Here is a 144,179-nt window from a genome sequence, read left to right as displayed (position 1 = left end):
TACGATCACCCCATCAACATGGGGTGCTCTAGCAGGATGACTAGAGTGGTTTCACTGTAACCAGATGTAAACAGTAACACTTCCCCGTTCGGACAAGCCCTTAGTGAGCACAGTGGGACATTTTCCTTTCTATGAACACAAACAGGGAACAGCTTGCTGGAATTATTGGCCAATATGCCGAAGTTACGGGGACCAGAAGCCACCAGGCTCCAGGCCCGGCTGGTGAAATTCATCCCAGAGGGGAAAGGCCGTCGCAGTGTAATCAGCCTGTAACAATCCTTTAAGGCCGACGTTAAGGACAAAAATCTCCAGGGTGAAATTCACTAGCAATGCAGGGGGCCCCTGCTGAAAACTGGCCGCACCGAGGCCATAAGTGGTCCTTAGGCCTTGTTCTGGCCCCCTGCACAGGAGTGACCTTCACCCCAACTGAATAATAAGTAACCGCAGGGCAGGCTGACCCCTGTGCAATACCAAAGCCAATCATCAGAGAGAGGTTTTCCTTCCTCCAGGGCTGCCTGGACCTCCTAAAATGATCATCGTTTTACTCCCCTAGACCCTCTGCATATGGCGTATCCTTGTTAGAGCCTGTCATAGATCCTAGCGAGCGCCCCCTCCTGGCCACCACTAGGAAGGCTGCAAGGGGAATCCAAGCGCCTGGGCTCTGGTTCCCCCAGGGGTGTGCTAAGCGTTGTGAGCCTCCCTGGGCCCCTCTGGCCTATTTCCTGGGCACTGACTCTCAGGCTGGAAATGGAGTGCCTCTGCCCACCTGTCTAGGCCCCCGGACAAGCGCTGACCCCCAAGGTAGCCAAGTTATGTCAGCACAGCCTCTCCCAGAACTCCACCCGTGGGCGCCACACTTCTGGTGCCAGTCCAGCTCTCCCGGGGGCACGCAGCAGTTGTGGAGTGGTTAACGTGCAGAGAGACAGTTCACTCAGAGTCTAACGAGGAAGGGCTCTTGTACTTTGCGCAGGCAAGTACAGATCTCACAGAACAATAAACACTACACGCATGCCCCGCCTCAGTTTCCTCACCAGGCCAGGGCATTCTCTGGGCTGGGGTCCAAGTCCCTTGGGTTGTCCAGAGTCCTCGGGGCCATTTGGGCTCAGGAATGTGGGCGGGGCTTTCACGGCCCCCTGAGGCTCCTGTATGCTGAGTGGCTTCTTCCTCCTGGAGCCCCTCACCCACCTTCTCTAGCATTGTTCTTTCCTGCCCAAGGGCCCCCCTCTTCATCTGACTCCTCCTCTTTGTTCTGCACCTGGTACGTTTCCACTGCTCTTACTTTCCCCCTCCCTTCAGAGGAGTCAGCTAACTTGCTTTTCTAAGGATGCGGCTCATCCATTGTTCCCAGTTACTTGCATCTGAATAAGGTCTTAAGTTCTAAGCACCTTCGACTGTGTCTGTCTGGTGTGTATCTGCCACGGGACCTCTCAGCAAGGGTGGATCCACAAACATATGGGTACAGAGGATACAGCAGTTTTTCATAATACAATTTCCCAATTCCAAGCAGGTTTCATAAGCTATACAGCCATAGCCCCAATTCATGGCAGAGTCACATGGCAACTCTGTCCCTTTCATATCACTGATGCTTCATGGCTAGAAATAACATTTCTCTAAAATGTCAAGTGACAATAGCTCCACAATGTATATATATACATGTTGTGCTGCAAATCATAACTACGTTTGCTTCACAAGCACAATCTCCCCCTGATGTTGTGGCACATCCTCGGCCTGTGTTCTGCTCTGCGGGCAAAAGTACCTGATTACCACCTGGGGGTTTTCAGTGTTTTCACTGCTTTGTCATCTAGAAAACACACTGCTTGATCCATGCTTGGTTCTGATGCCTTGAGAGAGCATAACTGAAGTCGACTGCTGTCTGCACTATGATAGAACCACTTACCATGGACCATTGGACAAGTGTTTAGCTGCCCCAGTATCCATTATGGAACAAGATCCAAACTCCAAATTGTTTCAGGTCACTGCTTTAAGCTTTATTTATCCCACCTGATTCCAGCATCTAAGAATATATTTTTTAATGAAATAGGAGTACGACTATAATGAGACTCCTTGTTCCACAAGACAGATGTGTGGCTGTCTCTGGAGCTCTTCTCTGTGTCTTTCATCCCTTTTTCTAACACACTTTTTATAACTGTTTGCCGAAAAGTAACGTTTATAATTGCTAGCTGCAATGGGTGGAAAGTTGCTGTCAGTTGAAATTAGACTGAGATTAGACTGTTGGAAAATAGAGTCAGCATGTCGCCATCAGGACCATAGATAACAAACCCACCACTCTGCCTCTTTCTGAGCTGTGACACTCCACAGCACAGTCTAAGTTAGCTCCTGGTCTATGCTGGAGCTGACAGGAAACTCATTTAAACAATTACCACCTTCTTCGGTGTGAGAAGGACGGAGAATGCTTTGGAAATCCTGGCATAGCGATTTCCAAAGTGCCTAACTCCCATCCCAACTTCCCACTGGACAGCAGCACATTTTTAATTTGTGGAGGCCCATTACGAATTGCTTGCATCATGGAGCACCAGAACAAAGAGTCCCAGCATAGCCATACCACAAACAAATCTGCTATTTGCTTTACTAATCGCCTAACTGAATCTAAGGTTTAAAGCTGCATGGATCACAGCACCAGCACCAGGGACCACAGGATCAAAGTCATCTCTTGGTACAACTCCACTGGTTTCAGCAGGGTTACATTAGGGATGAATGTGGTCCAGGATCTTTGCACACTCACTGTTGGTGGGACAGAGAGCACAACAGCTGCTGAAGTTAGTGCATCCGGAGTCCGCAGTGCAGCCTGGAGCGAGGAATCCATGGCCCACCACCAACTGCTGCAAACCATCGCTTTCCTGGGCCATTTACACAGGCTGTTCCTTCATGCTGAAGGCCAGGTACAGGATTCAGCTCTAAGAGAAAATGTTAATTGCTGACAATATTACCCCACACCGACAAGAGCTACACAAATTGTTTACTGAAGGAGGCTCAGTGAATTCTTCTAATGAAGATGGCTCCACACTTATGTACCCATTAATGATTCAGATGTTGTCTAATATACAATTGTAGGACAACTGCATTGCTGTAAGATGCCCACCAGTAGAGTGTGTCAGGGGTGAGATATTTGCTGAAGGGCTGATGGAAGAGTAATGTTGCAGCAACAATGAGTAGAAAGAGACTGTGATAGGGAACATGTCAGTCTTATCTGGGATACTAGGGGAACTTTTGAACATGTCCCATGTGGCCCTGTTAAATGGTGCATCCTATGCTGTGGGTAGGCTCACTTAGGCTACTATATGTAACACATACCAGAGATTCTCAATTTTCTGGTCTTCATCTTAATTTACTGTAAGAAATAAGGGATCAGATGCAGATGATTGAAATGGAGCAACATTGATTTACACCAGTGGATGACCTTCCACTGTATACTCATGTACAGGAGTTGTGGGGTGGGGGAAGACTTCAGGGCACCATACTCTAGCCCTCTAACTTTGTTGGTGGTGGGTTTTTTTGTAACCTAGTAACCAAATGGTCCATCTGTTTGAAATAGGGACTTGCTGCTGGTTTAACATCTCTAGAGATGATGTCAAGTTCAGAAAAATTCATTCCAACAATTTTAATGGGCTGAGTTTTTAATAACCAGAATTATTTCCTGAGGTTTGAGTCATCCCTCATTTTATTTCAGTGGGGTGTCCACCACTGATACGGGGAAAGGAGATTTACATTTGCAGAGTTACCCTAGGAGATTAGTTTAAATATTGAAGAGATTTCCTAGAAAGTTTTGAAATTAAACCTATTTGTCATCTTGGAAACAAGTAAAAAGCCAGAAAAAAGTTGGAGTCATTTTATTAGTCACAACATTTCCCCCCATATACATAGAATCATAGAACCACAGGGTAAGAAGGGACCACAAGGGTCATCTAGTCTAACCCCCGCCAAGATGTCAGATTTGTTGTGTCTAAACCAGTGGTTTTCAAACTGTGGGTCGGGACCCCAAAGTGGGTCACGACTATGTTTTAATGGGGTTGCCAGGGCTGGCATTAGACTTGCTGGAGCCTGGGGCCAAAGCCCAAGCCCAAACCCCACCGCCTGGGGCTGAAGCCCAAGCCTGAGAGCTTCAGCCCTCGATGGCGGGGCTCAGCCTTCAGCTTCAGCTCTGGGCGGCAGAGCTCAGATTACAGCCCCCTCCAGGGATGAATCCCTTGGGATTTGGCTCCCCTGCCCAGGGCAGTGGGACTCAGGTGGGCTCAGGCTTCGGTTCCCCTCCTGGGGTCATGTAATAATTTTTGCTGTCAGAAGGGGCTTGTGGTGCAATGAAGTTTGAGAACCACTGATCTAAACCACCCAAGACCGGTGGCTATCCAGCCTCCATTGGAAAACCTTCAGTGAAGGAGCTTCCACAAACTCCTGAGGCAGTCTGTTCCACTGGCCTACTATTCTTACAGCTAGGAAGTTTCTCCTAAAATTTAATCCAAATCTGCTCTGCTGTAGTTTGAACTCATTGACTCTTGTCCTGCCTCTGTGGCAAAAGAGAACAACTTTTCTCCAGTTTTTTCATGGCAACCTTTCAAGTATTTGAAGACCTTTATCATGTCCCCCTTAATCTACTCTTTTCCAAACTAAACATATCCAGTTCCTTCAGCCTCTGCTTATATGGCTTGATCATCTTTGTCACTTACCTCTGGATCTTTCCAGTTTCTCTACAACCTTGCTATACATTGGTACCAAAATTGGACACAGTTCTCCAGCTGAGGTCTAACCAGTGCCTAGTAGAGTGGTACTATCATCTCCTGTGACTTGCATGCTATGCCTCTGTTAATGCAACCCAAAATTGCATTTACCTTTTTTGCAACGGCATCACATTGTTGACTCATGTTGAGGTTGTGATCCTCCAAAGTGCTTGCAACCTCTTCCAGGTTGGTGTCATCTACAAATTTGATAAGTGTACTCTACACTCCATCATCCAGGTCATTAATGATCATACTGAATAGTTTCAGACCCAGGACTACCTCTGTGGATCCCACTAGATATGCCCTCCCAGTATGATAGCAAACCATTGATAACTACTCTTGGAGTACAGTCTTTCAACCAGTTGTGCACCCATCTTAGAGTAATTTAATCTAGGCCACGTTCCCCTAGTTTGCTTATGAGAATTTCATGTGGGGCCATGTCAAATTTCATGTGGGACCGTTTCATGTGGGACCATTTAGTTGGTATTGGTCCTGCTTTGAGCAGGGGGTTGGACTAGATACCTCCTGAGGTCTCTTCCAACCCTAACCCTAGAATAGAATAGAATAGAATAGAATATTCTATGATTCTATGAAAAGCCTTAATAAAAACCAAGCTATATCATGTCTACTGCTTTCCCCATGTTATATGCATCTGAAGAAGTGGGCTGTAGTCCACGAAAGCTTATGCTCTAATAAATTTGTTAGTCTCTAAGGTGACACAAGTACTCCTGTTCTTTTTGCGGATACAGACTAACACGGCTGCTACTCTGAAAAGAGTCCTGTGGCATCTTATAGACTAACAGACATATTGGAGCATGAGCTTTCATGGGTGCATGCATCCGACGAAGTGGATATTCACCCATGAAAGCTCATGCTCCAATACGTCTGTTAGTCTCTAAGGTGTCACAGGACTCTTTGCTGCTTTTACAGATCCAGACTAACATGGCTACCCCTTTGATACATTATAACCCTATTATCCTCTAGGTGTTTACAGATTGATTATTTAATCATTTGTGCCAGTATCTTTCCAGATATCTTTTAAAGATAGGTATGTTTGCCCTTCTTCAGTCCTCTGGGACCTCAGCCATCCTCCATGAATTCTCAAAGGTAACTGCTAATGGTTCTGAGGTTGATTCATCTAATTACATCCCTAGGATGAATTTTTTCAGGCCTTGCCAACTTGAATTCATTTAACTTCTCTAAATATTCTTTAACCTATTATTTCTTTATTTCGTCTTGTATTCCCTTCTCCCATGTTGTTAATATTATGTTGAGTATCTGGTTGCCATTATTAATCTTTTTAGTGAAGACCAAAGCAAAATAAAAATTAAATCCCACAGCCTTCTTGAGTTCATGCATTATTAGCTCTCCGTCCCTGCTAAGTGGAGGACCTACCCATTTTTTTGTCTTCCTATTGCTCCTAATGTATTTTAAAAACCTCGTCTTACGGCCTTTGTGTCTTTTGCTGAGTGTAACTCATTCTGTGCCTTAACCTTTCTGATTTTGGCCCACATGCTTTTTCTATACTTAAGTGCCCCTCCTTAGCAATTCATCCATATTTCCACTTTTTGTAGATTTTTTTTTTCAGGTCATTAAACAGCTCCTAATGGAGCCATATTGCCCTCTGACTATTCTGACTGTTTTCCCTTCACATTGGGATAGTTTGCTGTTTTGCTTGTCATTGTCTCTTTGAGAAACTGGTATCTCTGACGAAATCCTTTACCCCTTAGATTTTCTGCCCATGGTACGTTACCTACCAGTTCTCTGCATTGTTAAAATCTGCTTTTTTGAAGTCCATTGTCTTTTAATTTCCTTCTCTTGCTCCTTCCTTTCCCTAGAATCATGAAATCTCTCATTTCTTAACCACTTTCATCCAAATTGCCTTCCATCCTCAGCTTCACACCCAATTCCTCCCTGTTCGAATCTAACTGGAAATGGCTGTGCCCTGATTACTTCCTCCACCTTCTGGAACAAGCTGCTGCCCCCAACACATTCCAAGAACTTATTGGACATTTTGTTTTTTGCCATGTTACTTCTCCAACAGATGTCTAGGTAGTTAAAGGTAGTTAAAGCTACCTAGGGAGGTGGTGGAGTCTCCTTCCTTGGAGGTTTTTAAGGCCCGGCTTGACAAAGCCCTGGCTGGGATGATTTAGATGGGAATTGGTCCTGCTTTGAGCAGGGGGTTGGACTAGATGACCTCTTGAAGTCCCTTCCAACCCTGATATTCTATGATTCTATGATTCTAAAGTCTCCCATTGTGTTTGGGATATTTCTGTTATTTGTTCTAGAAATGCCCCATTCACCTCCTATTCCTGATTTGGTGGTCTGTAGTAGATGCCTACCACGACATGACCTGTATTTTCTCCCCTTTTAAATTTATCCAGAAACTTTCTGTGTCTCACCTCCTTTTGGACCTCAGAATAAGTATAACAGTTCCTCCCTGTTTTGTCTCTTTGTCCTTCCTGAACAAGTTATATCCTTCTATACCAATACTCCAGTCTTGAGATTTATCCCATCAAGTCTCTGTTGTGCCTAATAAGTGATACACTATGACTGAACACAAGAAGGAATAACAAAGAAGCTAATTTTGCAATTATGGGGCAAATTAATTAGCCAAACATAATTTCAAAAGTTTATCAATTGTATTGAACCTCCATCCTATATATATATTGTATATACCCTGAAGATGACCACCATTCTGAATACAGTCAAGCCCATTAATTGTTGAGTTTGCCAATAGAATATGTGAAGAGTATTTTATAGCTGCTAATTTATCACTATAGCTTCGATAGGAGAGAGTGGCTGAAGAATAAATTCTCATTGCTATTAAAACAAAGGAGTTGATAGTCCTTTTTGCAATGATTGTAATAAAAGTCTCAGGGGTTTATGGTTTTGTCTTGTATTGCTCTTTAGTTACATTTTGTCTTGAAACGCTGTTTTTCCTGGGTAAATATGTGAAATTTTCCAGCTTGTTCCATTTTCCCCCCAAAAGAGAGGCATTTGTATATGAAAGTTCACAAAAAAATGTTTACATGTAAAATATATTAAGAAAAACTGATAATTTGCTCAACTATTTGTGATCCAAAAGACTCCCACAAATGTCTATACAGAATTGCCAGTGCAACTGCTTGGGTGCAACATTCTTGTGTTTCTGCACATGATCTTTCAGAATTTGAACACACATTCGTGGAGTCCCATCGTGACACCAGTAGCAATATAATCTCTCATCCCCCTGAGGATGTGGTGTGGGAAAGGAAGAAAGGGGTTGTGCCCCCTTTCCTGAGGGAATGGTTGGTAGGGGAACCAGGGCCCTCCCTCTCCACCAGCCCCTGGCCCAGGACCCTATGAGAGGCAGCAATAACAGCTACCCACAGTACTCCAGGACTGCCTCCTTGGGCCACTTACTGCCACTTACTTTCCCAGTCCAGGCCATGACCAAGAGCAAATGATCCACCAGGAGTAATAGCAAAGGATTCCCTAGTCAGAGGGAAAGACTAGACCCTCCTCTGGGCCTGGGGTAGCTGCTGCTTGCTGACCTGTTCCCCGCAGCCAGGACTGCAGCAGTGTCCTTACTCAGGAGCTCCCAAAACAGGTCTCTCCTCCCCCTGTCGGCTCCTCTCCTGAGCTGCCCAGCTCTCTTTTAGACTCATCCTTCAGCTCTGCGGGTGGAACCCCCGGGCCCAGAACGGCTTCTTAACCACTTCAGTCCCAGTGTGGGGCTTATACACACCATCGCATCTGACACATTCTCATCCCGCTGAGTTTCTGTGATAACTGCAGCTTTTCCAACCCAAAAGGTGGAGTTTGAGACCCACAAACAGGTGAGTCTGCGAAGGTTACACCTATAGAGGCCCACTACAAAGCTGACCCAAGAGAGGTCTCCTGTTAAGAAGATCTCTCTATGCTTCTCTCTACCGTCCCACCTGGTCATAGCTAAAGGGCTTCTCTGTTTCCACTGTCCAGCGTTATATGATTCTACCGGGAGGAGAGTCAGGAAACCGACCTGGAGGCTGAGTATTCAGGCTCCGTGTCAGTGGAGGCTGGGACAACGTCCATCCCCTCATGGTGGGAGCTGCAGTCACTAGCTCTGCCTGTGGGGCGAGCCCAGGCTCACTGTCCTCTCACTGTCCAAATGCTTAGAACCTGCACAGCAAGGCCGGCCTCAGCAGGACACTGGGGGTGCCAGGGCCACCGGAGCACCTGCTACAAGGGGAGAATTTCACTCACCCCAGGGACATTCGATCTGCAGCTCACATACGGCAGTGCTGAGCACCCTCAGCTACTTCTGACATCTGGAGGGCTCTTTAGTTACTAGATAACCAATGGAACAGCAAGGTAGAAGCAATTCCAACATCTGTACAAACTCTCATTTGTTCAGTGTTCATTCCAGGGCATGGTGTGAAAGCTGCCTTGTCCAAAATAGACCTCTTTTGGATGTCTCATAGACCACAAGTTGACACAAGTCTTGTTTCCACCCCCATCTGAGACAGCACTCCCAGCCACACTTCCAATTTACACCCTATTTAGGTGACTGTCTGCTGTTCATTCCCTTTTTTGATGTGGTCTGACTGGCTGCAGACTGGCTGAGACAGCAGGCTGTTTTTAAAGACAAAGGCCTAGGCACTGAAAAGAACACTCTAGCTGCTGGAAAAATTAACAAAACCCACAGAGAACCAAAATTCACTCTGTCAGTAGATGCTCTACTTCACAAGAAAAATTGTATTGCCAAATCCCGTTTATATTTTCTCAATGTAATATGTGCTTATAGCGAGTACCTGTAAACACTTGCCATTTACTGTGTTTAGGATATTTGTAATCTCTATATACATAAGAAGCATCATTGCTAATAATCAGTAATCATTTAAACAGTTAAAGATGGTAATGGCAGGAGTTTAAAAGTCTGATACAAAAGCCATTGAAGTCAATGGAAAGCCTTATTTTGACTTCAGTGACTTTGTCCTTCCCCTTATGCCTGCCCAGTGAGAACCTGCTTCCTACTAACTAAGAACTGGAGATTTTATCTTCTTTTAAAGTGATTGTTGACATTGGTGTGTCATAGAAACATGGGGATGGCCAGATTGGATCAGATCCGAGTTCCATCTAGTTCAGTATCCTGTCTTTGAGAATAGCCAGTATCAGATGTTCCAGTAATGAATCATCCAGGCATCACTTCTGTTCTTTAAGAGGGGGTGACCCACACATGGTGGAAACCAGTTAACTTTAGCCCTGTCCTGGATTCTACAGTACACAGTGGGAAAGTATTTGTGGAATTCGGGGAACATAAACTTATGACAATTCTGAGAATTCTACATCTAATCTCCCAAAGTAACCCTTCCTCTCAATGCTGTGGAAATACAACCAGTATCTGTTAGTGATGCGGGACCCAAGCTACTTCAGGCTTTTTCTGATTGTACAGACTTCACTAATTGAAAAAGACGTCAGTGATGATGCTGTCACTTTAATAACACTGCCCTTATCAACACATATGCCATGTGATTTCTGTACTACCCGCGATGAACCTTTGTGTATGTAGCTCCTTGAGCTTTGTTGCATGTCATGATTAGCCTTTAGTTTTATTTATTTTTAAAGAAATTAAGCTGTAAAGATCTCAAAATCCTTTCGGAAAGTAATTCAATTAATAAAAAAATCGTTGTGAAAAGAACCTCCAGTGGGCACCGTGACCCAACTCTAAGTCCAAGCTAAGGCTGATCAATACGTCTCCAGTAGATGCAGGGTGCAACCAGCTCATTTTGCTGATGGAACAGGAGCATGCTTTTGCACCCCTTTGCTCGTGCATCGCAGTATTTAAACCTGTGTGCAGGGCCAGGGGACTCATCTGAGAGCAGCTGCAGAATGAGACCCAAAGGAAGAATCTGCCATTTTGCACAGCTCTCTGCCCTGTGGGCACAACTGTGATTTTTCAGGCATTATCCCCAATTGGACACTTGGCTATTTTTTGTATTGGAAATAGCTTGTCGTGGCCAAATAACACTTTCCTGCCTGTAAAAAAAACCAAAAACCTTTCCCTATATACAGAATTTCATAGAATCATAGAATATCGGGGTTGGAAGGGACCTCAGGAGGTCATCTAGTCCAATCCCCTGCTCAAAGCAGGACCAATTCTCAACTAAATCATCCCAGCCAGGGCTTTGTCAAGCCTGACCTTAAAAACCTCTAAGGAAGGAGATTCCACCACCTCCCTAGGTAACCCATTCCAGTGCTTCACCACCTTCCTAGTGAAATAGTGTTTCCTAATATCCAACCTGGACCTCCCCCACTGCAACTTTGACACCATTGCTCCTTGTTCTGTCATCTGCCACCACTGAGAACAGCCGAGCTCCATCCTCTTTGGAACCCCCTTTCAGGTAGTTGAAAGCAGCTATCAAATCACCCCTCATTCTTCTGTTCCGCAGACTAAACAATCCCAGTTCCCTCAGCCTCTCCTCATAAGTCATGTGCTCCAGCCCCCTCATCATTTTTGTTGCCCTCTGCTGGACTCTTTCCAATTTTTCCACATCCTTCTTGTAGTGTGGGGCCCAAAACTGGACACAGTACTCCAGGTGAGGCCTCACCAATGCCGAATAGAGGGGAATGAGCACGTCCCTCGTTCTGCTGTAAATGCCCCTACTTATACAGCTCAAGATGCCATTAGCCTTCTTGGCAACAAGGGCACACTGTCGACTCATATCCAGCTTCTCGTCCACTGTAACCCCCAGGTCCTTTTCTGCAGAACTACTGCCTGGCCACTCGGTCCCTAGTCTGTAGCAGTGCATGGGATTCTTCCGTCCTAAGTGCAGGACTCTGCACTTGTCCTTGTTGAACCTCATCAGATTTCTTTTGGCCCAATCCCCTAATTTGTCTAGGTCCCTCTGTATCCTATCCCTACCCTCCAGCGTATCTACCACTCCTCCCAGTTTAGTGTCATCTGCAAATTTGCTGAGAGTGCAGTCCAGTCCATCCTCCAGATCATTAATGAAGATATTGAACCAAGCTGGCCCCAGGACTGACCCTTGGGGCACTCCACTTGATACCGGCTAGACATGAAGCCATTGATCACTAATTTGAGGCAAAAATGACAAATGTTCATTTTTCATAAACCCACCATAGAGTGACTTGGTAGTTTGACACCAGCAAGATTCAAACAGAAATGTCAAGCCACAAATAACATCCTTTGACCTTACTGGAAAGCAAGCCTTGACTTTAGTCAGTTAGGAGTACCATGCTCTTTTCTCAAGAATCAGAGGGGTAGCCATGTTAGTCTGAATCTGTAAAAAGCAACAGAGGGTCCTGTGGCACCTTTGAGACTAACAGAAGTATTGGGAGCATAAGCTTTCGTGGGTAAGAACCTCACTTCTTCAGATGCAAGTAATGGAAATCTCCAGAGGCAGGTATTTATACTGATTTATGCCTGCCTCTGGAGTTTTCCATTACTTGCATCTGAAGAAGTGAGGTTCTGTTAGTCTCAAAGGTGCCACAGGACCCTCTGTTGCTTTTTACAGACACTGATTTATACCTGCTTCTGGAGATTTCCATTACTTGCATCTGAAGAAGTGAGGTTCTTACCCACGAAAGCTTATGCTCCCAATACTTCTGTTAGTCTCAAAGGTGCCACAGGACCCTCTGATGCTCTTTTCTGTCTCAGTGGATTTATGGGCTCTCTTATGAGTAACTTGAATTGAACCTGGCATGAGAAAAGCAATAGCACCATCTGGCCTGCCCAGTATCAGGTGTAGGTAACGTCTCATATGACTGAGCGATGCCCAAATCAAAGCATATTTTGCAGGGTCAGGTAAAACACGAGTGACACGTTTGGTTCTCTGCACAGGGGCCAACTTGAATCGAAACTGCCAAAGTTCTGTTCTAGAATTCACTTTTTCTTTTGAAAAAGAAATTCTGGGTGCGCTTCTCTTTTGAAAATCCGGTCACTTATTTAAACGCCTAAATATGGCTTTAGGAGCCTAACTTTAGGTTCCTATTTTTGAAAATCTTGGTTTGGATTGTCCCAAATTTTGAGTCAGGATGTGGGATGGCCGACATGACATTAGCATACACTATAAAAGAAGCCATAATTTTATTTCACTGATATCATCTGTGGGGGATGCTTCTTTCCAGGAGAAGGTTAAAGTGCCACAAATTCTCACAGTGAGTTCAATATCATAATAGCATAAAGTCTGTCCTTTTCCTTTAGTATCTGAGACAGCTAACATGAGTGCAATACAATGAATGGCTCCTTTCTAATGTAAGCCACTGTAGGTGAAAATTGTCCAGTATTTACCACAATGGAGTGAATTTCTATTGCATCTGCACAATCCATTTTTAAGGAAGATGTATATGAACCGCAAATGACAATTGGTTATAATCACTCTTTCCTAATAGTTTGTATTAAAAACATATGAGATTATCTGGAAATTATATTTTCTTTAAGATAAGAAGTATTATGTAATAAGCATGGTGATTGCATGCTTTACAGTCTGACTTGTTTTATCTTCCAAGATAATATTGTGCTAAAGTCTTCCCTTATATAGCTTCTATTTCAAATGTAACAGAACAGTACTAACCTTTTTCTTCATTCATATTAATGACTAGAAGATCAGTCAGGTACCACAGCAGTGAAAGAGGTAGAACAGTGGACCTCTTCTTGCTGGAAACTTTTAACATATTACCTTGGAGGAACTAGGGTGCTGGAAAGTTTTTTTTTTTTTTTTTTTTAAAGCTCAAACCAAACCAAGATCAGCTCCTCTAGTTAAATCCAGTGTATTTCTTATGTTAAAATCACATGGACGAGGAATGGTGCATTGTTGTCTGCCCACTGTTGCTGGGATATATTACAGTTAACCTTTTCCCCTCAGCCTTGTTATCTTGTGTGATTTAGCTTCCCTAACAGGGATCAGGAACTAGCACAGAAAGAACAATTGGATGTTTTCATGCTATCGCCTTATATGAAGGTGCCTCATTATTTTTAGCCATTCGTTAGTGCGGTCACCCAGCATCTCCAGTCTGTAATGACTACTCCTAGCAGTCTGGTTGATATCTCAGACCACCATTGTACTCCACATGGTTTGGGGCTGCTCAAAACCAGCCTTGACTCCCTTGATCTGCTCGTTGCTTGGGAGGAGGATGCCGAGTCGGTAGCACCGTCAATGCAGTAACTGGTGGTGGTGAAAGGAAGATGCTCTTAGATACGTTAGTACCCTGTTGACATCCTTCCTCATTAAGGCTTCAGTAGGACTCCTCAAGTTCCACTTTTAGTCTCTTCCATGTTGGTATGTGGCTGCTGTCCCGTGTCATGGCTCTGGCCAGTCCATCAGGACCTCAGAGAAGCCATAGAGCTTGGACTGTGCAGGATTTGATCTACTGGACACTTCAGCCTCACAGAGAAAGGGAAAGATCATGCCACAGACATCTGTGCCCCTTCCCCATGGTTCCTGCTCCAGCCCCATAGCAGTTTGCTTCCCTCCACTGGCTTAAAGTCTGTCAGGGCCAAAGTCATTTTCATACTTGGATTCTCTTTTTAATCATTTGTGTATGAATGAGTCATAACTGCTTAACAGATTAGAAAACATTAATCCTATTTCCCTATAGCAGGTTCTCCATCTTCTATCATTATCACTAGTGGGATTGCAGAATATGTACCAGGCTGTGGAGCACAACCTCTTGTCAATCACGGGCCTGGTACCTTTCAAAACATACTGAGTCTTAAATGAAAAACTGAGGCAAAATCAACATCGACTGTGTGAGCACTGAAGAGCAAATGGGTGTATATTGGAGTAAATCATTGTCTAACTCCCTCACCAAAATTACTTCCCCAGCCATTCAAGTATCACACTCCACAAGGAGATTATAGGGAAGAGCAGTCTGTCCGTAAACAATAGCTAGAGTTTTGGATTATGGTACTTTTTCTGATTGGGTTTATTTTTAGGCAAACAATGCTTGATTTCTTTTAGGAAACTTTCATTTTTTACCTTTGTTCAGTAATTTTCATTCAATTATATAAAAATTCCAACCCCACTCTCAGTAGCTTTTTCTTCTCAGGATGAGTCGTGAGCATGCAGGAAGATCTCCTCTGGTTGTAGATGTCTCCTTGTGTTGAAAGTGCACACACACAATTGATCCATTCAGTCTGTCATTCTGCAGTGCTCCTGGATTCCATTCTGATGCTAACCAGCATCTGGGATTAGTGCTTTGTACCATCGCTGGTTGGTTTAGGAGACCCCATCCAATCCTGGTGGACGCTGACCTGGCCTGGCTTTTACACACTTTTGTTACCTCCTTCTGGGCTGGAGCAACGCAACATACCTGGGCATGATGCCATCAGCTCTTAAGAAATGCCAACTATTAGAGTATGCTGCAGCGCATATCCTCAGTAGCACAAACTACCGTATGTCTCTCCTGTCACCCACTCTCTATGCTGGCTCCCCATAGAATAGTGAGTGAACTTTATCTTCAAGGTGTGTAAGGGCCTGGGCACAGTGCATCTAAAGAACCTAAAGCGCTGACGAAGTGGGTATTCACCCACGAAAGCTTAGGCGCCAATACATCTGTTAGTCTATAAGGTGCCACAGAGCTCTCTGTTGCTTTTTACAGATCCAGACTAACACGGCTACCCCTCTGATACTTGACAAGATGTACATATTCATTTAATAAAGGACCCTCAAAAACAAAACACTCTACAGCACAGCCAGTTATACCCCTGGGGAGTGACTGATGGAAAGAATGAACCACAAATGACAGATATTAGTCACATCCCAGAATGCACCGCTGGAAGGTGATCAGGCATTGCGCTGATGAGGGTGGTATAAGAACCCCGATAGAATAGAATAGTATAAACCCCTCAGGAGCGATCGTACGTGTGATACAAACTTCATATTTGGAGCAGTTTGAGCTTTCCTGTATAGAGCTTGGTGAGCATGTCTGGCTTACCATGCAATGTGGGCCACAGACTAAGAAGAGGTGAGATTACCTGCCACCTGCTAATCCTGGGATATGGTCATTATACTAGCTTTGTTCTCTTGTCATGATAAAACATTTCCACTGAGGCTGGTTTTTACCTGTGAAGAGCTGAACACAGCACATTCCTCTTGTAGAGCCATTCAGATATGAAACAGAGTTGTTGTTTTTTAAAAAAAACACCTCCACATGGGATAGCACTAAATGACTCTTCACAGGCATGTGGATTTACTGCCTGTTTAAACTTGTTTTAAAAAACCCCAAACACTTTCCTGTGATTTCAATTCCGATACAAAGTCTGTGGTCAACAGAAACATGGTCCCTAGCGGACCAAGCACAAAGAAATCAACTAAAAAAGATTTGAGAGAAAAATCGATTGCCACTCCTCAAGTGAATGTGGCCACTGGGATCGCCCTGAGTGCACCCTGGGGAGCTGGGAGAGCACTTCCCAGCCCACTCCATCGAGGTCCCTTCACCCATCATTGTAGTGTCTGAGCTCCTCCAAAAGTACAAAACTAAAATCCCCCTAGGCAATGACTGTTACTCTTTTAGTCATTGATTTCTTCTCTCCTCCTCCTCCTTGTCTTTCTTCCTTCTTGCCTCCCCCTCTTTTTCTTCCTCTCTCGGTTTGGTCAGCTTTGACCTACAGCTGCGGTGGAAGCTGAGGTGAAGCAGTGAGGGCTGCCTTTGGGTCTGGAGTCTGTGAGACTCGTGTTCGCTATCGTCTCTGCTGAGGAGATCCAAAGCCCAGGCCCTGCACAGCTTCAGAGTCCCCAGGGAGGGAGCTCGTCCTTGTGACAAGAGGGCCACTCTCTGAGGCATCTTGGCCCACTTCCATAGGGGGCCTTGAGGGTTAACCCCTACAATCTATGGGGAACCAGTCCAATGAGTGGGGATATAGGGGTGATGAGCTGCCGATAGGCGGTGTAGCCAGGAGTTACTCCATGCACCCCCTCTGCCTCAGCTCCCTTGGAGCCCAGAAGCACATGAAAGTGCTCCCAGTCTTTCCCCAAGAGACCAGGATAAAGAACAGGGCATCCCCAGCTAAAATCGCTCCTCTGATCCCTTACTCACAATGGGATTTCACCAGCAGGTTGTGTCTGCACGTCCCCTGGGACACAGGTGCCCTGAACGAGCTCTGTTCTTACTCAGCCCTGTTGCACTCATATGTGGGCTCAGCCCAAGCCCACAACCCAGACATTGCCTTCCCTTCTACCTGCACATCCCTGGGGGAGCCGGCCCAGGGCACTCTGGCTACACATTGCCAATGACAGGAAAATATAGTAGGTCATGGTGGAAACTAACTGAGCATGACTCACTCTTGCTTGCATATTTATACCTGCCTCTGGAAATTTCCACTATATGCCTCCGACGAAGTGGGCATTCACCCACGAAAGCTCATGCTCCAATACGTCTGTTAGTCTATAAGGTGCCACAGGACTCTTTGCTGCTTTTACAGATCCAGACTAACACGGCTACCCCTTTGATACTTGACTGAGCATGAGTTCCCAGTGTAATGTGACAGCTAAACGAGTAACGTGATTCTCAGAGGTACAAATGGGAATGAAACACAGGAGCAGGGAAGTGTTATTCTGCCGCATATAGCACTAGTGAGAGCGCTGCTGATATCCAGGTGTCCACACTGGTGTCCACACTTCAAAGGGGACGTTGGAAAATTGGAAAGGGCTCAGAGAAGTGCTACAAGAATGATTCGAGATCTGGCAAACCTGACTTAGTGAGACTAAAGAAGCGCAGTTCTCTTTAGCTCACCAAAGAGAAGGTTAAGACGTGACTAATTATTTCTAATGTATGATTCAACACACTCCCAGACTGAGTGCACTGCATCTAATACTAGGGTGACCAGACAGCAAGTGTGAAAAATTGGGTCGGGGGTCGGGGGGGAGGGGGGTAATAGGAGCCTATATAAGAAAAAGACTCAAAAATCGGGAATGTCCCTATAAAATCAGGACATCTGGTCACCCTATCTAGTACATAGGTTACGTCACATGGAAAAACAAAACAAAAACTAATCATAAACTAATGGGAGATGGCACTTCTGTGCTTTTGCCTCAGGAGCAAAGTATACTTTTTTTAAATCCAACAGATAGGAAGTAACAAGACACAAGAAAAATAATACAGTATCAGTGTCACCAGCAATGCTTTCCCTATGCAGTCTCATGCTAATCTCCCTTTCAAATGTCTTGAATGTGAACCCTTTTTTGTGTTTTTACCCCTCTTCCCAGAGCATGACAAGAACTGTCTATAACTCTGCCATGGTGGACATCAGCCTTCAGTCTTTTATTTGGTTTTGAAAAATTATCCATAATCTGAATGTTAGATCTCTCGGGTGCAAAACAAAACAAACTTCTGATGAGTTGCATAGCAACAAAACTCTGATACAAGCACAAGACAAATTCAGGCCCAGGATGTGTGTAGATTCGGCTCTGTATATTTGAGTGTATTTCAGGCTAATATCATTGGGGAGGTGTCCTTGTCCTCAGACGTCACCCGTTTGGTGCTCTGCTTAATGATGATAACAGTCAGCTGTGTACGTGTGGTTCTCCCTGTGTGCTGTCCCAGGTCTGTGCAGATCGCTGGCACAGCAGATCTCGAGCGAGCCGCCCAATGACCACAGACTCCGATGAAGTACGAAGGCACCCGGCCAGGTTTATTGTCAAACGAAACACAGTCTCTAGCTCCCCGGATCAGATGTTTACAGTTCTGCTTGTACGTATGAGCTCCCTGACAATGGACCGGCTCAGTCAGTGGCGGGACTCTCCACTGCCCCCTAGGCTGGAAAAAGACGTCCATTCAGGGATGAGTTCTTATACACAGGTTATGCATCATTGAACGCATTGAGGTACAGCCCCACTACAGATTAGGGTGCTGCCTTTCTCCTGGTACAGGTTGGTTCAAACAAACAAGTCTATCCATCATATTGTCCTTTTGACTCTGTCTTTAGGCTGGGTCTGCCCGTTCCTTGTTATCTCTGTGGGATGTGTTCATACCAGGCTGTTCTGGTGCCATCCTGGCACACGTTCTTTTAGCAGCCTTCCTCTTGCCAACTTCTGTGAGCAGGGCCTGCCTCTGCCTCACAGCCTAACTTTGCTTTATGTTAGCAACGTCTTGACTTCAGTTCAGGCCTCAGGCCTCATACCAGGCCTCTGATACCAAGGGCTTATGTCTCAGGGCCTCATCTTACTACATTCCCCCACTTTTTGACTTTTTATGGGGAGGATATTTACCCATCGTCCAGGAAAAGCATAATGCATGGACTGAAGATAACCCAGTGGGCTAAACACTGTTATGTGGTCACCTCATTTTACCATCCATACACTCATGCCTCATCTGTCCTTAACGTGCACATTCCCTCGTACGACTGGCAGACAGAATTTATTATCCAATTATTTTTTAGTCCCTTATGGTAGCCTGGGAATGTTAGGCCCGGGACTGTGACTGAGGAATGTGGTATTATGATTGAGCCTTAGAGGCACTCCCAAATAAACTATCTGAATAATATGGATATGGCGTATATATTTGTAGCGTACATGGGTATATATGTGTGGTATGTATGTGTACATATGACACCACCTTAGGTCCGTGTTTTTCCAGCCTGGTGTTGTACTCGGGCCCTTTTACTTTGGTGACACGGATAGAAACACACTCCTATTAGGGCAATTGCAGTTATCACCTGTCTCATCATTAGTAGTAGGCCGAGTGTTTGAAATACGGGGATAGGGATTGTTATATACATAATCCTGTGGAACACACTATGAGAAGTAAAACAGAAATTTGGAGTAGTGACACTACAAATTAAATGACAGTTTATCCTGGTCCAGCTGGTGGTTTTTAGCTCATTGTTAAATTAATTGTCCATATATAATAGATAGAGGCGTATCCCTAGTATCCTCCCTCCCAACTAAGTCAAACAAAGAGAACCGAGGCCATAGTTTTGCTTTAGTGGTGTTCCTTTGTTCCTCCGTTTTGTGTCTAACAGCCCATCTTTATGTATTTATGGGTTACCTGGGATTCTTGGCTTTTCACCATTCACAGTTTCAGACAAAAAGGGACAGTCCTTATAGACTAAGGAGCCACAGGACTCTTTGTCGCTTTTTCCAGATCCAGACGAACACAGCTCCCCCTCGGATACGTGAGTGTCAGACAACTACTCCAAAATAAAAGTGAATTAAACATAGTTCAATAAAAGCAATCAAGGACTGCAATTAAAACTTCATCAGTTATCCATCTGTGTGTGGCCTTCGTTTGGGACCCAAGGCTATGCCTATTCTTCCTGGTGGGCTATAATTAGCAGAATGGCTAGTTATCACTTAGAGTCACTCCCAGCCCCCTGGGAAATATGACTTAGCAGCCGTCTCTACAGCTGGACTGGAATGGTTTTCCCACCCAAGAAAACTTTTCATAGAATCATAGAATCATAGAATATCAGAATTGGAAGGGACCTCAAGAGGTCATCTAGTCCAACCCCCTGCTCAAAGCAGGACCAATTCCCAGCTAAATCATCCCAGCCAGGGCTTTGTCAAGCCGGGCCTTAAAAACCTCCAAGGAGGTTTTCAGATTCTTCTTTTTTTTTTTTTTTTTACCATTCCACATTGAGGGTGGGGGAAAAAAACCCAGAAGAGCCAATAGCTCAGTGTAGACACAGGAGAGGGGTGGACTTCTGAGTCTGAGCCGCAGTCCGAGCCACAGCGTCTACACAGGCATTTTTAGCACCGTGGTATAAGACCCACAAGCCTGTGTCTGTTGACCAGGACTCGGAGACTCATTGTCATTCGCTGTGCAGACAGAGTCACCCCTGGCTGGGTAGACAAGTCACTTTGGGTATATGTTTTTTGCCGCCCCAAGCACAGCAGACAAACGGCTTTCGGCAGCATGCCTGAGGAGGATCGCCGGTGCCATGCCATCGGCGTCCCGGCAGACGAATTGCCGCTGAAGCTGTGGGACCGGTGGACCTCCCGCAGGCATGCCGCCGAAAGCCGCCTGCCTACTGCCCTCACAGCCACCGGCACGCTGCCCCCCACTGCTTGCTGCCCCAGGCACGCGCTTGCTCCGCTGGTGCCTAGACCCGCCCCTGTACCCAGCCAATGAGAAGTTGCTGCATTCACATCTCCAAGGCATTCTCCGTCTCCAGTTTAATTTAGACCAGGCAGGAGCTGTTTCTTATCTTGGAGTAAACACCTAATATTTCCCTTTCCATAAAAAGCTCTTCAAATAAAGTTCTAGAAGTTATAATATAATAAAGTTCACAAAAGCAACGTCTAGACAGATCCTTTTGGAATGTTCTAGAGGAAACAAACCCAACCCTAATTTCTTTAGATTCTCCTTATTCCCTAAATTCATTGCAGTGAAAAAAAAATCATGATGAGCTCATTTAATTTTATTTCAATATGAGCCTCTGTATGAATATTTATAATATTCAGTATTAATTAATAGTTGAAAAGTTCCAGACTTGCAAAATGTTATGGCAACCTGAGGGAATATAAACTGTTTTTTTTTTTGTACTATTTCAAGCTAGCTCCACACACCCTGCATTCCTAATATGAAGTCTTGCACTGAATATTTAAACAGTTTAAAATACTTTATGTTAGGTTTTGTATTAGATGAACTCAGAAAACAAAAGCTGCAAAAAATGGAAGATTTCAAGAGGAATTCCCTATGAATCCGTGCAGGGAAGACATATTTATCAAAGTCATGTTCTGTTCACATCTGCTTTGCATCACGTCCTCATTTGCAAACACAAATGGAAATATATATTTATTATTAGCTACTTTCACAATCACCAGTTCAACCACTGAACCCTATTCATTCCTCTCTTCCCCTAAAAATATTTTCCTTCAACAATTAAGTGCAATAGTACGAAGCGTTTCCTAGAATGCACGCAAACCATTGTGCAGGTGTGAAATCACAGGGGGCCATTCTCTGCGCTCACTTACAGCAGTTTAGCTCAGGAGCAGTACTTCTGGAGTTGTGACCTGGGTACTGCGTGTTCAGCAGACACCAACACACGACCCCCAAGGGCCACATTCTCAGCTGGTGTGGATCCACGTCACTCCTTGGGAGTCAGAGCAGCTCTGCCAGCTGAGGGTCTGGCCCCTGGTTTGTACACCCTGCTTCAGAAAACAAAACCAGCCCAGAGGGGAAAAAAATCCCGGGCCTTGGGCAGATGGCTGGGGCAGGGGGGCCGTGGGAGCTAAGACTGGATGTGGGGGAATCTACTGCCCACCCCAGCTACTGTTCTGTGCCTGGTGACTGCAGGGCGGGCACGGCAGGAGGCTTCATGTAGCACTTATGGCCAGGCTCTGAGGGGTGGTGGGGGCTTTGCTGTGCACACACCTGAGCACTTGCAGGACAAGGGGTACCTCAGACCCTGATGAGTTCTGTCCTTGTCGGCTGACTCTTTGGGGCTGAGGGCAAGGGGCTGGGGGACTGCTCAGCCTCTCAGCTCCCACCCCTAATTCCTGGGAACTATCCCCTCCTGTCACTCCCCACTCACTCCCTGCCTTATTCAGCCGGGTTTGCGGGGCACAGGAGTGGGTAGAGTCCAGGACTCTTCGGGTACGTCTATATTTACCTCCGGGTCCGGTGGTAAGCTATCGATCTTCTGGGATCGATTTATCGGGTCTTGTTTAGACGCGATAAATCGATCCCGGAAGTGCTCGCCGTCGACGCCGGTACTCCTGCTCGGCGAGAGGAGTACGCGGAGTCGACGGGGGAGCCTCCCTGCCGCATCTGGACCCGCGGTGAGTTCGAACTAAGATCGTTCGACTTCAGCTACGTGACTAACATAGCTGAAGTTGCGTATCTTAGTTCGAAGTGGGGGGTTAGTGTGGACCAGCCCTTCGTTTGAGGGAGATCATGGTGGTGGGCGGCTGCAGAACAGCTCTGTAGCTGCTTCCCAGGAGAGGCCTCCTTCTCCAGGCTGCTGACAGAGGCTTAGAGCCCAGCCAGGCCGCAGGGGTGGCTGCACCAATGGAGGCCTCGGTTGGGATCGGGCCCACGATTATTGTGATGAATAACTGAGGGAGCGCCATGTGCACGCAATATACAGCAAGAGATGCAAGACCGAGCAGCACCAGCCACGTCTCTTCTGAGAGAGGCTCCCTGCCAGGAACAGATTGAGCAACAAAATTGCTATCACAGGAAATACTTAAAAAAAAAAAAATCAAATTGCTTTGCATATGGAGATCTGTTTTAAGTGATTATACAGTGTGCCGTTACACTATGGATTTCAGGTTCTTCTGCAGCAGAAACATCCCGGTGGATCTTTTTTTAAATATAGGAATGGATCTATCTAGTCCCATATCCTGTCTTCAGCAGAGGCCAGCGCTAGGTTCTTTAGAGGAAGGTGCAAGAAACGCCAAGGACAATCCAGGAGCAAATGATCCTGAATGCTTATGGATCAATGTCCTAACAGATAAAGCACAAGATGGGTTAATCGCTGGCGTCCTCTACAGACCCCCAAATCACACTAGAGAAGAGGATGACCGCCTCCTTAAGAAACTATCTATAATGAGTAGGGAAAAAAGCTGTATGATCATGGGGGATTTCAGTGTGAGTGACACCTGCTGGAAGTCTCATGTTGCCGGTACTAAAAAATCCTTGGAATTTCTATTTAGAGAAATTTCCTAACTCAAAAAGTGTGGAGGTAATAATATTAGACCTGATCTTCACAAATACAAAGGAATTGATCACAGAACAAAACATTTATGATAGCTTAGGTAGATCATGACTTGATCCCACTGTTATCTGCAAACAGAACAAATTCCAAACTGGTAATACTGTATATATAGTTGTTTTCAGCTTTAAGAAATTGTTCCGATTTAAATCAAGTGTGAGCCAAATCAGCTGGGAGAACCAATTTAAACAGAAACATATAAATGACAATTTGGAATTGTTTAAGAATATTTTATTAGATGCCCCCAAACCACAATCCCACATTCAAGAAAGAAGGATACACTGGTTAAAAAAACAACCTGACTTAGATGGGAAATAAAGGCAGCAAAGGAGAAGTTGATAGCAATAAATAAATATAAATCCCAAGCTAAGAATTATAGAAAATTGATAAGGGAAGCAGAAATACACAAAGAAACATCCGTGGATAGCAGACTTAAGGACAATAAGAAGGATTTTTAAAAGTGTATTAGTAACAAAAATAATCCTAACTAGTATTGATCCATTACTAGATGGAAATGACGGAATTATCAATTATGATACAGAAAAGGCAGAAGTGTTCAATAACTTCTGTTCTGTATTTGGGAGAAAAACAGATGGTATAGTTTCATCATATGGTGATAACACTCTTTCCATTCTGCTAGTATCCATGCGGGGTGTTAAGCAACAGCTACTAAACTGAGACATTTTTAAATCATCAGATTCAGACATCACTCATTCAAGAGTTTTAAAAGAACTGGCTGAGGTGTTCACTGGTTCAGTTCTGGTGTCTATAATCATTCTCGTGGCTTGTCTCTGAACCCTCTCCAATTTATCAACGTCTTTCTTGAATTAAAGGATTGGAAAACATGCCTTATCATGAAAGATTTAAGGAACTCGATCTATTTAGCTTAATACAGAAAAGGTTAAATGTGACTTGATCACAGTTTATAAGTACCTACATGGAGAATGAAAATTTGATAATGGACTCTTCAGTCTAGCAAAGGCATAACAATATCCAAGGGTGGGGAGCTGAAACTAGAAAAAATCAGACATGTGAGGGCAATGAGCCATTGGAACAACTTACAAAGGATTGTGGTGGATTCTCCATCACTGACCATTCTTAAATCACAATTGAATGTTTTCCTTTTCTTCTAAAAGATATGCTGGAGTTCAAACTGGAATTATTTTAGGAAAGTTCTGTGGCCTGTGTTATGCAGGAGATGATCACAGTGGTCCCTTCTCGTTTATAATCTATGACTCTATGAATTATACAATAATGTGCTGCCAGGGGAAATGTTTTCACAAGTCCCATTAGTTAGAGGTTGGTTTAAGCCCTGAAGTATGAGGATGTGCCGGAGGCTAGGATCAGGGTCTTTTCTTAACTAAACTCATCTGCACTGTGGGGTTAATGCAATGACTTGGTGCACATATTTGTTTCCTACTTGAAGCAGTTTCCAATATACACAAATATGGATGCTTCTAGGTTTCCCTTTCTTTCATGGATCATTTTTATTCAGTCTACTGCATACTGAAATGAGAGTGGCTCAGCCAATCACAGACCAGTTCTTTAATACTTGCGCATAAAAGCCGGCTCTGAGGCACTTTTGAAACAGCCTTTTCTCCTGCAGTTTGTGGTGTTGTTGCAGCCGCATTGGTCCCAGGATATGAGAAAAACAAGGTGTGTGAGGTAATATCTTCTATTGAACCAACTTCTGTTGGTGGAATGTACAAATTGTCGAGCTACATAAAGCTCCTTTTCAGATCTAGGAAAGGAATCCGAGTGTCTGAGCTTATTTTTCTTTCTAGGTCACTTGGAAGAAATAGACTGTAGAAAAGAAGAAAGGGAAGAGAGAGGCTGCCCAGGTCTGTAATTCTGGTGTCAAAAACAGAGAGACTCGTGGGAAATATTCAAAGTAGTGCATGCAAGTTAAATGCACAAATCCTGTTAACAAATATTGGGATTGTGCATAGTACTCTTAAGTGCTACTTAGAGCTAAAATTCCAAAGCAACACATACTCCGATACAACCAAGCTCCTTAATGTAACTACATTTGCATGGTAGGTTCTATTTTTAGTAACACTCTACGGTATTATAATGTTGTCGGGGTTTTCCTCAGAGGCACTTGGTAAAGGGAAAAAACCGAATTACTTTAGGAAACGTGTCATCTTTTATCATGTTTCAAAGATTCAAAGTACAGTAATTGCAGCTCCACACAACCCCCTGTCTGGAGAGCCAGTGCACCGTGGCCATGACACTGCGACACTCCATGTGATTCCATTGTGATTCCTGTTCATGCAAAGCCTGGCAAGGCAATTGTTGCCTAGACCATCAATGGCAGATTCCTGCCCACTTGCACTGCAGTTCAGCAGGACAATTTCATTTACTCTCCAGTCCCTGAGACTGGGACTATATTCTGCACCGGAGGGAAACAGGACCCTTGTTTACAGCCCTGCCCGGGCAACCCAGGCCTGGAGTCCAGGTGTGATGTATACAGAGGAGGTGGTGAGAGAGAAGCAGAGGCTGGTGTGTTCCCCTCACCCACCATACCGGGTAGCTCAGATGAACTGGTGTAGGAAGCATCATGATCCCTTGTTGATACCCAACCTTATTGCCCCAGACAGGGATTACAGGAGATGAGAAGTGATCACAGCACTTCCTGGTGCTTTCACACCACCCATGTGGATAGCATCTGCGGTAGGAAGGGAGCCTGAGACATAAGACCTTGTATCAGAAGGTCAGGCTCTGCCTGCATCAGGCTCACAGAACCTAGAGAGAACAGGGCTGGTAGTGCAAAAACACACACATTGCTGAGAAGTGCTAGGCACAGGACACTCACGCAGACACACTCCAGAAGGGCGGTACCAGAACACCCCATACCAAGTATGGTACAACCCCCCCTGCCACCCGGAAGGTAATGAGAACACACTGACCCCTCCTAAAGATGAGGTCAGGGTGACAATGTGATGGATAAAGATGTTTTGATTGAACCAACATGTACAAGGGAATGGGTGGTAACTGAACACCTCAGAGGGGCAATATATAACTTGTTTGTATCGGTGTATAAAGAGGTATCTCAGAGGGAGTGTCTCTGGCTGGCCTAGGCTGAGCTAGTCCATTACAAGGGGCATGCCTGTGTTATTGTACCTGTAACCTTTGAGCCCAGGCATTAGGGCCATGCTTCGTTGACAATAAACCTGACCCAACGCCTTCATGCTCTAAATAGCTTTTGTGGTCATTGGGCGGTTTGCTCAAGGTCTGCTGTGCCAGCTACCTGTGCAGAGCTGGGACCGCACACAGAGAGCACACACACACAGGCCACATCTGACAACAGCATCTAGCCCTCAATGTGCTGCTTTGTGACTCTCCTGCAGGAGAGAATCAGCCAGAGTGGGAATATCCACAGCTGATTCACTACAGGGTAGTGACACCTCCGGCAGACGCAGCCCCAGGACACGTTTCCTCCAGCGCCATCCTGGTTTGGGGTGAACCCCAGTGCCACTGTGCTCTGCATGCTGCATGCCTGCAGTGCCCAGCCAGACGGAGTTCTCTGTTTTCTGCCCTGGTGTTCAGAGCCACAATGACCTGAGAACGGGCCCCTTTCCTACATAACTTCAAAGTGCCTCATGCATGATAGATCCACGAAGCCATCATAGCCTGGGCCACCTTGTCCTTCTTCTCTGATGACTTCTCTTCGTCTTTCCCAGCCCAGCCTAACCCCACCCCCCTGGTTCCCTTATTGTCCCTTCAGGGCCCAGTAGCTCCTCATCACTCCCCTTTTCTCCCCGGTCGCTCCATAGACTCATAGACTCATAGACATTAAGGTCAGAAGGGACCATTATGATCATCTGGTCTGACCCCCTGCATGCTGCAGGCCGCAAGACCCTTCCCTGTACTCTACCGTTGAAGTCCCCAGTCCTGTGTTTTAGTGACTTCAATCGGCTGAGACCCTCCTGCTAGTGATCCCTGCCCCATGCTGCGGAGGAAGGCGAAAAACCTCCAGAGGCTCAGCCAATCTACCCTGGAGGAAAATTCCTTCCCGACCCCAAATATGGCGATCAGTAATACCCCGAGCATATAGGCAAGAGTCTCTAGCCTGACCCTTGTTGGCCATTATGTTGTTCATGTACCATTGCTTGGTTTTCCTTGGCTACTATGTTTTATCATTAAACCATTCCCTCCATAAACTTATCCAACTTAATCTTAAAACCAGACAGGTCCGTCGCCCCCACCGTTTCCCTCGGAAGGCCGTTCCAATATTTCACCCCTCTGACGGTCAGAAACCTTCGTCTAATTTCTAGCCTAAACTTCCCCCCGGCCAGTTTGTATCCATTCGTTCTCGTGTCCACATTAGTACTAAACTGGAATAATTCCTCTCCCTCCCTTGTATTAACCCCTCTGATATATTTAAAGATAGCAATCATATCCCCCCTCAGCCTTCGCTTTGTCAGACTAAACAACCCAAGCTCTTCTAATCTCTTTTCATACGACAGGTTTTCCATTCCTCTGATCATCTTAGTCGCCCTTCTCTGCACCCGTTCCAGTTTGAGTTCATCTTTTTTAAACATTGGAGACCAGAACTGCACACAGTACTCCAAATGAGGTCTCACCAGCGCCTTATACAACGGAAGCAGGACCTCCCTATCTCTACTAGATATACCTCGCCTAATACATCCCAAGACCGCATTGGCTTTTTTCACCGCCACGTCACATTGCCGACTCATAGTCATCCTGCGGTCCACAAGGACCCCTAGGTCCTTCTCCTCTTCCGTTACTTCTAACCAATGCGTCCCCATCTTGTAACTAAAATTGTTATTATTCGTCCCCAAGTGCATAACCTTACACTTTTTACTATTAAATTTCATCCTATTTCTAATACTCCAATTCACAAGCTCATTCAAGTCTCCCTGCAGAGTATCCCTATCCTCCTCCGAGTTTGCAACTCCTCCCACCTTCGTATCATCCGCAAACTTTATCAGCCCACTCTTGCAATCTGTCCCGAGGTCAGTTATAAATAGATTAAATAAGATGGGTCCCAAAACCGAACCTTGAGGCACTCCACTAGTAACCTCCCTCCAACCCGACAATTCACCCTTTAATACGACCCGCTGCATTCTCCCCATTAACCAATTCCCTATCCACCTCTGGATTTTCATATCGATCCCCATGTTTTTCATTTTAACCAATAGTTCCTCATGGGGTACTGTATCAAACGCTTTACTGAAATCCAGGTAAATTAGGTCCACCGCATTTCCCTTATCTAATAAGTCCGTTACTTTCTCAAAGAAGGAGATCAGATTCGTTTGGCACGATCTGCCCTTCGTAAAACCATGCTGTAATTTATCGCATTTGCCATTAACTTCAAGGTCCTCAACTAGTTTCTCTTTCAGAATCTTCTCCAGCACCTTGCACACTACTGATGTTAAACTAACAGGCCTATAGTTACCCGGGTCACTTTTTTTCCCTTTCTTGAAAATAGGAACCACATTGGCTATTCTCCAGTCTAACGGGACTACCCCCGAGTTTACAGATTCATTAAATATAGTCGCTAATGGGCCTGCTATTTCCCGCGCCAATTCCTTCAATATTCTCGGATGAAGATCGTCCGGTCCACCCGACTTAGTCCCATTAAGGCGTTCTAGTTTTGTTTCTACCTCGGATGCGGTAATCCCCCATCCCGTATGCCCCTCTGTAACGGTGCTAGTATCCCTAATACCTTCATTGGCCTCATTAAACACCGATGCAAAATATTCATTGAGATATTGCGCCATGCCTAGATTATCTTTAATCTCCTCTCCGGCTATAGTCTTCAGCGGTCCCACTTCTTCTTTCTTTGCTTTCTTCCTATTTATATGGCTGTAAAACCTCTTGCTATTACTTTTAATTCCCCTCGCTAAGTCCAACTCTTCCCGGCCTTTGGCCTTTCTCACTCTATCTCTACATTCTCTAACTTCGCTAAGGTAAGTTTCCTTACTGATCCCTCCCCTCTTCCACTCTTTGTACGCTTTCTGTTTTTTCCTAATCGCCCCTTTCAGCCGGTCGCTCATCCAGCTCGGTCTAAGTCTCTTGCTTAGTAATCTTTTTCCCTTTTTGGGGATACAGGCCTCTGACAGCTCTTGCATCTTTAACTTAAAGTAATCCCAGGCTTCTTCTGCCTTTAGGTCCCTTAATACGTTTGCCCAATCCACTTCCCTTACCAGTCCCCTTAATTTGTTAAAATTGGCCTTTTTAAAATTATAAACCCTAGTCTTTGACTTAATTCTGGTACTCTTTCCATTTAGTTTAAAGCGAATTAACTCATGATCACTGGAGCCCAAGTTGTCCCCCACTACCACTTCCTCAACAAGGTCCTCACTACTTACCAGAATCAAATCTAAAATGGCCTCCCCCCTCGTCGGCTCAGCTACCACTTGATAAAGGAATTGATCCGCAAGCACATCTAGGAACATCTGAGCCCTATTATTGCTACTAGCGTTTGTTCCCCAATCGATATCCGGGAAGTTAAAGTCCCCCATAATTACACAGTTTCTATTAGTATTTACCTCCCTTAATACATTAAACAATTCCTTATCCATATCCTGGGTCGATCCCGGCGGTCTATAGCACACCCCAAGCACTATCCCCGGAGAGGCTCTAGTAGTACTTTTACCCAGCTTGAGTATCGCCCAGACGGACTCTGTATTATCTATTCCATCCACTATTATTTCTTCACAGCTTAATTCACTATTGACATACAATGCCACCCCCCCCCTTTACCTTTATCCCGGTCTTTCCTAAACAGCGCATACCCCTCCATACCTGCGTTCCAGTCGTGACTGCCATTCCACCACGTTTCAGTTATTCCTACGATATCCGGTTTCAATTCTCGGACCAAGAGCTCCAATTCCTCCATTTTATTACCTAGGCTTCTCGCATTGGTGTATAAACAGCCTAATATATGTTGTTTAGCCTGTCTCCCATTACTAGCACTGTATGTTGAGCTCCTCTTTGTGTTCGTCCCCCCTGTCCCTCCTATGTCCAATCTCATTTCCCCGGCTATGTCTCCTCTTATTACACTCAGCTTTTCAATACCGGAAACTGGCGTGGAGATTAACTGCGCATCTCCCAACCATCTCCCCAAACTTCCTAGTTTAAAGCTCTTTTGATAAGATGAGCCAGCCTCCCTCCCAGAAGTCTATTTCCTTCCCTACTCAGGTGAAGCCCATCCCGCGAGAACAGGTGTCTGTCCCCGAAAGCCTCCCAGTGGCCATACATCCCAAAGCCCTCCTTATAGCACCACTCCCTTAGCCAACTATTTATGGGTGACCCTCCCACATTCCCCACCTACCATGTCCATGGGTGGCTTTCTAGGCAGAAGAGCTTGGGAAGCGTAGGGAGTTGTGTACTCCCAGCACAGAGATGGCAGGGAGCTGCTTTGGGAGGAGGGAGGCTGCTTTGAAGGAGCCACCTGTTCCTCCCCCCCGTTATGGCATCGGCCCACACGTGGGTTCATTTATGAAGTGGGGAAAGACCTGTTCGGGGCCGGGGGAGCCTTTCTTGCGCTCACTACCACAATCGACACCTTCACACCCTGCGGGTCCAGGCTGGCCTCTTGGCCTCCACTTGTCTTCCCCAACGGAGGCAGCCGCTGCAGGAGCCTTTTACCCCTAGAGGCCCAGGAAGGCTGGCGGGTGTATGTAATGCCGTTATTCTGCACCTCCTTGGAATGGGGGGCTTCGGGAAAGTCAAGGCGATCGATAGAAGCATTGCTGTATAAGAGCCAAGCACTCCAGCTCCAATAATCTTGTTTCCTTCTCTCATCCCTGCTTTCCATTAGGTCTAATTGCCTGATCTATAGTTCCAAATCAGAATCAATAGGAATATATTACAACAAATTATTTTTAATACTCTTTTAAAAAGGATCAGAAAGTGCTATTTAATATGACATTTCTAATTATGTAAAGCAAATTAACTTTCTGTTGGAGCTTGTGAGCTAGTAGCCAAACTGATGTTTCAAATTCATATTCTGGAAAGGGGATTCCGACTTCCCACTCTCTAAATATTTTAAAACATTAATGAGAAAAAATGAAGCGTGCACATTTCCCAGTTAGGTAGTGTATGCTTAATTCAGCACCTAGCTACAATCTCCATTGCAAGAGTCCACACACAGTGATACAATGTATTAGTTATATGTGGGATACTTTCTAGAGGAGTCACTTCACAGAGTACTATTGCTCTGACTTGAAATGTGCACTATTAAAATAATTCTGTCTTGGTGTATTTAGTGTCCATTTCTCCTAGTACCCACCCGTGCTCATCAAACCCAACAGACAACAAGCACAGTGGCTTTCCTAGAGCCCTGTTCCTGAATTGAGATCTGTGGGGGCATAGTAGGGGGCCTAAAGGACACAGGGAAAGGATAAAAGGTAGGGGAAATAAGCATAACATAATGATAAAGTGGCAAAGCTCCAGTAATGCACAATCTTTCCACAGCAACATTGTGGCATATACCAACACACACCCACTACAGGAGTAGCTGCCTGAAATGTAACAGACGGTGATTACCATATGGTATAAAAAGTAAGAATGAGCAGTTATCTTTAATTACCTTCAGTATGGCACAGAGGGTCCCTGATCTGACATTGGGCCTCTCAGATCCATTGCAGTACAAAGAATATTGCATGCAAAGCGCTGTGTTATGTAGTCTTGGATTAATCTAAGGTGCACCTGTCACAAATAACACATTCTTTCTCAGGCAGCTATTCAGGGTCAATTAAGAAGATGAACTTGGTGAAGCACACACAGACACTTTATGATCTTTAGTTAATAAAGACAAAGTTAATTGAAATCATAGGAAAAATCAATATACAGAAGTATAAGAATAAGGTAGGTAGAGTAAAGTGGTTTCCTGCATTGTTCATACTTATACTCTTACATTGTGCGTACCTACAACCTTATGGCGACTATTAGAAGCAACTATAGAAGGAAAAGGGGAGATCACCCCAAAAGGAAGGTGCTGCACCAGGCTTCCTACCCAGTTGTCCCATGTCATTGTCCTGGTGTTCCAATAACAGGTTGAATAACCTCATCTTTTATACACTTGTTCCTATTCTACTCATATATGTCCAGGACCATATCTGATAAAATTTACTCCTGGGGGGATTCTACGCAATGCAGAATTTTGCAGAAATTAACATTGTGAGCGCAGAATTTCCTTGCCCCACAGAAATGGGATGCAGTGCTGGTAGCTGCCACTAGGGGCCACTTGCAAAGCCCAGCTTGCGCATAGAAGACACCGCGGGGGGAAGGGGGCTAGGGGGTTCCTGGCAGCCGATGTTCCCAGCACGCCCTGAGGGAAGGAGAGGGCGGCGTGCAGGAAATGCCATGCAAGCCTGGGACCGAGCATCAGGCTGTTTCTTCTGCTGCATCCCTGGGCTCTGGGCAGGGGAGGGGGATGGGTATATGGGCTGTGGGGGCACCATGCCTGGGCTCGGGTGGGGAAGGGGTTTCGGGTGTATTGGCTGGGGGAGCCCCACAGGTGGGCTCTGGGAGGAGGGGTTGTGGGTGTCTGGCCCCCTGTCTGGGCTCTCGGGGGAGAAGGGGTCAGAGAAACAGGAACTGGGTTGTTATAGTGGTTTCTTTAACTCTCTACTCCAGGGGGAATTTTTGTGTGTCTGTATTGTTACAGACATACCTGCTGACAGGTATTTTGAAATAATTACCAAAATAATTGAAACTGGTGTGATTATGTAGTGTTATTTTACAAATAAAATTTGCAGAACTTAAAAATTCTGCACACAATATTTTAAAGTTTTGGTGCAGAATGCCCCGAGGAGTAAAGGTTTCAGCCCCTGCTCATGTGTGATGTTCTGGCTAACCATAGTTAAACGTCTGAGTATTTATACCTCATTTGCATAAATTAACATCCCCATAGTTTTGATACATCAGTGCAGTTAGCTCTTTTGTTACTTTATTGCAAAAGTATCCGAAGATGCTTCCATATGTTTGTGGTTTCCCTATTTCTGACACAATGCATTGCTAAACTATCACAAGCTACATATTGCTCAATTTTATAACCCTAGGTCAAGCACATAATACTCATGCTAGCTTATGCCAACTGCCAACTTCTAATGGGCTTCTCTCTAAGCCCTTAACACTTAATGCTTAAGACATATGGCAAAGCCTATTTTTAATACCCTATATTTTGGTTCTTCTACTTGCTGTTACAGCTTCAATCATGTCCATGGTAACATACAAAAGCCAGTAGGAGAACACTTCAATCGTCCTGGACATTCTATAACAGATTTAAAAGTAGCTATACTTGAACAAAAAACCTTCAGAAACAGACTTCAAAGAGAAACAGCAGAACTAAAATTCATTTGCAAATTTAACACCAGTAATTTGGGCTTGAATAGGGACTGGGAGTGGCTGGCTCATTACAAAAGCAGGTTTGCCTCTCCTGGAATTGACACCTCCTCATCTATTATTGAGAGTGGATCACATCCACCCTGATCAAATTGGCCCAGTCAACACTGGTTCTCCACTTGTGAGGTAACTCCCTTCTCTCCATGTGTCAGTATATAATGCCTGCATCTGTAATTTTCACTCCATGCATCTGAAGAAATGGGTTTTTTACCCACAAAAGCTTATGCCCAAATAAATCTGTTAGTCTATATGGTGCCACCGGACTCCTTATTGTTTTTGTGGATACAGACTAACACGGCTACCCCCTGACACTCGAAATCATGTCCACTATTATTGCTATATACGTGCTTGGCAAATAGATTATTGTTACCCCAGAGCATATACCCTCAACAGTCAGGTCGGGGTCAATGGTCAAAAAACACATCACGGTTGGAAAGCACAAGCACTAAGAAGTTAGGCAATTCTATCATTAAATCTCCTGTGTCTAAGTTAGTCGTGCACACACAGAGCCTTCACTCCAACCCACCTGCATATCCTGGACACAGGGCGCAACCTACCTGGGTCCCCCAAGTCTGGCTCTTTTGTAAAAGTATCCCTAGCAGACAGGGAAGCGATGCAGCCTGTATATAATCAACTAAAGTTTAGAGTCCAAGATCCTCGTAACCTTGCGGCCAAATCCTTGCCCTGCTGTGCACAGCTGTAAGGAGTGAGCAACCCCTTAGCACCATAGGTATTGGCCCCAGGCTAGCCTGACTTGCCCCAGGGCAGAAAGGGGATGAGGAGGGAGCAGGGAGGGAGCCCTCCATGCGTGGTGTCTCCACTGTCCATGTTGGGAGAGGGACTCTGGGCACAAGGAGACTCCAGCCCTGTCTCGCTGGACGATTCTATCAGTAACAGAATAGGGTTTATTGCCTCATGGGCTGGTGCAGGCTGGGCAGCATTGTGGCTCAGGCACTGGACTGGGTGTGAGGAGCTGTGGGTTCTGTTCTTGGTGTGGGTTCTGTACTTACCCTCTTGGTGTCGCCTAGACATCTGGGGGGGAGGGGGGAATGGTGCTTGCCCACCTTTGTAAAGGACCCTCTGCTGAAAAGTGCAGTGTGAGCCCCCTTCCCGCCAGCACTTTACTCACTGGACTCCAGTGCAGCTACTCATGTGAGTGAAGTTAAGCACAAATGTGCCGTGCTGAGGAATGTCTGTAATATTTGTTAGGCGCATGGGGCTTAGGCTGGGTTACTTCGTATGGAGCTAGACCACAAGAGGTTGTTAGGAGCTGGGTAGGAAAGGTAGAAAATGGCCTCAAAACGGAGCCACCCAGCAAACGCTCAGATACACAGCCCGGCTGCTAGCCCGCTGAAAAGGCTGGTCCACCTCAACCCTGGCGGCGCGGCTGTTTGGCCAATGCTGAGATGAGAGCGACCGAGGGGAACACCAAGGCCTCAGAGGACCATGGAGAAGGGGGAGACTGAGTGAGGGTTAGCGAAAGCTGGCAGCCTGGAGAGAACACACAGAGACCGAAAGAACAAGCTGCAAGCAGGATAGTCTGTGCCCATTCTAGGGAGGCGCCAGCTAAAGGACCTCCCCATGTGACTCCTCCCCATCCCGCCCCCATCCCACATTACCTGGAGGGTGGGGGGCTCTGTCCTCTGCTGTGCTGGCTCCCCCCTGGCTCTTCCTGGCAGCCAGGCCCTGGAGCCACTCCTGAATGCTGCCTGGTGCAGAACAGCGGCTGCCTGGGAGAGTGTCTGGCTACGGCAGCAGCAGGCTCCCTCCTGCCCGGCTGAGCGAGTCGGAGCCCCCCGCCCTCCCCGGCATGCTCAGAGTTGGCTCCTGTCACATCCACCTGCTGTGTCTTGTCTGTTAAAACGTGGGGCGAGGGCTGTCCTTCACTAAGTGTTCGTACAGCACCTACCACAATGGGCACCAACCGGACTGAGGCCTCGCGGCACTACGGCAATATCATTGTTAAATAATAAACAAAACAGAAATTTCTGAAAATCCTGTGATCTCTTGAAATATTGGCTCGAATAAACTGGAATAGGAAAATGCCAGCCTCTGCCATGTACCGGTTCCAATCCAGAATCAAAAGCAATGCAGTGCATTGGGTCTGAATCCATTAAACAACCGGGCAGCAGCAGCTGGTTCAAATCCCATCTCATTTCTATGAACTTATCACTTCTGGCTCATGGTGGAAATGGGAGGGAATAAAATGGACCCTAAACTCAGCAGTTTTATTCTGAGAATTGCTAAAGGTGGAAAATAGGGAAGCAGTCAGGTTCTTGCTTCCTTTACCCAGTTTGCCCATCCCCAGAGGAGAAGCTGTTTGCAGGACCAGGTCCTCAAGGCAAGGTTTTCCAATGTTATTTAAGCACCTAAAGAAGCAGATGAAACTAGTGGAATTTATAAAAGTGCAGGCAGGGCTTCCATATTTAAATATAAATTTTGGCTCCCATTTAAATCAAAGAGAGTTGGGCACCTAAGTGGTTTAGGCACTTTCGAAAATCTGTTCCTAAGTGTTTGATTATGGTGTCAGGGCGGGGTTTGATCCTGAGATGAGGTATTTTAATTGAAGACCTGTCGTTATTTTTGTTGTTTGTATCAATATGCTGTCCCATCTTCCCAAGTTTCCCTAAGCTCACCCATTTCACTTGACGATCTGAGACAGTTGGGAACCAGTACATAGGGAGAGTTCCAGTGTACGTGCATCCTCTAATCACTAGGTAGCTGTAGGAAGAGAGGCGAGAAAAACAATGGGGAAAAAAACCACAAAAATAACTGTGGTTTTAATGTGTCGATGTGAAGGGAGAGTGATGCATGCACAATACTGCCTCATTTATTATGCATAAGATATAACATGCTGAGCTGCTAATGAGATCGCAATTTGGAGGTTTTGGAAGTACAAGCTATGCTTCATGCTTACAAAAATCAATGAAAACTGATGAGTGAAGTTTAGCAAAATTTCAATTAAGGAATTATGCAAACTGTTGTGTCCAAATTGAATGTTTAGATCTTGTAATGTAGGCTCAGTTTTTCCTGTGCTCATAACTGCATAGTGCTTGGCATATATGATGTTTGTGCAGTACTTCACTATGAATAATTTACAGTAGATTGTCAGGCCAATCCATGCTTTTTATGTTTACTTGGTCCGATGTGTGTGATACTGAGAAAAAAGAGAGGAATTATGATTGGAGGGAATGAGAGAGACAGGGGGCAGATAGACTGGACCACCAGCAGAGCATATTTTACATGTCTTAGGTAACTTGCCTGCTCAAATCAAAGAATGAGAGTAACTTCTTTGTTGTGGGCTGGGATATAGTTGTTCTTTCTTCCCCATATCATCCTATGGGAGGCTCATATGAGGAGGAAAAGAGTCTGGGAGAGATAAACCTTATTGCGGTTGCAGGAACAAACCATCCCGATGTGCAGAAAAAATAGTAAATATGGCAGCCAACCAGCTTGGCTTGACAGAGAAATCTTCGGTGAGCTTAAACACAAAAAGGAAGCTTACAAGAAGTGGAAACTTGGACAGATGACCAGGGAGGAGTACAAAAATATTGCTAGAGCATGCAGGGGTGTAATCAGGAAGGCCAAGGCACAACTGGATTTGCAGCTAGCAAGGGATGTGAAGGGTAACAAAAAAGGTTTCTACAGGTATGTTAGCAACAAGAAGAAGGTCAGGGAAAGTGTGGGACCCTTACTGAATGAGGAGGCAACCTAGTGACCGAGGATGTGGAAAAAGCTGAAGTACTCAATGTTTTTGCCTTGGTCTTCACAGACAAGGTCAGCTCCCAGACTGCTGCTCTGGGCAGGACAGAATGGGGAGGAGGTGAGCAGCCCTCTGTGGAGAAAGAACAGGTTAAGGACTATTTATAAAAGCTGGACATGCACAAGCCCATGGGTCTGGATCTAGTGCATCCGAGGATGCTGAGGGAGTTGGCTGATGTGATTGCAGAGCCATTGGCCATTATCTTTGAAAACTCCTGGTGATTGGGGGAGGTCCCAGATGATAAAGTGCCCATCTTTAAAAAAGGGAAGAAGGAAAATCCAGGGAACTACAGACTGGTCAGCCTCACCTCAGTCCCTGGAAAAATCATTGAGCAGGTCCTCAAGGAATCCATTTTGAAGCACTTGGAGGAGCGGAAGGTGGTCAGGAACAGTCAACATGGATTCACCAAGGGCAAATCATGTCTGACCAACCTGATTGCCTTCTATGATGAGATAACTGGCTATGTGGATATGCAGAAAGTGATAAATGTGACATACCTCGACTTCAGCAAAGCTTTTGAAATGGTCTCCCACAGAATTTTTGCCAGCAAATTAAAGAACTATGGGCTTGGATGAATGGACTATAAGGTGGATAGAAAGCTGGCTAGATCCTTGGGCTCAACGGGTAGTGATCAACAGCTCAATGTCTAGTTGGCAGCTGGAATCAAGCGGAGTGCTCCAGGGGTCGGTCCTGGGGCCGGTTTGGTCAACAGCTTCATTAATGATCTGGATAATGGGAAGGATTGCACCCTCAGCAAGTTTGCAGATGACACTAAGCTGGGGGGAGAGGTAGATATGCTGGAGGGTAGGGATAGGGTCCAGAGTGACCTAGACAAATTGGAAGTTTGGGCCAAAAGAAATCCGATGAGGTTCAACAAGGAAGAATCCCATGCACTGCTACCGGCTGGGGACCTACTGGCTAAGCGGCAGTTCTGCAGAAAAGGACCTGGGGGTTACAGTGGATGAGAAGCTGGATATGAGTCAGCAGTGTGTCCTTGTTGCCAAGAAGGCCAACAGCATATTGGGCAGCATTAGTAGAAGTATTGCCAGCAAATCGAGGGAAGTGATTATTCCCCTCTATTCGGCACTGGTGAGGCCACACCTGGAGTATTGTGTCCAGTTTTGGTCCCCCCACTACAGAAGAGATGTGGACAAATTGGAGAGAGTCCAGCGGAGGGCAACGAAAATGATTAGGGGGCTGGAGCACATGACTTATGAGGAGAGGCTGAGGGAACTGGGATTGTTTAGTCTGCAGTAGAGAAGAGTGAGGGGGGATTTGATAGCAACTTTCAACTTCCGGAAGGGGGGTTCCAAAGAGGATGGATCTAGACTGTTCTCAGTGGTGGCAGATGACAGAACAAGGAGCAATGGTCTCAAGTTGCAGTGGGGGAGGTCTAGGTTGGATATTAGGAAACACTATTTCACTAGGAGGGTGGTGAAGCACTGGAATGGGTTACCTAGGGAGGTGGTGGAATCTCCATCCTTAGAGGTTTTTAAGGCCCAGCTTGACAAAGCCCTGGCTGGGATGATTTAGTTGGGGATTGGTCCTGATTTGAGCAGGGGGTTGGACTAGATGACCTTCTGAGTTCTCTTCCATCCCTGATATTCTATGATCCCATTACATATAGAGAGCTTTTCCTACAGCTGAGAAAATAAGGCAAAAAACTCTCCGGGGCTATTTGTTTGAATTTCTAAATTAATTGGCTGTGCCGTGTTCACACCATTTTATGGTCACTTTCCATGAGCGTTCGTGTGAATCAGCGTTTGGCACAAAACACTTGCTGATAAATTCTGGCAGGCTTGTGTGCTCATCCCACTACAGAACAGAAACAAAGCCATGTGACTTATCTTCCAAACCAACCCTTCTCAGATTCTGAATATTCACAATCAATCCACAAAGTTAAATAATCACAGATTTTTTGTGTTGGAGGAACTGAAGTTCTGCTTACAGTTATTAAGCTAAAAGAAAATTAGGTCAGATTTGTTGAACAAATTGTTGGCTATGAGTCATTCACCCAGCTTTTATATTCCCCAGTACTGGGTCTCATCAGAGTAAAATTGGAGAGAGAACTTTTACCAGGTTCTCCTCTTTAATTTATATCCGTGAAAAGGCTTTGGGCTGGTATTCAAGTGTGAGTGAGTTGCAGAGCTAACACTGGGAAAGGAAGATAGGGCACGGACCAAAATCGCAAAACTGGAGTTGATTTTCATGGTTATTCAGCTGTCACGAGCCCTTACAACAAAAAGTGCAGCTGCAAAAGACCCAGAAATGCATCAGCAAAGTGAGGGGTGGAAAACAAAAAGGAACAGGAACCGTCTCTTAGTTTCCATCCTCCTCTTCCTGCCAGATCTGTAAGCACCCTCCAGATGAGGCTTATTTCCTTGCCCAGGCGAATCTTATTTCCCTGCCCAGTGGCATACAACCACTTCAGTGGATCCCACGCGTACATGGGATAACTTTGCTCTCTGGGAACAGGATCATACTGGTGGGAAATGGGTCAAAAAGGTAGTTTAAAGTCACCTTTGCAACCCTCGCCTCACCTGAACGGTGCCGAGTGCTGCTAGGACACAGGTCAGTACCTGGGCTGATCTATGTATTTTATTCCTCATGGACCCAGAAGACAGACATGCCTACAAACTCAGCTCCTGGTAACTGCTGGGGTGATGATGCAGCCTCAGAATTGGAGGATGTCTGTGGCTACAGAAAGCTTTTGTCAGAGATGCATTAACTTCACAATGGTGCGTTTTATGATGTAACAAAGAGTCTTCTTGGTTCTGTGCCTTGCAAGAAAACAGAACGGTATTTCAGACCTCCTTATTCAGTTGTCCGAATGCACAGAGCAGATTTTTGCAGATAGGGATTTATGTTCCCTTGTCAGCATCTAATAAAGTAGAGCAATTGAGTCTGCCATTTATTTTGGTGCTGTTGCCTTTATCTCAGTGTCCTTGTGTATGCGGTAAGGTGCCTGCCCTCAGGTTTCACTGAACAGTATGGCTTCCCTGGGGGGTTTTGTGACCGTGTCTGATTGAAGTTTGGGCACTATAGCCAAAGCAAAGATGTAGTGTTGTTTGATTAGTGTGGTCACTTTCCAGCAAAGCCAGTGCTTAGCCTGCTACTTGCTTGGCCTGGTCTGAACAGAGACTGTCCCTGCCCCTTTCAGAAGTGAAGATAATGTCAAGTGACTCTCCATTTGCCTAAACTGACCCATAATGACCTATCAGAGGGGTAGCCGTGTTAGCCTGAATCTGTAAAAACCAACAGAGGATCCTGTGGCACCTTTAAGACTAACAGAAGTATTGGGAGCTTAAGCTTTCATGGGTAAGAACCTCACTTCTTCAGACTTACATCTGAAGAAGTGAGGTTCTTACCCACGAAAGCTTATGCTCCCAATACTTCTGTTAGTCTTAAAGGTGCCACAGGACCTGTTGCATAATGACCTATGTTCCTCTTTTATCCTTTCCACTACTGTGCAGATGGCCTTCTATAGTTCAGTTGCCATTTCTCAGTGCAGGTCACCTCAGGAGCTGAATCTCCCAGAGATGGGCCCAGACTAGCATATACTGGGTCTGAGCCCCAGCAAACTTCAGTTAAGTTTAGAGCCAGACCTCACCGTTGAAATTTGGGAACCTTTCCGGATCCCACCATAAAATGGACAGCAACAGTGCGGAATTGTTGCTTTTGACAATCATTTTCACCATTACTTCAAGGCCCTAAGGCCTAACAGTGAGTTTATTTATTCTATTTAACATAAACCTAGGGCCTGAATGCTCATCTCCAACAGACAAAAGTGGCCAACTTTCCAACTGAAACCACCAGGAAGTACTTTGAAGTGAACTGCTCACCTGTTGCGAAGGAGTTTCTCCATGTTGGGAAAGTATGAGCTAAGTGCCAAGGCCCAATCAAGAAGCAATGGCTAGTTAGTGCAACTTTTAAGCACGTGGTTAAAGTCCCTATGAAGTCAATGGGATTTCAGAACCTGCGTAAAGTTAAACACATGCACAAGTGCTGTTCTGAACAGAGATGAATTTAAGCACATGTGTTAGTGCTATTCTGAATCAGAGCCTAAATGAAGAGGAAGTGTCTCTTCGGATTCTGACATGTAAATACCCTTCGTATTTTAAATTGTAATCACATTGGGTCAAATCTGGTACCCTGGATAAAGGCCTAGAAACAGGCCCCACATGTGGTGTCTTGGTGTAAATCCTCCATCTCCATAGGAACTGGAACACCAGCACAGCTGCGACTACAGCCCTTGGGCAGTGTAGAGTATTGGCTGCTGTCCCTGCTCAGCTCCTATATAGATTCATAGCAATGCTGGGATGGAAGGGCCCTCAAGAAGTCATCTAGTCCAGCTCCCTGCTCTGAGGCAGAACCAAGTCACCCTAGGCCATCTCGGACAGGTGTTTGTCCAACCAGGTCTTAAAAAGTCCAAATGACAGGAATTCCACAACTTCCCTTCGAAGCCTGTTCCAGAGCTTATCTCCCCTGAGAGTTAGACAGCTTTTCCTAATATCTAATGCAAATCTCCCTTGCTGCAGATAAACCCCTTCGCTTCTTGTCCGAACAATTGATCACACTCTTGTTTACAACAACCCTTAAAAAAAGAAAACAGGGAAAGGGGGGAACTGATAACAGTCTTCAGATATGTTAAGACTAAACATGTCCAGGTTTTATTAACCACTTTTCACCTATACATGGGAGGGATGTGGGGAAGGTGGGCTGGCCAGTAGATCCAGGTAGTCTCAAATAGTGCCATGCCCAGCCCTGGCCTTTTCTTAAACCCGTCCTCCCCAAGGGTGCCTTCCAGGAGTCTCCAGGCCAGGCTTGTTGGAATGGGCTTGATGGAACTCACAGAGCAGGTTATTACTAGCTTGTTCCCACAAGCCTTCCTCCGGGCTGTACCCTTCCCAGCCAACAAGGTAAAGGAGCTTTCCCTTGGTCTGGGAATCAAGGATCTGCCTTATGAGGCGATGCTCCTGTCCTTGCACCGTGGCTGGAGAAGGAGAAGACTGTGTGCAGGCAGAATGGAGTTGGATGTGTATTTTTTTCAGAAGGGAGGCATGAAACACAAGGTCACTCACATCATAGGGGGTAGTCGGAGATGGAAGGTGACTGGGTTAATTTGTTGAATGACTGGAAATGGGCCGAAGTACTGGTAGTCAAGTTTGTGGTTGGGGCAGGAAGTGTCCAAGTGTCATGTGGAGAGCTACACCTTGTCCCCAACAGTGACTGGAAGGTCAGCCTGATCATGGTGATCAGCAAAGTGCCTGTAGTCTTCCTAGGTGGTATTCTGCTGGCATTCCAGTTCCTCCTGGATGTAGTGGAGGTATTTAACCAGTGCAGAGGCTGCAGGGATGTGAGAAGGTGGTCATAGGGATGAGTGGAACCAAAGAGTGAAAGCTGGAGAAGAAGAAATGGCTCCAGTGGGTAGATTTATGATCAGAATTGTTATAAGCAATTTCTGCAAGGGTAAAAGTTGGCCCCACCCAGTCATCCCGGAGATAACTAAACATTAAATAATTAATAATATTAATAAATAAAACAGCACTAATGCTGCTCTAAAATTTTATTTGCCCATTCCGACTGTCCTTCCACTTTGGGGTGATAAGCTGTGGAGAGATGCAGGTGGATGTACAAGAGCTCAGTGGAGCAGTCTGTGCAAACGATCAGGGGGTCTCTTTTGAGGGGATTTGACTGCATTTAAATATGGCTCTTGAAGCTCTATGTGAAGCAAATCTAAAGCTTGGCTTGTATCATGCTGCCAACCTCACAGAGGTAGGGCCACCTGGGGCCTGTTTCTCATAATTAGGTGTGAATTCAACAAGGATCGGAAACACATATGTTTGAGTCTATTACTATATATCTTCCAAACAACCCAACTGCAAACGGTTCAGGTTAAGATCATAGAATCATAGAATGTCAGGGTTGGAAGGGACTTCAGGAGGTTACCTAGTCCAACCCCCTGCTCAAAGCAGGAACAATCCCCAGACAGATGATCACAAGCAGCCCAGGGAATAGATAATTCTGAAGAAAAAATAAAGGTAATGGGACAGAATGCTTCTGGTGCACATGCTTGGATACCAAGGGTCACAGGGCTGCTGACTGAATTATTTCATTTTGCATTTCAATGTTGATTAAAACTGCTTTTGTCCCTAGACTCCTTTACAAATGCATCTAATTGGACTTCGGCATGTGTTTTAAGTTAAGCAAATGTCTAAACTCCTCTTCCTGAATGGAGATGCTTTTCGGAATCTGGGCCAAAATCAGGAAATATTTTGTGGAAGCTATTTATAAGCCCGATGCACAAACACCACAACCTGCCTGCATTTCTTATTAATGCAATATTCCCTTTGATCTTTCGACCCACTGTTTCTCATGTAGAAATGTCCTGTTATAATTGTCTGAATTAAAGTCCACAGGACTTAAGCATATTCTTAAACATAAGCCTGCACTTAACTGCTGTCCTGAATTGGGGCCTATATGCAAATGGTACATAATGCCTGAGTGACGAGTGCATTACTCCAGTATTATGGTGCTAGGGTTCTACAGCAGCATACCACTGGCGTAACACAGTCAGGAATCAGGCATATTGTCTGGCAACTGCTGGGAGCAGGTTTTCCTCTATATTACAGCAAATATTGGGTAGGGAGAGTAGCGCTGTGTGCGTGGGTGTAAAGATATTTGAATCATGTGTGAACATTTTTTGGAAAGCAAGTTGTATAAAGTTATCAACTTTCACAATTTTCTAATTTAAAGATAGTCTTTAAAAAAATGGATTTTAAACCATCTGGCAACAGAATGATCCATGGAAGTTGAATGGGTGTGATTTCTTGGAGCATCTTGGAAAGCACTGTAGAAAGGCTGCTTAGATATGGGAAACACATTGTGGGTGGTACCTCCCCTCCCTTTCCATCCCACAATGCTAACACTGTCATAGGAAGTTTGTTCCTGCAGTGAAAAGCCTCCTTTTCTCTCCTGAGAAGTGCTGGAGGAGGAGAAAAGCATTTTGAAAAGAACTGCTAACCAAGTTGAGATGAACACAGCCACCCATCCAGCAATGCAGATATTTTACAGCTATTAAAACGTGTGTTCTGATGTGACGCAATTGACAATCTCCCTGTAAAGGGCTGATAGCTTTACAGACCACATTGAGAGGATGGGGAAACAGATAACCACAGGAGAGGCTGTGGAGAAGACAGGGCCTTTGAAGCTGGAGGAAGTTTTCCAATGTGGAAAATCATCTACAAAGAAACAAGCTGGAGTTTCTGGGCTTCCAGAGAAGTTAGGAATTAAACAATAAATTTTGCAGGATGCTCTTTTACAATGTCTAGCTATAGACCAATCAGAGCTGATGACGACAGAGAAAGAATGGCAGTGACTCCCAGAAGCTGGGAATGAGTGACAGGGGATGGATCACTTGATACTTACCTGTTCTGTTCATTCCCTCTGGGGCACCTGGTATTGGCCTCTGTCGGCAGACAGGATACTGGGCTAGATGGACCTTTGGTCTGACCCAGTATGGCTGTTCTTATGTTCTTAAGATAAATGCGCACATTGCCTAGTGGGGGCCTGAGCCAGATCCCAGTGAAGTCAGTGGCATTAAATTAACATTGGTTACCTTGGGCTTTCAATCAGGCCCTTAGTAGAAAACAATGGAAAACAGCATCTCAGGGATGAGCAGTGGCTGACTTGGGAGGGCCCTTACCCTCACAGCTACAGCACTTCTCTGCAGGAATGACACCCACAAAGAAGTCATTTATAGTGTCCTGCCAAATTACCTAAGGCTTTGGTATAAAAAGCAACATCCAGAGTACAGAGAATACAGGCAGACTCAAGAGGGAACCTGCTCTCCTGAAATTTGCAGTCCAGTTTTACAGATTGTTGAAGGTCAGATACGTCCGGAAAACCTTTGGCACTTGCTGTGAACTTTAGTACTTCCCAGTCACGAATGCAAACTGCTTGATTGTTCTGCTTCCGAGCTTCCTTCTGCCCCATTCACCTGACTTTCCTTTGAAATAATCCCCGTTTCCCAACAGAAGAGAGTTCAAAGGGCGTGAGGGGTGCTCCACATCTTGGACAATCGGTTTCTTTAATTTAGAAGACTAAATCGGGACTGAGGTATTCAACCATAGAGATCCAGGTTTGAAAAACTTGATCTTGGGTCTTACTCTGTCTGTACCATACTGTCCTCACTTGCAGATGGAGATGATGATGCTTCCCTGGCCTAGGGTTCTGACGTGAGACTAAATTAATGATTGTCATAGATTTAATAAAGGTTTATTCACAAGAAGCCTGGCATTTAGCAAAGCCATTTTAATTTTAGAGATGACAATGTGTTTTGACTATCATCCTTCTGTAAATCCAGGATATTGGTTGCATGAACACCATGGGGATCCAGCATGTTCATGTGTTATGGACAAAGATTATAAAAATTGTGTTTGTTTGCTAGATTTTTAAAACCGCCGTGTGTTACAAGGGATTCCCCCTACCAGCCAACTCCCTTGAGTAGCATTGTGTTTCTGAATTAATGGCACAGTCCTAGCAGGACAGGAAGAATTTTAAGAGTGAGAGCTGCAGCTGGAGTTCAGTTCAAAAGACACAAACGTCTCACCAGGATTGTGATTGACTAATGAGAAAAACTGAAACTTTAGAGGCCACATGGAAGCAAATTGAGATTTTGCGACTGTCAAAGTTCTCCAAAACTGCATCTTTTTGGAACTTGTTTCTTAGGCCTTCAAACAGCTTCTTGGTACATTAAACCTTCTCAGAAACTCCTCCCGCACCAGACCGTAGAGTCCTACCATGCTAGCTGGGGAGTTGCAATGAACGTGAAAAAAGGCAGTTTAAAATAAAACCTCAAAATATTCATGAGAGAAGGTCAACCCTTCCTTTGCAGAAAGCTGCAGCGGAGGTACATATATTCTCATTACTCTGTCAGCTTCCCCGCCCACTCCTTTTATTATCTATGCACCATGCAGTATGGTACAATATGTATCACTTCCACGATGCAGCCCCAGAATGACTCAGTAGGGTTCTATCTGCTGCAGATGAGGTATGTCGTGGAAAAAGTCACCCACACATTGATTTTAGTTCACAGACTCAAGCCTGAGGCCAGTTTATTGCAATACATACCAACGCGTTGGGGTAGCGGTCCGAAAACTACCACACCTAGCACAGCACGCAGGCTGCTTTTACTCCTGCAAACCGCAAGCGTAGTACAAATAATATGTCATTTGCGTGAAATAAGAGTTGGGGTCTGTCCCTTTTTCCCGGTACCTTCCTTATTATTTTACGAGAATTGGGTGCCTATTGGGTGGAGGGTTTCTTGGTGGTTTTTGCCATGGGTGGTACTGGGACCAGTTGCAATGCTTTTTTCGTCAAGGTACATATTATTTTTCTGGGGTTTTATGGTTAAGGGCATAGGGGTTTATCACAGGACGCCCAAAGAAGATTAGGATTGGCTAGTTTGGCAGTTCGCTGGAATTACAGGGTGCTCACAGGAGAAGTTGCATTTAGTCAGTTTGCATCCAGCTATTGCTTCACACAAGCGGTTATTATATTTCATCAGCCATGAACATATTTCATCAGTGCTGCTGCTGGGGTTTTTTATTCTTTCCCTCCTTGCTCCCCCTCCCGCCCTCCTCTGGTCATGACCCTTGACCGAGTTTGGCAGGAGGCTGTGTCACTTAGCCTACTTCCGGCTTGTGGCCTGCAGGCTGGGCCTATATGACGAGTCTTCTCCGATGTTCTGATCGGTGCAAGGGAGGCCAGCCAGGCCTATTCCCCCACAGGTAACTGACCACATACTGTAATGTGGCACTAGAGAATGTAATGGGGAGGAAGAACAGTCTTGGGACTCGGGAGAGTTGGGTTCAGTTCCTGCCTCTGCCAGACATTCTGTGTGACCCAGGACAATTGCTGTTCCTTTCTCCCACCCTTTGTCTGTCTTGTCTATTTAAACTCTAATCTCCTCAGAGATAGGACTGTTTCTTGCAGTGTCTATGTGAAGCACCTAGAGCTATGAGGTTCGGATCTCAATTATGGTCTGTAGATGCTGATAACAGCATACAGACGTCTTCTGCACATGCTCACTCCACCGTTTCCGTACGGATGGTCACACCCAGGGCAAATCAATCAAAACAAGTCGATAATAGAAAGGCAGCATTTTCATTTCTAACAATGATAACTACTGACTACTATGCATAGCTGGACATCCAGTTCCATTCATGTGACATTTTTTTGCAGGATGAAGGATACAAAACTTCTAATCCAAAATTAATCAAAAGAATAGATGGCAAACTTATGAACAAAGTGATAAGAACTGGATTTCACATTTTGAAGGGAGAGTTTGAACTAAGAGTCACTCATAAGTGATGCACTAGTTGAAGCAGAAATTAATTCAGGGAAGTCCAAGGACCTGTGTCATACAGAAGAACAGACTACATGATCTCAGGGATCACTTCTAGTCTTCTAATCGATCAGTCTATAATTAAGGACAAGATAGACCCCTTCCCTTGGAGAGTCCTCGTTCACAGGGGTGGTCCCATTGACTCCAGAGGAGTTACATGGGTAAGTAAGTGTTCACCATATCACGCAAACTTGAGATTAAGGTCTTGCTCAAGGAAACGGACATTGCTAGCGACCGAAAATATTAACATTGGGATTCTTCAATCCTGCATGTCAGAGATTGTTTTCAGGTAGCATTGCTTCAGACTCATGAGTTCTGTGTTTGAAATAAATGAATCTGGAAGGAAGTCAAAAGAGAAGGAGGGGAAATAAAAATGGTCAGTTTGAATGCCATTTTCCTATTCTCTTTCCCCTTAACTTTATCTCACAAATAAAGACGGCACACAGGTGTCAGATGAGAAGGCTGCTCATAATTACCCTCCTTAAACACTTAATAACATTTCCATAACTTAATACACTCCCTGTCGGTGTAGCATTTAAGACATCCAGCTCATAATATTGCCTATTTATCAATGTCAAATGACACATATTGAATCCATTGGAGAATATTATGAACAGATAGAGGCCTAATGTGCATCACTGCTCATTCAGCTAATGGGCATGATTGGAGCCAGTACTGATCATTAATAACAGAACTAAAAACCAATTATAATGCTAATGCTAATTGAGGCCATGTTTGCATGGGGCAGCTGTGCAGGGGTTGTGAGAAAACAGATAAGGAGGAACCTCTTGTGTATGTTCGTGGGGAGCCACTTTATTCCAGATCTGTCTCACCATGCAGAACCCTATCAGAGCTGACCCAGAGCCCAATCCTGCTCCCAGTGAAGCCAAAGGCAAAGCTCCCTTTTGGTCACTGGGAGCAGGGCTGGGCCCTTAAACAGCAAGAGAGAAGGCTGCCACAGAGGACCAATAAAATACTGTATTGGATTATCCATAATAAATGAACGGCGGAATATCAGTGCTCACAATGCACAGGGGCAGTGTTGACCTGGGCAGGCGCCTAAGTGACTGTGTGGACACAACTGAAACTTGTTCATAGCTCCACAGAGTTTTAAGGCCAGAAAGGAGCATGGTGATCACCCCCTCTAACCTCCGGCCTAGCCCGGGGCCAGAGAACTTCCCCCAGGAATCCCGGCAGTTGGGGGGTCTGTGCACCTCGGCAGGGTGATTCTCACAAGGGGAATGCCTTCAGGTCTACGGGTTCTGTGTCCCACAGGGAAGGGCTGTGCACACTCACCACAGGCAAAGGGCGTCCCCGTGTATCAGAAGTACGCACCCCCCCAGCGTCTGATGATATTAGAGAACAGAGGGAGCTAGCGATGGAGCAGACATCTGTAAAATCAGAGGGGCCTGCGGTAATCACAGGGGCCCACTCACCCTGCCCTGCTCTGCCCTGACTGCACTGGAGGTTACGAGTAACTGCCCTTGGAGCCAGACTGTCCTTAGCCCTGGAGTGCAGGGAGGGCAAAGGCGCTTACGAGAGCACAGGGGCTGTGTACATCCCCGGGGCTATGAATTGCCACAAAGAGGGCAGGGAGATGCAAGAAGGAGACACAGCTGTAGCTGTCTGTGGTGTCCCCAGGGAGAGGGCACTGTGCTTGCTCCCAGTGTGGTGTTCAGTAATCACTCAGACAGCTCTGCCTCATTCAGTAGCTGCGCACGACAAGACATGCACAGAGCCCAGCCCAGGCTCTCTGTCTGGGAAGCTCAGCCCTTAAAGGTACCATCCCCCAGTCACCCCTCGAAATGAGTCACGGACCAGTTTCCTCCCAGCCTTGGGGTACATGGATTCCCCTCCTCTGCCTTTGGGGCCAATATCTCATCCCTCGTTCGCAGGGCTGCAGACTTGGCTTTTCTCTCTCTATGGTGGGAACAGGGGTGGAGCACTGCCTGCCACCAGGAGTAACCAGCAGCGAGCTTCTTCCCTGTGCACTGGGGAGGTGTTGGGAGGATCGTCTTCTTGGCCAGTGTGATCCTTATTAAAGACACACTTCTCTGAAGCCATTTCTCTACCACTGCTCCTGGATGGAAATGTCCATGGACTTTAAGCACACATGTCCTTACTGCATTGGTAATACCATGTATGAGCATGGCTTAATGCTGTCAATTTTAACCCTTTGAATTGAGGAAACAGGGCAATTGGTCATACACCACAGAGTAAAGGGTTGCAGTATTGATGTGAGTGAAACTCCCTTCCAAATGCCCTAGCGTACTTAAATATTGCCAGAGGCACACATCTGCCTGGTTGGGCTGTGGTCACGCCGCACAGCAGGGTGTGGTATGAAGGGAGTTTGTTTTAATGTCTTTCTTTTGGTTGGTTTGCGTTGGATGCTCAGTGTAGCAAAACCTTAATGCATTTGTGTCCTGCATTATTCATACATTGCTTTGCGATTAAAATACATCCTTCATTTACAGCATTTCCATCCAAACTGCTCCAGCTCTGTGCCAAACACAAACAGAGTATCATTAAAATGTTCACTTTCTTTTCCCCACCCACTGCCTTAGCCTCTGTCCTTCCTTCTCCATTACAGAAGCTATAAATGTCGGGGGTTCAAGTGGTCATGACCCCCTGGCAGGATATCGGGCTACATTTCAAGTCAGCAGTCCTTCAGCTGAGATTAATTTGTGTCTGTGGAGATGCTGTGCTTGCACTTTCAAACCAGCTGGGAGCCAGCCTATTTGATTCTATTTCATTCCCCTCTCTCTTCAAGGGTTTGGTTTTTTTTTTTTTTAAATCAAGCCTTCAGGATTTAATGCTAAAACAGACCAAATGCAAGCGCATTGTTGAATAGCATCTCATTGTCAGCTGCCTTGCTCTTTATGCTTTCAGAATAAAAGGCACCATCATTGGATAAAGAGTTGTCTTCTTTGGTTCTTAGCTTTGCTATTACGAAACATCCTCTCAGCTTTCCTTTGTGCAATTAATATTTCATTGGACCTTTGTTTCAGCTTAGAAAACAAAAATAACCTTTCTTCAGGATGGGATGGGGCATTTTATAGGCAACAAGCAGTTTATTGCTTTTGATCACATGAAAATGTTGGCCCGAAGATGTGTTTTTGCTTTATTTCTAGTGAAATCAAATTTCCTCTAGTTTCCCTGGTAACACTATGATTACATGGCTCCTTTATTAAGAATGTTTATTATTATTTGTATTGTACTACAGGTCCCAAACCTATATTGGGCCCCCATTTAGCTGGGCCCTGTACATACATATCATGCTAGATTGTCTCTTCTCTGAAAAGGTTATGCTCCATAGAGCCAAGAAAGAAAAACGGTGGGAGAAAAGAATATAAACTCTACTTTACAGCTAGGGAACTAGCACTATCCCTGTCTGACTTCATCACATGGACAGTTCATAGATTCATAGATTCTAGGACTGGAAGGGACCTCGAGAGGTCATCGAGTCCAGTCCCCTGCCTGCAAGGCAGGACCAAATACTGTCTAGACCATCCCTGATAGACATTTATCTAACCTACTCTTAAATATCTCCAGAGATGGAGATTCCACAACCTCCCTAGGCAATTTGTTCCAGTGTTTAACCACCCTGACAGTTAGGAACTTTTTCCTAATGTCCAACCTAGACCTCCCTTGCTGCAGTTTAAGCCCATTGCTTCTTGTTCTATCCTTAGAGGCAAAGGTGAACAAGTTTTCTCCCTCCTCCTTATGACACCCTTTTAGATACCTGAAAACTGCTATCATGTCCCCTCTCAGTCTTCTCTTTTCCAAACTAAACAAACCCAATTCTTTCAGCCTTCCTTCATAGGTCATGTTCTCAAGACCTTTAATCATTCTTGTTGCTCTTCTCTGGACCCTTTCCAATTTCTTGAAATGCGGTGCCCAGAACAGTTATAGTCAGACTTGCCAGAATTCTTTTTTTATATATATAATTTATATGGAAATATTGATGTTTGATTTTAAGCTTTTTTAAAATTACTGATTGTGGGAAATTAGGGGGGATCACACAATAGGGGGAGTCAGATAATCATTTAATGACAGTAGATGTTGAGATTCAAAAAGTTAAAGCTTTAAACACAAAACATCACATATCAAAACATACAGAGTAAATACCCTTTAGGCAAACTCTCATAAGTTCTCAAGCAGCATTTTTCTTACTTTGCCTTGCTGTACATTTCAATTATTATTGATTGAAATTTGCTTCGTCAGTTTGTGTGTATGCAGTGAAATCGACGTTTAACGACATTTACCCTTAAAAATCCAATCCTTCTGAGCCTCGTTATATCATATAACATATTACATTGCTTCCAGCTTTGGAAGCAATAATGTTATTTTATTTTATTTTTAGAAGCTGGGCTCTTGTTTCTCCAGCAGAACTTATGAGAATAGATCGGTGTAGGTGACTGATGGTGTTTAATAGCCCGGCACAGGAAATTCATTGTATTAGCTGAACAGTCTGCTGGTAAAATGTAACCTCACAAAATGACTGACCATTGGAATGGTGAACTAAGAACGGTCTCACTCAGTCAGTCTCCTACAAGTGTTTAGCTGCAGAACTCGTTAGAAAGCTGGGAGCCTGTCACGTACAAGGTTGGATTATAAATCAAACTACTTCAACCCTTTGTGCTAACCATTAGGGAAAACCCAGGATGCTTTTCGCTTGCACAGCTGAGCCTTCACATGGAGCTAATCCTGCAGCTCCACGCTAGAGGTGTGGCAAGAGGATTCCACCCCAAACTCTAACGATAGCCGAGCTTCTTAAACGCACGTTTACGCACTCTGGCCATTGATTTCTCACGGCAGTCATTTGTAACAATAGCCATTCTGGCTGGCTATTTATAATCTGCTGTGATTTGGGTTTGCTTGGAAGGAGGGAGGAACAGTGATGGGGTTTTTTTGCGTCTCTCTCTTTCCTTGCAAACTGCTTCTCTCTGACTGACAAATCACAACAGGGAAGATTCTCAGGGAAACTGGGGCAGGTCTCTGTATTGGTGCTGTAATCACAGACACTTCTGCGGCAGAGCTCAGACTCCAAGCCCTTTCCAAACTGATAAAAAGTTCATGTATCAATCTGTTGCTCCAAGGGGAAACGTTAAACATAGTCAGGCTCAGGAAAGTTATCACTCAGCACACTGGAGAAAATGCTGACTGGACTCTGTGCCTGCCAGAGGAAAGACGTTATTTCATGAAGCACGAGTTCGAACAAGCTGAAGAATGACTCCACTGAGGCATTGCTATTAAGTAGGTACTTGGGAGAAGTTTCATAGCAGTCCTGGCACCCCCATAGACCCTTCGTGTTGATGATAATTAATATGAAATCTGAACTCCATGAGATTCACTATGGAGATGATTTGCTGTTACCAATATGGTGTGAATTTGAACTGATACGTTTCCCCAGGGACCTGACTTTATAGGTAAGTGGTGGTATTTGCCCAGACCCTGCCCACAGCATAAGCTCCACCAAATGAGACACTATTCCCCACAGACTGAGCAGATCTTAATCATGGCATGCTGCTTCTTCCTTCCCGTGGCCTTTGAAAAAGAACCACCCATTGCAGTCACTAGGTTTCAGAGTACTCCCCCACCCCCGAGATAAAGGGAAGCGCCCATCCTCAGAACCACGATTTCAGGCTCTCTGCACATTCAGGCAGGCACTAGTGCATCTCTTCACACTTAGCTCACATTGTGAAGGGTGGTTTTTTTTTTTCTTCAAAGCAATCTTAGACTCTGCAGCATCAGTGAAGAGCAGTTTCCGAATAAGAACTGTCCCAACATGACATCTTTGGAGCTGTCTGTTATTCTGGCATGTCACTAGATTTAGGAACATTGCTGACAAACCCACAGGACAAAAGCAAAGGCAAATTAGAAAACAATTAGAGAAAAACTGTATTGAAGACAAGCAACCTGAGTACACTGGTGCAAATCGGGGCTAATTCAGTGAAGTCACTGGCATCATACTAGTGCTGCATGGAAAATTCAGTTTGCCTAAGAAATAGGCACTGTGGGCTAATGGATAGTGCATTGTCTTAGGATTCAGGTGACCTCGGTTCTATCTCATCCCTACTACTGAGATGCGGCAAGTTATTTCACTTCTTTTTCCTCTCCCACCTCTGGTCTTTTAGACTGCAAGCTCTTTGGGGCAGGGACTGTCTCTTACTACATGTTAGTGCAGCACAGCTCCAAGGGGAAAAGATAAACATAGGATCAGGAAAACTATCTTTATCACTCAGTGCTGGGCCCCAATATCGTCTCTAGATGCTACTGTAATAAAATAAATAAATCATCCTCGTCATCTCGTTCTCCAGCCCTGCACTAGACTTGCTGAAGTGGGTTATTTTTTATACTTCACTACCACCTTCTTTACTCTTAATTTAATTGAAATTCAGAGGGTATTTCCCAATCATTTTTTCTTTGTACGACCTTTAATGCATAATAACTGACACAGTGAGTGATCACTGTTTGAACCCCTGACTACTGGACTAACAGGGGTTACAGATTTAATTAAAATGGAGCTTTCACATGGGAATTAAGAGAGACTTGTCAAGAATATGCATAACGTCAATTGGTTGAAGCTCTGGAGACTCTCCCTCACTTTAACATGCAAGTTAGAGCAGCCCAGCTCACAGTGTTGTCTATTTACAGTGCAGGGTGGCTTTAAGCTCCTCTGTTTTATGCATTAACAACACTAAGAAAGTGAATCCTCGGAGAGGCAGGGATCTAACAGCATGCCTCCCATTTACTTAAATGGGAGGATTAAAGCTAAAATCTCATTCAATGGTTTGAAGATGTACATACATAATATCTTCTGTGCCACAAGAGGGATGGCCCTCCTTTACCCCAGAACCTGCCTCCCCTCCTGGTGCCCTCTCCCCCCCCCCGCCACACATATACACCTTCAGCTCCTGCCACGGTCCCTCTGTTGCCCTCCGCCCCACACATACACACCCTCCCCAGCCCCGGATTCTCTCCCCTGACTGACCAACAGTTCACTCTTGCTTACCCCTTCACAAGAAAGACACTGTAGAACTAGACAGAGTTCAAATAAGAATGATAAGAATAATTAGGAGACTGGAGAAATCTCTCATAGAATAGAATCATAGAATATCAGGGTTGGAAGGGACCCCAGGAGGTATCTAGTCCAACCCCCTGCTCAAAGCAGGACCAACACCAACTAAATCATCCCAGCCAGGGCTTTGTCAAGCCGGGCCTTAAAAACCTCTAAGAAAGGAGATTCTACCACCTCTCTATGTAACCCATTCCAGTGCTTCACCACCCTCCTAGTGAAATAGTGTTTCCTAATATCCAACCTCAACCTCCCCCACTGCAACTTGAGACCATTGCTCCTTGTTCTGTCATCTGCCACCACTGAGAACAGCCAAGCTCCATCCTCTTTGGAACCCCCCTTCGGTAGTTGAAAACAGCTAGAAAATCCCCCCTCACTTTTCTCTTCTGCAGACTAAATAATCCCAGTTCCCTCGGCCTCTCCTCATAAGTCATGTCCCAGCCCCCTAATCATTTTCATTGCCCTCTGCTGGACTCTTTCCAATTTGTCCACATCCCTTCTGTAGTGGGAGGACCAAAACTGGACGCAATACTCCAGTGTGGCCTCACCAGTGCCAAATAGAGGGGAATAATCACTTCCCTCGATCTGCTGGCAATGCTCCTACTAATACAGCCCGATATGCTGTTGGCCTTCTTGGCAACAAGGGCACACTGCTGACTCATATCCAGCTTCTTGTCCACTGTAACCCCCAGGTCCTTTTCTGCAGAACTGCTGCTTAGACACTCGGTCCCTAGTCTGTACTTGTCCTTGTTGAACCTCATCAGATTTCTTTTGGCCCAACCCTCCAATTTGTCTAGGTCCCTCTATATCCTACCCCTACCCTCCAACATATCTACCTCTCCCCCCAGTTTAGTGTCATCTACAAACTTCCTGAGGGTACAGTCCATCCCATCATCCAGATCATTAATCTGAAGAGAGATTGAAAAGGCTGGGATGGTCCCTTGGAAAGGGAACGGATAAGAGGGATGTGCTAGAAGTATATAAAATAATGAATGCGACAGAGAAGGTAGGCCAGGAACTTCTGTTCTCCGTGTCCTAAAACACAAGAACACACACACTGCCAAGGAAATTAAAAAGATGGGAAATTCAAAATGGAGAGAAATGTTTTTTTTTTCCACACATTGGGTAATTAGACTGTGGAACTCACCACCACATGAAGTCTTTGAGGCCAAGGACTTAGCAAGATTCAAAAAGGGATCAGAGGTTTCTCTGAATGTCAAGGCTATCCAGGGTTATGCCAGTTAATGCTAGCACATTTTGGAAGGGATATTAAATCTGGTGCTTCAGGGCTTTATCCAAACCCTAACTATTCAAGATCCAGGTGAGACCTAATTGGGGTGGGGTAGGCAGACTATCCCACTTCTGCCACTGCTGAGATTTTGCACCTTCCTCTGAATTATCTGGCACTGGTCATTGTCTGAGATTTGATACTGGGCTAGATGGGCCTTGGGTCTGACCTAGTCTGGCCATCCCTGTGGACTGCACATACTCACAGGCTCCATCCCCTCCCCAAGTTCTCTCCCCTGAAAACTCAGCGTGCCCCCTCTACCCCACCAGGTTTCTCCCCTCCCCCCAGTACGTACACCCTCTTCTCCATCTCACTCTCTCCTCCTCCTACAATTCCTCTCCTCCAGCTAATCAGGTGGAATCTGGAGGTGAGACATCACAATAGGGAAACAGATGGGCTGTTGAGGGTAATAAATCTCCGTCATCCCTTTCTGGTGGTTGTGACTATAGGATGCACCATCAGGAACTACAGGATTTGAGTTAGCAACTCATCCTGGACCTGCAAGTCCTGTAAATAGGACACAGAGCAGGCCATAATGACTTTGTTTGGCGTTTGGGGGGACATCTGAAATATTCTTTTGTTGCAGAGAGTAAGAAGTTGGTGAACAAGCTGATGGCATGGATATGACAATATATGAATACAGCCTCTTTATGACTAAGACTTACAGTGATGAGAAATCAAAGTGATGCCCAGGAATTGAAGCTGAAATTTCAGAAACCCCAGGTCAGTAGCAAAAGAGACTTTGGGCTGGTCCACACTAACCCCCCACTTTGAACTAAGATACACAACTTCAGCTATGTTATTCACGTAGCTGAAGTCAAACTATCTTAGTTCGAACTCACCGCAGGTCCACACGCGGCAGGCAGGCTCCCCCGTCGACTCCGCGTACTCCTCTCGCCGAGCAGGAGTACCGGCGTCAACGGCGAGCACTTCCGGGATCGATCCGGGATCGATTTATCACGTCTAGACAAGACGCAATAAATCGATCCCAGAAGATCAATTGCTTACCGCCGGACCCGGAAGTAAGTATAGACGTACCCTTTGAAACAGAAACCGCCTGCAGAGGAGCATTCTGAAAGGAGACATGAGAGCCCTGCCCTCTGCAGAGATGCAGCTATAAATGCAATGGCTTGGGACAGTGCAAGATCTTCCATCCCCAGTGCACCATCTCCAAGTTGTGCTGGGAAAGAGGTAGGTCAACCCCCTCTTTATTTGCTGAGCTCCTATGGGACAAAGGTGCCGAGCAGCTAAGGAAGGGTTTGATGTACCATCCTCTACCAAAACAAAAGCACTTGGGTTGGGATCAGGATTCAGTTTTTACTGAACTGTAGCAAAAATAAATAAAATGGAGAAGCACAGGCACATTACAAGTAGAATTGTATAGGAGGGACCTAGGTAGGTTCATTTAGTACATTTCTCTTTGTTTTTCTGTGTGGGATTCCAGGAGATCAATAGGTGCTCCATAACTGAGTGGAAACATTCCTTCAGAAGCAGAAAACAAGCATTTGGCATCAACTCCCAGCATGATGCAACTTAAAGTGGAGATAAACTCATCCCAAAATGTGGAATGAATTGCTAGCAGAGCTGTGGACTGTTATTAGCTCTGTTATTCTAGCAGCAAATATAATACTCTCTGGGCTAAATTATTTCTGAGTTACACAAACATAGGTCCTATTGGATAGGTGCATTCAATTCTCACCAGCTTCAAGAGCTGAATTTGGCAATAAATGATTAAAGGTCGGCTAGACACAATTCTTAGGCCAAGATTCCTCTATATGGACACACACGCTTCAGTGTAAGCGGTCCTCCTGACTCAGAAGTTATGCTTAGATTTCACATTGAAAACTTGAAGACACGACATCACAGTCCTCCTAAAAGAAGACACATTTGGTGAGCTGTGCCATGACCTCAGCAACACTGACTGTCCAAGCCTGGTGGCATTCCAGATTGAGCGGTATGATGGCAGGAGCCCTGCTGACAAAGCGTTTGCCTCAAGTGGAAGAAGAAAGCTCATGATAGATGGAGCTGTGAGCATAAAACACAAGCTAAAACATTCTAATTGAAGAGAAAACATACTGCATGTTGAACTAGAATTGCAAGTGGTAATCCGTTTACGGAGACACGAAAGGACAATAAAGACAGGGAACCCCAGGATCAATAGTGTCTGTTCCGACTATTTAAAACACCCTGTTAAATGTTTAAACTTCTGCAGCCAAATTCCTCCCCAGAACCTTGACTTGAATGAAATGCCCTACACCAGCCATGTGTCTAGCTCCTGTTGTAAACTGGGCACAGAGGAGCATTCTCAGCTGGCAAGCAGTGAAAAGGTTAGAGACCTCCAGGTGAACGGAGAAAGGGGCAGCACAGACTCAGCGTACTCTCTGTACACGTAATCCTTGCTATTGTTTTGATCAGACATAGACAAAGAGTGAAAAGCCCCAGCAGAGTTTGCATATATGTAGCTCAAGCAAACGGTGCTCAGGGCCTGAGGTGTGGCCGTTGTGCACCCTCAGGAGAAAGGCAGCACCGAGGTAATTTATTACGACAGCACCGAGATGCCCCACCGGATACTGGCGACCCGTTGTGCAGGGTTCTGTACAAAGACAAAGAGCCAATCTCCAAAGAGCAGCTCTCTCTATTCAACTGAGGCCCAGTACAATGCCAGTAGTGAGTCTGTAGGGATGAGCTAATGTGCGGCAGAGCCAGACGTGGGAAGCTTCAGCAAGGTATGGAACGAGAGCTGCTCAGAAAATATGTGTGAGTGTGTGTGTGAGGAGGGAGTGGTCCATTTTTACTTTTCTGTGAAATATTTCAGTCAAAAAACATTTAAACAATTGTCTGCAAACTGAAATACATCCAGTTTCAAATTTTCAACAAAATCCATGGGATTTTCCATAGGACGCAGCCACATTCGGCAGAAAATTTCATTTAGTAAAAAAATAAACATTTTCCATCGAAACCTGCTTTGGTGGAAACATTTTGACCAGCCCTATCTGGGACTTTCCAGACACCCAGGGTTCCACAGTGCAGACAGCCCCAGCTGCAGCCAAACACACCCAGGAGACGGTAGGACATCCAGCCCAGGCCCCCAGATCTAGGGAGCAGTAGAAGTCTCTTTTTCACATGCTGCATTGCCATTGGTCACTGGCCCCCTATCATGGCACCCCCCCTTCTAACCCGGTAGGTCTCTGTCTGCCCAGACCCCCACTCCCTGCCCATCATGCCCCTCACCCGCCTCTCCACCCTTTCCCCTTTCTGTCTCTATCCCATGTCCCTCTCCCTTTACCAATGCTGTCTCTATCAGCTTCCATATGTGGAGCGATTAATAAGACTGGGACTTTTCAGGTTGGAAAAGAGAGGACTAAGGAGGGATATGATAGAGGTCTATAAAATCGTGACTGGTGTGGAGAAAGTAAATAAGGAAGTGTTATTTACTCCTTCTCATAATACAAGAACTAGGGGTCACCAAATGAAATGAATAGGCAGCAGGTTTAAAACAAACAAATGGAAGTATTTCTTCACACAACGCACAGTCAACCTGTGGAACTCTTTGTCAGAGGATGTTGTGAAGGCCAAGACTATAACAGGGTTAAAAAAAGAACTAGATACATTCATGGAGGATAGGTCCATCAATGGCTATTAGCCAGGAGGGCAGGGATGGTGTCCCTAGCCTCTGTTTGCCAGAAGCTGGGAATGGGCGACAGGGGATGGATCACTTGTTGATTCCCTGTTCTGTTCATTCCCTCTGGGGCACCTGGCACTGGCCACTGTCAGAAGACAGGACACTGGGCTAGATGGACCTTTGGTCTGACCCAGTATGCTCAGGGTTGCCAATTTTGGATTTCATCACATGACATAATCCTTAATTAAAGATTAATCTTTAATTCCTGGAGACTCCAGGCCAACCATGGAGGTTGGCAACCCTAAGTATGGCTGTTCTTATGTTCTCCAATAAGCTTCTTCTCTCCCTACTTCAACCCCAAATAAAAACCCACCCTTCTCCCACACTAAAACTAGCCCCTGCTATAGAAATAGCCAGATCCATGGTTAAGGAAAGGCTCAGGATGTCCTGCCATTCTCGCCCTCCACCCTTCACCTGACTTTTGCCTCTTTAGACTGCAAGCATTGAGGGGCAGGGACTGTGTCTGCACAGAACCTAGCACAGTAGAAGCTGCATTCCGCTTGGGCCCCACAGGAACCAAAGCTACTGGGATCCCTTTTCATGGCATTTAAAATCTCCCCTGAGCAAAGCAATCACCTCCGCATACATGTTTCATTTCCGTGCTGATATATTTTTTTCCCTATAGTGGATTACCCTAAATATGTCAAATCCCGTCTGTTCATCTCCACTCCGGGTTTCTAACCAGGTTCAAAAAGCAGGCACTCCTTAAAGAAGAGACAATGAGATCAATAAGTGCCTCCTACAACTGTGCAGCCTAGGGAGATAAATAACCCTTGTGCAGGAACTGTCAGGTATTCTCATATCAGCACAAATCTAGCAGAGCTTCCTGTGTCCCTTGTTTTGCCGTAGGATTGGAGAAGGATACACTTCAAAAGAGAAAGAGCTTAATGCAGCACTAAAGCACAGGGCTTGTTGTCCCCAGTTTTGCACTTTTCATATGTATGTGAGCACATTGGTCAGGGATGAAATCCAAATGCTTCCAGCAGTTCACGTACAGAGCTGCTGTTTGCCGATCGGTGCTGCTCTTCTCCTGAGCTATGCTTATGGGAAGGCGTTTTGGGAAACAAATGAATAGATTCCCTGTCTTCCTCCGCCTTCTCTGCAAACACACAGAGTTCATCAAAGCCTAAGGTGCCATGCCCAGGTAAATATATTGCAGCATTTTACTCTGCAGTCTTCAGACAAGCCTCCCTGTTTGTTTTCAGTCCTCTGCACACTCCCTAGCATTAAGGCCTCGAACGTGGCATTTCAGCCTGACCTTCATTTCTCTTTGCAAACGACAGTAACAATGAAACAACGTCGGATGCTGTCCCAGCCCTCATTGGTCTCCCGCTGTCGCACGCCACCAGGCTGCTGTGTTTGGATCCCAGCACTGGACCTGGGTACTTTTGGCTTTCTGAGTCTGAGAAGAGTCCAGGTACTGCCTCTGTTGTGATCTCTAGGCCCACCCCTGGGGTGCAGATACTCCATCTAGCAACCTCTTCTGAGAGCTGGGACGTGGCAGCCCTACTGCAGCTGGCGCCCCCAGCTCCCCAGTAGCTAAGTACACTCTCCCCAGGGCTCCATCGTGTGGGCACTCTGGATTACAGTTTACCCCTTCAGGGACACATCGTAGTTGAAGCAAATAGACACACACATTGCAGAGGGTATGTAACAAAGTCACTCTTTGCTTGAGACAGCAGAAGAGAGATACAGCTCCAGGAAAACAAGAAACACCTGCATGTGGCTCCTGCCTCAGGTTCTCACCACTCTGAAGCATTTTGTGTGTTGGGGTCATTGTCCTTTCAGGCTGCCAGTGCTCCTCCCGGACTCCAGTCCTCCAGGTCAAGCTGTTCAGGGTGTCATTCTTGCCTTTGCAGTCAGCTTCCTCGAGCCTTGGTTGGCCTGGAAGTCCACAAGCTGGTCTCTTTGTTCTTTTCATAGAACCATACAATATCAAGGTTGGAAGGGACCTCAGGAGGTCATTTAGTCCAACCCCCTGCTCAAAGCAGGACCAATTCCCAACTAAATCATCCCAGCCAGGGCTTTGTCAAGCCGGGCCTTAAAAACCTCCAAGGAAGGAGACTCCACCACCTTCCTAGGTAACCCATTCCAGTGCTTCACCACCCTCCTAGTGAAATAGTGTTTCCTAATATCCAACCTAGACCTCCCCCACTGCAACTTGAGACCATTGCTCCTTGTTCTGTCATCTGCCACCACTGAGAACAGCTGAGATCCATCCTCTTTGGAACCCCCCTTCAGGCAACTGAAGGCTGCTTTCAAATCCCCCCTCACTCTTCTCTTCTGCAGACTAAATAACCCCAGTTCCCTCAGCCTCTCCCCATAAGTCAAATGCCCCAGCCCCCTAATCATTTTCATTGCCCTCCACTAGACTCTCTCCAATTTGTCCACGTCCTTTCTGTAGTGGGGAGACCAAAACTGGACATAGTACTCCAGGTGTGGCCTCACCAGTGCCGAATAGAGGGGAATAATCACTTCCTTCGATCTGCTGGCAATGCTCCTACTAATACAGCCCAATCTGCCGTAAGCCTTCTTGGCAACAAGGGCACACTGCTGACTCATATCCAGCTTCTTGTCCACTGTAACCCCTAGGTCCTTTTCTGCAGAACTGCCGCTTAGCCAGTCAGTCCCCAGCCTGTAGCAGTGCATGGGATTCTTCCGTCCTAAGTGCAGGACTCTGCACTTGTCCTTGTTGAACCTCATCAGGTTTCTTTTCTTCCCCCCTGGACCTTTGAGAGTCCCTCTGAATGTTTTCAGTGCTAGCACTAACACCTGTTTTTCTGGGGAAATTCCATTGCTCCAAGCCACCCTCTGCAGACAACTTTGGTCCAACGGTTTTCCTGGGGTTTAAGCCATCCCATTGTCCTAAGGTGTTCATTCCCTGTTGAATAGCAGCTCTTCATGTTAATGACTCTCCATTGTCCCTGGTGTGGAAGGGATGTGACGCCAGTCCGGATAGCAGACGGCTGACTTCTCATGCACTGAGACATTCAATGATACAGCAATTTCATAAAATCAACCAGAACACATACGTCATATGTGGGCAGATCCGCCAAATAGTCACAGATGGTATAGCTGATCATATCTCATTACCTGTTGTTAATGGGACAAACCATTGTAAAGGCATCTCTCTTGTGCAAGTATACCTGCTCTACTTCACTTACTTCTGAAGGGCCAGGTTGTGATATTTTTATCCATTTTGAATAGCATGTTAAACCTTGAGCCATCCATTGAAGTCCATAAGGTTCTTGAGGGAGCAGAATACTTCTGAGTGTGAGTAATTGTATCACACTCTAGCACGTTGTCATTAAGGTTTGCTCATAACTGGAAGCAGACCCATGATGATGTGAAATGAAATGGTTACAAAAATATTATCAGCATTTCACTCCCTGGCTACCCGAGTGTGCAGTGGGTATTTCATGACCAACACACCGCCTACCCATTATCATCACCAGGTTAGAATGTTTAACAGAAAAACTCTCTCCCAAACTAGCTTGGGAAGAACAAACATTATAACAAATATTCTGCATGAAACCTGCCAAAGCTTCCCATTGGCGGAGGTCCTGAGCCTCCGTAAGAGGGCTTCTCAGATTACCATTGCAGGTTGCCTCTGACATATTGGACAGAAAAGTCCCAGGATTTTCAACATGATTATTGGTATCACCATAGCACCTAGGAGCCCAAATCATGGACCTGGACCCCACAGGGGTAGGTGCTGCACAGATACAGAACAAAAACACAGTGCCTGCCCCAAAGTGCTCACTATCTAGGAATAAGACGAGACAACAGATGGACACAGACAGCCAGATGGGGGGAACACAAGGAAACAAGGAGACAATATTGGTCAGCATTATGGGCAGTGGGCTTTGCACACCAGCCGCTTAACCTCTCATAAAGACTTATACAAACAGGATAAAGAAATTTCTAAAGAAAAGTCCATTCCTGGGGTTCTGTTAGAACAATAGGTATATAGTTTTGAGAGGGATGGTGGTGAGGATTGTTTGTGAGTTGGGGTATTTTCAGCCCAAAGCTGCTATTGTTCTCTGGAAGGAGGGGAGCAAACTGGGGTAAGACAAGAGGAATACAGGCAGACATTTTAAACAAGTGGCCCTAAAGCTTAGCTGTGTGAATCAGCCACTCCATTGACCTCAACAAAGCTGAGCCTAGCCCAGTATTTTTGAAAATTGAAAATTGAATCATTTTGGCGCTGCTGCTTCACTCTATTTTTAATGTTCAAGTTGCTGGTGCTTGTGAAATATGGAATTCCTCTCCTCAACCCCAGACCAGACACAGCACTGGCAGCAGAGAGTAATTAACCCCCAGAATGATATCTGAACCAGGGGCTACGTCTTCTGCAACTCTTGTACAGTGCCATGCACGCTGTAGGTAGTCAGAGAATAATAATAATGGTTATTACCACGCTGCTGCGCTGCTACAGTAGTCCCCTCCTTTGACACTTCTATGCTTGAGGAATTTCTTTCTAGCTATGTCTGTGCAGAGCTAAATATTACAGCCGTGAGCAGTGATGGGGAAGCCCTTGGGGTAGGCAGGAGTATTTAATTTCATACATCATTTGCAATATACTGAAGTCAGCAGGCTAAGCAAAGTTAATGAGACAGAAGAGTATGTGGGTAAATGTTAAGTGTGGCGCACAAAGATTTAGCCACACGAGTATAATTAACATTAGATATTTTGGCATGTTGTGCACTGCCAATGAGTTCATTTCTCCCCATTGCATCATAGTGACATCCGAGTTATTTCTCTCTGAGGTATTAAGGAGAAAGAAAGAAAGAAAGATGGATGTTTGTGGTTGGCATGAACACTGACTTGATTTTGGACTGTCACTTATTTCAGGTTGCATTGTTGCATTGTTCAGACACCTCCTCCCACCCCCGCTTTTCTCTTCCAGTTTCTACATAAGAAATAGCTGAAACCACTAACATTTGAAAGCTTTATTCACGTATTTATTGGAAGCTATCACATAACTCTCTCATTCTAGGGGATGTGTTATACTCACAGATCTGGGTGCAGCTTCAACCAGGAGCATTTGATTAAGTTTTCTGACAGAAACAAATAAATAAAAAACCCAATACCCCACCTTGCACCGGTCCAACTCTGGCCGTCCTTTCCAGGTGCTTGATACTTCGCTGCTGCAATCACACCTTGCCCACAAGATCCGTGTCCTTTCAGGGCACTGGAAACCTTAGCCATGCAACTCCATTCAGTTCTGGTTATAACAGAATCTTTACCCCACCCCCACCCCCAAAAGGATGCATTGACACTAAGAGACACATTCTCACTGGTGCGTGCTACACATGCACAATGCCCACATTTAATAGAAATCCCTGTAAAACTAAAAAAAACAAATCTCAAAATAAATTGTTAAAAAAAATCCAAGCAAGGACTAGCTGTCCCAAATGTCTCTGATTCTGCTTCCAAATATAATGAGATCTCTTTATTCCAAGTAATTGCCTTTTATGTTTGTTTTCATCACTTATAAAACCTGCTTCATTGTTTTATATGGTTTATGCCCTGAGTATCATCTATATATGAGCATCTGCTCTCTGAACAAGGGGGATCTAGCAAGATAACTGCAGCCCCGATCCTGGAGCTGGCTCTGTATGCCTAGGGCCCTTGGCCTCGCATCAGGCATCTGCCCATCATGGAGTAGTTGCAGGATCAGGGCTTATCAGACCTGTGATTTGTGACTGAGTGGAAAGAGAACTGGGAGCCATTCAACCCAGCTAAAAATATCAAATCACTATCAGATGTTCAGCAAGTCAACTACTGAGAAGCCTGTCTTTGGAGGAGCACAACACAACGCTATAGGGGACATGGGGGTCCATGTGATATAAAGTAATCAGCTGCCAAGAGAGGTTCTTCAACCATCCTAAAAAGGCAAGCAATCACCATTGGTGACACCATATTAAGGAGAGTGGACAGAACATTCACAAGGGACACAAGGACAACAGGACAGCGTGCTGTTTCCCTGGAGCAAAAAAAGCAAGATGTAAACCCAGAACTGGAAGGGATTACGAAGTCTGGCAAATCTCCTTGGTGATGAAATACACTGGAACCAATGGTTTGACATCACACACAATGACAGAGACTTCAGGGACCTTGGAAGGGAGCTGAAGAAGCAGAGAGTCCAGGTGGCATTCTGGGAGATCCTTTGAGTCCCACAGCTGAGGGAAGGGAGAAGGCAAAGAATACTGGTCCCCATGGGCTGCAAAGGTGATGTGAAGCGGACGGTTTTGGTTTGGTGGCGCAATGAACCACACTGCAGTGGGAAAGAGGGACGAGTTCCACCTCTCAGGTAGGAGATCTCATCTTGTTGGTTGAAGACTAGCTGGAACAGCCAGGAAAGTGTTAAACTAACAATGCCAGGAACAGATGCTAAAAAGGCAAATGTGGTACAAAGTCCAACTCAGCGTGTTGTGAACAAATTGAACTGATGTAACAAAGAATGTGAAGTGAAGAATCTTTTGAATTGCTTATATCCCAGTGCTGAGAGTCAGGGAATCAAGCAAGAGGAATTGGAAATTCTCACTGATGAGAAGAAATCTGATATAATTGGCATTACAGAAACCTGGTGGGATGATTCACATGCTTGGAGTGTTATAATCACCACTTATAAACTGTTCATGAAGGATAGAGTGGGCAAAAGCGGGGTGGCACTCATATTAAAGACACCATTACCAGTTTTATAATTACTGGTAACTGAGAACCCACAGAATCTTGAATGCATATGGATCAATATGCTAACTAACAATGTCCAGGAGGGGGTACTGGAAGGGATGTGCTAGACACCATCAAATCAAACTAGAGAACAAGATGTATTACTCTTTAAGTACCTGTCTGTAATGTGTGGAAAGGAAAATTTTGGTTTTGGGGGGGACTTCAGTCTGGGAGACATATGATGGAGGTTGCATGCAGCCAGTAATAAAACATTTGAATTTCTAAATATTATGGATGATAATTTTCTAACACAAAGGCTGCACTCACCATGAAGTAACTCTCTGGAATGGATTAATCACGGGACAGGGTTGCCTCGGGACCAGTGATCATTACCTGATTATATCTAATATGGACAAGCAGAGGACAGTCCCAACCACCAATTGATACACAGGGTGCATCAAAAGGGCTAATGTCCCAAAGCTGGGGGAAATTAGGAAAGAAATGGATTGGAAGAAAACATTTACTCAGAGAAATATGAATGACAGTTGGGAGGTCTTTAAGAAGAATTTGAGATGGCCAAAAATCCATGAGTCCATAGTCAAGAAAGAGGACCACTTTAACTGAAAGGCCAACCTGATTAAATGGTGTTGTGGGGGCAGCAATTATAAATGAAAGAGTAATATATAACACGTGGAAAAGTGGAAATTAGATATCAATCAATGTCAGCTATAAGTTACAGGTATGAGGTGTAGAAAATTGCTATTTGAGGTGAAAGGCATCCCAAAATGAACTGCCCATGCAAGGCTCTGCAGGGAGAGTCAATGTGATTTTTGGATGTATCAACAGGAGTAGCGAGTAGGTAACAGGAGGTGATTGTACTTCTGCCTACAGCATTGGTGAGATTGATACTGGAATACTGCATCCAGTTCTGGGGGGCCACGTTTGAAAAGGGATACTGAAATATTGGAGAGGGTGCAGAAAAGAACCTCAGAAATGATTGAAGGGTTGGAGAAAAATACCTCACAGTGAGAGACATAAAGATCTCAATCTGTTAATTGATCACAAAAGAAGACTGAGAGGTGACTTGATTCCAGTGTATAAGTACCTTCATGGGGAGAAAATACCAGGTACTAAAGGGCTCTTTAATCACATGGAGAAAGGCACAGTTAGAAGCAATGGCTGGAAGTTGAAGCCAGAAAAATTCAGAGTAGAAATAAGACATATTTTTTTATGAAGGTGATAACCATTGGAACAAACTACCAAGGGCAGTGGTGGATTCTCCAACTCTGGGTGACTTCAGATCGAGATTTGATGTCTTTCTGTAAGCCATGCTTTAGTCAAACACAACTTGTTGGGAGCAGTACAGGGGCAACTGGGTGAAGTGTAATGTGTTATACAGGAGGTCACACTGGGTGATCTAATGATCCCTTCTGGCCTTAAACTCTATGAAACTCTATGAATCTATTAAAGCAAAAGCTTCAGAATTCCTGAGGCCTCTCATTCCCCTAAGGCACAGCTAGCAATGAGAGCAGAGCTCCACCATCTCTCCTTGTGCCCCGCAGCCTTCTCGCTTTCTTTCTCCACTTCTCCCATTTTCTCTGGATGCTCCAGTGTCCATTTCTGCACTAAGCAGGGGATTGCCCCATGGTACCTGGGAAATGCTTTGGGTCTCCCTATGGTCCAGGCGTGCCGGAGAAAAGCCATACCATTAAAATAAAATGTTGTGGGGAGAGGAACGAATGTTGCTCGCTTGGATGAAAGCGTCGCAGCTCTGGGAAAACGGAGGCTCTTCTGGTAGAGGTAAGCACCTTACATACACCACTGTCGGTAAAGTATGCCGTGAGGAGAACATGGGAAAAACTGCGAGAAATTGAAAAACAAGGTCGCAAGTTTCATGATCTCAATAAAATAAATAAAATCCTGCCCTGGAAATGTTACTTTCTTCCCCAAATGATGCTGGCCAGAGTCCCAGAATAGGTAATATCCGGTCTTCAAGCAGTGACGAGTTTGAGGTCTCATATCCTGTGACCCTCAAATGGGATTTGTAAATCATTAATTGCCCCTTAGCAAGGAGACAACATTGACTCTCAGCCCTAGGAAATCCTGCAGTACTGGATCTCACTTGTGGGGCACTTTTGTGTATAATATTTCAGGTTATTTTTTCGGCTGTCCTCCAAGATCTGTCCAGTTGGTTTCAGGTTGGCTAAGACACAATTTTATAGATGGAAAAATACAAAATATAGTCAGAGGTGAAAAATTGGGGGGGGGGGGAAACCTCCCTGTAATTTATTAAAAAATTGAAAAATATGCAGTTGAACTGAAGAATAAAGCTTTGTTGGCACTTGTTTGGGTGGACATTATTTTGGTTTTTGCACTCATGAGAAAGGATAAAATTTTGTCGTGGAGTTCACGGAAGTCATGGATTCTGTGACTTTCAGAGACCACGGGGACATTTTCTGCTTCAGCCCCATGCCCTGGGGTTGCAGGAATGAAGCTCTGAGTCACCGGAGGCAACCAGGGCCCCGGAGCTCTCAGCAGTCTTCACAGGCAGCGAGGGCTGGAGCAGTTAGTCCTCTCCCCAGCAGTCAGCCCCCCTCCTTATTTTTAGTACAAGTCACAGGCAGATCATGGGCTTCTGTGAATTTCTGTTTATTGACCGGGACCTGTCCAAGACTTTTACTAAAAATAACCATGACAAAATCTTAACCTTACTCATGAGTAATGTGTCTCCAACTCATGCTGAGACAACTGTTATCCCTCACCACCATGTATTACATGCAATGTGTGTGTATAAAAACACAGTACATATGTGCACATGCATGTGTAATTACTGCTGACTAATACCTTTATTATTAAATAAATAATAATTTATCTTTTATTAAGACCTTTATCTTCCCCTTTGAGGAGAGAAGCCCAGTAACTCACTCGTGAGGTGTCACTCTCCTGCCTAGTATACAGCCTGCAAGCAGGTGGCACATAAAAGGGAAGATGCAGACCTGTTACTTGAAAATTTTCTCTTCATGTGTTTATATACTTAAGTCATTAAAATGTAATTCTATTTCCAAACGGCTTTCTCATTGTGCAATCAGATAAGCATGATTGTAATAGCATAATTCATTCTCTTGGATTGTGCACAGCGGCGAATTAGCCTGCTAATGGGATTCTCGGGTTCAGAATCAGTGCCACAATATGTTACGCTCCATGATCACCTAAAAATGCATTTTTTAATTTCTCAAAGGAAATGCAAATTCTGTTTGAAAGTAACAATAATTTCTTCACCACTTCCAATAGAGCATCTGAGATTGCAGCTGCTGGCACCCGACCATGCAGTCAAGCAGAGGGGTGTACCCAGTGAGCAGCCACTGGAATTGCTTTCAGCAATGAAATAGTAGCTAGCCAACACTGAGGTCTGACAGTAGTGACACTGTCAGCAAATGGAAGCCAGGGGCATGATGCTACCCTGCAATGTGGCAGCAGATAGCAGCCAGTGACTGGCACCCCGCAGTGGAGAGGCATATCTGCAGTAGCAGCCCTTGCACTGCTAATTGATAACTGGCATGAAATAAAGCTAATTGGCATGTACCGCTCCATGCTGTATTATCCTGGCATAATTAGGCAAACTAAACCGTTTCTTTCTCAAAACATATGCGCACATAGCGACAAGCAAGAAAGGTCTTATTTTCCCTTTCACAAGAAAATCATTCATTATTGCAAAATTCTGCTTGGCATCTGTGGTGCAGCTAGCCATGGGCCAAAGGAAGGAGTCAGGTTCAATCCAAGTTTAATTGCTACAAGTGCTACCCTGGGACCCCATGAAAACAAGGTGGTTCATGCATATTACAAAGCCTTCCAAGCAATCACCATCCTAAATGAATGAAATAGATTTAAAAATGAAAAACGACAAAGCAGAAAGTTTAAGCCCAAACAAAAAGTCATGCGCCAGACTTTGATCTCAGTTATGCTGGAGCAAATCCAAAGCAACTCTTCTGAGTTTTGCATTTACACAGGTTGACGTGAGATCAGAATCTGGCCCTATAGTAATTACAATGGATACTCACCCCCAACTCCAGATTGCTGTACTGTGAGCCGTGTCCTCCAGAGAATCCTGTTGGACATGGCGCTGAATGAGCACTACGAGGATGGTATTGTTAATGTTACAGTGAAGGGTGCAAGAACAACTGGGACAATAAAACGAATATTCCCTGGTCTGTGGGAATGGAAAAAGGAGAGTGTATTTCTTCACAGCAGAGAGTGAAGAAAAGAATTGAGAAAACCAGGCATGCCAGGCAAAATCCAACGGAAAAGGTGGAATTGGACTGAACAGAAGAGCAACAAAAGCCGTATTGTGCTATCAATTTTTAAGCAGAATTTGCCATGATCAGACACAGAGTATTTAGTAATGAAATACAAATAAGAGTAGACAAAAAAGAACTCCAGGAATTCATCTGAAGAAAGAGTTTTCCCCATAAAAAAAGAGAAATACAGGGAGAAGGCAGCTATATCTGGAAATGGGTCTGTAAAAATGAAGGCAATAAAAGTATCTTTTTCTTGTCACATGTTCTGTGGAAATATGTATTTTTACCCATAGCAAGAGAGAGGGAAATGTTCTGCGTTTCTATGATAGTGAAAACTGTATTTCTTATTGGCTTTGTAGTGCACGGCTACTGATTCCAGTGAAAAATGTGGGCTTATGTTTATACACCCAACATCAAGAGAGTGAGTCCTGTATACAGCTCGGACTCACTTTTATAAAGCTGGGCAGTGGACAGAAATTCCGATTTGTGAAGGATTTTGAGATTTCAAAATTTGACTTTGTTGGCAAATTGAAACAAATCTGAAAAATTCAAAATTTTTCATAAAGGAAAATTCTAGGGGAAAAAAATGTTTTGGACCAATTCCAAAGTTGTGTTTCAATTTCAACTTTTAAAAATAAATATAATATGATATTTAACATTTTAAACAAAAAGTCATTTCAAAACTAAAAAAAAAATCAAATATTTTCTTTCTAAAAAATGTTGGTGCTTTTCATTATTTCTGAAACAAAATTTATGTGCAATTACCATTCATTTCATTTTTCAACAGAAAATATGTAGCTAGTGTAAAACTCGACATCTGTGAATGTATGCTCTGGCAGAAGGCCCAAAGATGCTATCGGCCTGTTCACCTGCAGCTCAAGCAGATCCGTACAATAGGTAGAAGTGACCATTATGCTCTAGCAGGAGATGTACTGTTAATTGCATGCTGTATTTGTGAGCTCTGTTTTTCTAAGAATGAAAGATAAATGTTGATTTTAACACCTGGGTGCTGCATCTTTAACTACAAGAAAGAATCCAGGCAGGAGTCTGTCTGTCTCTTATATTTTTAAAATGCCAATCCCCAGAAATGGGCCAAAACACAGAGTTGCATAAGAATGTAATTAGATGGAGATACCGAGAAGAGGAGACAGCTCCATAGGACAGTGATGAGATCCAGAATCAGGTCAAATCTCTTCTTTTGGGAGAGAGTCTCTTATAGTGAGGAACTGTGTGATCATAAAAAGCTACAGAAATGAAGACTAATGGGAAAAACTGTCCTGTCTTCTTGAAGAGGGGATTGTGACAGATAAAATATGCTTGAAATTTGAAAGAAAGCTATGCTGGCAGCATGCTTGGCTCTCGCAGTAAATATCAGACGCAGCGAGGTAGATTCGCTTATAGAGTCAGAATGTCTGGGATAGACAGCCCTTTCTTTGAGAGGCCAAAGGTGCAGCAAAAAGGGCAAAGGCATTTGTAACGGTTTCTTCTCTCTCTGAATGATAAGATGTTACAATTAGTGGGGTATCACAGACATCAGCCGTAGGATGGCTCCTTTTCACTGGCAAAGGATAGTATCCCCTCTGCAGACAATACAAAACTAAGCAGGCCAGCAACCGAGGAAGAGGAAACGGATGCATGAGAGGGGGACAAAAGTGTGGATGGAAGGATGGCTCAGAAGTTACAGCCTTTGTAACCATTGGGCTGGAACTCAAAAGAGGAGAGAGAGACAGGCCTGGGATGAGCAGATCCTGCCGGACAGAGTGGGGGAACCCTGGGCCAGACAAGAATGGATCAGCACAAGGGGCTGCTGGACTCGGAAGTGGAAGGCCAGCTACCAGGCTGGATGAGACAGGGCACAGACAGCACAGTCCAGGTTCCCCCGAGAAGCTGATAACGCAGCTGGAGCAAGATGGATCCCTGTGGATGGGGAGCAGCCTTCCCTAATCTTACGGGGCAATCATGTCCCTGCTCTCGGGGTAGCTCAGAAGCTGCCAAACTCCTCTTCCCTGGGAGCCCCAGACTGGAATGAAGTGAGGAGAATGTGCTCCCCACATGCCGGCCGAGTGTGCTGCCCCCTTAAAGAGATGACAAATATTCCTGCCCTCCTTACCTCCCTCCATTCCTGTGGGGAGCTGCCGCTGTGCTGTCGCCATGTCAGGCCTGTCACTAGATGCCTCACCATGACTCACCTCGAGTCCTCTCTTATTCTGTGAGAATTCAACGGAACTACGCACAGTGAAAGTTACTGAAACCCTGGCCCCATTGACGCCAATGGCAGAACTCCCCTGGCCATCGATAGGTCAGGGAAGTCACTCCAGATCAATATGGGGGTGGGGCGGGGCAGCAGAGAAAGGCAAAGTAACAGCAAAATAAAATAATAATACAAGAAGAGTCAACGCATATAAAACGCTTACGAGGAGGATGTGACTGAAATCTTCGGGGAGTTACAGGGAACAGTTACAGGGAGCTAATGATAATGAGAGAACCACAAATTTTAAATATAAGGAAATAGCAGGAGAAGCAAGATTTAAAATAGAATTTTCCGTATCTATTTTTGCAGAGAGTCCAGGACATCTGTGCAAAGCCACCAAACAAGGCAGTGTTCAAAAATGTGACAAAGAAAATGTACTACAGAACCAAAGCTTTCAGTCTCCAGTGCAGATCCCGAGTTGGTGCAAATTAGTGAAAATCAGTGAAGCGAGGCTGATCCGGCCATGTTTTGGCCACTGGGTAATAAAAGGGCTCATAAGTCTCTCTTTCACCAAGTGTTTCCTTATACTCTTAAAGAAAACCTGTATTTTTAAAATAATTAACAGAAAATACAGTAATCGGCCTTTAAAATCACCATGTTTACTTTCTACAAATAAATAATTATGATCACCTTGCTATTGGCAGTATTAAACTTCTCTGCTTTTTATGGGGAATATTGAAAGTAGTAAAGCAAAGTTATTTATTTAGCTAAGGCATGAACTAGGGCAACAGACAGGTTTTTAAGGGGAATGATGCATGTAATGAAAAAGAATCCCACTCTAAGCCTGTCTTGTACTCACACGTGAACCAGAACTGCTTCAAAGAGTGGGTGGTGACGAGCTGTGGTGAGATTGGAACACCTGCCAGTGATCTGCTGCGGTTTGTTCCACACAGATGTCGGTGTGTTTCAGGGAAGTCTGGTGATCAGATGACACTACATCAATGTCAGGTTGTGATCAGCCTTTATTAAAAAACTATATTGAAATAGGCTTCTGATGAGTCCTGGCAACAGATGATTTGAGACACAAACACCTGGATCCTTTCATAGTCACAAGCGACTGAGCTAACCTGAAGTATAACCGACGATTGGAAGAAATGGCTTCATTTTCAAATGGGGAGGAGAATAAAGTGGGATATTAGAGTAGCTGGAATTTCCCACTCTCCTAAGCATTCTGATTGCTGTTTCACTGTTTCTTCTCCCTTGTGCTGATGGCTTCGCTTACACTTGGATTTTCAGAAGACAAGGAGCAGAGAGGAACTATACTAAGAGAGCCTGAATTGCTTGAAAAAGATTGTGTTCTTTTGATATTTTGGGTGGCTATCAGTCTTCAAGCCCCCTCTGCAGAGCGCATGCTACTGAAATACCAAAATACTGGTATTGCTATTTAGATAATGTGGCGATCACTTAAACAGTTGCATGTTCCACTAGGATATGAACTTGCTTCACAATGGTACCTAAAGCGCGGTGAGTGTAGTAGCTTCTGCCACAACTCTCCTGGCCGTCATTTCTCTGTGTGTGACTTATGTTGTTATATTTCTAGTCTAATGAATTCCTTAAGCACAACAAAACTACTTCAGTTCTTCTTTCACAGTGACCTTGCAACTACATCAAAATCATGCGGAACCATGTGGCAAATCTCTCTGTGATCTAAATCTTTCTCAGTTTGCTGTTATACATCATCAGGAAATGTGTATTTGTTTTTGTTCAAGAGGCTGCCTGGGGGATATTGGTGCCAGGTTAACTCTTTGGGAAAATGGTGGTTTTCTTGACCACAGTTTCTATAATGGAGAAACACTTCTGTGCTATTGAAAACCAGAGACTCAGGAGTAGGGGAGAGGTATATTCTTAATGCAAAATCCTCGGGCCAGTACCCAGAGCAAAGATCTGGGTAGAGGGGATGAATTCCCTTCCCAGACAGAAGAGTATCTGGGGCCGCCCCACTTTGCTCAGTAGGGCAAAGTGCACAGCTCCCCATGACCTGCGGAGCACAGCAGATTTGCACTGGTTCTGTTGCTAGGACTAAGTCCAACCCCAGTGCCAGGGGCAAGATTTGCCTTACTGTGTTTGCCAGCAGAACTAAGGAGCGCGCCTGTTTTTGACATGTAAAACAGGTAACTGCATTTGCAGATAGGCCTTGAGGTGCCAGAGCGCTCCACGTCCATGTTACCCACTGGTCAGTCTGTCCCGCTCTGTGCCCGACCACCGAAGCCGGAACAGCGATGTGACTCTGTTACAGCTCCCAATCACAAAGCCTGGCTGCAGAGGGCTCGTGCACTCAGTTCTGTAAATGCCTGTTTCAATTGCTGGCGTTGGCCAAGGTGCTGGCTGTCAAACATGAGCCCAGCTGCCTGATGAGTGCAGAGGACTGTCAGGTCTCAAAAGCTCACACTAACTGTCCCGTTTGGAAAGTTTGGAGCTTATTCTCTGAGCCGGGAGAAGCAGAGGACAAAGGCAAACAAAGAATTAGGAATGAGTCTGTTACAGGCCAACACCATTTCAACAGAACTCTTTAGTGTTGCGTTCATAATACAGACAAAAAGTACAGCCGAAGGGTGTAACATCAACACATTTAGCACCACTGTTTTGTGAAAAGAATATTATTTTACTAAGCACATGTAGCAAGGAGTCATTTAGTCAATAATACAGCTGGTCAAAATGTGTGTTTCATGAAAACATTGAAAACAAATACGGGGAGACTTCAACATTTGTCATTTGCTGATTAAAAACTTGGAAATAATTTAAAAAAATATATATTTTCTTTTAATCAAATGCATATAACTAGCGATAGGTACATCCACAACTCCTTGACTGACGTTATTATTTTGTGTCTGATGCATTTCTATGTGTGTGTAACCCACAAGCTTTGTACTGAGGCATTTGAATTTGTTTGGCCCAAAGAAGGAGAGAGAAGCAGTGTGAAGGAGATGTGGGTTTTAGTTGGATTCTCTTTGACTCTGCACATGTGCTGAGTTCAGGTCACAGTAACTCATCTACCAGGGCCAAGAAACATCCGGAAATAGGGTGTGACCATTGCTTGACATGCTCAGTAGCTGTTTCTGAGGCTGTATAGAAAGTTTTCATTGTGGGCAATCTGCCTGGCAGTCCCACCCAGTCATCCTCTGAGTGCTCAGCCAATCAGAGTGTGGGAGGCGGGCAGGGGAGGTTAATAAATATAGGCATTACAGACCGACCTGGGCATTTAGTGGCTGATCTACACAGGACTGAGATGTCTGCTGTCAGGGCTGGGTCCCAATCCCTGGGCAGGTGAGTGCTGCTCCACCTTTAAATGCCAGGGAAGCGCTCCGGCAGAACAAGGCTTGGTCCACCATGGTGTGTTTTGTAGACCTAGCAGGAGAGCTGGGGGGCTGGGACACTGGTTACCCCTAGAGCCCGTGGAACTTACTTTGAGCAATCTGCTACCTGCTCTCCACTGGGACGGCGTCTCGGTTAAAGAGTGTGAATGGGGCAACACTTAGTGAGGGGAGGGTTTGTAATTCTTGCCTGACTTAGCTGGGCTTATGGGCAGACGATAATGCCCTAGCGAGCGAGAGCCTTAGAGAGATCCAGGGAATGGATGTTCTATACACTTATCCCAATCCCTGCAGCCCTTTGGATACAGGCATGTCACCCGATCAATTGATTATATTGATTACTTAAGAATCCCCAACTACCAAATTAAACATCTGAAGTTTGATAAATTCTAGCTCAAAATCAGGCCCAGTAGTAATAGAATTGCTGTTTGATTGGGAACCCCGACATGCACGGTTGCAACACTCACAGTTAGGAAAAAACTTTTGAATTTGCATTAGTTTCATTTATATTGTTACTAAAATACAAACAAACAAATGTTCCAATCCAAACAAAATATTGATTTGATGACCAGTGTCATATCATATGTGTACTCACACAATTATTGTGGAGACCTAGAGGTGTGAAGGCAGGTAGTGGTCCACGGGGGTCCTACCCTGTCTCTGGCAAGTCAAGTGAGTCCAGTGGTGAAGGTGTGGTTGCACTAGACTGTGGTTGGGCCTTTAATAGAGTCTGATGGCTACGATGAATAAGGCTGCGAGTCTGTCACAGTGGTGACAGAAGTCACGGATTCCGTGACTTTCCAGGACCCCTGTGACTTCTGCAGCGGCTCGTGCGGCTGGCCTGGGGGCCACCTCAGCAGCTTGGGCAGCCTCTGGGCCAGCCACACTAGCTCCTGCTGGGGCAGTTTCCAGCCACCACACGCCTCCCACCGAGCAGCAACAGGAGTTTGGGTGTGATAGGGGGCTCAGGGCTGAGGCAAGGGGTTGGGGTGCGGGACAGAGAGAGGGCTCTGGGCAGCACTTACCTCGGGGGGGCTCCCCAGAAGTGGCTGTCATGTCTGGCTCTGAGGCGGAGACACAGCCAGGTGGCTCCGCATGCTGCCTCCATCCACAGGCGCCACCCCACAGCTCCCATTGGCCACAGTTCCCAGCCAATTGGAGCTGCAGAGCAGGCACTCCAGGCGGGGGCAGCTCATGGAGCTCCCCTGGCCGTACCTCCACCTAGGGGCCACAGGGACATGCTGGCCACTTCAAGGAGCCGAGTAGCGAGCCTGCCAGCCCCCCCCCCCCCCTCCCAGCACCAGCGGGGGGCCCAGGCCATGCGCCGCCGCCTGCATCTCCCCCAGCAGCAGTGGTGCCCCCGGGCCACTCCCCCCAGAGCATCCCCGGTGCCCCCAGGCTGCCCCGCCCCGTCCCAGAGCACCCAAGTTTTAGTCAAGTGTCTATAGTACAAGTCATGGACAGGACACGGGCTGTGAATTTTTGTTTACTGCCCATGACCTGTCAATGAGTGTTACTAAAAATACCTGTGACTAAAATGTAGCCTTATTCATAAGAGTGTTTGGCCTTCTTTGCCCAAAACTAACTTCCTCACCCCTAACGTTGGGGTTTCATTTTCCTATAGATTGCCATAGTAACCAAGCGATGTATATGCTAATACATTTGGGATACTTAATATACCAATCTTGCCATTATGCATCTGCTGATGTTCTTATCCCCAAATACCCAAACTGGCATCAACTGACTCGTCGTTGTTACCTGTCAGCATTTTATGCAAGATCTCAGCAAAAAATATGTCAAAATAAGCAAAATAATCTGTCATCTGGTGACTTAGCATAAATAAGTTGACCAGCAATGACCTCAACAGCTATAGGCCTGACATCCTTACGCTAATACCCTACAGGCTCAGGCCTGCAGATTCCTTGCATTACTGTTGTATGCTATATCTTATCTCTACACTTAAGCTAAATTAAAATCTGTAATATATCCCATAGGCTACAGACTTCAGTTTCACCAATAACTGAGAGGACCAGTCATCTATTAACCCAAGGGCTGGGATCCTGATAGCTGTGGAGATTCCAGAGTATCCGCTGCCTTTTCCCTAGCTTTGAAGAGCCCAGATGACACACACCACACTTTGTTATCGTGCTATAAAGATTAAGAAATCATGTCTGAGAGAAGATCAGAAGGGAATGTGTTGTTAGATGGGTGTGCTAATATATAGAAAACGCTAAGCACAAAACATATGTTGAAAACTTATATTTGCTCTGTAACAACAACAAAAAAAGTTTGTATGAGGAACATGTAGATTTACTGTTCAGTAGATTTTGTTTAAAGGGTTTTCATAGTATTCCAAATACCATTTCCAATGTTTTCTGTGAGCATTAAACGTCTGTTTACTAGAGGAGATTTTGGAACAAATTGATAAATTAAACAGCAATAAGATACCCGGACCAGAAGATATTCACCCAAGAGTTGAAGGAAATCAAATATGAAATTGCAGAACTACTAATGGTGGTATGTAACTTGTTGCTTAAATCAGACTCTATAACAGATGACCTAGGGGTTACCTTGGGAGGTGGCGGAATCTCCTTCCTTAGAGGTTTTTAAGGTTAGGCTTAACAAAGACCTGTCTGGGATGATTTAGTTGGGGATTGGTCCTGCTTTGAGCAGGGGGTTGGACTAGATGACCTCCTGAGGTCTCTTCCAACCCTGATATTCTATGATTCTATGACTGAAGGACAGCTAATGTAATACCAATTTTTAAAAAAGGTATCAGAGGCAATTACAGGCCAGTAAGTCTAACTTCAGTACCAGATAATTGGATTGAAATTATAGTAAAGAACACAATTATGAGAGACACATAGATGAACATAATATGTTGGGGAAGAATCAACATGGCTTTTGTGAAGGAAAATCATGCCTCACCAATCTATTAGAATTCTTTGAGGGTTTTAACAAACATGTGGAAAAAGGGGGATCCAGTGGATATAGTGAACTTGGACTTTCAGAAAGCCTTTGACAAGGTCCCTCACCAAAAGCTCTTAAGCAAAGTAAGGCAGTCATAGGATAAGAGGGAAGGTTCTCTCATGGATCAGTTAAAAGATAGAAAACAAAGGCAGGAACAAATGGTCAGTTTTCACAGTGGAGAGAGGTCAATAGCAGAGTCTCTCAAGGATTTGTACTGGGACCAGTGGTGTTCACCAAATTCATAAATGATCTGGAAAAGGGGGAAAACAGTGAGGTAGCAAAGTTTGCAGATAATAAAAAAAAATTACTCAAAATAATAAAATACAAAGCTGACTATGAAGAATTACAAATGGATCTCACAAAACTGGGTGACTGGGCAACATAATGCAGATGAAATTGAATGCTGATAAATGCAAAGTAATACACACTGGAAAATATAATCACAACTCTACATACAAAATGTTGGGGTCTAAATTAGCTGTCACAATCAAGAAAGAGATCTTGGCGTCATCATGGATAGTTCTCTGAAAACATCTGCTCAATGTGCAGCAGCTGTTAAAAAAAGCGAACAGGATGTTAGGAACCATTAGAAAAGATATAAATAATACCATAGAAAATATTGTAATGTCACTATATAAATCCAGGGTATGCCGGCACCGTGAATACTGCATACAGTTCTGGTCATCCCACCTCAAAAGAAAAAAAGAAGATATCTTAGAATTGGAAAAAAGTGAAGGGCAGCGAAGGCAACAAGAATGATTGGGGTATGGAACAGCTTCCATCTGAGGAGAAATTGAAAAGACTGGGACTGTTCATCTGAGAAAATCAAAGTGTTATTTACTCCTTCACAGAACCAGAGGTTACCCAATGAAATTAATAGGTATCAGGTTTAAAACATACATAACAAAGTACTTCACGCAATACAGAGTAAACCAGGGGATGTTGTGAAGGCCAAAACTATAACAGGGTTCAAAAAGAATTAGAAAATTCATGTCGAATAGGTCCAGCAATGGCTATTGGCCAAGATGGTCAGGGATGCAACCTCATGCTCTGGGTGTCCCTAAGCCTCTGACTGCCAGAAAATGGGACCAGATGACAGGGGAGGGATCACTTGATAAATTACCTTGTTTGGTTCATTCCCTCTGAAGCATTTGGCACTGGCCACTGTTGGACGAGAGGATGTTGGACTAGAAGGACCATTAATCTGACCCAGTCTGGCTGTTCTTATGTTTTATGTACTAAGAATCTGTGTGGTACTCTGTCTTTGAAGTTGACTGGGAAGTATTAACACTTTCTTCTTAGAATTTTACATACAATAAACCGGAGATTTAACTCTGTGTAATGCTTTCTAAAACATTTGAAAAAAACAGAACTCTGGCCTATGCCTTAGGAAAGAGTTAAGATTTGGTGCAGGAAGAAGGGGAGTGTAATAGTTATATATAATGTTGCCTTAGTATTTCCCTCCCCCATTACAAGTCCATATTGATTGTTGGGACTTGTTAGGAAAAGGATAGATAATAAGACAGAAAATATCATATTGCCTCTATATAAATCCATGGTATGCCAACACATTGAATACTGTGTGCAGATCTTGTCACCCCATCTCAAAAAAGATATATTGGAATTGGAAAAGGTACAGAAAAGGGCAACAACAATGATTAGGGGTATGGAACAGCTTCCATATGAGGAGAGATTAATGAGACTGGGACTTTTCAGCTTGGAAAAGAGATGACTATGGGGGGAATATGATAGAGGTCTATAAAATCATGACTGGTGTGGAGAAAGTAAACAAGGAAGTGTTGTTTACTCCTTCTCATAACACAAGAACTAGGGGACACCAAATAAAATTAATAGGCAGCAGATTTAAAACAAACAAAAGGAAATCTTTCTTCCCACAACACACAGTCAACTTATAGAACACTTTGCCAGAGGCTATTGTGAAGGCCAAGACTATAACAGGGTTCAAAAAAGAAATAGATACGTTAATGGAGTATATGTCAATCAATGACTATTAGCCAGGATGGGCAGGGATGGTGTCTCTAGCCTCTGTTTGCCAGAAGCTGGGAATAGGTGACAGGGGATGGATCACTTGATGATTCCCTGTTCTGTTCATTCCCTCTGGGGCACCTGGCTTGGGCCACTGTTGTAAGACAGGATACTGGGCTAGATGGATCTTTGGTCTGACCCAGTATGGCTGTTCTTATGTTCAGTAGTTCCCTCTCCCATTCCATGTCCATATTGATATAATTACTAATCTTTGCCATCTTTGCCTCAGACATTTAGTTTAGATAATGTCATGGTTTAAACTTTGTACTATTGTTGTAGCTGTGTTGGTCCCAGAATACTAGAGAGAAGGTGGGGGAGGGGATATCTTTTATTAGACCAATTCCTGGTGGTGAAATTGGCAGGCTTTCAAACTACACAGAGCTGGAGAAGAGCTTTGTGTAGCTCGAACGCTTGCCTCTTTCACCAGGAGAAACCAATAAACCCCTAGCAGTTTCAGCTTTCATGTTAGACCAATTTAATATTGTTTAAAAACTTTCTATTGATATTTTACAAATGCGGATCACTGAAGTTTCTAACTTTATTGAACCTAAAATTAGCTGAATCAGCCTCTTGTGAGCTTTTGTGCATACATATGAATTAGGAGAGAATTATATCTTCTCTAAATATAATCTTCACAGCTCAAATCTACTTTGCATTTAGTTCTAAGTAGCAAATTGAAGAATTCTTGCTTTGGAATCACAGGGTACACAGAGAAATCCTGAGACAACTCACCAAACTCTGTTTGATATGGTACATGTCGGTTGTAGTTTTGCCCATAGTACTATTTGGGATGTTTCAGCCTACTCTATCTATGGAGAATCCTTTCTCCGCTTCACCTTATATGTGAGCACATTGAGTACATGAACGAAAGGGGAAATGCTAATAGTAATAAAATGGTAGCACTAGCAAAGGACATTAAACCAGCTTTAAGAGATTAACCCTGGATTTGTTGTGGTCCCTTGAAAATGATGCTGACTGAAGGTGTCAGCATTTAGTTTCAGAAATACAATTAGCCCTGGAAATAGGACTTTATACAAATGGGATTATGATGGATTAAGGAAAGATTAGCATTTTGTATTTAACCACTTTCAAGAAAATAACATTTTTTTTTTTGTAAAGAGCTAAGAAATTAACTTGTTTTCAGTGGAAGTAGATTTTTTTGCCTTCACTGCCATCTGCCAACTGTTGCCTCTTTTATAACCAGGAAAAGTAAAACAATAACACAAAAGTATTACCGAGAAGCAACTTGATTGCAAAACTTATTATGCAGCTGTGCACATGAAATAGCGGCTGGCCAAAGAACTGTCAGCTCTTATTACTCTTCACTGGGCTTTGTAAACCTCCACTCTGCAACTATGTCGAGTTCTCTCTTCAGCTTTCCAAGAGTGCCCACAAGATCAAACACTCTGGTAAGGAGTCACCCATCACTAATGTGAATACTGACCTAGATCATTTTCCAGGTAGTAGGATTTGGATATTGAATTTCAAGGCAAGACAAAGCACTCCGTGTACTCTACCATGAAATGACTTTCTGAGCTTCTCAACATCTCTAATGTTAAGCAGTTTTGCTGGGTAATTTCTGCGTTGTTATTTTTAAATAGTGTAGTGTCCATAAAGACCACAGCTGGGGGGCAAATCATAAGGAATCATGTACTGGGTGAGGGTTTTTTTTCTTTTCTATTTCTGTTCCCAAATTGGCCATAAGCAAATTATGGTTTATATTTTGCTCAGATGTATTTGAAATTATTGCAATCATCTTGGTGAATAACGCTTGATCTAGAGATTATTAGCAAGTTTGTCCTAGTCAACATCTACTGTTCCATAGCTGAGCCAGGCTGGTTATTTCGATTGCCTAGATAAGTTGAATGTTCTCCTTTTGGCCCTTGATTGGGTGAACATAAGCTTCCTGTGCAAATACTTGTGCCTCCATAATGAAGCCAGGAGAATAACCGCCCCCCCGTCCCCATCCCCTTTATGCCCATGCACAGATCACCCAGACCTTAACCCCGTACATGCAGGAGCAAGTGAGCTCGCCCCACTAGCAAGGAAGGGGAAGGGCAGCTGAGCCGGCACAGGTGATTACATTTGCTGATATAGGCAGCTAAAAATTGCTACAGCTGTCTGCACCCCTGACCAATGGGGAGCCAAGAGGGAACTGTGGGTCAGAAGGGTGTGTCTGAATTCCCGTTCCTCTTAGGGCTACTCCATCATCCCATGCTGAGAGCAGGCCCTAAAGACACAATCTAGCCCTGAAAATGTGCTGTATCTGTGAGCAACCCTCCCTGCAAAGTCTTGATCCAAATGGGTCTTGGGAAATGCACTCACTCACAGGCAGGGACACTCACCATGCCTGTCTTTAAACTGTTCCACAAATTCATGGAAAGACATTTGCAGCATTTGTCCAGTTCCTGTAGGGTTTGCTAGACCACCGTAAATGCTGTTGATACAAACTCTTTGTCATCTAAACCATGGCAATAGATTTCCTCAATGTTAAATCTTCCCATCCCTTTCTTTTGATACTCCCTAGTCAGGCACCATTGTTCAGACCAGACCTCTCTTTTTAAGTGCCACCCTGTATTCCTGTATCCTGGGGAGAAGGGGTCACCACACAAAATCACACAGGGGTTCGAAATTCCCCTTTGGAAGAAGCCACAAAGGTTTCACAGGTAACCTAACCTTTTCTGGTCTCACCGAGCGGCACAAGAATTCCAGGGAAGTGTTGCTGATCCTCTCAAAATATAACTTACAAGTGCTGGGTGAGAGGGAATTTCTATTCTAGGCACTGCATTCATTCATTCATTTTAATTATGTTTACCTTCCCAGTCTCTCTAAATCAGACTTGATTGTATTTAATATGGGTTTTAAATGTGTCTTAATAAGGTTTGTAATTAATACTGGTATGTGAGCACCTGAGTATGCCGGGGCCCCAGGAGCCCCTCTGATATCTCATTATGATAAATAATCAGAAGCAGCCACTTGATGGGAGTAATATTTCACATTTTCCCCCATTAATTTGGTCTCTGATAGGGCCCTTATTATGGCCACAGAGCAGAACAGCTCTGGCAGCGGCAGGTAGGGTAGAAAACCAGCCTCTTGTCTGCATAGTAAATAAACTCTCTTATAATATTTGTGCTCCCTCTGCATTACCACCAGATGTGCTCTTTCCTTCAACATGTTACAGAGCTTCATCAAAGAGAGAGGTGGATACAACGGTGTTTGATAAGCCCCCTCCTCATAGCAATGAGGGCAAAGCATAGCACTTACTTAATTTCCAACCTATTCAGTTACCGCCAGTCCCAGATCCGACCGAACTCAGAGAGAGTCTTTTCATGGACACCCCTGTACTTGGATTCTGATAGTAAGTGGATCCACTCAGCCAGCAACTTGCAATGGGGGAAGTGGTGCAGCCAGTGTTGTTCCCCCATTTTATTCTAGTGCTACTGTTCAGCTCTGCACTGACACTGGGGGCAGGCTCTTTAGCCCCTGATGGAGGGCTTTTCCCTCCACCAAACAAAGCTCTTGTAGGAAGGCACTGCTCCTGCTGTGGGAATGGGTGCAAGAGAGACCAGGCAAGAAAGCTGCAAATTATGAAGGGGAAAAAATCCCAGAACATTTTTACAATTAAAATAATAAAAAAATTCTTACATTTTAATAAATGTCATGTGCAAAAATCAGTCTGATAGACAGCTTCATATACCCCTGAATGGTATGTGTTAGTGTTATAGTTACCTACCCAATATGTCTCAAAAACAGTATGTCATATAGATTACTGAGGTTTATACAAGCAGTATGACTGCTCTATAGACAAGTATCAGGGGGTAGCCGTGTTAGTCTGTATCTACAAAAACAACAAGGAGTCTGGTGGCACCTTAAAGACTAACAGATTTATTTGGGCATAAGCTTTCGTGAGTAAAAACCTCACTTCTTCGGATGCTCTATAGACAGGGAGTGTGCTGTTAAGCAATACAGACTTTCCCTTCACAACTCATCGCCAACACAGTGCAAGGAATATGGAGAATAAACAGAAAGAATTGGATGTCTAAGTACACAAGCAAAATTATGACTTAATTGGAATCACTGAGACTTAGTGAGACAAATCTCATCACTCAAAAATTGGTATGGAAGAGTATAGCTTGTTCAGAAAGTGAAGGGGGAAAGGGAAGAGGTATTACATTATACATCAAGAATATATACACTTGTTCTGAAGTCCAGAAGGAGGTGAGAGGCATGGCACTTGAAGGTCTCTGGGGAAGGATAAAAGGGAGAAAAAAACCAGGAGTGACATCATGATAGAGATCTACTGTAGACCACCAAATAAGAAGGAGAAGGTGGATGAGACATTTTTAAACAAATAAGAGAAATAACCCAGAACACAAGACCTGGTAGGAATGGGGGACTTTAACTACCTGCACAGCTGTTAGAAAAATCTCCAGTAATTCCTTGGAACATACTGGGGACAACTTCTTGTTTCGGTCGATGGAGGAAGTAACCAAAGAGACAACCATTTTAGACTCGACTCTAAAAGGGAGTAATTGGTTGCAAATCTGAAGATTGAAGTTAATTTGGGTGAAAGTGATTGTGAAATGTTAGATTTCATGATTCTAAGGAAAGGCAGGAGTGAGAACAGTAGAATAAAAGACACTGGATTTCTAAAAGCAAACTTTAACAAACTTAGGGACCTTGTAGGTAAGATTCCATAGGAAGAAATTCTATGGGTAAAAAGAGTTGATGAGAGTTGGCAGTGTCTCATAGAAACAACATCAACAAAACTATCCCAAAACTATCCTAAAGCGCAACATCAACGAAACTATCCCAAAGCAGAGGAAAGATAAAAATAGTAAGACCAATATGGTTCCATCATCTTTAATGACCTGAAAATCAGAAAGTAATCCTAAAAAATATGAAACATGGACAGGTTTCTGAGGTTGAATATATAAAAAAAACCCAATGCAAGGATGTAGGGAAAAATCAGAAAGGTTAAGGTACAGAATGAGTTTCACCAAGCAAGGGACAATAAGAAAAGGTTCTGGAAATACATTAGGAGTAAGAGAAAGATGAAGGAATGTGTAGGTCTGCTACTTACTGGGGAAGGAGAGCTAATCACGGGAGCAACAAGAAGGTTGAGGTGTTTAATGCCTATTTTGCTTCAGTCTTCACTAAAAAAGTTAATTGGGATCAGAGCCTTAACCCAATATTAATAAGAAGGAGGAAGGAACACAAGCCAGAATCGAGAAAGAACAGGTTAAAATGTATGTAGATCTTGTAGATGTTTTCAAGTCAGTATGGCCTGACTCCAGTATTAAAGAATTAGCTGAAGCAATTGCAGAACCAATAGTTCTTGGAGAACTCGTGGAGGACGGATGAGGTCCCAGAGGACGGGAGAAAGGCAAATATTGTACCTGTCTTTAGAAGGGGGAACAAAGAGGACACAGAAAGTTATAGATCAGTCAGCCTAACTTAAATACATGGAAAGATCTTGAAACTAATTATTAAACAATCAATTTGTAAGCGCCTAGGTCATAATAGGGTAATAAGTAATAGCTGGCATGGGTTTCTCAATCAAAAATCATAAATTAATCTAATTTCCTCCTTTGATAGGGTTACTGACCTAGTGGATGGGGAAAGCAGATATATCTTGATTTTGGGAAATCTTTTGGCACAATCTCATGTAATATTTTCATAATCAAATCAGGGAAATGTGGTCTAGAGGCAATTACCATAAAGTGGGTACGTAACTGATGGTAAAACTGTACTCAATGAGTAGCTATCAATGGATCTTTGTCAAACTGTGAGGACATATCCAACGGGCTCTCACAGGGATCAGTCCTGGATCTAGTACTACTCAATATTTTCATTAATGACTTGGATAATGGAATGGAGAATATGCTTATAAAATCTGAGGCTGACATCAATCTGTGAGGGGTTGCTAGAATTTTGGAGAATAGAATTAGAATTCAAAATGACCAGGACAAATTAGAGAATTGGGCTGAAATCAAAAAGATGAAATTCAATAAAGACAAGTGTAAAGTACTTCACTTAGGAAGAAAAAAATCAAAGGCACAACTACAAAATGACAGGTTTCACAACTACAAAATGGAGGTTAACTGGCTAGGCAGCAGTAGAAAGATCCAGGGTTTATAGTGAATCACCAAATGAGTATGAACCAACAATGTGATGTAACTGTGAAAAAGCTAATACTCTGAGGTGTATTAACAGGAGTGTTGTATGCAAGACACAGGATTTAATTGTCCCACTCTACTTGGCATTGGTTGGAGTGCTGTGTCCAGTTCTGGGCACCATGCATTAGGAAGGATGTGGACAAATTGGAGAGAGTCCAGAGGAGAGCAACAAAAAATGATAGGTTTAGAAAACCAGACCTATGAAGAAAGGTTAAAAAAAAAATCGCCATGTTTAGTCTTAAGAAAGCTGTGGGAGGACCCGATAACAGTCTTCAAATGTGTTAAGGGCTGTTATAAAAAGGATGGTGATCAACTGTTCTCCATGTCCACACAAGGTACAACAAAAAGTAATCAGCTCAATCAAACAAAAGTCCCTGACATCCAGATGTTTACCAAGTGATAAAGATAATTCAGCATACTTTTTCAGAATAGAAGAGTCCTCCTGTTTAGGAGATGGCAACCTCTCAAGACTCCCGTCCACATTTAGAACAAGAACGCCACTTATCACTGTTCCTGCCACTGAGGAGATTCCTGACTCAGTTTATTATTCAGGTTAGAAAGAAGAAGTGGGACCGCTGAAGACTATTGCCGGAGAGGAGATTAAAGACAATCTAGGCATGGCGCAATATCTCAATGAATATTTTGCATCGGTGTTTAATGAGGCCAATGAAGGTATTAGGGATACTAGCACCACTACAGAGGGGCATTCGGGATGGGGAATTACCGTATTCGAGGTAGAAACAAAACTTGATTGCCTTAATGGGGCTAAGTCGGGAGGACCGGACGATCTTCATCCGAGAATATTGAAGGAATTGGCGCGGGAAATAGCAGGCCCGTTAGCGATAATATTTAATGAATCTGTAAACTCGGGGGTGGTCCCGTTAGACTGGAGAATAGCTAATGTGGTTCCTATTTTCAAGAAAGGGAAAAAAAGTGATCCGGGTAACTACAGGCCTGTTAGTTTAACATCTGTAGTGTGCAAGGTGTTAGAGAAAATTCTGAAAGAGAAACTAGTTGAGGACCTGGAGGTTAGTGGCAATTGCGATAAATTACAACATGGTTTTACGAAGGGCAGATCGTGCCAAACGAATCTGATCTCCTTCTTTGAGAAAGTAACGGATTTATTAGATAAGGGAAATGCGGTGGACCTAATATACCTGGATTTCAGTAAAGCGTTTGATACTGTACCCCATGAGGAATTATTGGTTAAACTGAAAAACATGGGGATCGATATGAAAATCCAGAGGTGGATAAGGAATTGGTTAATGGGGAGAATGCAGCGGGTCGTATTAAAGGGTGAACTGTCGGGTTGGAGGGAGGTTACTAGTGGAGTGCCTCAAGGTTCGGTTTTGGGACCCATTTTATTTAATCTATTTATAACTGACCTCGGGACCGATTGCAGGAGTGGGCTGATAAAGTTTGCGGATGATACGAAGGTGGGAGGCGTTGTAAATTCGGAGGAGGATAGGGATATCCTGCAGGGAGACTTGAATGAGCTTGTGAATTGGAGTATCAGAAATAGGATGAAATTTAATAGTAAAAAGTGTAAGGTAATGCATTTGGGGATGACTAATAACAATTTTAGTTACAAGATGGGGACGCATTGGTTAGAAGTAACGGAAGAGGAGAAGGACCTAGGGGTCCTCGTAGACCGCAGGATGACTATGAGTCGACAATGCGACGTGGCGGTGAAAAAAGCCAATGCTGTCTTGGGATGCATTAGGCGAGGTATATCTAGTAGGGATAAGGAGGTCCTGCTCCCGTTGTACAAGGCGCTGGTGAGACCTCACTTGGAGTACTGTGTGCAGTTCTGGTCTCCCATGTTTAAAAAAGATGAACTCAAACTGGAACGGGTGCAGAGAAGGGCCACTAGGATGATCAGAGGAATGGAAAACCTGTCGTATGAAAAGAGACTAGAGGAGCTTGGGTTGTTTAGTCTGACAAAGCGAAGGCTGAGGGGGGATATGATTGCTATCTTTAAATATATTAGAGGGATTAATACAAGGGAGGGAGAAGAATTATTCCAACTTAGTACTAATGTGGATACGAGAACGAATGGATATAAACTGGCCGTGGGGAAGTTCAGGCTTGAAATTAGACGAAGGTTTTTGACCGTCAGAGGGGTGAAATATTGGAACGGCCTTCCGAGGGAAACGGTGGGGGCGACGGACCTGTCTGGTTTTAAGATTAAGTTAGATAAATTTATGGAGGGAATGGTTTAATGGTAAAACATAGTAGTCAAGGAAAACCAAACAATGGTAGGTAAATCGTATAATGGCTGACAGGGGTCAGGCTGGTGACTCTTGCCTATATGCTCGGGGTCTGACTGATCGCCATTTTTGGGGTCGGGAAGGAATTTTCCTCCAGGGCAGATTGGCCGAGCCTCTGGAGGTTTTTCGCCTTCCTCCGCAGCATGGGGCAGGGATCTCTAGCAGGAGGGTCTCTGCCGATTGAAGTCACCTAAAACAGGATTGGGGACTTCAACAGCAGAGTCCAGGGAAGGGGTAGGGACGGTTTTATGGCCTGCAGCATGCAGGGGGTCAGACTAGATGATCATAATGGTCCCTTCTGACCTTAAAGTCTATGAGTCTATGAGTCTATGAGAATCTACAGCAAGGAGATTTAGGTGAGATATTAGGAAAAACTTTCTAACTATAAGGATAGTTATGCTCTGGAAAAAGGCTTCCAAGGGAGGTTGTGGAATTGGAGGTTTTTAAGACGAGGTTGGACAAACACATGTCAGGGATGATCTAGGTTTCCTTGGTCCTGCCTCAGAGTATGGGATGGATAAGATGATCTCTCGAGGTCCCTTCGAGCCTTGCAATTCTATGATTCCATAATACTTCAGTTCCACCTAAATTAAATACAGGTACAGTCTCACCTCACAGAATGCCCCAAACCAAGTACAAATAACAGAAGAAAATATTATTTAGCAGCTCTAACTGAAGTGTGATCCTACTTGGTTACACTGAAACTGACTTTTATAGAACAAAGAAAGATCAATAATTGATGACATTAGGGTGGGTGTTGAAGAGGAACAGTTATACAAATACATTCCAGGGCAGAAAGGAGAGACCTCAGGAGGAAACACGGGTCATGAGAATGATAAATACGAGTGAAGCACACTCCAGGGGCTTAGTCGGTGAGAAGGATGGTGGAGTGGATAGGGGTCCAGAGACCCAGGTGCAGTTCTTGGCTCAAGGACAGATTTCCTTTGTGGCTACAAGTCACACCGGATTTTCAGGGAGATAAGAGCCAGGTTCACTTGTGCACAGTGTCCAGAAGTGGGGCTGGGTTTCTCAAAGAGCTCTGCTCCAAGTTAGGCTCCTGAAGAAGGTGAGATTTCTGTAAGTGCTAAACACCCACCAGTTTCCCTGGTGACACCAATGGGCAGGTTTTCAAGGGAACGCCGCACCCACTGTGCTAAGATCCTCTGAAAATCTGGCCGCTGAGCCCTTCCAAAGGAATTCTGGCTTCAGTCTGCTGGGATGACTGCAGAAGAAGGTTGGAATAACAATGAGTAGAAGGAGACTGTGATGTGGATAATGTCATTCTCATCTGCCCTGTGGGCAGGGGGAGTATGTGTGCATTTGGTGCAAGGAGTTCCTGGCCCTCAGAGACTGCATATGGGCTTTGGAGACCAGAGTGGCTGAGCTAAGGGAGACAGAGAAGTACATAGATGAGACTTTCCAGGACACAGTAGAATGGTCCCACCCCAGAAATTTGAAATTAATAGAGATATCCTATCTCCTAGAACTGGAAGGGACCCTGAAAGGTCATCGAGTCCAGCCCCCTGCCTTCACTAGCAGGACCAAGTACTGATTTTGCCCCAGATCCCTAAGTGGCCCCCTCAAGGATCGAACTCACAACCCTGGGTTTAGCAGGCCAATGCTCAAACCACTGAGCTATCCTTCCCCCTGTGCTGTTGAGGAAGATGAAAGGAAATGATCCCATAGTCGGGACACTCCTTCCAGATGATGTTGTGGTATCCTCTCGTACTGAGGATACCTCTCCAGGGGAGGGAACTCCAGTCACTAAGAAATGGCAGGTGTTAGTAATGGGGATTTGATCATTAGAAACATAGATAGCTGGGTTTGTGATGACTGGGAGAACCGCATGGTGACTTGCCTGCCTGGTACGAAGGTTGTGGTTCTCTCGAGACATCTAGATAGACTTATGTGTAGTGCTGGGGAGGAGCCGGTGGTTGTGGTACATGTAGTTACCAATGACATAGGGAGGGATAGGAGAGAGGTCCTGGAGGCCAAATTTAGGCTGCTAGGTAAAAGATTGAAGTCCAGGACCTCTATGGTGGCATTCTCTGAAATGCTTCCAGTTCCACGCACAGGGCCAGTTAGACAGGCAGAACTGCAGGGTTTCAAAGTGTGGATGAGACAATGGTGTTGGGAGAAGGGCCTTAGATTTATTAGGAACTGGAAGTTTTGGGAAAGGAGGAACTTATACAGGAAGGTTGGGCTCCACCTAAACCAAAATGGAACCAGATTGCTGGCACTTACAATTAAAAAGGTTGTTGAGCAGTTTTTAAACTAAGGGCTGAGGGAAAGCTGATGGGTGTGGAGGAGCATGTGGTTCAGACAGAGACATCCCTTAGGGGATTAATGGAGATTCTGTATACCCTAGTAAGGAGAAGAGGATGGAAGATGATAAAATACAGGTAGGATCTGATGAGAAACAGTCTAATGAAAAAAAGTTCTATTCAATTACATCATGGAATGGCAGACAGCTAATAAGTGACAAGTTTTTAAGTGCTTATATACCAATTCTAGGAGTCTAAATAATATGATGGGTGAACTAGAGTGCCTGGTATTACATGAGGATATTGTTATAATAGGCATCACAAAAATTTGGTGGAATGAGGATATTCAGTGGGACACAGTAATACCAGGGTGTAAAATATATCGGAAGGACAGAACAGGTCACGTTGGTGGGGGAGTGGCATTATATGTGAAAGAAAGTGTAGAATCAAATGAAATAAAAATCTTAAATGAACCAAACTGTACCATAGAATCTCTATGGATAGTAATTCCATGCTCGAATAATAAGAATATAGCAGTAGGGATATATTACCGACCACCTGACCAGGATGGTGATAGCGACTGTGAAATGCTCAAGGAGATTAGAGATGCAATTAAAATAAAAAACTCAATAATAAATGGGGGATTTCAACTATCCCCATATTGACTGGGTACATGTCATCTCAGGACCAGATGCAAAGATAAAGTTTATTGACATTTTAAATAACTGCTTCTTAGAGCAGCTAGTCCTGGAACCCACAAGTGGAGAGGCAATTCTTGATTTAGTCCGAAGTGGAGCACAGGATCCAGCGCCAAATGTGAAATCCCTGCAAGCTGCATGGAAACTTTTTAAAAGACACCATAATAGAGGCTCAATTTAAATGTATACCCCAAATTAAAAAACATAGTAAGAGAACCAAAAAAGAGCCACCCGTGGCTAAATAATGAAGTAAAAGAAGCAGTGAGAGGCAAAAAGGCATCCTTTAAAAAGTGGAAGATAAATCCTAGTGAGGAAAATAGAAAGGAGCATAAACTCTGGCAAATGAAGTGTAAAAATATAATTAGGAAGGGCAAAAAAGAATTTGAAGAACAGCTAGCCAAAGACTCAAAGTAAAAGCAAAACATTTTTTAAGTACACCAGAAGCAGGAAGCCTGTAAACAACCAGTGAGGCTACTGGATGATCGAGATGCTAAAGGAGCACTCAAGGGCGATAAGGCCATTGTGAAGAAATTAAATAAATTCTTTGCATTGGTCTCCGCGGTTGAGGATGTGAGAGAGATTCCCAAACCTGAGCCATTCTTTTTAGGTGACAAACCTGAGGAACTGTCCCAGATTGAGGTATGGATGTTCTTATGAGTACAACAGGAGGTTTTGAAAATGTCCAGGTGGCAGTGGTACATGTTTTATCCTATGTTGTCGGTGGACTCATTTAGGTTTGTTTCATATAGTAGCCTATCAGAGGTTCTCATTTTCCTGGTCTTAATCTTAATTTACTGGAAGAAATAAGATGCAGATGATTGAAATGGAGCAACACTGATTTACACCAATTGATGATCTTAAACTGTATACTCCCGTACAGGAGCGGGGGTGACTTCAGCGCACAATACTCTAACCCTGATGCACAACCTTTTTTTGTAAACTTAGTAACCAAGAGTTACTTGGTTTTTAAAATATGGACTGTTTGCTGGATTAAAAGACCTTGAAATGATGTCAAATTCAGTAAAATTAATCCCAACAATCTGCATTTGACCAGTTTTTAAACATTTTCTGAGGTTTGAATCATCATTTATTTTAATCCAATGTGTTGTTCACTACTGATACAGGGGGAAAGGAGATTTACATTTGCAAAGTTACCTGAGGATAGTAGTTTAAATATTGAAGAGATTTCCTAGAAAGCTTTGGAATTAAACCTATTTGTCATCTTGGAAACAAGTAAAGAGCCAGGAAAAAAGTTGGAGTCATTTTATTACAGTTAGAACTTTATTTTTTCCCTGTTCATAGAACAACAGAAATGTAGGGCTGGAAGGGACATTGAGAGGTCATCAAGTCAAGCCTCCTGCATTGAGACAGGACCAAATAACCCTGCCCAGGTGTTTGTCCAGCCTGTTCATAAAAACCTTGAATGATAGGGACTCACAGGCTCCCTCGGAAGCCTATTCCAGAGTGTAACTACCCTTAGAGTTAGAAAGTTTTTCCCTAATATCTAACCTAAATCTCCCTTGCTGCAGATTAAGCCCATTACTTCTTGTCCTATTTTCAGTGGACTTGGAGAACAATTCATCACTGTCCTCTTTATAATAGTCTTCACATGTGAAAAGGACTGTTATCAGCCCCCTTTCAGTCTTCTTTTCTCAAGGTCTGCTGGTTTTTGGGGTGAAACCACCTACATTTTTCGGGGTGCTGGAGTGCAAACCCCGTTCTCCAACAGCAGAACAGGGACAAAGGTTGAGGATTGAAACCTCAGGAATCTCCAATCCCTTTTTCAGGAGAAACCACTCCAATATCACACAGTAGTACCATAAATAGTTATTTATAAATGGTGCTTTAATATGGCAAAATAGTTCAAGCAAAATTATTTAGTGTGGATCCTGGTATATCTCTGCCCCACAGTTCTCAGGTCTAGTAAAAATAACCAGTGAAAACAGATTTCCCCCAATATTGTGTAAGCTCTCAAAATACAGTAATTGGAGGAATATCTTTATTGTCCTTACAGCTAGAGCTGGCTGAATAGTTAGAAAAGAACCGATTTTCAAATAATGTCAATTCAAGTTCCAAAAAATAAATCTCACTATGATTATTCAAAAATATCTGGGCAGCTTCCAGTTTTATGAATTTTATCATTTTATTATTTATCTGAAAATTTGTACCAAAGATATGTTTCTTGTTAGTCATTTTGCAGCTTTTAAAATTGTTATTCAATCAGTGAACAGAAATACTACCATGTGTCTTATGTAGCCAATCACACAACACTGTTGGAAAAGCCGGACATGCACAAGTCCACGGGATCAGATGCAATATGTCCAAGGGTGCTGAGGGAGTTGGCTGATCTGACTGAAGAGCCACTGGCCATTATCTTTGAAAACTCATGGCGACTGGGGGAAGGTCCCGGATGCTTGGAAAAAGGCAAACATAGTGTCCATGTTTAAAAAAGGGAAGAAAGAGAACCCAGGGAACTACAGACCAGTCAGTCTCACCTCAGTCACAGGAAAAATCATGGAGCGGATCCTCAAGGAATCCATTTTGAAGCACTTGGAGGAGAGGAAGGTGATCAGGAACAGTCAACATGGATTCACCAAGGGCAAGTCATGCCTGACCAACCTGATTGCCTTCTATGATGAGATAACTGGATCTGTGGATATGGGGAAAGTGGTGGATGTGACATACCTTGACTTTAGCTAAGCTTTTAATACAGTCTCCCACAGTATTCTTGCCAGCAAGTTAAAGTATGGATTGGATGAATGGACTATAAGGTGGATAGAAAGCTGGCTAGATCGTTGGGCTCAAGGGGTAGTGATCAACGAATCGATGTCTAGTTGGCAGCCAGTTTCAAGCGGACTGCCCAGGGGTCGGTCCCGGGGCCGGTTTTGTTCAACATCTACATTAATGATCTGGATGATGGGATGGATTGTACTCTCAGGAAGTTTGAGGATGAAACTAAGCTGCAAGGAGTGGTAGATATGCTGGAGGGTAGGGATAGGGTCCAGAGTGACCTAGACAAATTGGAGGATTGGGCTAAAAGAAATCTGATGGGGTTCAGCAAGGACAAGTGCAGAGTCCTGCACTTAGGAAGGAAGACTCCCATGCACCACTATAGGCTGGGGACCGAGTGGCTAGGCAGCAGTTCTGCAGAAAAGGACCTGGGAATTATAGTGGACAAGAAGCTGGATTTGAGTCAACAGTGTGCCCTTGTTGACAAGAAGACCAATGGCATGTTGGGCTGTATTAGTATGCCAGAAGATCAAGGGAAGTGATTTTCCCCTCTATTCGGCACTGGTGAGGCTACACCTGGAGTATTGCATCCAGTTTTAGTCTCCCCACTTCAGAAGGGATGTAGATAAATTGGAGAGAGTCCAACAGAGGGCAAAAAAATGATTATGGGGCTGGGGCACATGATTTTTGAGGAGAGGCTGAGGGAACTGCGATTATTTAGTCTGCAGAAGAGAAGAATGAGGGGGGATTTGATAGCAGCCTTCAACTACCTGAAGGGGGGTTCCAAAGAGGACGGAGCTCGGCTGTTCTCAGTGGTACCAGATGACAGAACAAGAAGCAGTGGTCTCAAGTTGCAGTGGGGGAGGTCTAGGTTGGATATTAGGAAAAACTTTTTCACTAGGAGGGTGGTGAAGCACTGGAATGGGTTACCTAGGGAGGTGGTGGAATCTCCATTCTTTAGAGGTTTTTAAGGTCAGGCTTGACAAATCCCTGGCTGGGATGATTTAGTTGAGGTTGGTCCTGTTTTGAGGAAGGGTTGGACTAGATGACCTCCTGAGGTCCCTTCCAACCCTAATATTCTCTGATTCTATGAATTAATAATTTATAGTCAATGAGAGTAATTCATAAACAACCCAAAGCTAGTAAACATTATGTACGCTATTTGACAAATACTTACAATAACAGACATTCCTAGAAAATCAGTGTGTGAAGGGTTGGATCACAGAAACCCCCTTTGGGAACTGCCACCTGATATGCCTAGACTACCTCTAAGCCCGTTTTCCGTGGCAGTTTGGGACTTCAGTGTCCTGCCTGGTGTGAGCCAGACACGCTAGCCTGTTACAAACCCAGACCCAGGTCTGAACTACGTCTCCCAAAAGCTGAAGGCTTAACCAAAAATAGCTTAAGAAGTGTTCCTATCTCTAACACTCAGATGCCAAGCTCCCAATGGGGTCCAAACCCCAAATAAATCCATTTTACCCTGTATAAAGCTTATACAGGGTAAACTCGTAAATTGTTCGCCCTCTATAACACTGATATAGAGATATGTACAGCTGTTTCCCCCCACCCCAGGTATTAATACATGCTCTGGGTTAATTAATAAGTAAAAAGTGATTTTATTAAATACAAAAAGTAGGATTTAAGTCGTTCCAAGTAGTAACGGACAGAACAAAATTAATTACTGAGCAAAATAAAATAAAACATGCAAGTCTAAACCTAATAATACAGTAAGAAGCTGAATATAGATAAAATCTCACCCTCAGAGATATTCCAATAAGCCTCTTAGAGACTAGCGTCCTTCTAGTTTGGGTCCAGCAATCACTCCCATCCCTGGGGTTACTGTCCTTTGTTCCAGTCTCTTTCAGATAACCTTTGGGGTTGGAGAGGCTACCTCTTGAGCCAGCTGAAGACAAAATGGATGGGTCTCCCTGGGGTTTAAATAGACTTTCTGTTGTGGATGAACACTCCTCCCTCCCCCTGTGTGGAATCCCAGCTACAAGATGGAGTTTTGGAGTCACATGGGCAAGTCACATGTCCATGCATGACTCAGAACTTACAGGCAGCAGCCATTGTTCACATGCTATCTTGAACATCCTCGGGTAGACTTCTTATGTGGATTGGAGTCTTCCAAGATCCATTGTCCATTAAGTGTTTCTTGATTGGGCACTTAACTTACAAATTCCTCTCTAAAGAAGCTGCCCAATGCCTTGACTACAAATAGGATGAGTATATTCAGTAGATCATAACCTTTGCAGAGATATGTTACATAGCATATGTAGCATAAAACATATTCCAGTTATGTCATATTTACATTCATAAGCATATTTCCATAGAGCATTATGGGGCGCACCATCACACAGGGTACTTTGTAATGAATATTATTATTAATAATCAATAGTTTGACCAACTCTAAACCAACCTGAATTTAAATTCATGGGGCTGGATACCTGTTTGTATAGAATTCTCTTATGCATTTTAAAGACCTTGTTGGGTCTTCTTAGTTGAGTAAATGCTCTCCAATGTGTGGCAATGATTCCTCAACTGGGCCCTAAATGACAGGCTTGAGGCTGTGTTAGGAGCTGTAAACTGATTTCTAAATACTGAAGAAAAAGGTTTATTAGAGAGTGTGTTTATGGGTCTGAGTTCTCCAGGCAATCACAGCTTGCAAAGCACATCAGTGACATGCACTTTAATCCTGAATTCTCACAACATCTCTGAATTTTATCACCTCTAGCGATGTGAAGGTTATCAAATAAAAGCAAGTCTGACCTCTGCTTCATTGGGGTCTTTCTTTTCATGAGCATCTCCTGACAGAACCTTACCAAGTGTCTCATTACATAGCTATTGTGGTCCTTTTTATTGTTGTCTTAACTGTCGATGGGCCTCTCAGTTTGGTAAACTTAGCTGAAAGGAACTTCTTCTGGGAATATCCCAGGTTTTTGCCATACTTCACATTACATGGTGATTGGCATGTTTTGAGGTTTGGAAATGCTATTCCACTTCTCTCTCCAAATGAATGATATTTAAGTTTTGTTTGTGTCCTTCCATAAGATCCTACTAATTGTTTGTTTAGCGTCTCACATTCTTCAGAGGCCAAGAGCAAAGAGAACATCTGTTAAAAAAAGTGCAACATTCCTTACATTGAACATGGCTTTCCCTTCCTTTCAGGAGGCAAGATGCGTGGCCCATCAAGTCAGGTTGCTAATATTCTGCTATTTACTTGTCCTAAAATGAGGAAACATCATGTCCTTAATTCCTGAGGTTCATTTATGTCAATATATTTGACTTGTGTCTATTGAGTTGGCTATAATTAGGCTTTTTCATCTTTGTGGCAGTTCATACTGGAATAAATTTATGGTTTTATCCTATGTGTTTCATAGCTCTAAAGATGGAAATTCATTTATAATACCAATAATTTCCCAAAGCGACTTCTCAAGATGCTGATTATACAAAGCCAGGGCGGGTGCAAGGATGTTTCACACCATAGGCGAAATTTCCACCTTACCACCCCCCCCCCCCCCCCGAGCCCTGTGGCAGCTCTCCATCCCCCTCTCCACTCTAAGGCACCCCCCCATGGCAGCTCCCCACCCCCCCTCCACACTGAGGCACCCCCCCCCGCAGCAGCTACCCCGCTCTCTCCTGAGGCACCCCCCACCTCCCCGTGGCAGCTCCCCCTGGCCCTGAGGGCTCAAAATGCCGCCCCTCAAATGCTAGCGCCCTAGGTTTGCACCGGCCCTGTACAAAGCACACCATCTGCCTGTGATTCTACTACCAATACTGGCTTATTGAATTAAGCCCAAATCCAACTATAGTCCTGTAAATTAGGGGTCTGACCTACTACCTAAATTTTACCTGTGTTTCACTGAAATGAAAGAAGCGGCACTGGTGTGAAACTGCAAGCTTGCAATGCTGAATCAGGCCCACAGTTTTTATTCTAAGTGTTGGATATGGGCTGTCAGATGCTTTACCTCTGATAGTGTGTCCAGCACTACAGATTACACAGAAATGAGTCTGTGCCCAAAGAGCTTACGATTAACCCTTGTGCATTTGTTAGACTTTCTTAGAGCTACAGCCAGTGGCACAAGTGCCAGGATGGAGACCAGTGGATGCAAACTGGCCATTTTGTCCTGTATGCAGGACCCCAGACAAGGTTTTGTTCCACAGTGCGATTAAGCAGAACCTGCAGAAGGATGAAGAGAACTTCTTTGGAGCTCATTTAGCTGACACTATAAATACGGCAACTGGATGTGCAGGAAAAGCTGAAAATCTACCACAACAGGTACCTGCTTTCAGTAAATCTCAGAAACCAGACAGTTATTCAGTCTAGTTAAAGATGAGTCTGTCCCTGAACTGACAACTCTATGAAACCGTTTGCTCACATCAGTCTGCTAACAATCTTGCTCATTGCAAACTTCAAGACAATGATTGCTAACATGCTCCGGACAATACCTTCTATCCATGTAATTATAGTTGAATTGCTCAGGTCTGTGCAATCTTCCCCCAAAACATGTCCCCCCCCCCTTTGAAAATGCTGTAATAACTCATTTCCTGTCAAATTTAAACTGGTAACTAGACCCCTCTGATGCTAAATTAAATTGTCTCATCCAGTTGCACTGATAAAAGGGAAAAAAAGGCTGCATATTTCTAGTGTTGAACGCTTTACTGGCATTGAATCTGCTGCAGTAACCCACTCTTTCTGCAGCCATCTTAGTTTCTCACTAGAGGTCTAATCCGAAATACATTGAAATAAATGTCAAGTATCAGAGGGGTAGCCATGTTAGTCTGGATCTGTAAAAAGCAACAGAGTCCTGTGGCACCTTTAAGACTAACAGATGGAGCATAAGCTTTCCATTACATGCATCCGACGAAGTGGGCATTCACCCACAAAAGCTTATGCTCCAATACGTCTGTTAGTCTTAACAGTGCCACAGGACTCTCTGTTGCTTTTTATTGAAATAAATGGACTTTAAGTCAGAGCTTTAATTCACATCACACTAATGTATTTTGTATTAGGAGTGTTTTCTTTTTCCTGTCTGAAGCTGAGGAATAAATTTGCCTTCACCAGTTTAAATATACTGTATAACATCACACATTTCTAACTGAAAAGCCATATTTGAAATAAAAAGTGAAACATTCTATTTCAACCTTATTGAAATGCTTCATTTATTTTTTTTTTCCTAAATGAAATTTTGTGAAAATAGGCACATTCCAAAAGAATGTTTCAACTTCAACAATATCTTGATTTCTGATGGTAAAAACTTTCCACTGGAAAATTTTCAACCATCTCTACTGATAAGTCAGAGTAATGATGTGAAATATTGTCAGAGAAGAGGGAAGGATCTTTGTATCAGCTTTTCACCTTTAATAGGCATAGTTTGTAAGTGCTTTCTTTTTTTATTCATTTCTTAGCCTTTATGTAATTCATTTGAGATGTGCCTTGAAACTGCTGTATTCAACATAGCTTCAAGAGATGAATCCAGGAGGGACAATTAACATAAGAACATAAGATCTTAATTCTGCAGACAATTTCCAGGGAAGTTTAAACAAAATTTTCCTGTACTACGTTTACAATCCTCGTGTGTTCTTTTTCCATGTACATTCTAAGACGAGCAGGAATGTTCATGGATACCCCAAATTTTAAATAAATATTGGAGATACTTGGAAAAATTGATTTCTAGTTTTCCAAAAGTGGGAATTTGCAGAACAGTAATTCTAAGAGTTACATGTGGCCTGTGAGTACAATCAGAACTAACAATACCTTACATATTTGTTTTATTTTACTATCATGAGTAGTCTCATTAATTTCAATGGAGCTACTCACCAAAGTAAAGTTAAGCACCTGCATAAGGGGTTGCATCAATCTAATGTGGACCTAATGTGCCCGAAAATAGCAATTTCAAGTATTCAATACTGCCAGACCACAAATTATTTGCAGAACATAATTATTTAAAGCTATTCTCCAAATAATTAATATGTTTAAGAGAATACTGATCTTCATATAGACAGTTTTAAAAAAAAAGAGAAATAGTTTTGAATAAAAATGTTACAAAATATTCACCCAACCCTAAAAATACCTGACTGGCATAATCTCTTGAAATTAAAGCCCCCCAGTAGCACAGTGATGAGAACAGTAACAAATAAACAGAATAGTACGGAATACAAGTGTCAAGTGTCTGGAGTGGCTCATGAACACGAGTTCCGCCCTCAGGGCAGACAGAGAAGAAGCAGGGCACAAACCTGGGAGGAGTATAAAAATATTGCTCGAGCACACAGGTGTCATCAGAAAGACCAAAGCACAATTGGAGTTGCAGCTAGCAGTGGATGTGAAGGGTAACAAGAAGGATTTCTACGAATATGTTAGCAACAAGAAGAAGGTCAGAGAAAGGGTGGGACTCTTACTGAATGGGGAGGCAACCTAGTGACAGAGGATGTGGAAAAAGCTGAAGTACTCAATGCTTTTTTTGCCTCGGTCTTCACAGACAAGGTCAGCTCCCAGACTGTTGCACTGGGCAACACAGTTTGGGGAGGAGGTGAGCAGCCCTCAGTGGTGAAAGAACAGGTTAAGGACTATTTAGAAAAGCTGGACTTGCACAAGTCCATGGGTCCAGATCTAATGCAATCGAGGGTGCTGAGGGAGTTGGCTGATATGATTGCAGAGCCATTATCTTTGAAAACTCGTGATCGGGAGAAGTCCCAGACAATTGGAAAAAAGACAAATATAATGCCCATCTTTAAAAAAGGGGAAAAAGGAGAATCCGGGGAACTACAGACCAGTCAGCCTCACCTCAATCCCTGGAAAAATCATGGAGCAGGTCCTCAAGGAATCCATTTTGAAGCACTTGGAGGAGAGGAAGGTGATCAGGAACAGTCAACATGGATTCACCAAGGGCAAGTCGTGCCTGACCAACCTGATTGCCTTCTATGACGAGATAACTGGCTCTGTGGATATGGGGAAAGCAGTGGACATGATATATCTTGACTCCCACAGTATTCTTGCCAGCGAGTTAAAGAACTATGGGCTGGATGAATGGACTATAAGGTGAATAGAAACCTGGCCAGATCATCAGTCTCAATGTGTAGTGATCAACGGCTCGATATCTAGTTGGCAGCCGGTATCAAGCGGAGTGCCACAGGGGTCGGTCTTGTTCAACATCTTTATTAATGATCTGGATGATGGGATGGATTGTACCCTCAGCAAGTTCGCAGATGACACTAAGCTGGGGGGAAAGGTAGATATGGTGGAGGGTAGGAATAGGGTCCAGAGTGACCTAGACAAATTGGAGGATTGGGCCAAAAGAAATCTGATGAGGTTCAACAAGGACAAGTGGAGAGTCTTGCAATTAGGATGGAAGAATCCCATGCACTGCTACTGGCTGGGGACCGACTGGCTAAATGGAAGTACCGCAGAAAAGGACCTGGGAATTACAGTGGATGAGAAGCTGGATATGAGTCAGCAGTGTGCCCTTGTTGCCAAGAAGGCTATTGGCATATTGGACTGCATTAGTAAAAGCCTTGCCAGCAGATTGAGGGAAGAGATTTTTCCCCTCTATTTGGCACTAGTGAAGCCACATCTGGAGTATTGCATCCAGTTTTGCCCCCCACTCTCCCACTACAGAAGCAATGTGGTCAAATTGGAGAGAGTCCAGTGGAGGGCACCGAAAATAATTAGGGGGTTATAGCAAATGACTTATGAGGAGAGGCTGTGGGAACTGGGGTTATTTAGTCTGCAGAAGAGAAGAGTGAGGAGGGATTTGATAGCAACCTTCAACTATCTGAAGGAGGATACCAAAGAGTATGGATCTTGGCTGTTCTCAGGGATGGTAGATGACAGAACAAGGAGCAATGGTCTCAAGTTGCAGTGGGGGAGGTCTAGGTTGGATATTAGGAAACACTATTTCACTAGGAGGGTGGTGAAGCACTGGAATGGGTTACCTAGGGAGGTGGTGGAATCTCCATCCTGGGGTTTCTTCCAACCCTGATATTCTGTGATTCTATCAAAACCCAAACTGATTGTGAGTTTTGTACTCCTGAAGCACTATTACAGCCATGGTGTCACAGACAGTCCCCTTGGGCACTCTGGTCTATCTTTCCACCCTGGCAAGTCTGCCATCGTGATACATGGTCCCTTACACCGAATATCACAACATTCAGGTAACTCCCAGTCCGAAAGGACCAGTCAGTTACTGTAGGCAGCTGAACCCTAGATCTCTCCCCAAAGACAATGCTTGTAGTCAATCCTATAATAAATTAATTGAATACTGATTAACTAAGAAATAGAAACAAGAGATTTATATACAAGGTTAAAGCAGGTAAATACACACATGAATGAGATACAGTCTTAGGTTCCAAAAAATAGCATAAGCTTCTCTCACATGAAAGCTCTGTATGTCCTCCAGGGCTAACCCCAGGGCTGGCCTTACCATGAGGCGAACTGAGGCGGCCGCCTCAGGTGCCAGACTGGGGTGTGGGGGGGGCACCACTAGGAGTCAGCCTGTTACCCGGGGTTCTTTCAACCCAAAGCTCTCGGTAACTTTTACTCTGTGCGAGGTGGTGTCAGGAAATAAATCAGGGGAGACACGGCCATCCGACCGATAGATGGCTGGCACAAACTGGACAGCACAAGAGTGCTTTCACTTAAAGCTAAACTTTACTTAGACTCAAGCACTTACACACGTCCGCAACAAGATTAGTAAAACACCCCCAACCCTGGATAATTACCAAAGCTGAGTGTGGCGCTCGAGTGGCACAGTGGCAGCCCGTGTGCCGGTGGGGAACACACGATGCATCCAGAGGGAGAGGCCAGTCCCGAAGAGTCCCCCCATCTCAAGCTTTTCCTCCTTATTTATACATTAGTAATAGAATAACATGTCCCTTAAAGAAAATTTGTCAAGGAAGCAGTTCCAATGGGCAAGCAAGAGGCTCCTTCTGATTGTTGATTAACCAGGTGTGGGTCTTTCCAGAGTTTGCTGCCTTGAGACCCCAATAGACATTCCTGGGGCATTTCAGCAACTTCAACACAATTCTTATCAGGAAGGACGTGGGGTCAAGTTGCCCTTTCTGTTGCACCCAAAGCCCCCTCCTTTTTCTGCCTTGGTCAAGCTGCATGGCCACTTTACAGCCTGCTGACTAGGTTGCTTTTTAACAATAAGTCATAGCGGTTTCAAACACTTTACTGGTTTGCCAAAGTCTCCCCGTACAAGCCCGCATGCCATGGTAATGGAGACAGGAGCGCGTGCTGCAGCCGTCATCAGACCCTAGCTCATGGAGTTCATGAGAGTGACCATCTGTGCCGTAAACAAGAGCGGAAGGAGAATCTATACTCACTACTGCAGCCTGAGATTAAGCCAATAATGAGCCCAGAAGTGCAGATAAATGACAGGCAGCTGCTGTTCTATTAGTTAACAGCCTGTTTCCAACTAGCTGCCCCAAACCAGTATCCCCAGCGATCCTGGATTTCACCTTGCTGATCCTCAGAGCCCCCAGTCAGCAATGATCTGCCATCCCTTGGCTTCCATGAGCAGGTGCTGCAGCTGGGAACCCAAGTAGCCGGCTGCAGAACAGAACGCATTGGGCATAACAAAAAACAAGTCCCCAGACAAACAAGCCAATCCCTCTGTGACACGTGGGAGACTCTCTTCATGTGCCATCTGCACCCCAGGTGCTGGGCAGGCCGTCTAGCTATCCCCTCCGTGCACTGTCACTCATAGAAAAACATGCATCCCACACACTGCCCACTGGGCACTGTCCCGCTCCCGCCTTGCCTGGGTATAATGGGCAGGTGTTTCCAATTGGCTACTCTGTTGCGGAAGCCATGATAGGTGGGAGAAGGCAGGAGATCAGGTCACCACCCAATACTCCCCCTCTCTCATGGGAGTTCACAGGGACACTATGAACAAAGTCAGACCAAACACAGGTTGCTCACAGCTCAGACCAAGGCATAAAACCCACCTTCTTGGTGCAGCCCTCCCTTAGCACCAATGTGCTGCCTAGAGATAAGCACCGACCTACGTCAGGCTTCTCTGCCCAGAGCCAGGGAAAGAAACAAAGCCCTGCTCCTTCTGGGCTGCTGGGTTCGTTAGGCACTGAACAGAACGGGATGCTCCAGTGACAAGGGCCACATCAAACTGAGGGACAGACCGACCCTAATGTAAGAGCCTGAAAACAGCCTAATACTTGCTCTACAAAAGTAAAGCCAGGTTTCTATTTCCAGGCTGCCCTCTGGTGCCCTGGAGAAGGGAATGGGGGTCAGGTAGATCTCTGAAGAACAACCCAGGTGGCCCAGCTCCCTAAAGCAAACCAGCAAGGACCCCACGCCACCCACAGGGGTGAGGGCCATACGGGAACAAATGCATGCACCCACCTGGCGACTACGGTTGCAGTCCAACAAACAAACACACCAGCAGCATGATGTCAGCGTAACAAAGCTCCCAGGGCAAAATCAACCTCTTCCCTCAACCCTGACAGCCCTCAGCCTGCTGGCTAAGGCACTCCCCACAGTGTGGGTAGCACCTGGTCAGTTACCTCTGCCTCCCCGCCCCCCAAAAAGCAAGGACTTGAACAGGCTACTGCTAGCTCTCAGCTAAGTGCCCAAACCACTTGGCTATAGGATAGGCTGATGTGGGGTTTTCTTGTTGAAGCTGTTCCACTGTGTATAAATAATTCAATATTAATTGGGCTAAAAAAGGAATGAGAATAACACTATGGTTCAGGAGCGGCACCTGAAAAGGGGCAGATCCCTGTTCAAACACTTTCTCCCTAGCAGGCAGAGGGGGGAATTGAACTAGCGTCTGTTAGCAGCCTCCATGAGCAATGGGGGAATACCAGACCCTCCCACAGCTGTGTGTTCTGAGTACAACTAGTGGATCAGGCCCTGCAGGCAAGAGAGGTGCTACCCTGCCTATCTTCTTCTGCTCTGAGGGTTGCACAAGGGCATTGGTGTGAGTCAGATGCAGCAACCTGGGGGCAAGGAACCTTTTGCAGCAAAAATGTTGGCAGCAGCTGAATGGGGGTTTGGTGGATTGCAGCAGCACCTACATCCCTTTGTCCATCAAGCCCTAACTCCTTCCAGTCACTCTCACCCTGGCAAGATTCAAATTGGTCATCTGCAAAAGAAACAGCCCATTACCCAGCCCCAGAGTCACCCAGCCCCCTGAGAGCAAATACATGTTTTGCTGTACTTGGGTGTATACTCTCCAGTCAGCTACTGATGGGGAGAGAGGGAGGATCACAACTATATGCCATTGGTGCAGAGGTCAAAATACCTGCTAATGAAGTCACAGTGAGTGGACGCAGCTGCAGTGAATAATGTAATTCCACCAGGACACTATAAGAGGGATCTATACTCAGGGCAGTCTCTTTTAGCTCTGGTTGAGGGATAGAACCTTCTATGGGGAAAGAGAAACTGTTAACTAGAGAACGATTGGTAGAACAAAGCCAGGCTTTGATTGATTTAGTATGGGCTGGAGGAAGCTTTCTTGGAACAGCTGATTTGAAGCTCTAGCTAAGAGCCACTCTTTTCTGTTCAGCACTTGGGCTATTGGGTCTCAAATATCCCTACTTTAGATAATGTGTCAGACTGTAGCTAGAAACAATTTATTTGTCTATCTATCTAGCCCCCGGCCTGATTCATGCAGATTAGTTTATCTGGACAGCCAGCTCTAACTATTTCTAACAGAAGAAATATCACACACACATAAGGAGACATAAAATGTCCTAAACTATACTAGAGAATTTAGCCTTTCATTTTCAGAATGATTCATGAGTTATAATCCAAACTGCAGGTTAAATATACTTTAGAGTGCCTCTTATATATTTACCACAAAGTATAATCACCAATATAAACAGCACTTAACTAAAAATATCTTTGTTTATGCTCTTTGATAATGAATTAGAGTGGGCTGCATTATTTAAATAGAATCACTCCCATAAGTACCAGGAATACAAGCTGCCATTCTGGCACTAGAGTGTGTGTCGTTAAACACACATTCCTTTAAAAACCCACCCATACAATTGGCTCTGGAGTCATTGTGCAGGGGAGGTTGCTGCTTGCCTGAGTTTATGAGGTGACAGCTGTTTGACTAACAGATGTCTGCGCTGGAGTCACGGGGGGGTGTGTGCGCTTTCATTCTGATGAAGCAAACGCTCCTAAAAGGAACTTATTCAGATGTTTAAATAGAATTAACCACATAATTATTTTAAAGGTTTTAAGGCTTTTACTCAATGAGCCAGCCACTCTATTAACTGAAACAAGCCAATGCCAGATGAACATGTGATAACAGCATTAGTTGCTGTTTAGGAGATCTATGCACAGGAGCAGAATCAGAACATCTGTTCTCTAGGCCGGGGACGGGTGGCACAGACTTAGCTTCTGAGCACCTCAGTGGGTGTTGCAGGAGCTCTGGATGTATCAGGATCCCACCCCTAAATACCTACTCAGTGGAAAGAGACAGAGCATCTGGAGTCAGCTTGGTGAACTGCTAATAAGAGAGAGAGAGTGTGTGTGTGTGTGCACGTGTGCGCATCTGCCTGGATTTACAGCCCAACTGTGACGTAGACAAGGCCTCCGCTGCCATGAAGAAATTTCCTGTTGATTTGCCACAATTAAGGTGAAGCTTAGAATTGTTCTGAACTTTGAAAGAGGTTCCCCACATGCCCAGCTCTGATAACATCATCTGCTACTGCCATAGATCTGTGTTTGAGCTGCTAGAAAGATCTAGTCATAACAAACCTGTGAAAGTGCAGACTCCCGCTTCACAGCCACAAGTCCTGCCAGTGGCGGTTTCCGAAAGGGGGGGGGGGGCAATATCGAAAGGGAATAAGAAGCTGGTGAAGTGAAAGGCCGTACCTGCAGCTCTACTTTAGAGTCAGCCACTGATACAGTTTGAAGACAAAGGTTCCACAGTTTATAGGGATCGCAGAGTTTAGAAACAATATGCCCTCCAGGTAACAAAGGAAATAGTGGATAGTAATGTTGCTGAAGAAATGGAATCATAAGCTGATAATTTTATTGTTTCATTTAACACCTTAGGTGACACTTGGGTTTTCATGACAAAGATGAAAGTGGAGGTTGGTTCTGATGTTACACTGAACTATATTAGACACTATGGCTGCATGGCAGGTCCCAGTAACACAGGGCCGAGAGTCTGCCTGTTGAGTTGGGAAGTGTTAAGCCGTACTTTAAAAAAGCTTCAAATCCCTTTGCAAGGTGAAGAGAGAGACGAGACAGAGCCATAAAGCAAACAAGGGGATTGGGAAGTATATTTAACTTCTCAGCAGGTGAAAACTAAACTACACATTTTCTTCTGAGTGCTTTATAGCCTCAAATTCTCAGTATAATCTACAACCTAAATACACTGAAAAGATACAGAAGGAAGGGTCAGGAGGTAGGTGCTGAATCTAAGATCACGGGTCAGAGTTGTAGCTATAAATCAGCATGTTTCCATTCCCCATTCTAGTTCTATATTACCACAGGGCTATGGGGTAATATGGAGGTAATCAGAGAGAGAACTTGAATTTCTTATGACTTTCTATAGGGAGAAAGCCCTTGTCTACTGGCTTCTTCAAATAGCCTTTTATGTGCCTCTTTTAAATGGGGGGAAGGATAGCTCAGTGGTTTGAGCATTGGCTTGTTAAACCCAGGCTTCTGAGTTCAATCCTTGAGGGGGCTACTTAGGGATCTGGGGCAAAATCAGTACTTGGGCCTGCTAGTGAAGGCAGGGGGCTGGACTCAATGACCTTTCAAGGTCCCTTCCAGTTCCAGGAGATAGGACATCTCCATTAAATAGAAATGGACTTTTCTGCTCTATTAGCAACATTTTAAGGGAGAGTTTTTGTTGCTTTTATTCCAAATTGCTAGCCCTCGCAGACAGCTCCTCTCCAATCTGGCAGATCTGGGCGAATGTAATAACTTTCACTTCACAAATATTTTCATGTGAAGAATGGTGCTGTTTCTGTGAATATTTCACCATTTCTGGCAGTGAATAGCACTTTTAGGAATGTGAAAAGTGAAATTTCACCTCCCTTAAAAAAACAAAAAAAACCCTGTGAATTTGTCTCTAGTTAAAATGATTTTCATAGATAAATTTAATCATTCTCAGCAGAAAGAGCTTTTAGAAGCAAGATGGCATATTTTCACTGGCAGAAATTGCCTTTCATAAGTGAAAAGAGGTTCAAAGCATTTTTGTGCCCCAGCACAGCTGAGATTTCCTTACAGCTGTGCCAGCAATGAGAATGACTTAATTCAATAAATGTAGGCTACGTGCATGTCCATGGAGTGAAAGGAGCAAAGCGCATCCCCTCTCTCCGCTTTGTGGTTCTCAGCAGATTGGCATTGTTGGCAGGCTATAGATAACCTGTGGCATTGCCAACCAGCTTGGCGGATGGTAGATAAATCAGAGGGATGGTGCTTTCGTTTAGGCACACAACTGGACCTTGGGAGATCTGGGTTTAATACAAGTACTGACAAAGACTTCCTGTGTGACCAGAGGCCATTCACTAACCCTCAACTCCCACCTGTTAAATGGGATAATCATTCTACTGAGATTGTAAACTTGCAGGAACTATCTTCCACTACACATATGTCCAGCACCCAGGGCAAGGGGTCTGCAATCTTGATTGGCCCCTCTAGGTGCTACCTCAATATAAACAATGAGGAGTCCTTGTGGCACCTTAGAGACTAACAAATGTATTTGGGCATAAGGTTTCATGGGCTAGAACCCACTTCATCAGATGCATGAAGTGAAAAATACAGGAGCAGGTATAAATACATGAAAGGATGGGGGTTGCTTTACCAAGTGTGAGGTCAGTCTAACGAGAGAACTCAATTAACAGCAAGATACCAAGGGAGGAAAAATCTCTTTTGAAGTGGTAAGAGAGTGGCCCATTACAGACAGTTGACAAGAAGGTGTGAGTAACAGTAGGGAGAAATTAGTATTGGGGAAATTAAGTTTAGATTTTGTAATGACCCAACCACTCCCAGTCTTTATTCAGGCCTAATCAGACGGTATCTAGTTTGCAAATTAATTCCAGTTCTGCAGCTTCACATTGGAGTCTGTTTTTGAAGGTTTTTTGTTGAAGAATTGACACTTTGTGACTTTGTCCTCACCCAAAACTGTTTCAGATTTGGGGACAATTTATACCTTCAAGTCAGCGGGATTGCTAGGAGTACCCACATGGCCCCACAGCATGCCAACATTTTTATGGCTGACTTAGTACAACGCTTCCTTAGCTCGTCCCCTAATGCCCCTACTCTACTTGCGCTACATTGATGACATTTTCATCATCTGGACCCATGGGAAGGAGGCCCTGGAGGAATTCCACAAGGATTTCAATGATTTCCACCTCACCATCAACCTCAGCCTGGACCAGTCCACACAAGAGGTCCACTTCCTAGACACTACAGTGCTAATAAGCGATGATCACATAAACAACACCCTATACCGGAAACCTACTGACCACTATACTTACCTACATGCCTCCAGCTTTCATCCAGACCACATCACATGATCCATTGGCTACAGCCAAGCTCTAAGATACAACCGCATCCCTCAGACAGGGAAAAACACCTACAGAATCTCTATCAAGCGTTCTTAAAAATGTAATACCCGCCTGGTGAAGTGAAGAAACAGATTGACAGAGCCAGAAGGATACTGAGAAGTCACCTACTACAAGACAGGCCCAACTAAGAAAGTAACAGAACGACACTAGCCATCACCTACAGCCCCCAACTAAAACCTTTCCAGTGCATCATCAAGGATCTACAACCTATCCTGAAGGATGATCCCTCACTCTCACAAACCTTGGGAGACAGGCCAGTCCTTGCCTACAGACAACCCCCCCCCCCCCCCCAACCTGAAGCAAATACTCACCAGCAACAACCTACCACACAACAAAAACACCAATCCAGGAACCAAACCCTGCTACAAACCCCGGTGCCAACTCTGTCCACATGTCTATTCAAGGGACACCATCATAGGACCTACCCACATCAGCCACACCATCCAGGGCTCATTCACCTGCACATCTACCAATGTGATCTATGCCATCATGTGCCAGCAATGCCCCTCTGCCATGTACATTGGCCAAACCGGACAGTCTCTATGCAAAAGAATAAATGGACACAAATCTGACATCAGGAATCATAACATTCAAAAACCAGTAGGAGAACACTTCAATCTCTCTGGTCACTCAATAACAGACCTAAAAGTGGCGATTCTTCAACAGAAAACCTTCAAAAACAGACTCCAACATGAAGCTGCAGAACTGGAATTAATTTGCAAACTAGATACCATCTGATTAGGCCTGAATAAAGACTGGGAGTGGTTGGGTCATTACAAAATCTAAACTTAATTTCCCCAATACTAATTTCTCCCTACTGTTACTCACACCTTCTTGTCAACTGTCTGTAATGGGCCACTCTCTTACCACTTCAAAAGAGATTTTTCCTCCCTTGGTATCTTGCTGTTAATTGAGTTCTCTCGTTAGACTGACCTCACACTTGGTAAAGCAACCCCCATCCTTTCATGTATTTATACCTGCTCCTGTATTTTTCACTTCATGCATCTGATGAAGTGGGTTCTAGCCCACGAAAGCTTATGCCTAAATACATGTGTTAGTCTCTAAGGTGCCACAAGGACTCCTCGTTGTTTTTGCTGATACAGACTAACACGGCTACCCCTCTGAAACCTACCTCAATATAAATACCCAAAATAGACACACCTCAATAGCATAACATTATTTGTATTTCATAATCAGTGTAAAATTCTATGAAATGCTGCCCTCACCACTGCTCTTCTTTTGAAACATTACTTCTTGGTGACAGAAAACATGACTCAAGAGAGGTCCTAGGAAAGGTGATACACTATCTCTGGCTCGCATGTAATTTATAGAATGTTGTTGGAAAACAATGAGTGGAAAATCTTTTGGATTAGCAGTTGTGGCCCCATCACAAATTTATGTGCGTGCCAGATGATGTTAATCCTAGCTGGACTGGGCTGTGTAAAGGGGGTGAGCAGGAAGTGACTTGTGTTAGCAACCCAGAACAAGGCACCTTGACATAAGAACACCTGAATTAACTTAGTCCCAGAGAGGTGTTAGCTGATCATAAACTCCCAGAGTTCTTTGATATCAAACACCCAGAATCTTTTGTGCCTGAACCAAAGTGCTGATGATCTGCATCTATAAGTGCAAAGTGCCCTGAAATTAGGCAGAACTTTAGCATGTGACCAAATGATGGAATGTCTGTAATCTTGTCCCATGGAGAATGTGTCCAGAAAGGGCCCACTTGCAGTGCGCTTTCTGACTGATGAGATAATGAGTTATTGAGAGATGGGTTTAGTGCAACAGGAATTACTTTTTAGCACAGGTGCTTCTGTAATAATGATGGGTTGAAAGTGTCTTTATCTTATAGATTATGTAAACTGAGATAGCATAAAAGGGACTCCTGGGTAGCTCACTTATGGGAAAGGAACATGCTTGGCCTAAAAACATAGTATAGCTTGCAGAGAGTTTCTGTGAGTTAGTTGGGAGTGAACTGAGCTTCAAGATTCAGAGTAACAGCCGTGTTAGTCTGTATCCGCAAAAAGAAGAACAGGAGTACTTGTGGCACCTTAGAGACTAACAAATTTATTAGAGCATAAGCTTTCGTGGACTACAGCCCACTTCTTCGGATGCATACGAAGAAGTGGGCTGTAGTCCACGAAAGCTTATGCTCTAATAAATTTGTTAGTCTCTAAGGTGCCACAAGTACTCCTGTTCTTCTTTGAGCTTCAAGAACATATCTCCAGTTTGGTTTAGTAATGTATAACCCTCCTTTCTTGAATTCCTGATTTAGTCCTAAGTGGAGCAGGGGCCCTGGTCCAAGAGGTGATGTAGCTGAACTGCTCAGTAATAGCAACCATAAAGTAAATAAATGTAACATCCCTGTAGGGGGAAATACCAAATAAACCCACCGCCGCAGCATTTGACTTTAAAAAGGGGAACGACACAAGAATGAGGAAGCTATTTAAATGGAAATTAAGAGGAACACTCACAAGAGTGAAATACCTGTAAGCTGCATGGAAACTAGTTTTTAAAAAGCCATAATAGAAGCTCAAACCAAATATATACCCCAAATAAACAAATAAATAAAGTCAGAGAACCAACCAAAAATGCCACCATGGCTAAACAGCAGATTGAAAGAGGGAGTTAGATGTAAAATGCATTCGGAAAAATTTGGAAGGCAAATCCTACCGAGTAAAATAGAAAGGAGCATATATTCTGACAAGTCAAGTGTAAAAGTATAATGGGGTAGGTCCAAAAAAAAAAAAAAAAAGAATTTGAAGAGCAACTAGCAAAAGACACAAAAACTAACAGCACTTTTTAAAAAAATTACATCAGAAGCAGGAACCTGTCAAACAGTAAGTGGGGCTGCTGTTTAGATGCACTCAAGGAAGACAAGGCCATTGCAGAGAAGCTAAATGAATTCTTTGCATCACACTTCACTGCAGAGGATGTGAGGGAGATTCTCCCACACGAGCCATTCTTTTTAGGTGACTGATCTGAGGAACTGTCCCAGATTGAGGTGTCATTAGAGGAGGTTTTATGAAATTGCAGAATTACAGTCTGGGGTATGTAACCTTGCATTTAAATCAGCCTATGTACCAGAAGACTTGAGCATAGCCAATATAATGCCATTTTTAAAAAAAATAGTTTCCAGAGATGAGCTTGCTACTTACAGACTGATAAACCTAACTTCTGCATGAGGCAAATTGGGTGAAGCTACTGTAAGGAACAAAATTATCAGATGCATAGATGAACATGATATGCTGGGAAAGAGTCAACATGGCTTTTGTAATGGAAAATCATGCCTCACCAAACTATTTGAGGGAGTCAATAAGTGTGGAAAAGGGTGATCCAGTTGCTATAGTGTATTGGACTTTCAGAAAGCCTTGACTAGGTCCCTCACCAAAGGCTCTTAAACACAGTAGGCAGTCATGGGATAAGTGGGAAGTTCTCTCATGGAACAGTAACTGGTTAAAAGACAGGAAACAAAGGGTAGGAATAAATGGTCAGTTTTCAGAGTGGAGAGGTAAATAGCACGATCTCCCGAGGATTAGTACTGGGACTTGTGCTGTTCAACAGGCTCATAAATGATGTGGTAAAGGTGATAAACAGAGATGTGGCAAAGTTTGCAGATGATACGACATTACTGAAGATCATTAAGAGCAAAGCAGACTGTAAAGCGTTACAAAGGGACCTCAGATAACTGGGTGACTGGGCAACAAAATGGCAGATGAAAATCAATGTTGATAAATGCAAAGTAATGCACATTGGAAAACATCCCAACTGTTCATACAAAATGATGGGGTCTAAACCAACTATTACCACTCATGAAAGAGATCTTGGAGTCACTGTGGATAGTTCTCTGAAATCATCTGCTCAATGTGCACCGGCTGTCAAAAAAGCGAACAAGATGTTAGGAACCATTAGGAAAGTGATAGATGATAAGATAGAAAATATCACATTGCTACTATATAAATCCTTGGTACACCCACACTCAAATATTTCATGCAGTTCTGACAGCCCCATCTCAAAAAATAAATATTAGAATTGGGGTGGGGGGAAGTGCAGAAAATAGCAACCATGATTAGGAGTATGAAATAGTTTCCTTATTCAGAGAGATTTAAAAAGACTGGGGCCTGTTCAGCTGACAAAAAGAGACGACTGAGGGTGGATATGATAGAGCTCTAGAAAATCATGACTGGTGCGGAGACCGTGAATAAGGAAGTATTATTTACTCCTTCACATAACACAAAAACCAGGGATCACCCAGTATAATTAATAGACTGCTTTTTAAACCAAATATAAGGAGTTACTTCTTCACATAACCTACAGCCAACCTCTGGAACTCGTTGCCAGGGGATGTTGTGAAGGCCAAAAGTACAACTGGGTTCAAATAAGCATTAGAGAAGTTCATGGAGGTGAGGTCCATCAATGGCTTTTAGTCAAGATGGTCAGGGCCACAACCCCATGCTCTGGGTGTCCCTAAACCTTTGACTGCCAGAAGATGGGACTGGATGACGCGATGGATCACTCAATAATTGCCCCATTCTGTTCATTCCCTCTTAAGCATCTGGCACTGGTCACTTTCGGAAGACGGGATACTGGGCTAGATGGACCTGGGCTGGGTCAACTCTATTCATATTGGTCAGGTGGGGATGGAAGTTGTATGGCTTCAGTGTGCTCAACATTGCCAGGAGGGGCTATTTCTTACTCACGTGACTGGTCTTTACACATGAGAGTAATCTTGCTGATTTCAATGGGGCTATGCCACTGGTAAAAGGTACCTCAGACCACTCAAGAGCAGTGATCATGATAGAGAGATTCAAGGATACTCAGGGGAGGATAAAAAGGGAGAATTTCTTGTACTCTGTAAGAGCCACAAGAGACTCCTACTGCTGTATCTTTATTCCACTTGCAAGAGTCCAGGGTCCAGTTAGGGATTAGAGCCCCATCTTACTAGACTGGCACTGTACAAATAAGTAAAACAAAGAGTCTCTTCCCCAGAGAGATCACAATCCCCTTCCAGGAGAAGGAAACGTAATAGTACAGCAAATGTTAAGAAAAGCAACTGCTCTGCATCAATTGCTTGCTTACAAGCCTTTAAAATTCACAGTTGTTTCCTAACTTTAACCCTACAAAATATCATCTTGAAAAGTTTTACTGTCTCCAACTCCAATATATATCAAACCGAGTTCACAAATAGAATAAGCCCTGGATCTCACAAAGCAGCATAGTGACTTTCACACTTTTTTTAATAAGAAAGAAAAAGTAAAATCATTACATTCAGCAATTTCTAGGTTTTACTTTCTGCCAAGTGTGATTTGAAACAGAAAGGAGGTCCAAATTCTGCTCTCAGACAGATTCCAATCCCAACTACCTCTATTGGCACCTCCAGGGATGAATCAGTGAGTGAGAGAAGAATTTGCTTTGAAGTATTTCCAATGTTACTCTACAGACACACACACACACACACACACAAAGTGAGGGTTTGCAACAGAAAAAAAACAAATCAACTCTAAATATAGCTGTACCATCGGCACCACTATAATTTTCAGAATGGTTCAGAGTTCTGTAAAATTGCTCTTCACTTGGGGAGGTCTTCAGTTCAGGGGAAAGGCAGTTCAAGAACACAGAAATGAAGCTAAAAGAATTTGTATCTTGCTTCTGTCGAGCAGAGATGGCTAAGGCAACTGCTTATTATGATTAGGGCTATTAATTATGTATACACACACACACACACACATTTTCTCTGTTTTAGCCTGCTCTCTTCTTTCTCCAAACAAAAACCTAAAATTTGCCACTTAAAATGCAAGTGACAAACAGAGCATAAAATGGACTCAGAATGATGGGATTTTATAGGTAAAGAAGGTTTTGCCAGAATATTTGGGCAAAGAGAGCGTGTTCTGAGTATTTTCTTTTGAATCAAAGTCAATACGGGTCTTGTTTCTCAACACCCATTCACAGGGCCTCTCCTGTTTATGCACGTTACAAATGCCGAAAGCCCTTTCACTATCCTTCAGCACTGACATGGCTGTTCTCGATATGCAGCCAGGCTCAGATAGCATGTACCGTAGGAGCTAGAGAACTCTCATCCAGCTGAAACTCTCTGCAAGTCCCAGTGTGAAGAGTGACCCTCTGGGAGTTGTGGGCTTTCTCCAAGTCAGGACACAGCTGGTTGAATGCTGCAGGAACCGTGCTCAAAATCCCCAGTGCAGCTGTTCAGTCTGAGTGTGTTCCCAGGCCTGTCTGTTTTCTATTCACAAACCGCCACCGAGGGCTGAGGTGTGGGAGTAAGTATTGGTTTTAGGTACAGCGACAGCTGTCAGCTTGGAAGGAAGTGCAAGCTAGGCACTGTATGAAGCACCAGCACTTCTTGACTCTGAGGATGTGGAGAGGGAGGCCTGCTCTGTGGATCTTGCTGAGGCCTTGCGTTGCTTTACAGCCAGGCAAAGACGCATTTTGCGGGAGAAGAAAAACTTTTTCTGACCAATTTTTTTTCGTATATTTGAGTTTCATCCTCTGGGGGTCAGTGCCATCCAGTGAGTGGCCCTGTCATTTATTTTAGGTGGAAAAATTCAGGCTTGTGTTCAAACTTCAATTTTATATGTGGCATAGAACCTTGTAACCTCAGAGTCAATGATTCAGAGAAACATTGAGTACGTAGGATCCTAGTGCATGTTTGGTGTTATCTCCACTGAGGTGAGAAAATGTCTGTAAATAAACTAAAGGGCAAAGTGCTGCATGCTGAATTCCCATGCACAGTTCCATGGAAGTCAAGCAAGTTGTCCAGAGAAAAATTTGGCTCAATGAGCATTAATACCTAACTTACTAGAAACACAAAATAAGATTGAATGGAGAAAAATATTGGCAAAGAGTCTTTCTTTGGCTACAAATAGGTTTACCTGCCCAAATTCTTTAGGTCTCACAGATGAAGCTGGACTGAATTTGGAAAATAGGAACTTGGTTGATATTTTCCATGGGCACAATTGCAACAGACGGAAAAAAATACAGATAGTTATGTAATTTCAAGTGGAAAAAATAACTCTAGGAATAATTAAATTTTCAATACATATAAAGTGATGCCTTATATGTATTGAATTCTCATTGTTGTAATTATTCGCTTTTTTTACAATATCCACCACTGAAAACTATCACTCCATCTATTTACTGAAATGGAACATTAAATGCTGCAAAGAATAGGAATTGCATTTACTGAAGTCCCTACACATGAAAACAGTTGTTATTCATTACTCTTTTCATTAACCCACATTCTCGGGCTCAAGTTTCATTTCCCATTGCTAATACAGAGTGTTTATCTGTGTATCGCACCAGGCACTGCTTATGTGTTGTTCTCCAGTTGCCTTAGAAGATGTAGCTTTATCTATCCCCATTACTAAAAAAACACTAACATATATCAGACATTTCGGTGGCATGAAAAGGAAAATATAGTTCTAAATTATTTTGCATTTTGTACTGAAAGTTTGTGTGAGAGAAACTCAAACTAACCAATTAGAAAAAAAATAATGTAAAGAGGATCTCTCTCGTACTCAGGGAGAAGAATCATGTTAGAGTGTTCTCGTCAATGTGGAAACAGGGAGAGTTATTTTTCCCTAAGATATTCGTTGTTGAGGTCTTTAAAGAGTAGAACATGAAGTACGAATGAATTCTCATACCTGAGCAGTGCAACAAATCACCAATATAATTTATTTCCTCTAGTTTCAGTGGGATATTGAAGGCTCTGTAATCGCTGCAATTAAAAGCGCTAAAAACTAATTACACAAATAATTAACAGCAAACCGAGGCTAAAGAAATGTGATTACAGAGGAAATGATAGGGGACCAGACCATGGTAGGCTTGTTGGTTCTCCTTTATAGCTGCTTCCTGCCTTTCCCATTCTGTCTCCTCTCTGAACAGCACTGCATCTGACTCCTTCCGCTCCCCTCCGTGTTGCTGTCATCTACCATCCAACCAGCTCCTTCCTCTATGACTGCCGGCTCTCTCCCCCTCCTCACAGTCTCCCACACTCACTCAGTGACTTCAACTTCCATACCGATCAGACATCCGAACCTGAGCTGCCTGGTTCAACTCCCTCTTCTCCCTCTTCCTTCCACCTGTAGCACTGGTTCAACTCATCGAAAGGGCCGTTCACTGGCCCTGGTCTTCACCAAGCCCTGCTCTCTCTCTGATCCCTGTATTGCAGAGTTCCCCCCCACCGATCATCACCTACCAGCCCCCTTCCTCTGCCTTGTCCTTTGGCCTGTCCATAACTTCCAGTCCATCGGATAATGTCTCATCTGGCCTTTGCCCTCTCCTCCTTTTCTTCCATTGAGATTGTTCTTGATTCTCTCCGTGCTTCACTCTGCTCCGCTCATGAGTCTTTTGGCCGGACAGTCCATCACAAGGTCTCTACCCTGCCAAACCCCAGCATCTGCCCAGCTCTCATCCCTATCATCTGTTTCCTCCACTCCTGCTCTTGTGCGTCAGAGCACCTCTGGCAGAAATCCTGTGACTAGGCCGACTTCCTCTGCTACAAATCTGAGTTCCTCTCTGCCTATTCCATCCCAGGCCCTCTGCAGTCCAGCTTTCACCCTTTGCATTTCACTGACGCTGCTCTCCCCAAAGTTCTCTAATGACCTTTTCCTAGTTAAAGCTCCAAACTCGTCCTCCATTTTCATCCTCCCTGACCTGTCCCCTGCCTTTGACACAGTCAACCATGCTTTTCTGGAAATCTTGTCCTCCCTTGACTTCCATGACTCTGTTTTTTCCTGGTTCTCTTCCAACCTCTCTAACTGCTCCTTCAGCCTGTCTTGCAGAGGATCCTCTTCATCCATCCTCTCCAATGTCTGTGATCGTTCTACAGGGCTCTGTCCTTGGTCCCCTTTTCTCTCCACTTTTCTCTGGGTAATCTCATCCGCAAGCACAAATTCAACCACCATCGCTATGCTGACGACTCATAGCTCTACGTCTGAACTCCAGCCCTGTGTCCCTTAAGCAGAATCTTAATCTCCTCTCTCTTCATCCCAAACCCTTCCCACTACCTTTTTTCCCCTCTATCACTGTGGACACCACCACCATCTTGTGTCACTCAGGCCCACAACGTGGTTTCATCTGCAACTCAGACTTCTCTCTAGCTCCTCACGTCCAGCCTATGTCTAAATTTTGCAGACTCTTTCTGCGTAACATCTCTAAGATACGGCATCTCTGATCCGTCCACACAGAGAAACTCCTGTCCAGGCTCTCATCATTTCACACCATGGTTATTGCAACGTCCTTCTCTCTGGCCTTGATAAATGCAACCTGACCCTGCACCTGTCCATTCAGAATGCTGCTGCAAGGGTTGTGTTTCACTGTTGTTCCTTGCCTTAAGCTCTTTGAGACTGGGACCATCTTTTTGTTTGGTGTTTGTATAGCGCTTAGCACAATGGGGTCCTAGTCCAGGATTGGGTGCTACAGTAATACATATAAACAATCATCTTAATAAAGCTGGACAGTTATGGAGAAGGGTGATGGTCCCAATCAACAGCAATCAGTCTCGTTGTGCAGACAGTATAAGTACAACTATTTGTTCCTACACTAAAAGAAAACATAATAGTCGGGGACAGACGAATGCTGAGTATAACTATTAACTGTTCCCTACTTACTTAACTACAGAGTTGAATTTGGCATGCTACAGCTAGTCAATGTTTCTGTTACAAACCCATATGCTCAGGGTATAAAATTCCATGATAAAAATGCATCTCCAGGCTGACATGAGGCTTACAAAGTTACTTCTGAAGAGCCTTTCTCCCCTCCTCCCCCCGAAACTACTCCAACATAGGAATGTCCATAATGGATCTGACCAGCAGTCCATAGTAATGGGGTTCTGGACCAGGCCTGGAGCCTCCAGGAACTCCCATAATACAAATACATAATAATAACCCAGTACATACTCCTGTTTCCACCAGAGCCCAATACCAGATGGTTCAGAAGGAGAGTGAGAGAGAAAACAAACCACGTGGAATGATTCTGAAATACCTACTCAGAGGAAAGTTGGTCCTAACCCTACTGATTAGTGACAGGGGTCAGTATGCTGTGAGCCAGGGGGGTTCTCTCTCTCCTTCCATCTCCCACACAATGTAACTTTGGATATTCTCAATAGCCGTATAAATGTCCAGCTCTGTTTTGACTCCTACTGAGCTGTTGACCTCAGTGCTGTCTTTTGGCAATGAGTTCCACAGGTTCGCTGTGTTTCAAAGTCCTGCTCCTTTGGGAGACGATAGAAGCTCTGGTTTTCCTATGTCTCATTTCTTTTATCAGAAAAAAGGAGATGCACTCTGCTATTGGGAAGCAATCGTTTTTGGCACGGCCAAGGTTTTAACCTTTATAAAGTTTTGCCTAATTGATTAATTGGTGTATTGATTAATTTCTTCAACCTCAGTGGTCAATAAGGGCTCAGTCTCCTAAACGGCTACAGCATCAGGAAGAATGCTTCGGACGTTATTAGAGTGTGAGACCGGAGGAGCACACCAGAAACAGTCACAATTGATCACAAGTCCCTTTATTAGCATATCCACTGAGCAGATAAACAATCCCCCAAAGAGTGAAATATCACAGCGGAGAGAGAGTGCAAAGTGGTTTGCCCTATGACTGGCATCACTCACACCTCCTGCTGTGAAATCCCAGATTCTCAGTCACTATCTTCCTCCTCAACACCACCAGTGGCTGTTGTCCTGGGCTCTCCCCAGGCATGCAGGCCTGGGTACAGCTTTGATAATGTGTTGCACTGATGCCTACTAAGGTTCATACATATCGATGAAGATTTCAACTCCTTTTCCATATTTGAACTTCCACACCCCACTACTTTTGAGGTGACCTGTTTTTTCATAGGCTAACTTGTTAGCTCTCCTTATACGCATTAATATTGTTGTTACTCAGTTCCATAACAACTTGGGGTTAGCATATTGCTGATACCCTATGTCTGCAAAAATCTCTAAAATACTCTAACCAGCTTTAACTGGTACATTGCAGCACACATTTCCCAAACCTCAGCAGTTTAACAGACTCCCTTAATGCAGCAATCTATTTTAAGATGTAGGGTCATTGCTCTCTCGTGGCTACATATGATCATAGAAGATTAGGATTGGAAGATACCTCAGGAGGTCATCTAGTCCAACCACCTGCTCAAAGCAGGACCAACACCAACTAAATCATCCCAGCCAGGGCTTTGTCAAGCCGGGCCTTAAAAACCTCTAAGGAAGGAGATTCCACCACCTCCCTAGATAACCCATTCCAGTGCTTCACCACCCTCCTAGTGAAATAGTGTTTCCTAATATCCAACCTAAACCTCCCCCACTGTAACTTGAGACCATTGCTCCTTGTTCTGTCATCTGCCACCACTGAGAACAGCCTAGATCCATCCTCTTTGGAACCCCCTTTTAGGTAGTTGAAAGCAGCTATCAAATCCCCCCTCATTCTTCTCTTCTGCAGACTAAACAAGCCCAATTCCTTCAGCCTCTCCTCATAAGTCATGTGCTCCAGCCGCCTAATCATTTTTGTTGCCCTCCGCTGGACTCTTTCCAATTTTTCCACATCCTTCTTGTAATGTGGGGCCCAAAACTGGACACAGTACTCCAGATAAGGCCTCACCTTATGATGATCACGTCCCTCGATCTGCTGGCAATGCTCCTGCTAATACAGCCCAATATGGCATTCGCCTTCTTGGCAACCAGGGCACACTGTCGACTCATATCCAACTTCTCATCTGCTGTAACCACATGTTTCAATGCACTTCTGCCATGATCCTGCCATTGTGTATCAGGACAGTAACGTTATACATGAGTAGTCCCTTTTCACGCTATGGGATTATGCATTAGTGCCTCTGAGCCCAAGTCATGGACCAGAACCCCATTGTGCTAGGTGCTGTACAAACACAGGTCAAAGAGCTGGCAAACTAAATATTTAATGTTTCTCCATTTCCTCCCAGGAGTAAGTGTGCTTAAAATCAGGGCTTACAAGCCTGGCGCAGAAGACAACTTTGAATAAATATATACAAATGGAAGATGTGAAATACTCATGACAAAATGGAGAGATACTTATCCCATTTTGTGTACTCCAAATACAGCTCCATATCTGGGAAAACACTGCTTTGGATATACATATATATGAATGACTGTGGCTTTCCAAAAACCAATACATAATAACAGAGAAAAAAACAACCACTTTCACATACATTAGTTGTGCCTATGGTCTTTTGCTGAAAACAGCATTTTAACAGCACCTTGAAGGAAGATACTAATATTGTGAAATTACGGAGATTTACATAAAGCCAGTTAAATATTGTCTGGAGTAACAATAAAAGTCTGGGGCCTCCAGCCCACATGAGGTATATTTCCTAGATGTATTTTTATATAGTTGCTATGCCCTTCATCATGTCTATTTCCTTTCTGCATTGAGCCCCAGAGCAGCGTATACAATACAAGTAGTGCTGAGACTGTGAACTCTGCTGTTATCAAAGAATTCTCTCTCCTTCCTTCCACCACGTAACTTCACTATAAACCTGAAAAACTGTCTATTAGCGCGGGCTGGAGGGAAAAAAATGGGGACAACTTTCTGTTGTTAGTGCTGTGGAGTTGTTAATACTACAAATGCTGCTTTTCTCGGAGCTCTGGTGTTAGCTTCATGAGCAGACAGTGCAGCGTGCTGATTCCACAGACCTTGGTGGTGTTCCTAAAGAAAGGCCACAGGCTTGGTTCAGTGGCGAAGGTGCTGGGCCAGGTTTACTGTCAGCAAAGCAGGGTGCTAGCACCCCATAGGAGCTACAGGTACACTTACACACATGTGCACACCACTAGGTACCAGTTCACTCAGCACACCAAGATGATGTCCCCTAGGCTAACACAAAGATGCCCCTCCTTCTATACATTGATACAGACAAGTTACTTTTTACATTGCAGATGTTGTTAGTTACCACCCTGGTCCTTGTAGCTTCTAGTTCAAACAACACATCCTCATCCATTATCCTGTCATCGAGGGGTCAGTGTGTTCCTGTACCATCTTTTGGGAATTTGTTTATGTAACTACTTGAGAACTCTGGTGCCAGGTATCAGAGGGGTAGCCATGTTAGTCTGTATCCACAAAAACAATGAGGAGTCCAGTGGCAACTTAAAGACTAACAGATTTATTTGGGCATAAGCTTTCGTGGGTAAAAAACCTCACTTCTTCAGATGCATGGAGTGAAAATTACAGATGCAGACACTATTATACTGACACATGAAGAGAAGGGAGTTACCTCACAAGTGGAGAACCAGTGTTGACAAGGCCAATTCAGTCAGGGTGGATGTTGTCCACTCCCAATAATTGATGAGGAGGTGTCAATACCACGAGAGGGGAAATTGCTTTTGTAGTGAGTCAGCCACTCCCAGTCCCTATTCAAGCCCAAATTAATGGTGTTAACTGAGCAGAGTCCACCCTGCCTGAAGAAACCTTCCCATTGAAATCAGTACTTCTCTGCTAAATGCTTCAGCTCTGAAAAAACGTTTTTTGATGAAAAAACGTTGAGTTAAAAATGTTCTGACTGTTGTCAGTGGTTGGCTGTGTATCTCTCTGTGGGCTGTGCCGGCTCTGCGCAGATAGCTGATGCAGCAAACCTCGATCGAACTGCCTAAGAAGAGGACAGACTTGATTCAGTAGAAAATGCGCTTGGCCACGTTTACAGCCAATGAAGTACAGTCCTAGTATCCTGTAGACTCTGTAGGATGACTAACACAGGTATGCCTGTAACAATGGACCAGTTCACTGAACAGCGGGACTTTCCATTCCCCCATCAGGCAGACAAAGGTACCCGCTCTGAGACACCTCTTTTATACACTGATACAAACATGTTACCTATTGCCCTGTATGGGGAGACTTTGGCACACCAGTAAAGTGCCGGAAACCACTATGGCTTATTGTTAAAGGCAGCCTAGTCAGCAAGCTGTAAATTGGCCATTCAGCAATCTCTGCTTGACCAAGGCAGGAGGGGGGGAGTTTTGGGTGCCTCAGAAAGGGCAGCTTGACCCCATGTCCTTCCTGATAAGAATTGTGTTGAAGTTGCTGATACATGCATTTTAGAATAGCAGGATGTGCCCCAGGAATGTCTATTGGGGTCTCAAGGCTGCAAACTCTGGAAAAACCCACACCTGGCTAATCAATAATCAGAAGGAGCCTCTTGCTTGCCCATGGGAACTGCTTACTTAACAAGTTTTCTTTAAGGGACATGCCATTCTATTACTAATGTATAAAAAAGGGAAAAAAGCTTGAGATAGTTGGACTTGTTTGGGGACTCTTTTGGACTCTTCTTGGACTCTCCCTCTGGATACATCTTGCGGTCCCACACCTCAAACTCTAACCAGCTGTACGCGGGTGGGTGGAGAGAGCCGAGCAAAGAACTGCCCACAAAACACATCCACCATGTAAATAGGCAGCCCCGTTGGTACTCTGCTTTCAACAGCATGTAAGATATTGGATGTTTTGGAAACACCTGGCCAGATCCCCAGCAGGAACTAGCTCCACTGAGTGCACTTCACTATGTGGTGAGTCACTGGTATCACTGGAGCCGAGCCAGTTTATACCAGCTGAGTATCTGGAGCATATACTTGGATTCCCTGTAGTGTAATTTCATGCAAAGTGGTGGGGAAATAGACACATATTCAGGATCTCCGCTTTGCAGAAGCTAAACACACATTTACTGGGTAGAATTTTGTCCTCGGGGGACAATCTTACTTCATTTCAATTAATCGTCTTCCTGCAGGAAACTGTTTTTCAATTGCCCCTGCACCTAGTGAATGGCTTCCTTTTGGAGCCGTTTTGTTAAATGGTTGATGATGCCTACAATCAATATCAGTAATACTGACTCTAAAAAGACTTCTGCGAGCTTTCCCAGAAATATGCTGGATTTCCTGACCATCTTATTTAATTATAATACACTGCGCAGTCAGTTATCGCATAACAGAGTCCTTGACAAAGGAAATGTACTTAACGAGAACTTTGGGATGAAATCATCACACTAAATCGTCATAATGTTATGACACGTTCAAGTAGATGAAAAATGATCCCTTCTCATTTCGATTCACCTTACAGCACACTGCCCTGAAACCCATCCCTGCCCTCACAAAACACAAAACACCACCATTCTGAGCACCTCTGTAATGCTAAGAGATGCTGCTCCATGCTGTGAAATACTGTCTAGAGCTCATCTGAACATCCCTAATACATTGAGGCCCTGGCCATGGTTGGGGTTTCTAGGAACTACAGTAAAACATATAATAATTATGGAGACATTAGTTGCAATTCCATTGCTAAGGTTGAGCTCCCCCACCCTCAATTAAAGCAGTGATTCAGCCTCTTTGTTAGGCCCGGACCCAGCTTATACCCCCCAAACATCTGCTCGAACTCTTGGAGTTCACAGTGTGTTTTCTGAAAATTTACAAGAAAATCCATTTATTAGTTTGAGTCAAAATTAATAGAAAACTGGGTCCTTTAAGAAATTTTGCATGCCAGTGATTTCTCGGTCCCAAAAGATTTTTTTTTTTAAATATAACAGACTTTTCAAACTTTCCATAGAGTTAAAGTTAATTGAAAACGTATTTATAGGCTATATTTGAAGAAACTAGGTTATTCATAGGGCTGGTCAAGAGTTTTCTGTCAATTGTTTTTGATGGAATATTGAGTTTTTCACAAAATGAAGTTTCCACAGAAATTTTGTTTTTGTTTTTAAATTAAAAACAAATGTTTAAAGTATTTGGCTAAAAATGTTGTTTTTGGTTTTTCAACAAAAAGTAAAAATGTCCTGCAGGAATTTTTCTCCCAACTAGCTCTGGTTATTAACAATTGTTATAATTAATTGTAATGATTAATTATGCTACCGAGAAAGTCATGTAAACAGATCAAATCACTTAAAGTAGGGCTATCGTGACATCTGTGGTAACCCAACCTACCATCAGGCTTCCTCCTAATTTGCATGCAACAATTCTATTGTGATTATTCAGTGGAATGAGGGCGGCAGAACACAAGTATCTAGATCAGCGATCCTCAGACCTCAATATTTCAGGAGCTAAATTAGTGATCAACGTTACCAAAAAGAGCCACAGTCGTGTGAATTCATTGTTTCATTTACTAGATATATGTGATTCTCACAGCAAAATGACTGACTGAGTATTCTACAATTGGTTAATAAGATAGTAAACGAATCCGGATTGGTTCATAACTTAGACTGGCTAATAATTAACTCACACAGTGGTTTAATACCATGCGCTGCAAAGAGCCACAGGAGACGCAATAAAGAGCCACTTGTGGCTCCCGAGACTCAGTGCGAGTATCACTGATCTAGAGTTTTCATCGGTAGGTTACATGGCCCAACATCACAGTTTGAGTTCACACTGCATTTTTAGCTCACTGGAACCTTGGAGACTAAAACCTTTTCTCTACCTTGCCACTGACCACTCTTCTTCTGCATTTCCCTCTCACACCTCTCAGTTTAATTTTTTCTTCAACTTCTGGCAATCGAGACCCTCAGTGCTTATCTACACAGGAAAGTTTTACCAGTTCTACTGGTATAATTAGAACAATATAGTTAGACAGACCTCACCATACCAAGTCCCTGAAGCAATTTTAATGCTTTTTTTAAAATTCACCTTCCTATCCATCTTGAATGTGGACCTTTATACAGTAGACTTATCATCCCAGGAGACTGCGATTCTGGGCTAAGAGCATAGGGCTGCATCAGATTTTTAAAGACACAAATTTTATAAAAGCTCATACAAATGTAAATAACTGCTGCTTTTTTGGTTAATTACATTTCTATGCAGGTGCCTGTCTTTCCCGAAGCCGTACCCAGCATTTATGGCTGTGTCTGTGTATGGGATTAGACACAACATTTTGCTTTTTCCTGCTTCCTATTCTAGCTAAACTCTCTGTTCTACCAAGAGGCTGATACTGTCCTTTGGCTAAAACAGCAGCTGCATTATAATGATGAACCGCACAATGGGGAGTATCTCTCCAGCTTCTAGGAAGCCAGCCTTGCTGTTCTGATCGCTTCTTAGACAGCATGGACTGAGAGGGAGAAAAAGGGTGGTAATTGCTGTGCCTGCATACCCAGGGATGATGCACCAGCAATTGAGCTGCCATGTCATTATCTCCAGGGCCAGGCCAGGCCAGATTAGCTGTATGATTGTTCCTTGCCCCCTGTCCAGTGGGTAGGACATTAGCCTGGGACTTCGGAGACCTAGTTTAAAAACCCTACACGCCACAGATTCCCCATGTGAACTGATTATTTTTTTAATCAAGATTGGATGTTGTCGGGTTTTTCCCACCAAAACATCTGCTCTAGCAATTATTTGGGAGAAGTTTGATGGCCTGTGTTGTAAAGGAGTACAGATTGTGATCATCTAATGTACCTTCTGTCCTTGGAATTTATGAATCTGCAAATGCTGTGCAAATACATGTGTCTGCGTTCTCATGGATTGCGCCCAGAGCCTGGCTTCCTTTCCTTAAAGATGTCTCTTTAAATTTCCAGAGAAAATAAAATTACAACATAGACTATAATTTTGGATCTGAAGAAGGAAGAAATAACAAATTCTTTTGCATGTTAACGTGACACATTACTGTTACTATTTTTGTGCCAGGTAGAAGGATATAAAGCTGTGCTAGTGAATGAGTAATATACCAGGATTTCCTAGAAAGTGTGTCTACGCTAAAAGATAGAAACATCAGTCAGTATAAAAAATGCATTCATTTCAGTAATAAAACTTTGAAGGAATAAATTATGTCAAGAAGTTTCCCATGAATAAGCTAATTTATTGGAGTGATATAAGCGAGTTATTTCTTCTAAAGTATAGGCTAATTCTTCAATTTATCACAGTTATGAAAGAATTTCTTCAATAATCTTTCATCAACAAATACATATCTCCAATACACAGTAGCTTTTCTTAGAGTAGCATGCCCATTTACAGCATTTCAGAGGGATGTCATTACTTAGATTGCCATTTACAATGGGCCAGATCCTCAGGAGACACTTTGATTTACACCAGATGAAGATTTGGCCTGCTGTGTCCCCACAATGTTGGAAAGCCGTATTTTCCTTTTTATTTTCTCTAGGGGACGTTAGTGGGAATTAGTAATGACACTGCATTTATATAGAACATTGCAGCCTCAAAGATCTGGGCAGATATTCACCAGTCCCTTTGTATGAAGGAGGCAGGAGTATCTGCATTGTGCAGGGAGGGAAGCCAAGGCCTTGCTAACACTGGGAATGTGCCCTACTCATAGCTAAGTGCCTGTGTAGCTGCATAGTTGCACCTCCCTGCGATGAACAGGGTATAATAGTATAATTAGGCTTGTATGCAGTGGTTTTGTAGCTGTGTCCATCCCAGGATATTAGAGAAACAAGATGGGTGAGGTTGGAGACAGTCCGGGATATGCACCTTAACACAGTCAAAACTGCCTTCACCAAGCAAGGACACCCCACCAGAGAAGTAGATCACACCATGAAATGGGCCTTCCTAATACCCTGAGAGAACTTGATTCAATATAGGAAAAAAACCTTCTGACCACATACCCCAAGTCGTCACCTACCACTCCACACAGGAACCCATATGGAGTATCAAACAACTTATAACCTGTGATAGATGGGGACCCCATCCTGAAATAAATCTTTCCTGATCCCCTTCTTCTGGCTTTCAAACAAGCATCTAATATCTTCAAGCTCATCATCAGAACAAGCTCCCAGACCAGGACACATCAACTTAAAGCAGCACCAGACCCTACCAGGACAACAGATGCAAAACCTGAGGACATTTCTCCACTGCTACAATGATCAACACCCCCCACAACACATCTTTCAAGATCCAAGATCCTACACATGCCTATCAAAACATGTGGTGCACCTCAGCCAGTGCACTAAACACCCCAACAACAACCGTGTGGGTGAAACCAGACAATCCCTCTGCTCCAGAATGAACTCACACAGGAAAATGATATGGTGTTTTTCTCTTATCAACTGTGTGAACACCTTTCACACGCGATCACTTTCTGACATCTCAGTCCTCATACTCAAAGGAAGCCTGCACAACACTTTCAAAAGATGAGCCTGGGAGCTTAAATTCATATTTTCTAGACACTAAAAATCATGGACTGAGCAGAGACACTGGATTTATGGCTTATTACAACAATCTATAACCCACTAACAACCTCTCCCCAGTTATTCCCCACCCCCTTCCTTTCCTCCCTATGACTGGAGTGGTGTTAACGGGCTACTTCACATTGATTGGTCCCTTGAAATGTGTTAACTCCTTATGCTAAACAATCTGTTCCACCTTGCATTTAGCTGTGAAACTCTGCCTACATGTCCCAGCCCCGAAGAAGAGCTGTGTGTAAGTTAGGAAGCTTGTCTCTCTCACCAACGAAAGATATTACCTCACCCATCTTGTCTTTCTCATAAGTAGATTAGCAGAATTCAGTTTTATTTTGTTATAATCAAACTCTAATAAGTTCTCAATCAGCATTTTTTCCTTCTTTGTCTGTAAATTTGGATGATCATCAATGGACATATTTTCCATAGATTTGTGTGTGTGCATGACGAAATTGATATTCACTGATAAAAATCTAATTCTTCCAAGTCTAATTGTAAACCATGACTTCCATGGGTGCAGTTGCAGCGGCTGCTGGCCATTGGTGGCTGGAAAGCCCCATGCAGTAGGCCTGAGGCAGAAAGAGAGCAGACTGCCCAAAGGTGCAGAACAGGGATGAGGTCTCTGGTGTTCCTGGCTCCCTGGTCTATGCTCAGTGCCGTGCCCCATGCTAAATCACTAACACAATGTCTCTGTGTCTGAAACAACAGTGTATAGCAACACTGGCCCAAAGCCAGCCCCTGGATATAATTGCCAGGCAAACGTTGCAGTTGAGTCCAGCCGTGAACTTCCCAGTTGTACAGACTGGACCCTGCTCTAGCGAGGTGTTTAGAGGGGAGCAGAGGAGCGGTTTGGGTATGTGCTATAACATTGTCCTCGATAAAGGCAGGGCCTAGTCATGATCCATTTTCAGGAACCTTAAAATATGATCATTACTAGGGGCTAGAGCATGTGGTGGCCCACCTGCCTGCACAAGGGTGTAAGATTCCCCCTTGGCTCTGGGCATGTAAGTCTAACCAGAGCTACCCACTCCCCATTGATACCCTCTCCAGAGCAGGTGGGCAGCTAGCTGAATGGCCAGGGGCCAGGGCGCTGAGCCAGCATGAGGTGGGTGATAACACGTTGTTGGTCTAGGACATCATCAGATTGCTCCCCCCTCGGGCAAGGAGGGATCCAGGGAGGGATTGTGGTTCAAAGGTGTGTTGGAGGCACAATGCCTTCAGGGACTAGTCCTGGGATGGTGCAATTTACCCCAGCCCTTGCTTGAAGCTCTGCCAGAACTCAAACCTGTCCAGCCAAAGGGGGTGTTGGGAAGGCTAAAAGTATAATTGGGTTAAAAAAAGAATTAGAGAAGTTCATGGAAGATGAGCCTATCGGTGACTATTAGCCAAGATGGGGACACAAGCCCATTCTCCGGGTGTCCCTAAAATTCGCACTGCCTGGGGCTGGGAATTTCTGCCAGGGGATGAATTACTCAATAATTGCCCTGGTGTTTATTTTTTTAAATTCCCTTGCAAGCATCTGGCACTGACTGCTGTCAGAAGACAGGTTCATGGACTAGATGGACCATTGGTCGACCCAGTAAGACTACTTTTATGTCAATGATGTTTGTAAGTGAATAAAGGCTGCTTTTTGCTAGCCCCTTTGGCACTAATGTGGATTTCATTAACTGGCCACATTATACGTGATAGCTAGTCCTGCAGACCTTAGGTAAAAGACAAGAGAGAGGGCAACCTTGATAAGAATTTAAGGAAACCTACACTTAAGACATCTTTTTTGGAAGTGTCAAAAATATCTCCAAGGTTTCCGGTACAATTTAGTTTGATTCTTTATTTAAAGATCATCTCTACTCTTCAACCGTCCCTCATGTCAAACGGTCAACACCAGACATGCCTGCCATGGAAATTCCACCATTCAGCCCAGATTTAGAGCCTGATCCTCTGTCAAGTAGAGTCAATGGGAGTCTTAACATTCTTGGCTTTGGACTGGTCTTTTGATGAATCTCACTGTTGCCTTTCAGGTGCTGGAGGTGTTGGGTTTGTATGTTCAGCTCAAGCCGGTTAAATACCGGCTGCCTGAGACCCAGCATAACTCATTTTGAAAATGTAGGAAGCAGCCTGATCTAGGGCCGGACTCAGTGTGACTCTGCATGGAGAAACGTGCTAGTCATTGGGAGTAACGTGGGCTGTTAACGGAGTCAAATAATTTGCTCTAGTTGTGCTGAGTTTGGAATGGATGACGTGTTAGCCCAATGAGATGTCTGGCATTCATTTCCCCCAAATAGAGGTTTATTATAAACACATTCAACTGATTTATCATTAACTATCTTCCCCCATAGGTCCTTCCATGGTAAATGGAGAGTTAAGGGGGGAGATCTGGAATTCTCAGATGGAGTCATTTTGCTGTTTTTCCTGGGAGCATCTGTGTTGGAGCAAAGGCTATCAAATCAATTGGCAAAACTGATGTGTATAGTTGTAAAGATCAGTCATTAAACTAAATGGTCTATTTAATCTTGAAAGTCTCACTTCCTAATGAGCATAGACTCATAGGGCACGCTAATGAATTAACTGAAATCCTGAATTCTCAAATCCAAGGCATTTATCTGACATGAACGTACCTACCTATAAATTGTGATGCATCAAGTCTTCTAAAAATGACTTTAGGGCAAATGATCAACAGGGCGCTAGGAAGATTGCGTATGTGTCTCTCTGAATCACACTGCCCTGCATAGCATGGATCCCTTGATGCCTCTTATCTAGTGGTGAAGGTGAGAGATTTACGCGGCTGCACACAAAGACATATGGAAATGTCACAGTGCAATCACATGCATGCTCAGATATTTTATAATTCTACAAAAGCAATGGGTTGAGATTGGCACTGACCCATTAACAATCTGACCACAAGCAAGTTGAAGATCATGTACTGTGCAAGCACAGTTAATAGCACAACTGTAAATAGTACCGTTTGGAGGGTTACACAAATGATGCCCTACCCCACGGCATGCAGCCATGTTTCTTAGAGCAAACACAACATGGTCATGTGGGAGAGAATGAAAAACACAGGGGGCCAAATTCTTTGTTGGGGTAAGTGGGAACTGTGCCATTCACTGCAATTCAGCAGCACCAGTTACACCAATAGAGAATTGGGCCCCAAACACCTTATATCTGATATTGCAATAAGGACATGTTAATTTAACTTCATTTTTTTTTAAGCAAAAAACTAAACATTCCTGGTGGTGTAATCCTGCCCCACTTAATTACAAGAACATCCCTCCCATCCGCGTAGGTAGTGTCTTCCCTAGCAGCGGTGCAGCTGCACTGCAAGTGTAGACAAGCCCTGAGACCGTGTTGTTAGGACTTCTGCTGGTGAAATTGCTGATGTACAGCCATTGTCACTGAATTAAACACACACACACACACACTATTTGCAGCTTCATCATTCGGCACATACTTCTACCTGGATGCACAAATCTACTTTCCTTCAAACCCAGCTGTCCTGACAGCAGAACACTCCAATACCCATGGTTGCTCCTCCAGCCAAAGGGAGCAAACCTGCTCTGGAGAGGGGAGTAGTCACTCTCTTCTGCCACAGCATTCCAGAAGCAGAGCTGAGAACCGCACTGCTATTTCTGTATTGCCAAGGACAAAGGAAAACGCATCCACTCCCTCACCCCCCGTTCATTTGGATTTGTATGTTCTTTTGTTCCATTTCAGTGGGGTGGTACCCACTTTAATAGATGCCGTCATCATTTTCTAATTTGCTTTGCACCCTGAATTCACTTGCCGAGTGCTAAAAGGGCAAAAGGCGTCTGGGCAGTAATTTGCAAGCATCCAGATGTGGGTCTGTTCCCATTCTGAGGCACTGTCACTGTGGAAAGGCAGAGAGCTGAAGTAACCAAAGGGAGTTAAGAGTATGCAGACTCCTGCCATTTGGTTTGCTTGTGGCCAGGCAGTGAGAGCTGTGACGGTCAGCGAGAGCTAAGGGGCAAACACAACCGGCTGTATTTGCACTGCCCAAAGAGTTGTGAGTGTCCTTTCTGGTCCCAGTAGTCGAGGGGACGCTCTGCCAGAGCATTTCCATTGAAGCTGGATATGAGTCGGCAGTGTGCCCTCATTACCAAGAAGGCCAACGGCATATTGGGCTGTATTAGTAGGAGCATTGCCAGCAGATCGAGGGACGTGATTATTCCCCTCTATTCAGCACTGGTGAGGCCACATATGGAGTATTGCATCCAGTTTGGTCTCCCCACTACAGAAAGGGTGTGGACAAATTGAAGAGAGTCCAGCGGAGGGCAACGAAAATGATCAGGGGACTGGGGCACATGACTTATGAGGAGAGACTGAGGGAACTGGGGTTATTTAGTCTCCAGAAGAGAAGAATGAGGGGGGATTTGATAGCGGCTTTCAACTACCTGAAGGGGGTTTCCAAAGAGGATGGAGCTCAGTGGTGATAGATGACAGAACAAGGAGCAATGGTCTCAAGTTGCAGTGGGGGAGGTCCAGGTTGGATATTAGGAAACACTATTTCACTAGGAGGGTGGTGAAGCACTGGAATGGGTTACCTAGGGAGGTGGTGGAATCTCCTTCCTTAGAGGTTTTTAAGGCCCGGCTTGACAAAGCCCTGGCTGGGATGATTTAGTTGGGAATTGGTCCTGCTTTGAGCAGGGGGTTGGACTAGATGACCTCCTGAGGTCCCTTCCAACCCTGATATTCTATGATTCTTCTATGATTTCTGTTCTCTCTGATGCTGCCTCCTGAGATGGAAACTGAGCCGGTCTCTGAGATTTGAATCGGTGCTGGTGCCCCCAAAGCGCAGTGTGCCAGTCATGTGTGTGCAGCTCCTGACTCATACTAGGCCTGGGTGCAGCTCTCCTGAAGAGAACAGCTTGGGCTCAGGCTGCCAGGTGCACACACGTTGCAACGAACTCTAAATGAAACGAGGGAGGGCAGGTGCCAGCCCAGCACATGGGCAGCCAGGGGGTGGGGAGATGGTGCTCTGGCCCCAGTGAAGACAGCAGACACAGCTACTAGCTAGCATTAGCATCCCAAAGGGGAGCTTTGTGAAGATGGCATAAAATGAGATCAAACTAGCTAGGGGCATAAAAGGTAACAAGAAAACATTCTACAATAACATTAGAAGCAAGAGGAAGACCAAGGACAGGGTAGGCCCGTTACTCAATGCGGGGGGAAAGACAATAACAGAAAATGTGGAAATGGCAGAGGTGCTTAATGACTTCTCTGTTTTGGTTTTCACCAAAAAGGTTGGTGATGAATGGACAGCTAACATAGTGAATGCCAGTGAAATCCCTCATCCCTGGCCCCACCCCAGAGCCTGCACCCCCAGCCCTGACCCCAACCCCCTGCCCCAGCCCTGAGCCCCCCAAACCCAGAGCCCCTCCTGCACCCCAAATCTGTCATTCCCAGCCCCAGCCTAGAGCCAGGACTCCCTCCTGCACCCCAACCCTCTGCCCCATCCCTGAGCCCCCTCCCGCACCCTCAACCCCTCATTTCTGGCCCCACCCCACAGCCCTCACCTCCACACCCCAACCCCTCTGCCCCAGCCCTGAGCCCCTCCCACATCCTAATCCCCTGATCCCCAGCTCTGTTGTGTCACAGGCATCAACAATTTTTTTTCAACTGGGTCCCCAGAAAAAAAAAATTGAAAACCATTGACCTAGATGGAGGTTCTATAAGTGGGTACAAAACAGGTTGGAAAACCATTCCCAGAGAGTAGTTATCTGTGGTTCACAATCATGCTGGAAGGGCATAACAAGTGGGGTCCTGCAGGGATCAGTTCTGGGTCCGGTTCTGTTCAGTATATCCATCAATGATTTAGATAATGGCATACACAGTACATTTATAAAGTTTGTGGATGATACCAAGCTGGGAGGGGTTTCAAGTGATTTGGAGATAGGATTAGAATTCAAAATGATCTGGACAAACTGGAGAAATGGTCTGAAATAAAGGACAAATGCAAAGTACTCAACTTAGGAAGGAACAATCAGTTGCACACATACAAAATGGGAAATGACTGCCTAGGAAGGAGTACTGCGGAAAGGGATCTGGGGTTCATAGTGGACCACAAGCTAAATATGAGTCAACAGTGTAACGCTGTTACAAAAAAAGCAAACATCATTCTGGATTGTATTACCAGGAGTATTGTAAGCAAGAACATCAGAACATAAGAACGGTCACACTGGGTCAGACCAATGGTCCATCTAGCCCAGTCTCCTGTCTTCTGACAGTGGCCAATGCCAGGTGCCCCAGAGGGAATGAACAGAACAGGGAATCATCAAGTGATCCATCCCCTGTCGCTCATTCCCAGCTTCTGGCAAACAGAGACTAGGGAAAATATTCCTGCCCATCCTGACTCATAACATTGATGCACCTGTCCTCTATGAATTTATCTAGTTTTTTTTTAACCCAGTTATGGTCTTGGCCTTCACAACATCCTCTGGCAATGAGATCCACAGGTTGACTGTGCATTGTGTGAAGAAATACTTCATTTTATTTGTTTTAAATCTGCTGCCTATTAATTTCATTTGGTGACCCCTATTTCTTGTGTTATGAGAAGTAGTAAACAACACTTTCTTATCTACTTTCTCTACACCAGTCATGATTTTATAGACCTCAATCATATCTCCCCTTAGCTGTCTCTTTTTCAAGCTGAAAACTACCAGTCTTATTAATCTCTCCTCTTACGGAAGCCGTTCCATACCCCTAATAATTTTTGTTGCCCTTTTCTGAAAAGCAACCAAATCTACACACAGTATTCAAGATGTGGTTATACCATGGATTTATATAGAGGCAACATGATAATTTCTGTCCTATTATCTATCCCTTTCTTAATTATTCACAGCATTCTGTTAATTTTTTTAACTGCTGCTGCACATTGAGTGGATGTTTTCAGATAATTATCCACAATGACGCCAAGATCTTTCTTGAGTGGTAACAGCTAATTTAGACCCCATCATTTTATATGTTGGGGTCTAAATATATATAGTTGGGATTTTGCTTTCCAATGTGCATTAGTTTGCATTTATCAACATTAAATTTCATCTGCCATTTTGTTGCCCAGTCACCCAGTTTTGAGAGATCCCTTTGTAGCTCTTCGCAGTCTGCCTGGGTCTTAACTATCTTTAGTAATTTTGTATCATCTGCAAATTTTGCCACCTCACTGTTTACCCCTTTTTTCTAGACCATTTATGAATATGTTGAATAGGACTGGTCCCAGAACAGACTCCTGGGGGACACCACTATTTACCTCTCTCCACTCTGAAAACTGACCATTTATTCCTACCTTTTGTTTCCTATCTTTTAACCACTTACCAATCCATGAGAGAACCTTCCCTCTTATCCCGTGGCAGCTTACTTTGCGTAAGAGCCTTTGGTGAGGAGCCTTGTCAAAGGCTTTCTGAAAATCTAAGTACACTATATCCACTGGATCCCCCTTGTCCACATGAATGTTGACCTCCTCAAAGAATTCTTGTAGATTGGTGAGGCATGATTTCCCTTTACAAAAACCATGTTGACTCTTCCTCAACAAATTATGTTCATCTAGGTGTCTGAACATTTTGTTCTTTACTATAGTTTCAACTAGATTGCCCGGTACTGAAGTCAGGCTTACAGGCCTATAATTGCTGGGATCACTTCCAGAGCCCTTTTTAAAAATTGGCGTCACATTAGCTATCCTCCAGTCATCTGGTACAGAAGCTGATTTAAATATTAAGTTACAGACTACATTAGTAGTTTTGCAATTTCACATTTGAGTTTCTTCAGAATACTTGGGTGATACCATCTGGTCCTGGGGACTTATTGCTGTTTAATTTATCAATTTGTTCCAAAACCTCCTCTGATAGCTCAATTTGGGACAGTTCCTCAGATCTGTCACCTAAAAAGAATGACTCAGGTTTGAGAATCTCCCTCACATCCTCAGCCATGAAGACCGCTGCAAATAATTCATTTAGTTTCTCCACAATGGCCTTATCATCCTTGAGTACTCCTTTAGCATCTCTATTGTCCAGTGGCCGCTGGTTGTTTAGCAGGCTTCCTGCTTCTGATGTACTTAAAAAAAAATTGCTACCACTTTTTGAGTCTTTGGCTAGCTGTTCTTCACATTTTTTTGCCTTCCTAATTATATTTTTACACTTCATTTGCCAGAGTTTATGCTCCTTTCTATTTTCCTCACTAGGATTTAACTTCCACTTTTTAAAGGATGCCTTTTTGCCTCTCACTGCTTCTCTTATTTTGTTGTTTAGCCACGGTGGCTTTGTTTTGGTTCTCTTACTATGTTTCTTTAATTTGGGGGATACGTTTAAGTTGAGCTTCTATTATGGTGTCTTTAAAAAGTTTCCATGCAGCTTGCAGAGATTTCACTTTTGGCGCTGGACCTTTTAATTTCTGTTTCACTAACCTCTTCATTTTTGTGTAGATCCCCTTTCTGAAATTACCTGCTACAGTGTTGGGCTGCTGTGTTTTTCCTGCCACAAGGATATTAAATTTAATTTTATTATGGTCACTATTACCAAGCAAGACACGAGAAGTAATTCTTCTGCTTTACTCCGCTCTGATTAGGCCTCAACTGGAGTATTGTGTCCAGTTCTGGGCGCCACATTTCAGGAAAGATGTGGACAAATTGGAGAAAGTCCAGAGAAGAGCAACAAAAATGATTAAAGGTTTAGAAAACATGACCTATGAAGGAAGATTGAAAAAATTGGGTTTATTCAATCTGAAGAAGAGAAGACTGAGAGGGGACATAACAGTTTTCAAGTACATAAAAGATTGTTACAAGGAGGAGGGAGAAAAATTGTTCTTCTTAATCTTTGAGGATAGGACAAGAAGAAATGGGCTTAACTTGCAGCATGGGCGGTTCAGGTTGGACATTAGGAAAAACTTCCTAACTGTCAGGGTGTTTAAGCACTGGAATAAATTGCCTAGGGAGGTTGTGGAATCACCATCATTGGGGATTTTTAAGAGCAGGTTGGACAAACACCTCAGGGATGGTCTAGATAATACTTAGTCCTGCCACGAGTGCAGGGGACTGGACTAAATGACCTCTCGAGGTCCCTTCCAGTTCTGTGATTCTATGGAGTCATGCCCATTGGCCCGTGTACCAATAGGCCTGTAGGTGCTACCAGAATATAGATCAAGGTATTAACCAATGCGGATAGTAAGGAGAAGGAAGTTCAGTGCTGTGGTGTGCTGCAAGCTGATAGCACATACTTGCTGAGATAAGGCATCTTAATTCCCTAGATTATTCGTAGACTGCTGAACTGCAGTAGCTCAGTGCAGGCACTTGTAAGAGATGCCCCCCGGTTTTTAGAACGCACCTTGCTCGCAAATCTACAGCAAAACAAGGTGTAGCCTCACTTCAGAGATTAAAATATTTCCCCCTCAGTATGGATATGTAAGGACGGCCAAACAGGCTTAAACTTTCTATCTTACTGTATCTGTGGACAGTTCAGGTTTTTTTGTTAATTGAGATTTACTTATCTCATAGAGCTTGAAGGGACCCTGAAAGGTCATTGAGTCCAGCCCCCTGCCTTCACTAACAGGCTCAAGTACTGATTTTTACCCTAGATCCCTAAGTGGCCCCCCCTCAAGGATTGAATTTATAACCCTGGGTTTAGCAGGCCAATGCTCAAACCACTGAGCTATCCCTCCCCTCTGGGTTACCTGGCTTTTAAACCCACATGCAATGTAATGAGGAAAACATAATTGGGATAACATTAGTATGCTGTGTGCTACATATCTACAGCCTGAAGAGGGCCTTATAGTTGAAATGTTGTCTGCAATCTTCATTTCTATTCCTGGCACGTACCTTCCCAAGTAACCGTTGGCTAAGCCGGGCAGGGAGAAAGCAGCACAGTATCATCATTTTCTTTTCACTCCTGATGAATCCCTTCTCAGGCTCTCACAAGCAGTCTTGTGCCTTAATCTGTGCAGCAGTGGGGATGGGTCCGTTCTGAAATACCTGCCTTTCACTGGCAGCCCTTCCCCAGGTACTCGGGTGCTTCTGATCGTGTGACCTACCCAGCTGACATGTCACTTTTGGATCTGTCGCAGGCCTGAAAGTGTATGAATGAGACATCTTTATTTTCTGTTGGCGTCCGCTGTCAGAGGTTGGGGTTTTTCAGTAGTTTTAGCAAGCATGTTCTGATACAGGTTGCTTCACAGATAAGTCCCCAAATACTTCGGTGTGTGAGAGACATTCAAACATGTTCTTGTGATCTCATCGTTATTCCATGTAACTGTAGTTTCATTTGGTCTTTTATCCCTGCTTCCCCCACACACCATCTAGCTTGTATTGACAGTAGTGGGTGACTCAAATGTCACAATTTCAGGTGCCTATCTTGGAAAAATTGGCCTGGAAATCTTACCAGATCATGTTATTTCCAGAGACGTACATTCCTTCCTTGTGTCTTGTCCAGGAGGAAATACGTCAAGGACCCAGAGGTTCCAACAAATGAAAAGAATGACAATGACATTTTGAATATCTCCAAAGAGTTTTGGTGTGAGTTCAGGTCTGTGTTACTTATCTCAACTGGCAAACCAGTCCCAAGTTACATTATCTAATAATTGGCATCATCCCATAAACGAAGCTGCTTCTTATTTTTGTTGTGATTCTTGCAGAGCACCTCTCACTCAGAGACCACCAAAGCATCAAAATGCCGGTCCACTTATTTCCTTGTGGCTGAAATGACCGAGCCTGCAAATGTGACATGTATTTGATTTACTCTCTGCTCCTAGACTTCAGAGCCCTTAGCTCCAGAGTCTATTTTTTCTGCACAATCGTACTCCTTTCAATGAAAGGCATTCATTAATCCCTTCACAAGCACGATTACAGCTGTGAGCCAGAGCCATCAAAAAACAACAGCAGCCACTTTGAGCATTTGTGGTCTCACAGCCAGAGGCAGGTGTGCTGCAGATTCCTTATGTAATATCAGTCGAATACAAACACCGCAGACAAGCTCTGAAATAAGGAGTGCACCAACTAAGCAAAATAAAAAACAAAACAAACAAACAAAAGTACGGACTGGCTAGAAAACAAGGCCACAGCTGTGGCAAGGGCACACGGTGTTACTGCTGTGTGTGACATCTGGTAGCTACTGACCTTTTCCAAAGAGTACTTCACAGCACTGGCAAGCCACCATCTCCTTCCTTCTCCAAAAAAGCCACCAATTAAAAATGCATTACCACTGTGCTCTAACGCAAAGCCAAAAGTGCCACACACTTATTTTGCAAACACTCAGAAAAAGTTTACAAAGACTTTTTTTCACATCACGTATATTTAAGAATTAATTGATCTCACCTGTGAAATGTTAGCAACAAGTGAAAATCTTCGTTTAGGAATAACAATGTTTCCTTCTGCATGAATGGCTACTAATGCTACTTCCGGCACACAGCTGATAAATCCACAACCCTTTACCTTTTGATTCCTCTTCTCCAATTTGTTGATTGAACTGTGGTAATGCCTAGAGGCCCCAAGCATTGTGCTCTGTGCTGTACAAAGTAATGAAAAGACAGTTCTGGCCTCGAAAAGCTAACACCTGGGACATACACAACACGAGCAGATGGAGAAAAACGTACAACTGGGTGTGAGGAGAGGACAACTTACTGATAGTGTTACCCCAAGAACAGATTCAGGAATCCCAGAGTAGCCCTCATATTGCTTACTTCCAGGTTCCCCAGAAGCTAATCTATTCATCTGTTCCCGCAAGGTGAAAGGAGGGGCCTGCCCTAGTGAAATTTCCAGGGTTTACCAGAGATCTCCCTATGCCCTTCAGGAAATTCCCCAGAACAGACTAGGTCTGTTCACCCCTGAGAGGACATGGCTACAGCCTTCTGCTCAAAGGATTGACACCCAGGCAGGACTTTCCAAAACAAAGTGTTTTCTTTATTTATTGTAATCAACCTTTCCTAATATGATTAATCTAAACCTAAATTGAAACATAAACATAACCCCCTTAGCACAGGTATTCAAGCGAAAGTATCCAAGACTGTAATGTCATACAGCTGGAATGACTTAAGTGATTATGCTCTGCACATGGTGACCAGTCATATGTGGGACCCCGACAGCAACCTTAATAAACTGTAAACTTTATACATAGTAACAAACATACACATCAGACACTCATCTTTAGTATCCCAAGTATACACATTCATTCACCCTATTTCTATTCTATAGCCTATACTCTGGCTAGCATGCTTACACTCCATGGGATTTTCTCCCTCTGTTCTTTCCACATCCTCCTGCTCTGTCCCAACTACCCTGCAGTTGCTTCTTCCTTCACGTCTCTTTCCTTGCTGTTCTTTGCTCTTGTAGGTTTCTCTGTTCTTCTCCTTCTTCTTCTCCATTTCCTAATCAACTAACTTTTGCCTGCCTGCTCTCTTATATACAGTTTTTGACCTTCATACCCTTTTTGATTTGTCCATATGTATAGACCAATCACAATTGCTAAATCTATGGTGACCCTCATGTTTTTGGACTTTGCATGCCTGACTGACCCCCCCGCCCCCTTCTGTAATTTTGGAGTGACCTTGACCTAAACTCAGTCCACACCCTATCTACCAACAGACCAGTCATTGGCTGAACTGTTTAGAACTACCATCTTACTGCCCATGGCTGTGTGCCAACATTGATCGCACACTTAGAATTACCAGACTTTTAAACTATAAATCATCGCCTTATTTCTTTAATATATACTTATTTGTTAACTTACGCATCTTAACGTTATAGTCTACTGCTGCCACCCTATTTCTTACCAATTTAATTCATCTCATTTCTGTTTTCCCCTATTTTCAGTTAATGCCGGCAAAGGAAGCATAAACTCTGGCAAATCAAGTATAATTGGGCAGGTCAAAAAAAGAATTTGAAGAGTAACTAGCAAATGACAGAAAAACTAAGAGCATTTTTTACATTACATTTGAAGAAGGAAGCCCACCAAAAAAATCAGTGGGGCCACCGGATTATCAAGGTGCTAAAGGGGCAGTCAAGGAAGAAAAGGCCAGTGCATTGGTCTTTGCTGCAGAGGATGTGAGGGAGAGTCCCACACTTGAGCGAATGTTTTACATGACAAATCTAAGGCAATGTCCCAGATTGAGATATTAGTGAAAGAGGTTTTGGAATAAATTGATAAATTAAACAGTAATAAGTCACCAGGACCAGATGGTATCACCCAAGAGTTCTGAAGGAACTCAAATATGAAATTGCAGAACTACTAACTGTGGCATCAGTTAAATCAGCCTCTGTTCTGGACGAGTGCAGGATAGCTAATGTGACACCAATTTTGAAAAAGGGCTCCAGAGGGTATCCTGGCAATTTCAGGCCAGTAAGCCTAACTTCAGTATTAGGCAACTTGGTTGAAATTATAGTAAAGAAAGGAATTATAATACTCATAGTTGAACATAATATGTTGGTAAAGAGTCAACCATGACTTTGATAAAGGGAAATCACGCCTCTCCAATCTATTCAGATTGTTTGAGTTGGTCAACAAGCATGTGGGCAAGGAGGATCCAGTGGATATAATGTACTTGGACTTTCAGAAAGCCTTTGGCTAGGTCCCTCACCAGGGGCTCCAAAGAAAAGTAAGCTGTCATGGGATAAGAGGGAAGATCCTCTCCTGGATCAGTAACTGGTTAAAAGACAGGAAACAAGGGTAGGAATAAATGGTCAGCTCTCACAGTGGACAACGGTAAATAGCTGGGTCCCCTAATGAGTTTTACTGGGATGAGAGCTTTTCAACATATTCATAAATAATCTGGAAAAGGGGGTAAACAGTGAGATGGCAAACTTTGCAGAAAATACTAAGCTACTCAAGATAGTAAAGTCCAA

The sequence above is a fragment of the Malaclemys terrapin genome, chromosome 4, assembly GCF_027887155.1.
Source record: "Malaclemys terrapin pileata isolate rMalTer1 chromosome 4, rMalTer1.hap1, whole genome shotgun sequence".
In the NCBI taxonomy this organism is placed as follows: Eukaryota; Metazoa; Chordata; order Testudines; family Emydidae; genus Malaclemys; species Malaclemys terrapin.
The sequence above is the reverse complement of the archived record's forward strand: the minus strand, read 5'-3'. Positions refer to the sequence as shown.